General features: G+C 57.2%; 4 protein-coding genes across 10 annotated transcripts; 2 read left to right on the top strand and 2 right to left on the bottom strand.

Moving 5' to 3' along the window:
- Nucleotides 1–1,754: 1,754 nt before the first annotated feature.
- Nucleotides 1,755–39,603, bottom strand: RANBP3 (RAN binding protein 3). The gene is made up of 17 exons (XM_068156382.1): nt 39,485–39,603; nt 27,738–27,793; nt 20,558–20,594; nt 20,386–20,472; nt 19,608–19,679; nt 18,627–18,692; nt 16,378–16,470; nt 15,284–15,387; nt 14,250–14,369; nt 12,900–13,003; nt 10,547–10,625; nt 9,615–9,717; nt 8,691–8,815; nt 7,309–7,429; nt 6,598–6,740; nt 4,809–4,989; nt 1,755–3,300 (listed from the first exon to the last, which is right to left on the bottom strand). The coding sequence occupies exons 1-17, from the start codon at nt 39,504–39,506 to the stop codon at nt 3,257–3,259; spliced, it is 1,557 nt and encodes a 518-aa protein (XP_068012483.1). The 5' UTR covers nt 39,507–39,603; the 3' UTR covers nt 1,755–3,256.
- A 13,433-nt stretch (nt 39,604–53,036) lies between these two features.
- Nucleotides 53,037–92,226, top strand: LOC137450144 (excitatory amino acid transporter 4-like). 6 transcript variants are annotated; one of them, XM_068156377.1, is made up of 12 exons: nt 70,073–70,254; nt 76,504–76,764; nt 78,020–78,157; nt 78,915–79,119; nt 80,289–80,331; nt 80,977–81,317; nt 84,504–84,737; nt 85,712–85,906; nt 86,826–86,960; nt 88,733–88,836; nt 91,027–91,054; nt 91,908–92,226. In XM_068156377.1, exons 1-11 carry the CDS (start codon nt 70,134–70,136, stop codon nt 91,029–91,031), a joined length of 1,782 nt encoding a protein of 593 aa, XP_068012478.1. In that variant the 5' UTR covers nt 70,073–70,133; the 3' UTR covers nt 91,032–91,054; nt 91,908–92,226. The 6 variants fall into 6 exon arrangements, with proteins under 6 accessions (XP_068012481.1, XP_068012480.1, XP_068012476.1 ...); XM_068156380.1 differs by lacking the exons at nt 70,073–70,254; nt 91,027–91,054; nt 91,908–92,226 and adding exons at nt 53,037–53,139; nt 65,035–65,203 and having other exon boundaries at nt 76,509–76,764; nt 88,733–89,125; XM_068156379.1 differs by lacking the exons at nt 70,073–70,254; nt 91,027–91,054; nt 91,908–92,226 and adding exons at nt 53,037–53,139; nt 65,035–65,203 and having other exon boundaries at nt 88,733–89,125.
- Nucleotides 92,227–94,994: 2,768 nt separating this feature from the next.
- On the top strand, nt 94,995–114,486 carry LONP1 (lon peptidase 1, mitochondrial). Of its 2 annotated transcripts, XM_068156372.1 has the most exons (18): nt 95,007–95,380; nt 98,096–98,184; nt 98,661–98,780; nt 100,549–100,777; nt 101,294–101,355; nt 102,362–102,491; nt 103,294–103,377; nt 105,078–105,298; nt 106,038–106,176; nt 107,596–107,774; nt 108,541–108,628; nt 109,691–109,813; nt 110,859–110,975; nt 111,200–111,340; nt 111,421–111,586; nt 112,179–112,387; nt 113,594–113,758; nt 114,116–114,486. In XM_068156372.1, the coding sequence occupies exons 1-18, from the start codon at nt 95,276–95,278 to the stop codon at nt 114,278–114,280; spliced, it is 2,532 nt and encodes an 843-aa protein (XP_068012473.1). In that variant the 5' UTR covers nt 95,007–95,275; the 3' UTR covers nt 114,281–114,486. The 2 variants fall into 2 exon arrangements, with proteins under 2 accessions (XP_068012474.1, XP_068012473.1); XM_068156373.1 differs by lacking the exons at nt 113,594–113,758; nt 114,116–114,486 and having other exon boundaries at nt 94,995–95,380; nt 111,421–111,533; nt 112,179–112,297.
- Nucleotides 114,487–115,785: 1,299 nt separating this feature from the next.
- On the bottom strand, nt 115,786–118,901 carry RPL36 (ribosomal protein L36). Its single transcript, XM_068156374.1, has 4 exons — nt 118,796–118,901; nt 118,630–118,724; nt 116,954–117,088; nt 115,786–115,910 (listed from the first exon to the last, which is right to left on the bottom strand). Exons 2-4 carry the CDS (start codon nt 118,720–118,722, stop codon nt 115,821–115,823), a joined length of 318 nt encoding a protein of 105 aa, XP_068012475.1. The 5' UTR covers nt 118,723–118,724; nt 118,796–118,901; the 3' UTR covers nt 115,786–115,820.
- Nucleotides 118,902–120,755: the final 1,854 nt, after the last annotated feature.

Genomic DNA, 120,755 nt, shown 5'->3' with positions numbered 1-120,755 from the left:
GGGCTGCTGAGGGTCAGCTCATTCAGACCTTTCCCTGCCCTGTCTCCTCCCAGGTGCTCCATCCTGCACTGGAACTGGAGTGGTGCTGCTGCTGTGCTTACCTTAACTCTGCAGCTCCTCGGGCTGACCTCACCTCTCCTTTCACAGACAAGAGCTTTACTTCTGCTTTCAGTACCACCACCATTCCTGAAACACCCTCCCATCAGATGTACTCAGCTTTGTTCCACTCAGCAGCTTCTTAACCCTGGGCACTCTGCCTGGGCCAGCAGCCAGGCCAAGACCCACAGCACCTGCTAACATCCACCCAGGAGCAAAGGTGCAGCAGCAGGAGGAGGGTGCAAGGAGAGGGCTGGTGTGAAGGCAAAGCTGGATCTCCAACCTCCCTCCTAAGAGCCATGGCCCAGCCCAGGAAACACCACAAGGCTTGGGGCTTGGTTTCTGACAGCACTTCTCATGTTGTTCCCACACAAACCCCACTGAGCACAGAAGCATTCTCTGGGTTCACCTCACTGTTTTTTTGAGGCTTAAAGCAGAGTGAAACAAAGAGGTTTGCCTTTGGCCTAGCTCCATCTTGCTGGGCAGGGCCTGAGCTCCATCCATGGCCAGTGGGTGGTTCTTCCCTCCTTGCCCTGAGCATCACCAAGCTTCCATCTGGAACAGGATTTGCACCAGTAAAGAGCTGCCAGATGCCTTTCAGAATGCTGCAGGTGGTAGTTGGTACCACCAAGGCCCAAAGCAAGGAGGCTTACTCCACTTCCTGAAGCTTCATGCACCATCAAGTTCAGTTTAAAGCAGCTCAAGGGAGACCCTGCATGGAGCCTGGCATCAGGAAAGAACTCCTGTTCCCCACAGGCAGGCCCTGGTGGCCAAGACCTCTCCTTTACTTCATGCTGACATCCTGCAGGGTTGTTTGGGAAGACTGGCCTGGATCTGAGTACCCTCAGCATCAACAGATGCAAAACAGATCAGCTGTTTGGTAATACAGAAGCTCTCCAGACCTGGTGATGCAGAAACAATTGGGTGGGTGGGCAGCAAGAGACTTCCATTAGTGAGCTGCATGAGAAGGGAGCTTGTGGGGAGGGGGATCAGTGGGTTTGTGCATGGTTAATAAAGCCAGCCCAGGACTCTTATAATAAACCCAAAATGCAGAAAGGGAAGAGCAGCCAGTCCAGAGCTCAGCAGCAACTCTGTTCACTCCCTGGAAGTAATCCAAGAGGTTCCTTCACCAGGCTGTCAGGAGCAGCACAGCAGCCCCTGCCCCAGTGCTCCCCACAGGCAGCAGGCAAAGTCCCTTCTTGGCTCCCAGCAGAGCCTCAGGGAGCAGAGCAGTGAGGGCTGCTCTGCTGTGTGACGCCTTGGTGGTGCAGCCTGGGCTTTCATGCTCAATCCAGGCTCCATCAAATGCTTCCTCCCCTTCCCTTTGCTTTTAGCTGGTGCAATTTAGATCTCCTGAAGCCACCAGAGAAGGAGCAAGTGAGAACTGAGCTGTTGGCAACCTACTGGGAAAGGAAACAGAAAAGCTTGGGGAATTTCTAGGGAAGCATCACAGTATCACTAAGGTTGGAAATGACCTCGAGGATCGAGTCCAACCTATCAACACAGACCCCTGGCCACTGCTCAGTGACTGCCACACTCCAGCTCTGCTGGACAGGGACACAAGGAAATCAACCTCAGCTTCCACACAAAAGCCCTGAACAGTGAGAAAAGCTCCCCAGCCAAGAGTGAGCAACGGTTCCAGGAGGAGCACTTCAGAATTACACACAGGAAAACACATTCTTGCTTTTATTTTGGTGGAACAGAATACAGAATCCTTCAGCCCAAACTAGGCAAAGCTGGCAATTACCTTTTTGTTTTTCCTCATGCTGCAAGACTTCAGGAAACAGGAGGAAGAGGAGGAGGAGGGGAAGGGTTAGAAGTTACTTTTCTATTTAAGGCCGTTAATTCAGCGAGATATCGAAGAAGGAACTCAACTGAAGCATGAAGAAGTTGTGTTGACTTCAGGAAGGTTACTCACGTGTGGGTAAGTCAGGCAAGTGCTTCAATGGCTTGGTGAATCAAGCCAGCAAGTGAGAGCTGCTTTAGGGGGGACAGATTGGCTGGGATGGCTGAGGGAGCTCATGACATGAGCCTGGCTTTATTCTTCCGAGGGCTTAACCAGCTGTTTCCTCATCAGCTTTTTCTGCAGGTGGAACCTGGAAGCCTCCTACAGGGCTACTGCAGCCACAGCAACACAAGAGATTTCTTTTCCTAAGAAGAAACTGGAGGCAACATCTACTCTAAGGGGGGGCTTAGCTCTCCCTTAAATAGGACCAGGACAGCACAAACCGAGAGAGCTTCGCTTCTGCCACGCACAAAGAGCATCTTCTCAAGGAACTAAAATACCAACAGTAAAAAAAAAGAAGAAACCCCAAACAAAAAAAAAAAATCACCACAATAGAAATCCCCAAATAATAATAATAATGAAATGGGGAAGGGGGGGGGATTAAAAATCAAACCCCAACAAAACAACTTAGCCAAAACAAAACCAACCCCAAAACCCACCCTGGGGACTTCAAAGTTCTCTTCTCGGCATGAACCACGCCGGGGAACAATGGGCGAGGGGGTGGGGAGGGGAAAAGAGAGATTAAAAGGTTCAAAACCTGCCCCCCCCCCCGCCCCCCCCAAAAAAAAATATCTGCAGTCCCAAAGAGGGCAGTCAGTGAGTGGAGGAAGTGGTGAGCAGGTGGAGAAAAGTCTTAAAGGGGGAGGTTGGGGCGGGGGGTGAAGGGAAGCGGAATTCGAGGCGGAACCGCGTCGGGAAGGTCTATCTCGGAGGCCTGCAAGACAGCAACTACTGAAGAAACAGTCAGAAGGTCCCACTGGAAAGCTGTGACAAGCTGTGATGTGCCATCTCACTCACAAGGAAGAGGGGAAATGTTTGGTTTTTTTTGTTTGTTTTGTTTGTTTTCTCCTTGTTTTGCGTGTGTGTGTGTGTGTGTTTTTGGCTCATCAATATGATGAGCTTTCACGTCCCAAACCACATTCAGGTAGTTTCCCCAAGTCTGCTGTTGTTTTTTTTTTTCTCGTGTGGAATCTTATTGGATCCAGACCCAAAAAAAACAAAAGAAACCCCAAACAAACAGAACAGGGATGCACAGTTCTTAAAAAGTCCTGGAGCCTTCAAACACTGCCTGAAATCGTAGCTGGCCTGGGGTGTCCAGAGGTGCCTGCAAGATGGTGTTGATAGCAGCCTTGCAAGCAGGGCGGCTCACGTCTGCTATGTGCTGCCAACGGTCTGCCCCTCGCCCTCGTCAGCAGCTCCTGAAACAAACAGAGCAGGGCTTGGTCAGCAGAAGCACCTTTGGTATCTTGCCTTGCAATAAGGGCAAGCAGGAGCCAGCAGGAGCAGGGAAGTCATTGTGCCCCTGGACTCTGCATTGGTTAGGCTGCACCTTGAGTCCTGTGGCCAGTTCTGGGCCCCTCAGTTTAAGAAGGACATGGAAACACTTGAAGGTGTCCAGAGAAGGGCAACAAGGCTGGGGAGAGGCCTTGAGCACAGCCCTGTGAGGAGAGGCTGAGGGAGCTGGGGTTGGTTAGCCTGGAGAAGAGGAGGCTCAGGGGAGACCTCTGCTCTCTACAACTGCCTGAAAGGTGATTGTAGCCGGGAGGGGCTTGGTCTCTTCTCCCAGGCAACCAGCACCAGAACAAGAGGACACAGTCTCAAGCTGTGCCAGGGGAGGTTTAGACTCAAGGTGAGGAGGAAGTTCCTCACTGAGCGAGTCGTTCGTCACTGGAATGTGCTGCCCAGGCAGGTGGTGGAGTCACAGTCCCTGGAGGTGTTCAAGAGGGGATTGGATGTGGCACTTGGTGCCATGGTCTGGTCATGGGGTCTGTGGTGATAGGTTGGACTTGATGATCCTCGAGGTCTCTTCCAACCTTTGTTATACTGTGATACTGTGAAGAGACCCCCCCCAAAAGCCTGCAGACTTCAATGACAGATGAGGAGTGCAGAGCTCCCCTTCCCCCTGCCCTACATCTTCCCTCTCCAGATGAAGTTCTGCCCACAGAAGGATTTTCTGCCCTTGACCCATCCGGTTTGGGGAACCTCAGGAGCATCCCAGAGCCTAAAGCTCCATTTCCAGCCTCTGCTTTTCTTCATTCCTGCAATGAGCTGGGATGGAGGCCAGGTCTCTGGCGAAGGCTGGATGCTCCAAGCCACAGGAAAGCAAAGCAGTGATGGCTCCCAAGTAAGGAGCACTGAAGGAAGCCTTCATCAAGCTGCTGTCCCTAAATGACAGTGTACCATGGCATGAGACTTTCTTGCCGTGCTCTCTGGGAAACCTGCATTCTGAAGAGTTCTCTGCCCAGGGGTCAGTCTGGCCCCCCTGAAGGGCACTACATGAAAGCTGGGGAGGGACTTTTTTGGCTGCCAGGGAGTGACAGGACTGGGGGGGATGGAGCAAAACTAGAAGTGGGGAGATTCAGATTGGATGTTAGGAAGAAGTTCTTCCCCATGAGGGGGGTGAGAGACTGGCACAGGTTGCCCAGGGAGGTGGTGGAAGCCTCATCCCTGAAGGTTTTGAAGGCAAAGCTGGATGAGGCTCTGAGCAACCTGATCCAGTGTGAGGTGTCCCTGCCCATGGTAGGGGGTTGGAACTGGATGATCCCTTCCAACTCTACTTGGAGAAGCAGCAAACAGCTGCCCCCAGAGCCAGGTGATGGCCTGAGCCCTACCCCACACGCTGAGGAGAGGCCAAGAGTGCACCCAGGAGACAGCTACAGAGAGAGAGGTGTGAAAAGCAGGCAACTGCCTGGGCTGTCTTGCTTACCACTTCCAGCTGACCCTGAAGGTGCCATGACATCATCATCACTGTCTTCCTCATTTGATTGTGTGACCTCTGGCTCAGGTGCTGCACTCTTGACCTCCTGCTCCTGCTCCACTCTGCTCCGCAGGGCCAGGATGCGGTGGTGCAAGGCAGCGTACAGCTGCCCTGTGTCTTTAGAGCTTGCCTGCAGGTTTCAGAGACAGGCAAAAGGTGCAAGGAATTATAACAGATAGTGCACTGCCCACACAGCACTCACCAGGCAGGCCCAACCCACAGCTGCTCTGCAGTTCTCTCCTACAGGGTTTTCCAAACCAGGCCAGGATGGGCTGTAGGACACCCAGCAAGGCACCAGAGGCTGCACTCTGGCAGCAGGAGCCCTTCCCTCTGGCTCTGCAGCAGCTTTCTCTGGCTGATTTTATCACCCTCCTTCACCCAGCAGTCACACACCTTTCCTGACACCTCCCAAAAGCTTATGCTGAAGAGATCTTGAACTCAGCAGTTTGCCTTGCACAGGGTTTGCTGCAATCACCTCCTGGGTCCCTGAGGCTCTGCCATTGGACTGCAGCAGAAGGCAGCAGGGATCTGAAGGGACCTGTGCTCAGGCAGGGCATCACTCTGATATTTTGTTTGTTTGGGGTTGTTTTTACACTCTTATACTGCTCAGCTCTTTCAGAGGGAAGCCTTTGTGACAGCCTGTCCACAGCCAAATCTTTTTTTGCTCTCCATGCTACCCCAGGCCTTTGAAACAATCAGTTTCTAGGCCCTATCAAACTAAGGATTAAAGGACATTATTTCCAAATGAAACTGTCTTCACCATGCCAATTAACCTCCTCATTAACTGCCCAAGTTAACTGTAAGGCAACAACCCCAGATCTTTTCATTACATGTTATTTCCACCTCCATCTGTCACCTCTGGATCTGCAGGGTTCATAGATTCACAGAATGGGTTGGAAGGGACCCTAAAGACCATCCAGTTCCAACCCCCTGCTGTGGGCAGGGACACCTCCCTCCAGCCCAGCTTGCTCAAGGCCTCATCCAGCCTGGCCTTGAACACCTCCAGGGAGGGGGCATCTACAACCTCCCTGGGCAACCTGTGCCAGGCTCTCCCCACCCTCACTGTCAAGAATTTCTTCCTCATCTCCAGTGTCAACCTCCCCTCTCCCAGCTCAAAGCTGGCCTCCCAGGTACTTCAGTAATCCTAACTGGGATTGCTGGTCCCTCATTTAGAGAGCACAGAAATCACTTCCCCTGTCCTGCTACTGCTTGCAACACTCTGTATTAAGAGAAGATCCAAGTTAAGCTGTGCTGCCCAACTCTACCACAAGAGACACTGAGTTTCACCTCCAGTGAGCACCTCCACACCCACCCATGCTGCAGACAGGCAGTGACAGCTTCCCTGTGCTGCAAGGCCTTGAAGCTCTCATTCTGGCTAAGGCATTACACAGAGATCTCTGAATGTCCATTACCCTTGAGAGCAAAAATGATTTGCACCACATTAAGTCTCAGTAGGTGTGGAATGCTTGGGTACAACCTGGCTGCCCAGGGCAGCCTTTTATGTGGCACTTCTTGACAAGCAGTAAGGCTTTAGATGATCTTTAAGGTCCCTTCTAACCCAAACCCTTCCATGATTCTGTGGTTTTAGGACTCTTTCAGCCAATCCAAGCCTGCCAAGGAGGGGGTGGTGGCAAGGAGGCAGAATGCAAAGAATGGGGGAATGGAAGCTCAAGTGCAGTTTAAGCAAGCACTGGTTTTAGGGGGAAGGTTTAAGGTGTAAACAAACTCCAGTACTCACTGATATGAGGAACACTTTAACTCCTTGGTCCTCTGTGTCCATGGCAGTGATCCTGATGCTCTTCTCACTGGCTTTGTCAATCTGCATCTGAGCCCACAGCTTGGTATTTAAGATTAGCCTGAGGCTCCCCTGAGTCCTCATCACTAAAGGCAAACAAACAAGATCAGTTAAGGTGGAAAAAGACACAACAGGAAGCTCAAGGTGGCTTTGTAGGGTGTGAATGTTTAGGCCTCTGAACAAAGAACATTAAGGGAAAGTCCTTAAAGCAGGACTCTTGTCACAAGTGCTGCTCAGAAGGGGCATGGGCTGGTAAAGGTTTTTCAGCCCTGCCTAAGGGATGCTTATCCCAAAGCCTTATGTTAATACATTCAGGCTCAGAGGTTGGATCTGAGCTGATCACCTCAGGCTAATCTCCACTCCTGCACTATTCAGGGACTTCCCTCACCACAGGCACCCTTCTCCCACAGAGCAGAGAGCCCAGGTTCGAAGAATGCTACCCTCAAATATTCCAGCTGCCAAACACAGCTGGATTGATGGGGGGGACACAAAATGTCACTGGAACACTTGCTACAATAAACCCACAGGGGAAAAGGTCATAAATTGAAGCAAGAGAAAAGCTCCCAAGTGCTTCTGAGGTGCTGAGAGAGCAGCTGTGGTGTGATGAAAGGAGCAGGGGCTGCAGGCAGTCTCAGTGCCCCTGGCTCCTCTTACCCAGGCGGGACTGTAACGTTCCGTCGTCCGTCGAGGCCATGTCGTTGAGCCTCAGGAGTCCTCGGCCTCTTTCCACCCAAGACTGAGAGTTCTTATCAAACACAAACAGCTTGCACTGAATCTGTAACAGACAACAAATCTCTCTGTGGCAGAGGGGTTGGCTGGAGCTATAGATCTCTTTTGCATCCCCTCACAAACCAGTCAGACTTCACGCTGCAAACTTTAAACCTGTGGAAGCCAAATCTTCAGCCTCTCCTTTGCAAGGAATTCCTCAGCCTATGCTGTGTGCTTTCACAAGGCTTTGTGTAGGGAAGCTCTACAGCCCTAAAGGGTGCCTGTGCTCAAGATCAGGCAAGAGCAACTTCTAGACAAAGTACAAACTTCTCCAGAGGAAGCTCTTCGGGGCAAGGCTGAGTTACAGTCATCCATGGCCTGACATCAGGCAGCCCTTTGGGCTTGAAAGAACTGAAAGCATTTTGTAAGCCTCTGGGACACTCTGCACCATCAAGGCTGGTGTCTGCTGCTGAGAGGACCCAGCACAGAGAAAGGAAAGCAAACTTCTTCCTGTGTTAAGGAAGCTGTTAGCTCATCACCAACCTGAAGTCAGGAGCAAACCGGAGCTGTCCTTTCTGCCTTCGCGGTTCCTCGCTCTGCCAAAGCTCAGCTTCTCTGCTTTCTAGCCTAGGACTCTTCCACTTCCCATCAAAGCTCTGCTTTTTACCCCTGCCAAACACCTCTGCTGTATTTCCCCCTCTCTAACCCCTCTTTGTTGTCACCACTCAGGTTTCATACTTCTAAGCACCACCCCCAGGCTCCCCACAGGTGTGCAAATTGGTTCCATTTCTGTCCCCTCCCTTTCTCTCTTCACATCTTCAGGGACAGGAAGTTATTAAATATTTATGTGAATGGATGACTAAAGTGCTAAAGAAATCACAGTTGCCATCAGGAGTCTGAGTCTAAACCACCTCTGATTTAATTCAGTGTCTCAGTACAAATCCCTGAGTGCTGCTGTGTGGTTTCTGCTAGACAAGAAGCCAGGCTGCAGGCCTGAGAGCCATCCTGGGCCTGACAAACCATTAACCTCCAAGGACTACAACAAAGAACTTGCAAATCTTTAGCTCATTTAGATTTCCTCCAATTAATTGTTTTGTAGGACACAGAACCTGCCCTGGGATGGCTTCAGCACAGTGTCCTTCACCTTTGTTTGGGTGGCCCAGGGAATTTGTTTAAGAGGAAACTGAGGCCAAAGCTAAACATGCAGACTCTGGACAGTTAAAGACAAGAAAGTGGATTTAGAGGGAGAGAGGGTGGCTGAGCTGCAGGAAGTCAGGGGGACGTTCACTGGCCAGCCACTGAGCCCCCAGCACCTCCAAGCTCCTCACCTGTAGCACGTTGCTCTCAGCCTCCTCCCCGGTGATCACTTCCACCTTGGCCAGCAAGCACTTCCTGGCTGTTGCTTTAGTGTAGGCTGCAGCTGACTCTGCCAGGGACTCTGAAATGTTATTAGCTGAACAAGAGGGTCAAAGCTGGAGGATGACCAGGATATAATGGTGCAGGACTTACAAAGACCCCACACCAGGGCCACCAGCTTGGGGCCCCCCACCAGAGCCACCAGAATTTGGAAAAACAGAGGCAGAGAGTCTGACATCAGAGACAGGACTGCAATTCCAAGCAGAATTCCAGCTTGTCTTCAGGGCAGGAGGGGTCAGTTATTTGCACTACACCTGAGGGTGGCTCCAGCAGTCCTCCTCCTACCAGCACTCCACAGTGGTGCCCACACATGCACAGCACCAATTTCATTCTGGCTTGCAGAAGCAGTTGGCTGGAGAAATCCCACAGCTCCCAGAAAGCTTGCCCCATGTGGAGAGTGACCTGAGTCTAGAACCCAGCAAATGGTTCTTGAGGCAAACAACACATCTGGGGCAGCCTCTCTCTCCCAGGGACTCAGCCACTCAGTCCCTGTAGGTGCCATGGTGAAAGGCTGTTTGCCACATTCTGCACTCTGCAGGTCCAAGCAGCTGCTCTGTTAATCCCTTCTGCTTGCTCTCTGCTGAAGGGACTCCCAAGAGCCTGCCATGGTCACTCTGAGCTATCTGGACATGTGTAGTAGTGAAGACAACCATTCAAGAGACTCCACAGCACCCAGCACCTCACTTCCCACCCCCAGCCTGTGCCTTTGCTTACAGGAGCCAGGAAAAACAACACAAACCCACCCTGATTATGAAGCCACAGCAGGCTGAAAAATGCCATTGTTGAAGCAAGGATTAACTCCCAACCCCCCCCAAGAGATTCATTTTGGTTTTCACCTTTCTCTGGTGTGGCTTCCTGAGAAGATGATTCAGAGCCAGACTCTGTAGCAGCATTCTCCTTATTACTCTCTGTGCTACCTTCGTTTGATTTGGGTGGACTCTAAGGCAAAAAGAGGAGGAGGTAAAGAGGAGGAGCAAGCAGACACTGCTTGTGCACAGCAGGAGTGAGCAAGGGCTGAGGGAAGCTCTGGGTGCTTAGAAACCACAGGGCAAGAGCAGGATCCCCTGGCCAAGATGCTTTCCCAGGAGGAGCCATCCTGCTACCCCAGCCAAGCAACTCAGTGGAGCATGACCCAGTTCCAATCATTCTCCCCTGAACTGAACCCAAACTTCAAGCCTCATTCTGAAGTTATCATCAAAACAAACCAATTGCAGCCACAGTTCACCTCAGTGCCTACCTGACTGAGCTCCCTGCTCAGGCATGAAAAGCAGAGCATGAAATGCTTCTCTTTTAGTGCCAGCACAGCAAGAAAACAAGAGCTGGGGATGGTGAGGCACTGAGCTCACACCTCAGGCTGGTACACACCAAACAACGTCCTGGGGACCAAGGCAAGCTGCTTCACTGCTGGCCCTGAAACCCCATGGCTGGGGAGTTGTGTGAGTGAACTCCTAAGGTGGAGGACAGCAAGCCAACCACCCTCCAACACTTCTAACAAGGAGGCTATGGAAAGACAGGAGCTGTGCCACCAAGTGCTTGGACTCGAGCCACCTGCCCTATGCAGAAGGCATCTCCCCAGAGCAGCAGGGCAGGGAAACCCTGGAGAGCACTGGGGACCCCACACTGAGCTCCCAGGAGTTACCTACACAGGAAAGCACTGAAAGAAAGCCCTGCTGTATTGGCAGACCAAAGGCTCTCCAAGCTTGCTGGGTGAGAGCCTGCAGCTCAAGCTGCTCACAGCTGCAGGAGCCCTCACCCTGTGGATACTCACTAGGACTCGCTCGCTCATGTTCTGCCCAAACACAAACTTGTTGCTAGAAGCTTCTGCACTGTTTGTAGAGTTCTCTACACTGGAAAACAAAAGCAAACAAACAAACATCACACCAGAAGAGGCTTCAGCAAGCAGGACAACATCTGCTGTCTTTTCCTGGTGACATTCAGCACAAAGAGCGACTGCCACTGGCTTTGGAGATTCAGCCCTGGTGGCACAAACCAGGTAAGGAGAGAGCAGCTGCTGGGGTTGGAGGGAAGCTTCTCTGAGGGGGATGGCAAAGGAGTTTGTCACTGAACATCTTCTCTTCAGTCATCCAACCCCATCCTAAGCAATGCTGAATGCTGCTCAACCATGGAGTGCCTTGGCTTGGGAGGGACATTAAAGACCAGCCACAGAACTCACTTTTTAAAACACTCTTCTAACCCAGAATGGTTCAGGTTGGGAGGGACCTTACAGCTCATCCAGCTCCAACCCCCTGCCATGGGCAGGGACACCTCCCACCAGCACAGCTTGCTCAAGGCCTCATCCAGCCTGGCCTTGAACACCCCCAGGGAGGGGGAATTCACAGCCTCCCTGGGCAGCATGCAGGGACTCAAACACATTTCTAGGTCAACTTTCTCAGACACAAAGGACTGGAGCAAAGCCACTTGCAACATGAGAAGTGAAGCCCAAGCAGCAGGGACAAAGGAGGCCTTTTGTTAGCCTAGCTGCAATATTACAGCCTCCCCAGGAGGTTTCCCAACCAAACCTCAGCCCTCCTCTTCTTTGGACGATCAACATCCTCCTCCCCTGTGGCAGTTTCATGAACAGCTTTTCAAACCCACTTAGGGAGGACAAGAGCTCTACTATTAAATGGGTTCAAAAGTTCCCCCAAGGGACTGTGGAGCTGCCCTCCCTTCAGGCAGAGCTCCCTAAGACAGCAACACACAAAGTGAACATGCAGGATGGAGACCACTTGGAAGTGAGCCTGTGTGGAGTTCACTTTGGGGGGCACTACACAACTGAAGCAGAACCAAAACCACCTTTCAAGTGTGCATGCAGGGCTGCTGCTGCTGCAAAAGGAGATTCAAAGAGGAAATCTTCAAGGGAAGAAGGTTTTGCCTGCTAAGGGAATTAAATAGCACAGTTCTGAGCTCCAGCTGGGAACTCAGTATGATCCACCAAGGTAATTTACAGCTTCTAAAGCACTGCCAGTGTGCCACAGAGGGAGGAGCTCTCCTCCTCCCACCCTGTCTGGCCACCTCAGCTGAAAACCAGAGATCCTTGACTTTTGTCAAGGCAAACCCTAAACCAGGCAGCTTTTGGCCATTACCTACCAGGAATAAGTCCTCCTGGAATGAACTCCAGCAAATCATAGCAGTAGGGGCCACACAAGCATCCATCCCAGGATGTGAAGCCCACAAGCCAGAAGCTACTCTCTGCAGAATCCAGTGTAAAGGATCTGACAGCATCCCTGGGAAGACACCCCCAGAGTCCCTCCTCAGGGTGTTCTCCATCTCTCCAGGGCATCATCTCAAAGGCTCAGTACCAGAAGGAGGTAATGCTGCAGAACTGCCTGGTGCCTCCTTTGAGGTGAGCAACAGGGTGCAGAATGCAAGGGCCAGGCAGGCTCACACTGCTGCTCTGCCTGCAGCTGCCTCATGGCCTCAGATGCTCTGCAGCTCAGGTTCCTGCTGCTCTCCCAATGCTTCTCCAGCTCTGACTGGAATCTACAGCTCTGCAGGAAGAAATCCTCTTCTGTTTTCTCCTCTCTGCAATAACACTCCCTGATGTTTGTGGCCACTGCTGAGCTACTACTTTCACAGGGCCCCATCAAACCCTTCAGCCCCTGGTGAGGGCTGGCACTTCCGAATTCTGCAGACACAATTAGCAGTTTTCTCCTGGCTGCCTCACTTCACATCTGCACATACAGCAAATGTCTTCTGATGCTGCTGCCTCCTCAGAAGTGTCCCAAAGACCTCTCCCATCGAGGTCTCTGTTTACTCACACAGGCCCTTCAGCCATATGAAATCCACTCAACACCACCAACACAGCACAGAGCTCCACAGCACTCTACTGGCAGCTCCAACTGATTGTAACCATTCCTGAGAAGGCTTTAACAAAGGTGGGATGAGAGCTTTCTGAAGCAGCTCTGGTGAGGATGTGGTCAAGTAAATGCTGTCAAATCTCCCTTGACCAGATGACTGAGGACACCCCAAGAACCACCTCAAAAGGTTTGCCACCTCCTTCTTCAGAAGCCTGCCTTCCCACTGAGCCAGCACAAGCTCTGCACCCAGTAAAGAGCACACTCCCAAACCATTTGGAACCTGAAGTAAGGAAAAGTGTCCTGCAGGTCTCCCTGCAGCCTCACCTGGAGCTGATGTACTGTAGGAAATAGTTAGTAGCAGAGGGGAGCTCCGAAGAGGGCAGGCCAGCGCTCTGCACGTCGCTGCTGTCGTCGCTCTCATCTCCTAGCTGCAGGAACAAGCAGACACTGAGAGCTTCATCTGCTGACCACAGCATTTGCAGCTCAGTCCTCCCCAAAGCTCCATCCACAAACACTAAACCAATGCCCCAGTCTCATCATCTTCTGCCAGGGACCCTTCACAAGCTTGTTTTCAGCAGGAGGTACCACCAACCCAGCTTGCTTGCTCCAGGAACAGGTTTGAGCCCAGGCTGTCCTGTTTTGCTCCTCTCACCTTTTCTGTGAGCATCTCAGAACAAATTTTACCTGAATTCTGACCCACAGCACTGAGCTTGCAGTAGATCTGTTTGTTTCTGGAAGTTTCTCTGGCTTACTCAGCAGTTACTATTTGATTTACTCCATCAGGAAGATCAGTTTTACTTCGCTGGTGAAGCCAACCAAGCTGTGCTCACAGCCTTGAATTTTGCATGGCATGGAAACACTGAATGGGAGGGGATGGAAGAGACCTCTGGAGATCATCCAGTCCAACCCCCTGCCAGAGCAGGATCACCCAGGGCAGCTCACACAGGAACACATCCAGTTGGGTCTGGAAAGTCTCCAGAGAAGAAGACTCCACAACCTCCCTGGGCAGCCTGCTCCAGGCCTCCTGCACCCTCACATCAAAGAAGTTTCTCCTCATGTTGAGGTGGTGGAGCTTCCTGGGTTCCAGTTTGCATCCACTGCCTCTTGTCCTATGCCAGGGCACCCCTAGAAAGAGCCTGGCCCAGTCTGGCCCCTTCTTGCCCCCCACCCTGCAGATATTGATAGACATTGATCAGATCTCTTCTCAGCCTTCTCCTCTCCAGACTGACCAGCCCCAGGGCTCTCAGCCTTTCCCCATCACACAGATGTTCCAGGCCCTTCAGCATCCTGCTAGCCTCCACTGGGCTCTCTCCAGCAGATTCCTGTCCCTCTTGAACTGGGGAATCCAGAACCAGACACAATACTCCAGGTGTGGTCTCACCAGGGCAGAGTAGAGGGGGAGGAGAACCTCCCCAGCCCTGCTGGCCACACTCTTCTGAATGCACCCCAGGAGCCCACTGGCCTCCTTGGCCACAAGGGCACATTGCTACCCCATGGAGAAGTTGGTGTCCACCATGGATGATTTGTTGTCCATATATCCATGGAGATTTCACCTCTGCCTTGCAGAGGCTTCAAAGTACTTCACAAACAGCATGGGATGCTCAAGCCAAGGAATGGTTTTCTCCACTGCTTGCACCCATGGACTGCCAGCCAAGGTAACCAGCAGGAGTTTACCTTCACTCTGTCTCTCAAGTTCTGCCCAAACACAAAAGCTTGCTGTGTGTTCAGCTCTGCCTTCTCACAGCTGTCATCATCTGAAGCACTGCTGGACTCTCTCTTCTGACATTCTCCTGCCTGCAGAAAAGAAATGGGGGACTTCAGCCTGGGAAAGTGAGTTTCTGTAGACAAAGCCCCAGGTTTTGGCACCCTGAGTCACAGAGCCACTCCCAAGGAGCAGCCAAGGCAAAGACACAAGGCAAACCCCCCCTGGCACAAACAACCCTGCTGCTGCTCAGAGCATCTCAAATGGAGCCCAGGATATGGAGGTTAAACCACAGAATTGTTTAATTTGGTGAACACCTCTAAGGTCATTGAGTTCAAGGGGATCTCTAACAACCATTTGGTCCAAACCAAATGCTCAGAGCAGCATCAGCTTTTGCATCCAGTTCCAACCCCCTGCCATGGGCAGGGACACCTCCCACCAGCCCAGGCTGCTCAAGGCCTCATCTAGCCTGGCCTTGAACACCCCCAGACAGGAGGCAGCCACAGCCTCCCTGGGCAACCTGTGCCAGGTTCTTCCCCATCCTCACTCTCAACAATTTCTTCCTCATTTTCAGTCTCATTTTCCCCTCCTCAAGTTTCAATCCATTCCCTCTCTTCCTATCACTCCAAGCCCTTGTCAAAAGTCCCTCCCCAGCATCTTAAGGCACTGGAAGGCTGAAGGCTACCTTTGTCTCTTGATGAAGACACCAAATGGGTTGAAGCAGAAATAACTGGCATGAGTTTAGGACATACTGAACCAGACTTTGTGAGGGGAAAAATAGGTACAAAACCCCATCCTGAACTGGACTCAGTAAATGTTTGTTGCAGCTCTTGAGTTAGTAAAAGCAAACAGAGCAAACAGCAGGAAGCATAAAAGCTCCTGCTCTGTCTGCAGAGTGCTGGCAGCCTGGAGGGGCAGTGGGCCTGGGACTGCCTCACATCACTGAGCAGAGACCCTTCAGAGAATGCTGTCAGCTTGAGAGTCCTTCCAGCCCTCCTCCACTCACCTTGTCTTCAGAGTCAGAGCTTTTTGGTGCTGCATTGCTTGGTGATTCTGAGGTGGCTGCAGGGTCTGGTGGGATATTGACACCATTGGTGCCACTGCTGAGAACTGCAAGGAGGAATGGGAAAGGGCATCAGTTCTCCAGGTATTTAGGCTGCCCTCTAAGTTTCCTCCAGCAAACTCTAGAATATCATCCCCAGAGTTCCCAGAGTGTTTTGCCAAGGCATGGCAACCACAATTCAAACTCTTAGCAGAACTAAAACTCCCACTGCAGAAAGTCCATCAGCAAAAGACAGAGATAAACAGAACTGATTGCTTAACCTAGACCCATGCTGCAGGGGTAACTTCAAGCAACCAGCCCAGGCCACTCCAAGACTGCTCACAGCCCACAGAGCTCCTCTCTGGGCTGATCTAAAGACTGACACACTCAACTCCCACAGAACATTTGTGCCTCAGTATTAAGTCCTCTGTAGAGTTCAATCTGTGCTAACAGGAAGGCCAAGAAGCCAAGCTGAGAATGCCTGAGCTCAACTGAATACCCCAGGAACAAGAGGCAGGGGAAGCAGTTCAGGAGACACAGACATCTTGAGGAGTTTCTGTGCTTTAACTTCCAGTTTTCAGCCATGCCTCTTCCTCTGAGCTCTACCACAGTCCATAACCACACAGTGTGCAGAACATCCACGATGGGAACTTAGAATTGCAGCTCCAAAATGGTCCCCAAGCCCAGAGGCACCTCCCTGTCCTTCAGGCATTTGGCATTGCTGTGCTGCTGGCTGAAGCCTCCCACTACTGCCCAGTGACCAGCACTGGGGTGTTACACCGTGGTCAGTGCTGCCACAAGAGAGACTGCTAATCCACACTCCTGAAAGCCTCTGCATTGCAAAACCCAAGCATGGACTGCAGCAGAGCCAGGGGCCTGGCAGAGTCCTGCCCAGCCTGAAGTGCTGCCTGCGCAGTGCCCACGGCACACAGACACTGCACACTGAAAGGAGAAACTCAGCAAAGGGAAGAGCAGATGCTGGGCAAAAGCAAACTGCTGCACCAAGCAGCTGCTGGGCTCCTGCTCTCCCCTGCAGCACTCTGCAGAGCTTTATTTACCCATCTGGGAGAAGGCTTTGGGCTGTGGGGCCTGTAGCACCGCCGGGCGTAGCACACTCCGCTGCTGCTCCTTCGGCTTCTGGCTGGGGAGACCTGCAAGGACAAAGCTGTTTCAAGAGCTACAAAGCTTTGAAGTTCTATAAGTGCAGCTTCATGTAGGCTCAGCAGCTTCCAACAGAGCATGCAATGCAAAAAATCAGGCATTTAGAAAGCTCCTGCACCTTTCTTCCCCATCCCTCGCTCAGGCTCACACCAGAACCAGGCCCAGAGAGAGAAGAGAACTTCCCAGCCTTAGAGGAGTCCTTAAGTCAGATCCTCTGCCTCAGCCAGGAGAGCAAAGAAGGAAGGGGCTGGGACTGACTCAGAAGTAAGTCCAAATGGGAGATAAATGAACAATCCCCATGCAATCCTACTTACTCAACTACAGCCCAAGGCTTTTCTGCCCCTTCCAAGCAAGGCATCTCCTGACAGAGGGACACAATCTGTTTCCTTTCATTCTTCATACCCCCAAAGCTATTTGTGGTGTAATCATCCCAGGGGTTCTATCACTGAACTACCTTTTGGCCTCCTCTACTGAGATATTATAACTCCTCAATTCCACTCTTGATTCAGAGTCAACCAACTTAAGCTAATAACCTGCCCCCCAACCCCGCAATGAAATCATCCTAACATCAAGCTCAGAGGGTTCAGGCAATCCATTTTCTTCACTGAGCAAAGCAAAATGAGCTCTTGATCCAAGAAAATGCTGCAGGAGAAGTTACTGTGGGCACTGAGCTGATCATAGGGCTGAGGGAGCTGGGGGTGTTCAGCCTGGAGAAGAGGAGGCTGAGGGGAGACCTCCTTGCTCTCTGCAGCTCCCTGAGAGGAGGCTGGAGGGAGGTGGGGGTTGGGCTCTGCTCCCTAGGATCAGGTGATAGGAGAGGAAATGGCCTGGAATGGTGCCAGGGGAGGGTTAGGTTGGAGAGGAGGAAAAATTTCTTTGCTGCCAGAGTGGTCAGGACTTGGCAGAGGCTGCCCAGGGAGGTGGTGGAGTCCCCATGCCTGGAGGTGTTCCAGAACCCTGTGGCCATGGCACCTGGGGCCATGGTGGTGCTGGGCTGGATGCTCTTGGAGAGCTTTTCCAACCTAAAGAATTCTATGAACACTCTGCAGCTTTCAGGCCATCCAGACTCAAAAGGACATGACCACAACTGAGCTATAACAACTATCCTGAGTCCAAACATGCCTGGCAGTTCCAAACCACCTTCCTGTGGTTTTACATTTACTGCTCTTGCTGCAAATAAATTAAAGGCTTCTTGCTCTCTCTCTCTCTCTCTCTCTCAAACCAACCAATCATCAAAAGCCCAAACAGCCACATGGCCAAACAGCTGGGTCCTGCTTTTTATCCTCAGCCTTCTAAGGAGCTGTAATTAATGTCTCCCAATTAATGTCTCTCCCATTCTGGCTAGGTCTGCATCAGCCAAGAGGGAAGTGGCAGTAAGCAAGGTCAGACTTTGCTGTAGGCTGGGCCTGGGTTGAACTCCCATGGACTGCTGGCTCCTGCTCAGTGCACTCCTGCAGCCCTCCCCTTGCTCTGCTTTGCTAAAAAAGGAACTGAGTCCTTGTAGCCCAGAACTCAAAGCAGAGACAGCTGAGAGAGACTCTTCAGCAATCTCTGCCTGACCCAGGCTGAGATCTGAGGTGCCTGCACACATCACACAGAGGGTAGGGGCTCAGCACGCTGGGGAATAAAGGATTTCTTCTGCATCATCACAGGCATGGCCACTTCCATGGGAGGGAACTCCTCAGGAAGTGAGAGAATGGGTTGGGAGGGACCTGACAGATCATCCAGTTCCAACCCTCTCCATGGGCCACCAGCCCAGCTTACTCAAGGCCTCATCCAGCCTGGCCTTGAACACCTCCAGGGAGGGGACAGCCACAGCCTCCCTGGGCAGCCTGTGCCAGTGTCTCTGCAGTGTCTTCCTCATCTCCAGTCTCAGTCTCCCCTCTCCCAGCTTAAAGCCATTCCCCTCCATCCTGGCACTCCCAGCCCTTGTCCAAAGTCCCTCCCCAGCTCTCCTGGAGCCCTTCAGGTCCTGACAGGCTGTTCTGAGGTCTCCCTGGAGCCTTCTCTTCTCCAGGCTGATCAGCCCCAGCTCTCCCAGCCTGTCCCCAGAGGGGAGGTTGTGCAGCCCTCTGATCATCTCTGTGGCCCCCTGTGGCCCCTCTCCAGCAGCAACACACCCCCCAGCTGGTTGGGTTGTGCTCACCTGCACTGGGGGCCTGCCCATGGATCAGGATGGGTGGCTTCAGCCGGAACCCGCTGCTCTTCTCCTCTAGGAGCAAAACAGAATGAGGAGCACACAGCTGCAGCACCTCCCCCAGAGCCAGCAGCAACCCCTCACTTCCCACAGGGGAACCACACACAGCTTTTATAAATAGCCAAAGTCCTAAGATGTCCCAGAGCAGCCTGAGGTCCCTGTGTTCACTCATCCCAGCAGACTGCCAAAGACAAACACAGCTTGGGGCAGCTCTCCCCTCTCCCAGCTCAAAGCCATTGGCCTTTGTCCTGGCACTCCCAGCCCTTGTCAAAAGTCCTCCCCCAGCTCTCCTGGAGCTCCTTAAGGTTGCTCTAAGGTCCCCTTGGAGCCTTCCCCTCTCCAGGTTGAACAGCCCCAACTCTCCCAGCCTCTCTCCAGAGGTTCTCCAACCAAACTGTAGGATAATCAACACCACAAGTGGCACTGCCAGCACAGGGCTCACATTTACAGGCCATGGCTGAATCATAGGACCACAGAATTGTCAGGCTTGGAAGGAACCTCAATGATCATCTAGTTCCAACCCCACTGCCACGAGCAGAGATTTGGGTTGATTTGCTTTTCAGCATCAAAAAGCCAACATCCAGAGCAGATAACTGTGAGCTTTCCCTGAGGCTGAGAGCTGGGCACAGAGCTCTGGTGCTGTCTTCCACCACTCCCAAATTCAGGCATTTAGAGGTTTGTTATTTTAATCACCTCCAGCAAGCAGGAAATGAAGCAATGAAGTGAGCAAGAGAGCAGCTGTGAGGTCAGCACCAGCCCCACTTCCCCCAGCTGAGGTCAGCACCAGCCCCACATCCCCCAGCTGAGGTCAGCACCAGCCCCACTTCCACCCTCCCAGACAGGGCTTCACTTCTGGAGTATCAGAGTGCTTTGGACCACAGCAGCCTGAGAGCAGCTGCTGGGCAGCAGCAGAGAAGGGAGGAAGCTCACCTGGCTCTGAGTCAGAGTTGCCTGCAGAGGGTTCACAGAAGCTGGAGGGCATGAAGACGTTGTTCTTGGTTACTGCAGGCAAGGAACAAAGCTGGGTCATTGCTGATGATAAACTCTGCTCCCAGACAGCCTGAGGCTGCCAAGTGAAAGATTTGTTTTCTTTCTTCTGAGCTAGATCTGTCACAGCCACAGATGTGAACAGGCCACTGCTCAGAGAATCCCTCTGGTGCCTCCTGAAACAGGGGAATCCTAGAATGGCTCAGGTTGGAAGGGACCTCAGAGCTCACCTAGCCCAAGCCCCTGCCATGGGGGGTCAACTAGACTCAGCTGCTCAAGGCATCATCCAATCTGGCCTTGAACACCTCCAGGCAGAAGGCATCCACAGCCTCCCTGGGCAGCCTGTGCCAGAGTCTCACCATCCTCATACTGGAGAACTTCTTCCTCAGCTCACGTCTGACCCTGCTCAGCCCCAATTCTCCCAGCCTGTCCCCACAGGAGAGATTCTCCAGCCTTCTGCTCATCTTTGTGGCCTCCTCTGGGCCCCCTCCAGCAGCTCCCTGTCTCTCCTGGGGGTCCCAGAGCCGGACACAGCGCCGCAGGTGAGGTCTCGCCTCTGGGCATCGCTGTATCTGCTCCCAGCCCACAGAAGCAGCCCAGGCAGGTGGCTGGGTGGTCTCAACCCAAAAGTCAGCAGACAGCAGCATGCTGACATGACTGGAGAATCAAAAAGGGTAGGAAGGAGCCTGAGCTCTCATCTCTACCAGCACAGCAACTTTACCTGACTGGGAAGGAGGGAATTGGGTCAGGGATGAGGTTCTCTCCCGTTTCACAGGCGGGCAGTAGCTGCCATCCTCTCGATCAGATTCTGCAGGAAAGAGCAACCAGAGCCTCAGCAGCAAGTCCTGCAGACAGGGCCTGAGGGGGCTCAGCCTTACAGTCCACTCTCTTACCATCTCCATCTTCTGGACTCGAGCCATCTGCTGATCTCTGAAATCAGAGGACAGGGACAAAACAGCAATCAGTCTCTCAGGACACAGCCAAAGGCTCTGCTCAGCGCCCTGGGGCTGCTCTGTGCTGTCACTGATGCACACCCAAGGCCAAGCTCTGCTGGGGACGTCTGTCAGGCAGGTGAAGTCTCACCCACACACTGCTCAGGAACATCAATTCAAAGTATTCATGCACAGGTGAGGGACCTGAACATCCCCTCCCCAAGCCCCAGCAGCCTCAGAGGCTGGGACAGGTCCTGCAGCTACACTGACTGTGGTTTGAAGGTCTGGAAAGGACAACTTTAGTCCCTGAGGTCCCCTCCCCTGGGACCTCATCCCAGAGCACTTCTAGCTGAGCTGCTGTCAGCTCCCTCACCAGAAAGGCAGCCCTGCAGGAATGCCTTTCAGAGCATGCTCTAGAAAGCAGGACTAAGCCAGGTGGGCAGGGATCAGGGCAGAGACTCCTGGCATCTTCTGCAGTAGCAGGAACAAACCAGGAAGCAGCACAGCCTACCAACTCTCACAGTATTCAACAAGTCTTTACCAAAGGTTTCACATCCCCCCTGAGGATTTGTAGGTCTCTCCCCTCCCATCTGGCTCTGCCAGTTGCTCAGCTGATGGATTTCCCTTGTTCCTGCAAAACCAAGCCCTGGTGGATTCCCCTCACTGTGCCAGGTGACCAGGGCAGCATCAGCACCTTCACCTCATCACAAAGCCTCCTATCACACCGTAGTCCAACACCACCCTCTCATCCTACTCCTGCCCCAGGACACCCAGAGGGACTCATTCCCTTCACAGCCTCACTGCAGAGCTTGGCTGGCTTGGGGAGCTCATGGGGAGGGCCTCACTGCAGCCCCAGAGCTCATCCTGCCCCACAGCTACAGGCTAGGCAACCAGGACAACAGGCAGGACAGCAGGATCAGGCAACACACAACAGGACTGCACAGGGCTCTCACTTGACAGGCCTTGGGTAGAGGAACAGCAAAGGGCACAAAGGTTTCTACTGAGCACTGCAGAGATTCAGTGCAGCTGGGCCTGCCCTGTCAGCACAGCACCCAGGGCTGAGCACCCAGCATTTTCAGTCCAAGAGGCTGCTGGTTTGGTTGACATGAGGAAAAGCACAGTGACCTCCCTAGCACTCTGAGCAAGCACTTGAGAACCCTTTAGCACAGGCAGGGAAAAGCTACTGACCCCCCACACACACATCAGCCCCATCACAGCAGCTCTGCTCCTGATGATCTCTTCTTCCACAACTGTGCAAGTGGGCAGGGACTGGCTGGAAAGCAGCCCTGAGGAGAGAGACTTGGGGGTGCTGGTGGACAGAAAGCTCAACAGGAGCTCTCAGTGTGCACTTGCAGCCCACAAAGCCAATCAGATCCTGGGCTGCAGCAGGAGAAGTGTGGCCAGCAGGGCAAGGGAGGTGATTCTCCCCCTCTGCTCAGCTCTGGTGAGACCCCACCTGGAGTACTGCCTCCAGTTCTGGAGCCCCTATTACAAGAGGGATCTGGAGGTGCTGGAACATGTCCAGAGAAGGGCCAGGAGGATGATCAGAGGGCTGGAGCACCTCTCCTGTGAGCATAGACTGAAGGAGTTGGGGCTGTTCAGTCTGCAGAAGAGAAGGCTCCCAGGTGACCTCATTGTGGCCTTCCAGGATCTGAAGGGGGCTGCAGGAAGGCTGGGGAGGGACTGCTCAGGATCTCAGGGAGTGATAGGACTAGGGGGAATGGAATGAAGCTGGAGGTGGGGAGATTCAGGCTGGAGGTGAGGAGGAAGTTCTTCCCCATGAGAGTGGTGAAGCCCTGGAATGGGTTGTCCAGGGAGGTGGTTGAGGCCTCAGCCCTGGAGGTGTTTAAGGCCAGGCTGGATGAGGCTCTGGCCAGGCTGATCTAGTGTGGGGTGTCCCTGCCCATGGCAGGGGGGTTGGAACTGGATGATCCTTGTGGTCCCTTCCAACCCTGACTGATACTATGATACTACTATGAACTGCTCCCACAGTGCTGGGAGATGATCTTACCCAGCACCTCCCTTGCCAACACAGAGCAGTTACACAAAAAACAAGGCTCAAGGGGAAAACCATGATGCCATCTGCTTCAGCTAGCAGTGTCTGAAGTCACAGAGAAGTAAAAACCAGTACCTATTCTGCACAGAAAGTGCTGGCAGAGGCTGGTGGAATTCTTAGCAGAAGTCCTGGAAGCAGAAGGAAACCATTTGGATAAAGAACTGCATCAAAGGCACTGCAGATCTGGATGGGAAAATGCTTCCTAAAGCTAAACTGAAAAACTAAACAAGAAGTTTTCCCTGCACCTCAAAAAACTTCTCCCTAGGCTCAGGTGATAGAAGGAGAGGAAATGGCCTGAAATTGTGCCAGGGGAGGGTGAGGTTGGAGAGAAGGAAACAATTTCTTTGCTGCAAGAGTGCTGAGGGCTTGGCAGAGGCTGCCCAGGGAGGTGGTGGAGTCCCCATGCCTGGAGGTGTTCCAGAACCCTGTGGCCATGGCCCTTGGGGCCATGGTGGGGTTGGGTTGCTGGTTAGACTCAATCCTGGAGTTCTTTTCCCAGCTCTGTGATTCTGTTTCAATCTGTGCTGGATCCTCAACACTCACATGACAGACAAAAAGTCAAACCTGCAGAGAAGGAGCTTCATACAGCCCCAGCCCTGGCCCTTCACTCCCTGCTGCAAGCACAGCTCAACACAGTCCCTCTTTGGTGGGCAATAGCCAAACCCCAGCCTGTAAGCTGCTGAGGACAAAGCAGAGCCAGGTGTCTGTTCTCAGTTATTTCCATGTCTCCTCATCCAAGAGCTTCAGGAGAGCCCTGAGCAGTGCACAGCTGGTGCTGCCATGCCCAGGCCAGGCCAAGCAGATAGCAGCCCCCCCAGCTGCCTCTCAAGTGTCTGCTTTCCTACACAGGCATCAAAATCTCTGATCCCTGCTGTGCCCCCTCCCAGCCTCACCTTCACACCCTGCTCACACTGCCAGCTCCTGAGCCAGCCCTTGTCAAGAACTCCAAGGAGAAAGAACTGGAGCAGATGGAAATCTTTCCCAGGCCAGGGAAAAGGAAGAGCCATAAGCTCAGAGGCTGATGCTCACCAGAGGCAGGCCCAAGAGCCCTGTGGAAAAAGACTTGGGGGTGCTGATGGACAAGAAGCTGGCCAGGAGCAGGCAGTGTGAGCCTGCAGCACAGAAGGCCAAGGGCAGCCTGGGCTGCATCCAAAGCAGAGTTGCCAGAGATGGAGAGGATCCTACCCCTCTGCTCTGCTCTGGTTGAGACCTCACCTGCAGGGCTGTGTGCAGGGCTGGAGTCCTCAATACAGGAAGGACCTGGACCTGATGGAGAGGGTCCAGAGGAGACCATGAAAAGGATCAGAGGGGTGGAGCAGCTCTGCTGTGGGGACAGGCTGAGGGAGCTAGGGCTCCAGGGAGATCTTGTAGCCCCTTCAGGTCCTGGCAGGCTGCTCTAAGAAGGCTGCAGAGGGACTGTTTGCAAAGGGCTGCAGGGACAGCACCAGGGGCAAGGGTTTGGAATTAAGAGCAGATTGAGATTGGATGTGAGGAACAAGTTCTGCAACAGGAGGCTCCTGGAACACTGCAACAGGTTGCCCAGGGAGGTGTCTGAGGCCTCATTCCTGGAGGTATTCAAGGTCAGGATCAACAAGGCTCTAAGCAACCTGCTCCAGTTGCAGAGATCCCTGCTGAGTGCAGGGGGTTGGACTGGATGAGCTCTGGAGGTCCCTTCCAACCCAAACCATCCTGTGATTCTAACTCAGTACCAAGCGCTTGCCCCCAGCGCCTGCCCCGAGCACCTGCCCCCAGAGCACCCAGCACCTGCCCCGGAGCGCCCAGCACCTGCCCCCGGAGCGCCCAGCACCTGCCCCCGGTGCCTGCCCCGGAGCCCCCAGCGCCTGCCCCTGGAGCACCCTGCGCCTGCCCCCGGCACCTGCCCGGAGCCCCCAGCGCCTGCCCCCGGAGCGCCTGCCTGGAGCGTCCAGCGCCTGCCCCCGGCACTGAAGCTGCCAGGTTCAATTTTCTGGTTACAGATGAATGGGGCCAGCCCCAGCAGGGCAGGGCCAGCCCTAGCACTGGGAGCTGGAGCTGGCCTTTGCTGCTGTTGCCCCAGCAGCCTGGCCTTGCTTGTATTTCCACATTTGCTGTCAGTGTTCACTCACCTTCAGGGGCCACCTACTGGGGCTCCTCACCCCTGGATCCATCTCCTGCTTTACACTGCACTGACTCTCACCAATGACCTCTGCCAGACCCTGAAAAACATTCCTAAAGCCTTCACTGTCTGAAGAAAGGCTTCCAGGGAGACAAAACTGCGACCACAGGAGCTAACAAAGCTGACTTCCCCCAGACCCTGCTGGGATCACCAACAATGTGCAAGAGGCAGCAGGGACAATCCAATGCCCAAGGCTGTGAGAAGTTTTCTGCCTCTCATCAGAAGAATCCAGAGCCAAGGTCTCCACATTTCTCAGCATCCCTGCACAGCCCTGGCAGAGCTGAAGGGGAGCTGGAGACAGTGGTGGCACAGATCCAAGCTTCATCTTCTTCTGAAGCCACCCTCTACAGGAAGGCACCTGTGACCTGAGTGGTGGCCAGGGACTGGCACAGGCTGCCCAGGGAGGTGGTGGAGTCCCCATCCCTGGAGGTATTCCAGAACCCTGTGCCCATGGCACCTGGGCCATGGTTTGATGGCCATGGTGGGGTTGGGTTGCTGGCTGGACTGGGTGATCTTGGAGGGTGTTTCTCAATCCAAACAATTCTCTGACTGGTTCTGCACATAGCAGCACTACTGAGCTGCCAGGGCTGCTGCTTAGCAGCTGGCCCAGGAGCTCCTGAACAGGAGTCCTGCTGGCAAATCAGCTGGCTTGGGCCAGACAGCTCAAAGACCAGACCTGCCCTCTGGCCCCTCCATGGTCAGGTCTTCTCAGCTGGATTTTATAATGCTAACCCTTGAAAACTTTAATCTTTAAGCCCCCAACAACCCAGCAGGACCCCAAGAGGTGCTTCACCTGCAGCTGTTTGTACCTCCTCAGCACAATCCCTCCCATGATGGCTTTACTTGAAATGGTTCATCCTTGGACAGAGCCCAGCCTGGAGCAGCCACAACAGGCAAAGAGCTGCCACAGTAACTGCCCTGAATGAGCTCACAATGAGTGACCCTCAGCAGCACCAAGGACCAGAAGGAGGAGGGACAGCTCTGCAGCTCCCCAGCACAGCTGCACTGCAGCAGGCAGCACTCACCTCGTCCTCCACAAAGTGTTTTGCTGCACCATCAGAATCCTGGAATGGCTCAGGTTGGAAGAGACCTCAGAAATCATCTCCTACAACCCCCCTGCCATGGGGGCAGGGACACCTCCCAGCTAGATCAGGTTGCCCAAGGCCTCAGCCAACCTGGCCTTGAACACCCCCAGGGAGGAGGCATCCACAGCTCCCTGGGCAGCCTGTGCCAGAGTCTCACCACACTGAAGAACTTCCTCAGCTACAGTCCAACCCTGCCCTGCCTCAGCTTCCAACCATTCCCTTTTCTCCTGTCTCTAGACACAGGTTAGGAGGGGATCTGCTGGAGAGCAGCCCTGGGAGTCCTGGTGGCCAACCAAGCTCTCCATGGGACAGCAATGTGCCCTGGTGGCCAAGACCAGGGGGATCCTGGGGTGTGTTCAGGAGAGTGGCCAGAGATCCAGGGAGATTCTCCCCTTCTACTCTGCCCTGGTGAGGCCACACCTGGAATACTGCATCCAGTTCTGGGCTCCCCAGTACAAGAGGGACAGAGATCTGCTGGAGAGAGTCCAAGGGAGGGCTACAAGGATGAGGAAGGGACTGCAGCACTGCCTGGGGAGGAGAGGCTGAGAGCCCTGGGGCTGTTCAGTCTGGAGAGGAGAAGACACAGAGGGGATCTGATCAATGGCTATCAATAGCTGAGGGCTGGGGGTCAGGAAGGAAGGGACAGCCTCAGCTCACTGTGCCCTGGGATAGGCCAAGGGGCAATGGATGGAAACTGCAGCACAGGAGGTTCCACCTCAACACGAGGAAGAACTTCTGCACTGTGAGGCTCCCAGAGCCCTGGAGCAGGAACACATCCAGATGGGGCTTGAAAGTCTCCAGAGAAGGAGACTCCACAGGCTCTCAATGTGCCAGGGGAGGGTTAGGTGGGAGAGGAGGAACATTTCTTTGCTGCCAGAGTGGTCAGGGATTGGCACAGGCTGCCCAGGGCCCCCCTTGGCCTGTCTCTAGACACCCTCAGGAACAGTCCTTCTGCAGCCTCCCTGCAGGATCCCTTCAGGTCTTCAGCACTTTGCTGTTAATGGCTTTGCCTTGCTTCTGGAAGGATAACCTTTGGTGGCACTTAGCCAGGCACCTCCCATGGAAACAGGAACAGGGTTAGCCCTTAGCTGTGGTCCTGAGCTGGTGCTCTGTCCAGAGACACAGTGAAAGGTCTGGAGCCATGTGTGACCAGAGTCCCCTCTGCTCAAGCTGCCTGCAGGGACACTCAGCTGGGTTCTCACACACAGAGCACCTCTCAAGGGGCTGCTCCTTCAGCTGACACCACCATGCTCTGCCTGTTACAGTGCAGCAGCACTACAGAACCCAGCTGCTGGCACAAGCAAGGAGGCTCCAGCCCTCAGCTTACTCAAGCAGCCAGAAGCAGGACACTGATGCTCCCCTCCCCCTCCAGCCTCACATGCACACAGCAGAAGTTACTACAACCACGGTGGAGCACTGCCACTGTCCATGGTGATCAGGCACTGGGCAGCTCACTCAGCAGGCAGCAGCCACACTGACACACACTGCAGTGAGAAGTGATCATCCAGACTGGGGATCTGTCAGGAGAAAAGCCTTGATGGCTTTCTCCTGCACCTGCCAGGGCTCCCTTGGCACTTGTTGCTGTCAAGACAGATCAGAACCAGCTCCAAGAGACTTTTTTTCTCCCAGATTTGAAGCACCTTCTGTCAAGCAGCTACCCATTTTATGCCAGCATCACACACCTCACTTCCAGCCCTCCAGCACCTCATCACCTTCTGCCCCTCAGCTCATTCATGCTCTGTTATCCACCTCCAACCCCAAACAAGAGCCACAGGGCTGCTCAGCAGGGAATGAGGCAGAGCTAGGAACAAACCAAACAACAAGAAGGTAGCAGCATCTCCTTACCTTCTGTGCTTTATCCTTCTGAAACACAAAGACAGGTGGAGCAAGGGCAGGTTTTTCTGTGGAGAGAGAAAGCAGTGGGGTTTTTTCCAACACATTCCTGAGTGACCCAGGTGAAAATGTTCAGTTCTAGGATGTCTGACTGGCAAGGAATCCCTGCAGCAGTTCCACTGCAGTTACCCAAGCTGCTCCCACTAGCTCCTGGCACCATGGATTGTAAGGACCTGATCTCCAAAAGGAAGAGGAGGGTGGCAAGAACAATGCAGCTGACATCTGGAAGCCACTTGGCCTTGCCCTCCAGATCCACTTCAAACCAGCACTTCCACCATGCCTTGGTACAGCAGGAGGAAACCTTTGCAGCAGGACTTTACTTTTTGAACACATCACTTCAGGAGGCAGAAGCTTCTCCTTGCACAGGGAGCTCTTAATGCCAGGGGAGTTCTGCTGCACAGAGCCCCAGAGCCCTGCTGCTTGACTGCTGGGCTCAGATCTGGGTGCCACAGGACAGGAAAGACACTGAGGGGCTGGAGGGGTCCAGAGAGGGGCAACAAATCTGGTGAGGGGTTGGGAGGGCATTGTACAAGGAGAGACTGATGGAGCTGGGGAAGTCAGTCTGGAGAAGAGGAGGTGAGGGGAGACCCTACTGGTCTCTACAGCTCCCTGAAGGGAGGCTGCATTCAGGTGGGGGTTGGGCTCTGCTCCCTAGGATCAGGTGATAGAAGGAGAGGAACCAGCCTGAAACTGTGCCAGAGGAGGGTGAGGTTGGAGAGAAGGAAACAATTCTTTGCTGCCAGAGTGGTCAGGGATTGGCACAGGCTGCCCAGGGAGGTGGTGGAGTGCCCATCCCTGGAGGTGCTCTGGTGCCTGTGAGAGCTGGGAAGTGTCAACTGCTGAGGCTGCAGCAAGCCTGGAGACCTTCCAGGCACTGCCTGCTGTGCACAGGCAAGGAGCCCTGGGGAAATAGAGCCAAGGCAAGAGTAGAGCTCCTGCTACAAACACACAACAAGGCAAGAGACAAAGAGAGCCAGGGCACCAGAGGTGTCAGAGCAGCAAGAACAACCACAAGGGCCTGCAGAAGCCCTGACAAGAGGCTGTGCTCAATGCTACAGAGGAAAAGAAACATTCCCAGGGAACCCAAGAAGCTTCCCCATCCTGGGAGTCTCTTCATGCTGAGGTGGAACCCCCTGGGTTCCAGCTTGGACCTGTTGATCCTTGTCCTGTCACTGGGCACCACTGAAAAGAGCCTGGCCCCTTCTTCCTGCCACCCACCCCTCAGATACTTGCAGACACTGAGCAGATCTCCCTTCAGCCTTCCCTCCTCCAGACTACACAGCCCAAGCCTTTCTTCATAGCAGAGACATTCAAGTCCCCCAGGTGTCCTCTTAGCCTCCACTGGACTCTCTCCAGCAGATGCCTGTCTCCTGTGACTTAGGGAGCCCCAAACTGCACACAGTATGGCAGGTGTGGGCTCACCAGAGCAGGGCAGAGGCAGGGGGGAGGAAAAGCTCCTCTGGAGCCAGGGTTGGAACACAGAGCTGGGGAAGCAACAGGAAGGAAGCTGTTCAAACATCTGGGGAGTGACTGAAGAGCCAGACCTTGCTGTGCTGCAGGTGGGCAGAGGGTATCCCACTATTAACCAAAGGAGCTCTGGACTGAATTGATCTGCTCTGTGCTGGCTGTGAATTAACAGGAACTGTGCCTCTGGAGAGCCCTCACCATCACAGCAGAGGGGTAGGGCTGAGAGCACACAGCTGAACTGCACCACAGCCCTCAGCTGCTGAGTGCCCAGATCCTGCACTGGGAAGCAGCCTGGTTCCAACCCCCTGCAATCAGGGTGAGGAGAAACAGTGCCTGCTTCAAGCCCAGGCAGTGCACCCCGAGAGCCCTGCTGGGTTGAGGGCTTTAGTGAAACCAGAGGCAGCAGCCTGGGCTAGTGGCAAGTGTCCCTGCTCACAGCATGGGGTTGGCACTGGATGATCTTCAAGGTCCCTTCAAACCCACATCATTGAATCAGTCTCCAACAGTGCCCCTGCAGGGAGGACCTCCTCATCAGGAGCCTTCTCCTGCACAGGAAAAGCTTTCCCACAGTACTTGTGCTGAGAAATGGACAAGTGGTCCTCAATGAGACAAAAGGCATTCAGATGAGAAATCATTTCTAATGGCCTGAAGATGATCAGGAGGCATCAGAGCACTGCACCACCTTGCTCTTGGCAAGCCTTACTTCCTCTGAGCACACTGAGAAGGGGCTCTGCTGCTGGCAAGCAAAGAGGCTGACTGCAAGGCAACCTCTGACTGACACCCAGGACCTTCACTCAGCCTCACCTCTGAAGTCTGCAAAACCTTACTGCAGCAGCAGCTGCTGGCAAACCTCAGGCAGGCCCTGCACTGCTGCCTGATGAACCCCAAGAGAGACATTTCCCTTTGCATTGCAGCTGATCCTTGCTAATCTTTGACTGGAATCATTGTCTCAGAGCCCTGGGTGTTCTGTGCAGCTCCTCAGAGCCCAGCAGCATTTCCAAACAGAACAGTGAGAAAAGCATTCACTTGCTGGAAGACTGCAGCTGAGAGGGGTAGGAAGCCAAGAGGAGGCTCTCCTCTCCCCCCACCCTGCCCTGGTGAGAACACAGCTGTGTCCATTCCTGGGCTCCCCAGGTCCAAAGAGGCAGGAAACTACTGGAGAGTGTCCAGTGGAGGCTACAAGGATGCTGAAGGGACTGGATCATTGTGTGATGGGGAAAGGCTGAGCCCTGGGGCTGCTCAGTCTGGAGGAAGCTGAGAGGGATCTGATCAATGTCTATCAATATCTGCAGGGTGGGGGGCAAGAAGGGGCCAGGCTGGGCCAGGCTCTGCTCAGTGGCATCCTGTGCCAGGACAAGAGGCAGTGGATGCAAACTGGAACCCAGGAGGTTCCACCTCAACATCAGCAGAAACTTCTTTGGGGTGAGAGTGCAGGAGGCCTGCAGCAGGCTGCCCAGAGAGGTTGTGGAGTCTCCTGCTCTGGGGAGCTTCCAGACCCACCTGGATGTGTTCCTGTGTGAGCTGCCCTGGCTGATGCTGCTCTGGCAGGGGGTTGGAACTCACTTACCTCTGGAGCACCATTCCAGCCCCTACCATTCTATGATTACAAGCTAATCCCCCTGTGGAAGATGTGAGAGCTCTTCCCACTGGTGAATCAACCCCTCAAGATCCAGGACTCACTGCTGCTGGCTGTGAAACCTACTGACACCTGCTCCATATGGCAGTGGGACAGCAGGCACCCCCAGCTCCCACTGACACCAGGAGCCAGGCAGGCAGGCCTGGCCTGGTTTCACCTCTCCACCCAGTCACACCAGAGGAGCTGGTGCCACCTCTAGCAGCCACAACTGTTTTTGCAATGCAAAGTTTCACACCTCCTCTGCAGCACACAAGGACCCATTACAGAGAAGCCCAACAGGTACTTTGAGAGGGTAGATGCTGGAACAGGTCCCTTGTGGAAGCCACCTAAGGGAAGAGGGGAAACAGCCATCCCAAAGTGGTTTCCTGCAGAGGTCGTTTCTCTGTATAGTTACAGGGCTCACAGAGTGAATCCTCTGGGGAAGCAGTGACAAAGGCCACCATGACTTTAGTGCCTCTACCACAAGAGCACAGGAGAACAGAGGCCACAGGAAGTCTCTAGTCCAAGCTCCTGCTCAAGCAAGGTCAGCCAGGAAGTCAGACCAGGTTAATCAGGTTACCCACCCCGGGTTTAACTTCCAAGGGTGGAGGCTGAGCAGCTTCCCAGGGTAATCTCTTCTACTGCTTGACTGTCCTTAGGGTGAGAAAATCCAAACCAGCCTTCCCCCCAGCCTGACCATCCTGTTCCACCTCTTGACTTCTGTACCTCCAACAGACACCATGGAGGAGCCTTGCTCCACCTTGGCAGTGACCTCACAAACCCTGGCAAGCCCCAGATGTGCCTCTCTGAAGCCTCCTCTCCTCAGGGCTGAACGAGCCCAGCTCCTTCAGCCTCCCCTCACAAGTCATGCAACCCAATCCCCAGCCATCCTGGTGACTCCATCCTTAGCTTTCAGGAGGAACCCAGGCCCCCTGTCATGAAAACAACTCTCAAGTCCTCCCCAAGCCACTGCAGCCAGGTTACTATGCAGGGAATGCCTTTGTCAGGCTAACAATGACACTGCTCCAGACCACTGTGGAGATCCCTGGCTACATGGAAACCTGAAGGAGACCAGAGGGACCTCCACTGACTAAACTGGAGTCCAACAGGATGGCATTCAACAAGTCCAAGTGCCAGGGGCGGCACTTGGCCACAGCAACGCCAGGCAGAGTTACAGGCTGGGGGCAGAGTGGATGGAGAGCAGCCAGGCAGAGAGGGACCTGGGGGTGCTGACTGACAGCTGCCTGAACATGAGCCAGCAGTGTGCCCAGGGGGCCAACAAGGCCAATGGCATCCTGGCCTGCATCAGCAGCAGTGTGGCCAGCAGGAGCAGGGAGGTCATTGTGCCCTGTGCTCAGCACTGGTTAGGCCTCACCTGGAGTCCTGTGTCCAGTTCTGGGCCCCTCAGGTTAAGGACATTGAGAGACTTGAAGGTGTCCAGAGAAGGGCAACAAGGCTGGGGAGGGGTCTGGAGCACAGCCCTGTGAGGAGAGGCTGAGGGAGCTGGGGTTGCTTAGCCTGGAGAAGAGAAGGCTCAGGGGAGACCTTCTTGCTCTCTCCAACTCCCTGAAGGGAGGTTGCAGCCAGGTGGGGGTTGGTCTCTTCTCCCAGGCAACCAGCACCAGAACAAGAGGACACAGTCTCAAGCTGTGCCAGGGGAAGTTTAGGCTGGAGGTGAGGAGGAAGTTCTTCCCTGAGAGAGTTGTTGGCCATTGGAATGTGCTGCCCAGGGAGGTGGTGGAGTCCCCATCCCTGGAGGTGCTCAAGAGGGGATTGGATGTGGCACTTGGTGCCATGGTTTAGTCCTGAGGTCTGTGGTGCCAGCTTGGACTTGATCTTTGAGGTCTCTTCCAACCTTGGTGATACTGTGAGAGGCAGCTGCAGCTAAGGGAGCCCTTGCTGGACTCTGAAGAAGTCATCTCCAACACTACAAGTACCCAAGCAGAGCATTGCTCTGACTTCCACCCATTAGAATGCATCACCTGAGAGAGAAAGCAGCTGTGAAGGCTGAAAGGGTTAAAAAGCAGCACAGCCATGAGGTTGTTAACTCCCCAGAAGTGTTCAGAGTGGTAATTTATTACTTGTGAAAAGCTTATCTGGGGAAGGGGGGGGGGAAGAAACAAATTCATTTCAAAGGTAATTTGAATTGTTTATTTGATCAGCTCAGGCCACAGAAATGCTTTTGTAATCAAAGTGATATGGGGGCAGAAAGGTCCTGCTACAAAAGCAAACATATTAAAAGAGGTCTGGGGCAAGATGTGGCACTGTAACATTCTGAAGGTGCTGATAACAAAGCTACAAACAGCCTGAAAGCAATGAGCAAAGCAGCACAGCAAGAGGGGAGCTCCAAGGAGCCCACAGGCAAGGGCCACTCATACTCCATGGCAGAAAGGGCATGAAGCAGGACTGGAGGATCACAGGATGTTAGGGGTTGGAAGGGACCCCTGGAGATCATCCAGTCCAACCCCCCTGGCAGAGCAGTACCATAGAATCCAGCACAGGACACACAGGAACACATCCACATGGGGCTGGAAAGGCTTTAGAGGAGACTCCACAACCTCTCTGGGCAGCCTGCTCCAGGGCTCTGGGACCCTCATAGTGAAGAAGCTCCTCCTGATGTTGAGCTGGAATCTCTGTGCTGCAGTTTCCATCCACTGCCCCTTGGCCTATCCCAGGGCACAAGTGAGCAGAGGCTGTCCCTGTCCCTTCCTTCCTGACCCCCAGCCCTCAGCTATTGATAGCCATCACAGTATCACCAAGCTTGGAGGAGACCTCAAAGCTCATTGAGTCCAACCTGTCACCACAGACCTCAGGACTAGACCATGGCACCAAGTGCCACATCCAATCCCCTCTTGAACACATTGATCAGATCCCCTCTCAGTCTTCTCCTCTCCAGCCCCAGGGCTCTCAGCCTCTCCTCCCCAGGCAGTGCTCCAGGCCTTTCAGCATCCTCTGTTAGACTCCAGCAGATCCCTGTCCCCAGACTTCAGAGTGATGTCATGAGGAATACAACAGCAGGGGGGGGGAAGAAGAGCTTCTGCCTCCTTGTCAAAGCTTCACTAAGTTGCTTTTTATGTTTTCCTTCCCCTTCAGACCCTCTGTCTTTTGGTCTCCTACAGCATGAGTAAGCAGGCTGCTTCCAGGCAGCACTTCACAGCTGGCAGGGGAAGGCAGAAGGACTTCTCTACACATGTAAGATGAAACAACAAATCCCAGAGCCCACATTTGAAGCACAAATCTGTTTGCAGAGCAGGCATTAGTTTATTTCCCAAGCCCTTGGGGCACTACCAGAAATCATCTACTCTTCATTACATCAGTTCACTGCTTCAGCTCAGGGACTTCACAAAGCCAAGGCTGCAGGTCAGAAGATGAAGCACAGGAGCCTCAGTTTCACATGTCAGGAAGAAGAAAGCCATGAGGCAGCCCAGCTGCTCTGCAGGGGACATAAAACACTTCAGGAGAACTCCAAAGAGTGCTAACAAAAGTTAATGCAGGGTTTAGAGAGCTCTGTCCTGCAAATGAGGCAGCACTTCAGGGGGGTTGGCTGTGATTAGGACACCTTAGAAATAGCCACCCAACACACCCAGCTCACTGGGTCACCTTTGCATCCACTAGCTTGTCTGAAGCCATCGTGGGAAAGAGATCTTGTTTGTGTGGTCTACAGCCCTCAGCTACAATCCTGGGACAGCTTAGCTTGGAAAGGACCTCATTGCTCACCTACTCCAACCCCCCTGCCATGGGCAGGGACCCCTCTCAACTAGACTCAGCTGCTCCAAGCCACATGCAGCCTGGCCTTGAACACCCCCAGGGAGGAGGCATCCACAGCCTCCCTGGGCAGCCTGCTCCAGAGTCAATACAGAGTGCAAAGGTGCACAGCAGCTTTGTTCCCCCCAAAGCTCATCAGCATCATCCCAGTGTGCAGAAGGATCGATGCTTTTGCTCTGAAACGGCTTCAGTTCTTTCACCCACTGCAAGTTTAAGGCAGGGACACACAGAGAGCTCCTTTGGATGATGAGCTGTATGCTAGGCCACTCCATAAAGCAGAACAAATCATGTTTGGGGTCTAAGGAGAGAGTTGGCCACCAGAGGTGGTGCTGGAAACTCCTGAAAGGGAAATGTGCAAGAAGCCATCATCAGGTTGTAGCTCTCAGAAGAGCATCTCAGGGGCTGGAGGGCGATTAATGCATTCTCAGCACAGCAGACCCTGTCCTCCACAGAGCAGCAGCAGACAGTGCACAAACAAACTACTGCTTGTGTAAGGAACTGTAAGCAGTGAGTTACTTACCCAGCTGCTTGTTACCAGAAGTTCCTGAGCAAAGCACACAGGGTGCTGTGAATACACAGAGCCCTAGAGTGGTTCAGCTTGGAAGGGACCTCAGAGACCATCTACTGCAAGCTCCCTGCCACATGCAGGGATGCCTCTCAAGTAGGCTCAGCCTCATCCAACCTGGCCTTGAACACCTCCAGGCAGGAGACATCCACAACCTCCCTGGGCAGCCTGTGCCAGAGTCTCACTACCCTCACACTGAAGAACTTTTTCAGCTTCAAACCATTCCCCCTTGGCCTGTCTCTGGACACCCTCAGGAAGTGTTCCCCCTGCAGCCTTCCTGCAAGATCTCTTCAGGTACTGGCAGGCAGCTATAAGGTCCCTCTGGAGCCTTCTCCAGGCTGAACACCCCCAGCTCCCTCAAGCCCTTGGATCATCTTTGTGGCCTCCTCTGGTTTCTCTCCCACAGCTGTGTGCTCCTCCTGCTGGGGACACCACAACTAGAGGCTCTCCTCTGGATGCAGCCTAGGACATGACTGACAGAAGCTCTCTAGGTCTCCAAAACACTTCACTGCCATGGGTGAAGACCCAGTTTAGAACACCACAGAACATCTCACCAAGGAGCTCAGACCATTTCAGGTGGCAGTCAGTAACTATCTCACACAGCAGTAATGACTGTGCTGACCACTCCAACCTCCTGGTGTTCAACCATTGAGCTTCTGCCAGGGCCTGTCCCCAAAGCCTTCATCCCAGGGTCACTACATCTTTGTGACAAACTCACCTGAACTTCACACAGCCAGGAAGTTACTCTCCCCTCCTCCTTGCTAGCTCCTCACTTGGCAGCTCATCTCTCATGATGAAAGGCAATGCCATGACCAAGACCTGTTCCTAGGGCATCTCACAGTAAAATCCTCTCTGGGAAATGGCACATGGACCACCTCATCCTGCACCCCCTCCTCTGCAGAAGAGGACCCCCTTAAACCAGCAACCTTCCTGCCATCAGGCCACTACAAAAGGTAGGTGCCCAAGGTTACCACCTCACTGCAGAGAAAGAAAGAAGAGTGAATGGGGGGAAAAAACCATCCAGGAACAATCAGAATGAGGCAAATGAAGCAGGCAGGAGAACACTAGAGGGAAGCTTGTGGCCTTGAAGAAAAGCAGCACAGAAAGATCACCCATTCAAGTGGTCTGAATGCTTGAAGGACATTGGTTGAATGGTTACTTGGAGGCAGCATTGATATCTCAGTGCTGATTTAAGACAGACAATAGACTAAGAGAGACATCAGCAGCTAGAAGGTAAAGATAAGTCCTATACTGTTTGAAAGGGGGAAGGCAATGAATGAACTGAAACAAAGAGGTGCAGTGGTAAAAGCAAAGGGTTAAAAGAGCTTTTGCATTAGCAGGATGAAAGGACACAGGCAGAACAAAACAGCTTTTCAAGGTCCAAAGGAGGTTTGCTGCAGCAATCAAATGGAGAAAAGTCTCAGCAAGCTTCCCTTGAGTGAAGGGAGAGGAGAAAAGCTGTTGTTGAAACAGCAAAAGCAATCTGGAAGCATGACTGAAACCTGGGTACTTGTGTCTGTGTGTGTCAGAAACTCATTAGCTGCACACCTGAGGTGTGACAGAGCACTGCTGCACAGCTCAGGCAAGAGCAGGCCAGATGGAGAGCTCTGCTTTAACCACCACTGCCCTGGGAATGGCAACACTCAGCTACCCAACACTTCAAACAAGAAGGATGATGAAGCAGGACATTAATGATCAGCACTAAAGTAATCACTTCTGGTATTTCATTGAAAATACCTGGGCACAAGGAGGCACCTACAGCCCTGGATAAACAGAAGAGATGGAGGTGCCTAGGATGGAGAACACCACACTCAAAAGTCACCTGAGAGCATCACTGCCAGGCCAGAGCAGGAACTAAGGCAAGTAAAGACTTTGGAATGCACTGACTTATTCATACAGAATGGGTTGGGTTGGAAGGGATCTTAAAGACCATCCAGCTCCAACCCCCTGCCATGGGCAGGGACACCTCCCACCAGCACAGCTTGCTCAAGCCTCATCCAGCCTGGCCCTGAACACCTCCAGGCAGGAAGCATCCACAGCCTCCCTGGGCAGCCTGTGCCAGGCTCTCCCCACCCTCACTCTCCAACAATTTCTTCCTCATCTCCAGTCTCAGTTTCCCCTCTCCCAGCTCAAAGCCATTCCCCTCCATCCTGGCACTCTCAGACCTTGTCAGAAGTCCCTCCCCACCTCTCCTGGAGCCCCTTCAGGTACTGGAAGGGTGCTCTGAAGTCTCCCTGGAGCCTTCTCCTGTCCAGGCTGAACCAGCTGAACCCTAACCTTCTCCCAGCCTGTCCCCACAGGGGAGGTTTTCCAGCCCTCTGATTGGCCTCCTCTGGACCCTCTCCAGCAGCTTCAGTTCCTTCTTGTCCTGGGGGCACCAGAACTGGAGGCAGTGCTGCAGGCAGGGGTCTCCCTGCCCTGCTGCTCTCGCTGCTTTGGACGCAGCCAAGCACACAGCTGCCTTCTGGGCTGCAAGCAACCACTGCCAGCTCATGTGGAGGTTTTTCTGACTTGCAGCAGAAAGATGTCAATCCCAGAAAGCATCTCCCTGTGCACTGGTACACAAAGAACAGACTCCTCAACCATGGAACCAGATGAAAGACAACACCAGACAACACTGAGGATATTAGAATCAGCAGAGGAGGCAGTTCAGAAGCAAGCTGGTCTGGCTTCATTTGATGGAAGTTTGGGTCACAGTCTCATGGCAAGAAGAAACAGAACAGCAACGAATGAAGATGACAACTCTGGGAGGAGATGCAAGCAGAAACTAAAGAGAGGAGCAGGTGAGGGAAGTCACTGAAGTTGGGAAGGGGTCTGAAGAGACAAAAAAAAAGAGAGAAAAAGGAAGACCACATGAAAAAGGATGGCACCACACTGCCAGGCTGTACCACTGCAGCCTGCCAGGCCACAGCACTGCACAGGGATCTAGAGGGAGAACTGTGTGGCAAGTGAGCATCAAAAGAGGCAATGCACATTGCTCACCTGGAGTTCAACTGAGCTCAGTGCAGAATGGGAGGGCAAAGTCAGGGGCTTGCACGACTTAGCCACTGCCAAACTTCTGCTTCCAAAAGCACAATGAACCATCAGAATTCATTGCAAGGTCGTCCTAAAGCCCAGCTGGAAACACTGCCACTGCATTTCCCACAGGCAGCCACCACACACCTGACCACCCCCTGCCATTCTGAGCCCACTTATGCTCCTCTGGAGCTGGAGAGCCAAGAGCCCGAGCCCGAGTGCAGCACAGGAGCTGTCAAAGCAGCACAATGGTGTGGTCAGCTGCTGGGGACTTCACTGTCAGAAGCTACACCTACGACAGATGTTTGCTTCCTGTTTGTCAGCCTTGATATCAGGCCTGTAAACACCACTGGTGGAGTTCAGAGGGGGCCTCACAGAGTCTCATGGTCTCCCTCAGGGCATCTCAACTCCTCTTTCCCCAGCTGAGAAGAGCCATGAGAAGCAACACAGAGAGCTGAGGCAAACTTGCTTTTGCAGAGGCCTGGAGGGAAGTGAGTCATCCTGAAAGGCAAACTGTGGATGGCCACCATCACCTGAACACCATCCCACACACCTTGGAGCACAAGACCCAAATCCCACAGCAGTGCAGCCCACGTTTCCCCAGCCCTCTTCAGACAGAAATCAAACCACTGTTTCTCTAAGTCACAGGTTTGCTGCTTTTAAAAATAAAATCACCTTTACCCGTACCCCTCACCGTGCTTTACATAACCTCCTCTATCACTCCTTTCGCTAGAGGAAAGGGTAACACCAGGGGAAGTTAAGATCTACAATAGCTCTCAAGTTGTGGACAAGGACCCCAAAAGGCCCCCGGGCAAGGAGGAGCACAAGGCGGCTCAGCGCTCCGCCGGGGCAGAAGTGCCGTGCTCACGGCCCCGCCGGGGCTCGCTGCTCAGCACCCGGGGCCAGCAGGGCAGGGACCCAGCGGGCCCGGGGCCCCGGGGGCCGCCGCGCCAATGCCGCCCGGCGGGAGGCACTCGCAGGCGCGGCCCCAAACCGCCACCCCCGACCCCCGCGGACAGCCGCCCCGGAGCCGGCCCCAGGGAGGGCCAGCGGGCAGCGCGGCGGCCCGGCCGGGCACTCCCTTTGTCCGGCTGCTCGCCCCGGAGGGGCCAGGGCACAGAGAGGCCGCCGTAAGGAGGCGCTCCCGAGGGCCGGCCCGCGCCCACCCCCGGAGGCGGATGGCAGGGCCGGGCTCGGGCCGGGGGCGCGGCGGCACAGGGCCGGCGAGGGGCCCGGCGCCGGCCCCACCACAGCCCGCCGGCGCCCGCCTACCTTCGTTCGCCAGATCCGCCATTTTACTTCCTCAATCGCGCCCACAATGCATCGCGCACCGGACGGCTTCCACCGACACCAGGCCCGGCCGCGCCGCGCTTGCGCCGCTTTACGGCGGCCCCGTGGCGGCCCCGCGCATGCGCCGTGGGCTCTGCCGCGCAGCGGGCGGGGCCTGCCCCGGGCGGGGCGGGGCGCGGGGGGCGGCGCATGCGCGGGGCTCTGGCTGGGTCGGGCAGCCTGGCCCCGGCAGCCTGGCCCCTGGCGGCGGCGGCGCTGTCCCCGGCGGCTCCCGGGGAGCTTCCCCGATACCGGAGTCATGAACTGGAGCCTTCGGGCCTGGCTGCTTGCCGGCTCCTCTCCAGAGGTCCCTTCCAGCCCCTAACATCCTGAGATCCTCTGAACTGAACTCGTTACCAATCGAGGTGCCGCGCAGTCCTGGGCATTAGCGAGTGCCCGAGGGCAGGTCTCTGTCCATGGTATCCAGAGCTGCTGGCGGACACACCGCAGCCAGACTTGGGGAACGTTTGGGCTAGGCCTGAGCAGGATCCTGTCCTTTGTGCAGCTAAAAATGGGAAAGAGGTTTGGCAAAGGATTGCTTGTCCAGCAAAGGCTGCAGGTCCTCACGGCTGCTGGAGACAGGGACTCCTGGTAGGCATTAGCCTGGAGAGGATCCAAGACTCGAAATAAAAGGAACATGGCAGAGAAAAGTCATTCAAGGCAATCAGTCACAATTAATGTTAATGAATTAATGTTTGTTTGGGACAGAGTCTGAGCACAAAGGATTTGGATGCCTGTGTAATGCCAGATGTGTCATGGCCTGGCTGACACTGGAGGGAAGGGATCGATACAGAGGGATCTGGACAGGCTGCAGAGGTGGGACCAAGCCAACCCCATGGAGTTCAACAAGGCCAAGGTCCCTGCAGCTGGCTCAGGGCAATCCCCAGCACACATCCAGGCTGGGTGGAGAATGGACACAGAGCAGCCTTGAGAAGAAGGCCTTGGGGATGTCATTCAGAGACAAACTCCCCAGGAGCCAGCACTGGTCCCTGGCAGCCCAGCAGGCAGCTGAGTGCTGAGCTGCAGCCAGAGCAGGGAGAGCAGCAGCACAGGGAGGGGATTCTGCCCCTCTGCTCTGCTCTGCTCAGACCCCACCTGCAGCACTGCCTCCAGCTCTGGGGCCCCCAGCACAAAGAGGACCTGGAGCTGCTGGAGAGGGGCCAGAGGAAGCCACAGAGAGGATCAGAGGGCTGCAGAACCTCCCCTGTGGGGACAGGCTGGGAGAGCTGGGGCTGTTCAGCCTGGAGAAAGCTTCAGGGAGACCTCAGAGCAGCCTTCCAGTACCTGAAAGGGCTCCAGGAGAGCTGGGGAGGGACTTGTGACAAGTGTCCCTGCCATGGGACTGGAACTGGATGATCTTTAAGGTTCCTTCCAACCCAAACCACTCTATGATAATCGTAGTCAGGAGGCCTAAAAGTGAGGCTGGGCAGTGAACTCCTCCATGAACACCATTGCAGATGCTCCTGAAGAGAAGCACACATTGGCCACAACAACCCCAGGCAGTGCTACAGGCTGGGGACAGAGTGGCTGAGAGCAGCCAGGCAGAGAGGGACCTGGGGGTAGTGGTTGATAGTAGGCTGAACATGAGCCAGCAGTGTGCCCAGGTGGCCAAGAAGGCCAATGGCATCCTGGCCTGCATCAGGAACAGTGTGGCCAGCAGCAGCAGGGAGCTCATCCTGCCCTGTGCTCAGCACTGCTGAGGCCACTCCTTGAGTTCTGTGTCCAGTTCTGGGCTCCTCAGCTCCTCAGATCTTTAGGAAAGATGTTGAGCTGCTGGAAGGTGTCCAGAGAAGGGCAACAAAGCTGGGGAGGGGTCTGGTGCACAGCCCTGTGAGGAGAGGCTGAGGGAGCTGGGGTTGCTTAGCCTGGAGAAGAGGAGGCTCAGGGGAGACCTTCTTGCTCTCTACCACCACCTGAAGGGAGGTTGGAGCCAGGTGGGGGTTGGTCTCTTCTCCCAGGCAGCCAGGGGCAGAAGGAGAGGACACAGTCTCAAGCTGTGCAGGGGGAAGTTAGAACTAAGTTCTTCCCAGAAAGAGTGATTGGCCACTGGCTCAGAGATGATTTTATCACCTCCTCTGATCATGGCCTGAGACTCCTGCAGCTTTGTAAGGAGTTTTCATGTCCTGTACAGAGTGGGCACTGGAGCTGGCCACAGTGTGATGTCCACAGGGCAGCCTGAGCTTGTGTGTGGGTCTGGACCTTGTCTGTGGCACTTCCCTGGAGGGCTGGCTGACACCTGGTGCTGCCAGTGTGCAGAGAACTTCGCCAAAGCCATCAGCACAGCCCTAACCACAGGAGAACCATCACCTGCAGGCATGTGCAAGGTGCCTGGCAGCTCCACTTGCTCTGGAATGAAGCTCCTGTCCCAAAGCAGCCATGACCTACAAACACCACCAAGGTGTGAGAGTAATTACCCAGCCTGGGAGGAGCTAAAACCCAATAATTACATTTTTAATTTAGCCTTTTTTTCTGACACAGACATCCCTGATAGAAAAGCTCACTTCAGAGCACCAAAGACCTCTTCAAGCTCTCAGAAACTCTGTCCAGGCTTTGCTCCTGGAAACCTTGGGCAACTTCCACTGCAAGAATCACTGCTGTGCTTCACCAGGGAGTCCCTGGGACCAGCAGAGTGGACGGGGTGACCTGGTTAGGGAAAGTGATTTAGCAGGGAGGTACCTCAGAAAGTTGCACTCAGCAGACCTTAAGAGCCAGCAGGTCACAGAGTGTTCCCTGTTCAGGTTCTCATTGGACCCTGCACGTCTCCAGCATCCTTATCAAACTGCTGGAGCAGGTCCAGAGGAGGCCACAAAGATGATCAGAGGGCTGTGGGGACAGGCTGGGAGAGCTGGGGCTGCTCAGCCTGCAGAAGAGAAAGCTCCAGGGAGACCTTGGAGCAGCCTTCCAGAATCTGAAGGGGCTCCAGGAGCTGGGGAGGGAGTTTGGACAAAGGCTGGGAGTGCCAGGATGAGGGACAATGGCTTTGAGCTGGGAGAGGGGAGAGTGAGAGTGGAGATGAGGAAGAAATTGTTGAGAGTGAGGGTGGGAAGAGCCTGGCACAGGTTGCCCAGGGAGGCTGTGGCTGCCTCCTGCCTGAAGGTGTTCAAGGCCAAGCTGGATGAGGCCTTGAGCAAGCTGTGCTGGTGGGAGGTGTCCCTGCCTGTGGCAGGGGGTTGGAGCTTGATGATCTTTAAGGTCCCTTCCAACCCAAGCCATTCCATGGATCTCTGATCAAGTTGAGAGAGGAAAATGAACAGTTTTATCCTAACAGAGTGTGGAGGGTGGATTCTGCTTTAATTTGCCTAGAACAATACCAGGGGAAATGGAATTCTGGCCCTTTGTTATGGCAGTGAAAAGTGAACTCCACCCCCAGCAACTTCACAGTTCCTGTGACTTTTAGAAGTTAATTACCAGAGTTATCAGTACCCTGTGAGCTTGGCAACTTGCTGCTTTAACTAGAGTCTATTTTGGGTGCATGCCATTAAGATACTATAAATGCCAGGCTTTCTGATTAGTACTATTGTTAGGTCAGCATTTCTAAAGGGACATAGCCTAAAAGTCACTGTGACTTTGACAAATTCAATACTTTTCCATGGCTGAGCTCTCAAAAAAATAAACATTAAATAAAAGCCCCAACCCACCCTGGCTGAAGGCTTTCTGCTGCTGAGAGACTCTGGCATGTGGATGAGATGAGACTCTGAAGGGCTCTCCTGGGCTGCATCAGGAGAAGTGTGGCCAGCAGGGCAAGGGAGGTGATCCTCCCCCTCTGCTCAGCTCTGGGGAGACCCCACCTGGAGTACTGCCTCCAGTTCTGGAGCCCCTATGTAATAGGGATGTGGAGGTGCTGGAAGGTGTCCAGAGAAGGACCAGGAGGATGAGCAGAGGGCTGGAGCACCTCTCCTATGAGGACAGACTGAAGGAGTTGGGGCTGTTCAGTCTGCAGAAGAGAAGGCTCCCAGGTGACCTCATTGTGGCCTTCCAGTATCTGAAGGGGGCTCCAGGAAGGCTGGGGAGGGACTGCTCAGGATCTCAGGTAGTGATAGGACTAGGGGGAATGGAATGAAGCTGGAGGTGGGGAGATTCAGGCTGGAGGTGAGGAGGAAGTTCTTCCCCATGAGAGTGGTGAAGCCCTGGAATGGGTTGTCCAGGGAGGTGGTTGAGGCCCCATCCCTGGAGGTATTTAAGGCCAGGCTGGATGAGGCTCTGGCCAGGCTGATCTAGTGTGGGGTGTCCCTGCCCATGGCAGGGGGGTTGGAGCTAGATGATCCTTGTGGTCCCTTCCAACCCTGACTGATACTAAGATACTATGAGGCTTACCCCTGGCGTGGTGGTGATAGGATCACAGAATCACAGAACCATTAGGGTTGGAAAAGCCCTCTGGGATCATCCAGTCCAGCACCAACCCAACCCCACCGTGGCCACCACAGGTTGAAATAGAATCACAGAGCTGGGAAAAGAACTCCAGGATTGAGTCCAACCACCAACCCAACCCCACCAGGGCCACCAAACCATGGCCCCAAGTGCCATGGACACAGGGCTCTGGAACACTCCAGGCATGGGGACTCCACCACCTCCCTGGGCAGCCTGTGCCAAGCCCTGACCACTCTTGTAGCAAAGAAATTTTTCCTCATCTCTAACCTAACCCTCCCCTGGCATAATTTCAGGCCATTTCCTCTTCTTCTATCACTTGCTAGCTGGGGGAAGAGCCCAACCTCCACCTCAGGCCCAGATGCAGCAGGTACAAACTAGAACACAGGAGGTTTCACTTGAGCTTAAGGAGAAACTTCTTTGCTGGAGCCCTGGAGCAGGCTGCCCAGACAGGCTGTGGAGTCTCCACCTCTGGAGACATTCAAACCCCACCTGGATGTGTTCCAGGTGTTGTGAGGTGCTGTTGGTTACCACCATTGGTGCCTTCAGGGGTTTTCCACCTCAGCAGGTGACTTGTGATGAATCATTTCTTTCCCCCTTAGGCAGGACTGAGTCCTGGGTTTGTTTTCTTCCCTGAGGAAGGAAAGTCATCAGTCTCAGGCTGTGAGGAAAGAGGTCACCTCCTGACACTTCTGTGGCTGAACATCCCCAGCTCCCTCAGCTGCTCCTCTCCAGACCCTTCCCCAGCTTTCTTGCCCTTCTCTGGACCTGCTCCAGCCTCTCAATGTCTTTCTTGGAGTGAGGGCACAAAACTGAGCCCAGGATCCAAGATGTGTCTTTGCCAGTGCCAGTACAGGGCACCACCCCTGCTCCTGCTGCCCACACCACTGCTGCTCCAGGCCAGGCTGCTGCTGCCCTTCTTGCCCAGCTGGGCACTGCTGGCTCATCTCCAGCTGCTGGCACCCAGCACCCCCAGGGCCTTTTCTGCTGGGCAGTTTCCAGCCACTCTGCCCCCAGCCTGGAGCCTTGCTGGGGTTGTTGTGACCCAAGTGCAGTACTCAGGCCTTGGTCTTGCTGAGCCTCATCCCACTGACCACAGCCATGGATCCAGCCTGGCCAGATCCCTCTGCAGAGCCTCCTGCCCTGCAGCAGATCAACATCCCACCCAATTCAGTGTCACCTGCACTGAAGGTGCAGTCAGTTCCCACATCCACATCACTGATAATGAGATTAAAGAGGCTGTCCCCAGCACTGAGCCTGGGGAGCTCCACTGGTGGTCAGCCACCAACTGGAGTTAACTCCATTCCCCAGCACTCTCTGGACCCAGCCATGCAGCCAGGTTTTAAGCCAGCAAAGTGTCCATCCACCCACCCAGGCCATGAGCAGCCACAAATCTACAAGGTGAAAGCCTCCCCAGGCCCTACCAGTGCATTGATTCCTGAGTGAAGCTTCTCACACACTCAGCACACTGGGGAGCTGAGCCTGGCTTACAGAAGTGAGAGAGCATTGAGAGCCTTATCCAGCCCTTCCAGGAGCTGTACCCCAGCTCAGCTGCAGCCCCTGGCACACATGGGGCAGGGCACCACGGAGGTGAAGGGGGAGGCTCTTTTGTTGATTGCCTTGCATGGAGCAAGCATCCCAGCTGAGTGAAACTGGAGCTTGAACTCCTTGCTGCTGGCACCCAGCCCTGCTCCCCCAGCATCACTTAGGGCTCAGCTCAGAGGAGCAGCCTGGCCTCCTGTGGCTGTGAGCACCAGCACCCACTAGATGGTGGTCTGGAATAACAAGAAGGCTTCCAGGCCCTGAGAGCAGAGGTCCAAATGTTCCTGACTGTGAGGGGTCAGAACAGAGGACCTGTGGGCTCAGTCCTACAAATGCCTACTGAAGCTGCCCTCCTGGGCCAAGCTGCCCTCCTGGGCCAAGCTGCTGTTGTCCCTGGCAGGGAGCAAGCTGGGTGGCTCCAATCTGGGTGGCTTCATGCTGTGGCTCACTCCCAGCATGTCTGCAGCTGAGCTCACTCAGACAGAGAGAAACACCCCAGGCGGCTTCACAGTGCAGCTCACATCTCTTGCAAGCTGAATGCTGCCAGCTTTGGCCCTGCAGGCACCAAGGTGCAGGACTGCAGTCAGTGCTCTGCTGGTCCTCACAGCTCGGTGTGGGGCCTGCATGAAGGTGTGAGCAAGGCTTGCAGGGGGTAGGGGTTTTCAGGGGCTGAACTGGAAAGCTTGGGACTCTCACTCACCTCCCTGCATGGCTGGGAGAGCCTGGCAGTTTGAGGCTGTTCTTGGCACAACCCTAGAGCCTCAGAATCACAGAACTGTCTGGGTTGGGAAAGCCCTCCAAGGTCATCCAGACCAATCAGAAACCCAACCCCACCATGGCCCCAGGTGCCATGGCCACAGGGTTCTTGAACACCTCCAGGGATGGGGACTCCACCACCTCTCTGGGCAGCCTGTGCCAATGTCAATCATAGAATTGTTTTGGTTGGAAGAGGCCTTTAAGACCTTTGAGCCCAATCTTTCACCTAAGAAAGCCTTGCTGTGCAAGGTGTCCTGCCCTACCTCTACCTTTCAGTGATTCTGGGAGGTATTTGGACTCTTTCCTTCTTGAAAGACTGAAAGAAGCTGTGCAAGGAGCAGAGGATGGGGACAGGTACAGCTGCAGCTGTCTGTCACAGAATCATAGAATGGTTTGGGTTGGAAGGGACCTCCAATGGTTCAAGCCTCCATGCAGGGAATCCTCCACCAGATCAGGTTGCCCAGAGCCCTGTCCAGCCTCACCTTGAATATCTCCAGCCTCAACCACCTCCCTGGGCAACCTGTTGCAGTGTGCCAGCAGCCTCCTGCTGCAGAACTTGTTCCTCACATCCAATCTCATTCTGCTCTGCTCTAGTCTGAAGCCATTGCCCCTGGTGCTGTCCCTGCAGGCCTTTGGGAACAGTCCCTCTGCAGCCTTCTTGTAGCCCCTTCAGGTGCTGGCAGGCTGCTCTAAGGTCTCCCTGGAGCCTTCTCTTCTCCAGGCTGAACACCCCCAGCTTCCTCAGTCTGTCCCCATAGCAGGGCTGCTCCAAGCCCCTGATCATCTTTGTGGCCTCCTCTAGACCCACTCCATCAGGTCCATGTATTGAGGGCTCCACAGCTGGACACAGTACTCCAGGTGAGGCCTCACCAGAGCAAAGTGGCAGAATCACCTCTGCTGGCAATGCTGCTTTGGATGCAGCCCAGGATGTGATTGACCTTCTGGGCTGCAGGCTCACACTGTCCATCTGAACAGGATCCATGTGAGACCACATCTGAGGTGCCTGAACCTAGAGGTCTCTCCCAAAGGTGCATACACCCCAACCTCTGGAGCCCAGAAGCTGCTTTGCACTGGAGTTCTTCCTTCTGAGCAGAGCCACTAGATGGGGAAGCAAGCCCTGGAGTTTCCACCTTTCCTTCTGAACAGATTTCACTCCCTTGGTTCTCACAGAATCAGAGACCTCCCCAGGTTCTTGCTGTGCTGTTCAGCATCTCTCAGGGCCCCCAGCTCCTGCACCCTGTGCTGTAGCCAGGCCAGAGGATTCCAGCCCAGCTAAGTCTGAGGTGCTGCACAGGACCACAGAAGAAAGGCTTTAAATGTGGTGTAGTTTAGTGCCTGGGCTCAGGTCTGCACAGGGTATGCAGCAGGAGGGAGGCTCTTCCAGGTGGTGATTTCAGAGACAAGCTTGCAGGTACTCCTGCAAACACTCACTGCCTTTGGGCTCTTCTCTCCACCCCCAAGAGACACCCCCTGCAACAATTTTTTGCCTGTTACAAAAGCAGTTGAGGCCTGGCCTGGCTTGGCTTCAAACTCCAGCACTGAAAAATGATCAGAGAATCACAGAATTGGGTTGGGTTGAGCTCTTCAGAATAAACAAGGTGCAACTGCCTTGTGCAGCCTGGGGGCAGTGGTTGAGAGCAGCTGAACATGAGCCAGCAGTGTGCCCAGGTGGCCAAGAAGGCCAATGGCATCCTGGCCTGGATAGGAGCAGTGTGGCCAGCAGGAGCAGGGAGCTCATCCTGCCCTGTGCTCAGCACTGCTGAGGCCACACCTGGAGTCCTGTGTCCAGTTCTGGGCTCCTCAGCTCCTCAGATCTTTAGGAAAGATGTTGAGTTGCTGGAAGGTGTCCAGAGAAGGGCAACAAAGCTGTGGAGGGGTCTGGAGCACAGTCCTGTGAGGAGAGGCTGAGGGAGCTGGGGTTGCTTAGCCTGGAGAAGAGGAGGCTCAGGTGAGACCTCATTGCTCTCTCCAACTCCCTGAAGGGAGATTGTAGCCAAGTGGGGGTTGGTCTCTTCTCCCAGGCACCCAGTAACAGAACAAGAGGACACAGTCTCAAGCTGTGCCAGAAGATGCCTCAAGTGGAAAATCAGCTGAGGGCAGTGGTGGACCTTGCCCAGGTATTGTTCTTTGCACAACAGTGTTGCTGCCTTGTACCTCCTGGGCCTAAAGGACTGAGAACAAAGCTGGAGGTCACTGCCCCAGCCCTTGCTTGCTAACAGTGTGGTGGAGGCAGGAGGGCTGTGAGGAAGGCAGGCTGTGAGCAGTGCAGGGCAACCAGGACAGCTTCCCTCGGCAGCTTCCACCCAGTGGAGCTCAGGGCTGTGCAAATGAGCTGGGAAGCAATTAAGGTTGGGGATCTCCCACCTCCTCCCCACAGTGACAACCAATTCACCCCACCTGCCCTACACATCCTTCTCTTTGTTGGTGCCTCCGCGACACAAAGCCCGGGGACAGTCAGACAGATCAGCACTTAATGGACACAGAGCCCTCCAGGGTTTCTTCACCTGCCCAGCTGAGAGGCCCGCGGGAGGTTTTGGGAATGAGCACATTCCTGAGCCTTGTGGTTTGCTGCAGGACCATCAGTGCGGTATGGAGCAGGCATCAGTGCAAGGCATCCCGAGGAGAGCTGAAATGCTGCCAGTGAGCAAACCCAGGCAAGCTTCCAGCGCCAGTCGCCACCTGAAGAGGCTTTGCTGTGACTTCTGCATCCCAGTTTGGATGCTAGGCTTCAGAAAAGATGTGGAACTGGAGAGGCAAGAGAAGGCAAGAGCTGGAGGTCAATCCTCAGGTGTTCAGACTGGGATGGGCTTCCCCAGCAGGGTGCAAACCTCTGCTGGTGTTTCTTCATCTGTGCTTGCTCAGTGCTGCTGAATCAGTGCTGCATCTGCCAGCCCCACCTCAGCTCTCTCTCCTGGCTCTTCCTCACCATGTAGTGCCCACACAGACCGGATTAGGCCCAACAGGGACCCAGAGCACTCAGTCTTGTCTGGTAGGCTGGTTACAGCCCTAAGGCATGGGCTGCAACCCTGCAAGGTGGAGCAGAGACCTGAGTTCAGATCTTCTGTAGCTCTGGTGTATTCATTCACTGCTGGTGAAGAGTGAGCACTTCCAAAGCTCCCTGGGAGTGAAGCAGTGAGAGATTGGCTGTTTGGGCAGGAGGGGAAGGGGAAAGAACTGCTGTGGGAAGCTGTTTCTCAAAGGCAGGTTGCAATGGAAATGGTTTCTCTGATGAACCAGGGCTGGCCTCTTGAATTATCCTTGCATTTTTCTGAGGGGGTCGTGCACTGTGGGCATGGAAGAGGTCACTCACTGTGGACATGGAAGAGGTCACTCACTGTGGACATGGAAGAGGTCACTCCCTGTGGACATGGAAGTGGTCACTCACTGTGGACATGGAAATGGTCACTTCCTGTGGACATGGAAGTGGTTACTCACTGTGGACATGGAAATGGTCACTCACTGTGGACATGGAAGTGGTTACTCACTGTGGACATGGAAATGGTCACTCCCTGTGGACATGGAAGAGGTCACTCCCTGTGGACATGGAAGTGGTTACTCACTGTGGACATGGAAATGGTCACTCCCTGTGGACATGGAAGTGGTTACTCACTGTGGACATGGAAGTGGTCACTCCCTGTGGACATGAAAGTGGTTACTCTTCTCAAGGAGAAAAGGAGTATTACATAGAATCACAGAATGGTAGGGTAGGAAGGGACCTCCAGGCATCATCAGGTCCAACCTCCCTGTCAAAGCAGCGACCTGCTCAAAGCATGACACTGCCCATGGCAGCTTGTGCTGGGGCTGCTGCCTGCAAAGCCCTTTGTTTGCCCTCTTGTAGAGGACACCTGGCTGTAGGTCCCTCCACTGATGGCCTAAACACAGAATCACAAAATGTTAGGGGTTGGAAGGGACCTCCAGAGATCCTTCAGTCCACCTCCCCCTGCCAGAGCAGGGTCACCCAGGGCAGCTCACACAGGAACACATCCAGGTGGGGCTGGAAAGTCTCCGCAAAAAGAGAGTCCACAACCTCCCTGGGCAGCCTGCTCCAGGCCTCCAGCACCAAAGAAGTTTCTCCCCATGTTGAGGTGGAACCTCCTGTGCTCCAGCTTGTGCCTTGTCCTATCTCTGGGCACCACCAGAGAGCCTGGAACCTTCATCTTACCCCCCACCCCTCAGATATTTATAGACATTGATCAGATCCCTCTCAGCCTTCTCCTCTCCAGACTAACCAGCCCCAGGGATCTCAGCCTCTCCTCATCACACAGATGTTCCTTAGCCTCACAGCCTCTGTTAGACTCTCTCCAGCAGGTCTCTGTCTCTCTTGAGTTGGGAGCACAGAACTGCACACAGTATTCCAGGTGTGGTCTCAGCAGGGTGGGACAGGGGGGGAGAAGAACCTCCCTAGACCTAATGCACAGCAGGACCTTTGTCAAAGGATCCCAGCAGAGCCCTCAGTGAGGCCCCTAGGTGCAAGGCAGCCTGAGCCAAGGGACTCAGCAAAGGAAGCAAACCCCTGCAGACCCTGGGGTGTGGGGTGTGCAAGCACCACAGCAAGCAGCATCAGCCAAGCAGTCCAGGAGGGCATTTCCAGGCAGCAGTGCAGCTGCAGCATGCCACACAGCACCATGCAGGATGCCACACAGCACCATGCAGGGCAAACACACCACGGGCAGCCGTGCAGCTGTCTCACCCTGGGCCAGCAGACATGGCAGCCAGCATGGCCTCAGTGCCACCCCTGTGCCATAGCTCTGTGACTGGTGCAGGGCCTGGGATGGAGCTGGTCTGGCCCTGCCCAGGGCCCCCAGTGCCTGGCTGCATGCTCTGAGCAGCTCCTCCTGTGTGCTGTCTCTGAAAATGGTCCATTACAGGCAGCAGACACTGCTGGCATCGCTCATGGTCAGCCTATCCCCAGGACAAACTCAGCCTCCCTCAGCTCTCAGCACTTCAGGCCTCCTGGCTCCTTTCTGCTCCTCCACCCCCCCAGCAGCTCCTGCTGCCCTCAGCCACCACTGCCCAGCACCTCCCAGCAGCGAGTGGGCTCTGAGCCTTGCCAGCTGCCTGTCCTTGCTGCGCTATCTGTGCCCAGCACTCAGCCAGCAGATATCTACCACAGCTTGTCCTGGCCCTGCCTCCCAGCCCTGCTTGGGGTGCTGGAGGGGTGGCAGTGGGACCTTGCCCAGCAGGGCCAGCAGAAGTCACAGGAACAAGGAGCAAGCCCTGGGTGTGATGCTTGTGGCCAGCTGCTGCTCTCCAAGGGATTCCTTTCCAGCCTCAGAAGCTCTGTGCCTGGCTTTGCTCTGCAGCTGGGGGCCTGCAGATGCTGTCATCAACCTGAGCAGGAGGAAGCTGGTTCCTGAGCCAGCCTGGACTCCCCCCACCTCCTGAGCCCTCCACGGGTTTGCCTCCAGCTCTGCAGAGTGAAGGTGTGGAGAGAACCCTGCGAAGGTAACACTCAGACTGCTGCTAGGTGTTGCATGGAGAGTTTGTTCTTCACACTGGAGAGCCTGAACGTGGGCAGGCCTCTGCTCCAGGGGAGCATTAGAGGTGCTGAGGGACTTAGCAGGAAATGTTCTTTCTTACTTCTGCCTGTCAGAGGTTTTGGTGCTGTTCCCCATGGCCACAGGAGCTGGTGTGGGATCTCCTGCTTCCAAAGACCTCGAGGGTGGGTGTCAGGGGGATGGCACCAGGCTTTGCTTGGTGGTGCCCAGTGGCAGGGACAATGGGCACAAGCTTGAACATAGGAAGTTCCATCTGAACATGAGGAGGAACTGCTGTAATTTCAGGCTGGCAGAGCCCTGGAGCAGGCTGCCCAGAGAGGTGGTGGAGTCTCCTTCTCTGGGGACATTCAAACCCTACCTGCATGTGTTCCTGTGTGACCTTCTCTAGGTGACTCTGCTTTGGCAGGGGGTTGGGCTCAAGTATCCCCAGAGGTCCCTTCCAACCCCACTGTTCTGTGGCTCTTTGATCTCTCTCCTGCAGTCTTTGCTCTTACAAAGTTTGCAGCAGTCCAGGGTTTGTGAGCAGCAGCTGCCACACTCTGGAGCTTTAGGAAGCAGCTCTGCTTTGGGGCTCTGTGTAACTAAAGGCAGGGCACTGACTGTGTCACTTCACTCAGTCCAGGCTTCAACATCTTCTACCACAGCTGTGGCATTTTAACCAGGACTCCAGGATCCATTCCTGGCATGGCAGGAATCCCTGCTGCCTGGCAGTGCTGGTTAGACCCAGCGAGCCTCACTTGCTTCCACTTCAGCCTCTCTGATCCTGCATCTTCAATTAGCTGACCTGGGAAGTGCCAGCAGACCTCCCCCACCAGCTCTTTTGTCTGAGGCAATGTTTTAAACACGTGGGGGAAATACTCCAGGCATCCACAAAGCTGTCTGGGGGGAAGCACAGCCTGGAACCCAAGCCTTAGCAAATCATCTGGTGAGTGAGCACCTCAAGTCCTTCTGAGACCGCTCCTTGCCCGCACCTCGCTCCCCTCCCACCCGCACCGGGAGCACCTCACTGCTGCAAGGTGGCTGCTCCATCCCCCGGACAGCCAGAGAGCTGCTTGCTCTGCCTTCCCTCCTGCCTCCCAGGGCCAGGGAGCCACTAGCAAGGGAGGCATTCCCTGGTTTAGGAGTGCTGGGGGGCGGGGGGGGGAGGAGGCTGGAGAAGGTTCATTTCTGCTGAAATCCGAAGGTTTCTGCAGCGTTTCACCGCGTGGGGTTGCAAGGAAAGCAGCAATCCTGCAGCTGAAGTGTGAAGCATAGTTTCCAGGATTTGCAGCCGTGTAATTCCCATGGGATTTGCTCCCATTGGTTAGCACCGGGGGTATGTTGGTGACCCGAGTGACATTGCAGCAGGAGGCTCCCTGCCCGGGCACTCGCAGGCTTCTCTCACCGCCCGGGAGGGGCTGAGGAGCACCACCGCCTGCACAGCTGCCCACAGGGAAGGTAAGAGGTCAGCGTGGAGGGGGAGTGCCGCGGGGAGAGGGAAAGTACACCGAGAGGGGGGAGGGAGAGCTGGGGGCTGGAAGCACATGGAAGCCTTCGGCCCCTCAGCCAGCCTGGATTCCTTCGGTGCTGAAGGGCAAGTGTTTGGCAGCACTCATGGGCTCATAGAAGAGAGCCTTAACAGAAGAGACTTCTTCAGAGCAAGGAGAGAAGTTGTTTGGCCGATTTGAGGCAAGTTAGGAGGTTTTGAGTTCATCTGGGGCGAGGAGAGGTTGTTTAGATCTGGTCACTTAGCAAGGGTGCAGGGAGCGGCGGCGTGGCTGCGACTGCTTCTTGTTCCCTGTTGCTCCGGAGCTGGAAGAGAGGCCAGTCCTGCTGCTGTCCCCTCTCTGGAGCCTCCCCTTCTGTCTCACTGCACTGACCATCAGAGTGCTAAAAAAAACCTGTGACAAAGCAGAGCAAAGTGGGCAGGACGCTGTGCCAGGGCTCCCTCTTAGCAGGGTGCTAAAAGAGGCTGAGCGGGCGGCGCAGGTATCCTGGCAAGCCTGACACAGCTGCTGGGGAGCAAAGCTGAGCAGCAGCCTGCTGGGCAGACCAACAGCCCACTGCCAAGGTTGGCATCCCAAACACTTCAGGGTGGTCTGCTGTGGCCAGGAGGAGTGGAATTTTCCAGCTGGTTAGTCAGGCTGCCTGTGCCACGCTCCAGGCTCCCGCCCTGGCTGCTGGCAGGTGACTGTTTAGCTGCAGGCTATGAACTGTGAGATTTCTCAGGGGCTTCTCCTAGGTCAGGAACAATCACTGGAAAAGTAGATCAGAGAGCTCACAGAGGAGGTGGCCTGATAAGCTGGGAACTGGGAACGTGCCTTCCCTTTGGCTCAGTTTCTGTAACGAGCTGTGTGACAGTTCTGAGCTGCCTGTGCTGACAGCACACAGCCAGCACTGCTCCCAGCTTCTCCCTGCAAGGACTGGGGCCCTGCCTGTCCGAGCCCAGCCAGCCCGAGCCCAGCCTGCCCGAGCCCAGCCAGCCCGAGCCCAGCCTGCCCGAGCCCAACCAGCCCGAGCCCAGCCAGCCCGAGCCCAGCCTGCCCGAGCCCAGCCAGCCCGAGCCCAGCCTGCCCGAGCCCAGCCTGCCCGAGCCCAGCCAGCCCGAGCCCAGCCTGCCTAAGCCCTGCCTGCCCGAGCCCTGCCTGCCTAAGCCCAGCCTGCCCGAGCCCAGCCAGCCCGAGCCCAGCCAGCCCGAGCCCAACCAGCCCGAGCCCAGCCTGCCCGAGCCCAGCCTGCCCGAGCCCAGCCTGCCTAAGCCCTGCCCGCCCGAGCCCAGCCTGCCCGAGCCCAGCCTGCCTAAGCCCTGCCTGCCCGAGCCCAGCCTGCCCGAGCCCAGCATGCCTAAGCCCTGCCTGCCCAAGCCCTGCCTGCCCGAGCCCTGCCTGCCCGAGCCCAGCCTGCCCAAGCCCTGCCTGCCCAAGCCCTGCCTGCCCGAGCCCTGCCTGCCCGAGCCCAGCCTGCCCAAGCCCTGCCTGCCCGAGCCCTGCCTGCCCAAGCCCTGCCTGCCTGAGCCCTGCCAGCCCGAGCCCTGCCTGCCCGAGCCCAGCCTGCCCGAGCCCAGCATGCCTAAGCCCTGCCTGCCCAAGCCCAGCCAGCCTGAGCCCTGCCTGCCCGAGCCCAGCCTGCCCAAGCCCTGCCTGCCCGAGCCCTGCCAGCCCGAGCCCAGCCTGCCCGAGCCCAGCCAGCCCGAGCCCTGCCTGCCCGAGCCCTGCCTGCCCGAGCCCAGCCAGCCCGAGCCCTGCCTGCCCGAGCCCAGCCTGCCTAAGCCCTGCCTGCCCGAGCCCTGCCTGCCCGAGCCCAGCCAGCCCGAGCCCTGCCTGCCCGAGCCCTGCCTGCCCGAGCCCAGCCAGCCCGAGCCCTGCCAGCCCGAGCCCAGCCTGCCCGAGCCCAGCCTGACACCTGCAGGCATGTGGGGCCACCACTGCACCCATGATCCATGGGAGGGATGGGGAGAAAACTCCCTGCCTGGAGAGCCAGCAAGGCTGCTGGGTGAGAGGCAGAGGACACCTGTTTGGTGTCATTGTCCTTACACAGCTGGCAGGGGACAGCCAGCTCAGAGCACCCCACACCTAGGGGCCCTCTGGATCACAGCCCAGCACTCAGTGTGCTGCCTGCCCCTGCCAGAGAGACCCAGACATCAAACCCACCCTGTCCCAGGGGCTGAAGGGTGCCCAGCAGACACTTCTGAAGCACCAAAGGGGACAAAGCTATCCCTGAGACACCACCTCTGGAAGCCTCTTGGTCATCATTTCCCCTGAAGCACTTCAGAGTGATCAAAGATGTGAGAGGAGCAGGAAAGGTTGTGAAGTGCCCATGTGGGAGCTGGATTGCTGCCTGAAGTGGGTGACTGTGTTTACACCTGTAAAAGCGATCTGGCAGAGGTCCTGCTGCCTGCATGAGATCCAGAGATAGGCAGACAGCTGAAGAGGGCTTTGAAATGCAGCCCCAGGCTCAGTCAGCTGCAAAGGCAGATAGCAGAGGTGATGCATTTAACATCCCCTGCAGTCCTTAGGAGGAGATGCTGGAGCTCTGATAAAGCTTCCAGGAGAGGCTCCACAGACAAAGACATTCCTGCTGGATCTGGGAACCTCCGAGTTGTCCACCTCCGAGTTGTCCACCTGGGGATCTTACAGCAAGGCTGTGCCCCAAGGTGTGCTGCTGATGCTCAGTCACAAGTAGGAGCCTCGGAAGCATGGCAGAAGGGGGTCAGAAAAAGAGTGAAATAAAGTCTGGCAGGGAGAGAGGCAGAGTGTGCCTAGAGAGAACCTGAGGGGATGAAAGACAAAGTCCATCAGGAGGGGCTGAAAGCAGCTGGCTTTAGGGAATTCTGCAGTTCAGGGAGGGACAGCCAAGGCTGCAGATTCCCTCCAGAGCTCTGCTTTCTCTCAGCTCCCAGAGTTTGGAATTCTCCTCACTCCAGAAAGCCACCGAGGACCTGGGGAGCCTCCCAGTGGAAAGCAAATTGCACGAGTCCCCAGAAGTCAACACAAGACTTGGGTTTCACTCAAGGAAGTGAGTCTGGGATCTCACTTGGGAGGAGAAGAGAAGGAGCCACATGGAACTCAGGAAAGCACTGGGTTGAGGGGAGGCATCTGGAAGAGACTTGGAGCTGCTGCTGTCCCAGGGACCGATGCAGGATCCTCCACTTCTCTAAAGCTTTCCAGGTGCCAGCTCCCAGTTGCATTTGAGCCTCTGAGGGTGCCTGCAGGTGCTGCTGGCATATCCACACCGAGTAAGCTGCAGCCTGCCGGTGTGGCCCTGCCAGCAGCACCACCTGCAGCAGGAAGTTCAGCTCAGCTCCTCCACAGCAGCAGCTGACTGCTGCTTCCTCAACCTCACGCAGAATTTCCAGGGTCAGGCAGACCCCAGGCTTATATAATTTGCCTGGAATTGTGATGAATTCATCACCACCAGCAGAGAGGAAGGCAGGTTCTGGTTTTACTCTTCCCCCCCCCCCCCAAGTATATTCTACTTTCAAGAGAATTAATTAACACAGAGCTATTCCTGTGCTGCGAAAGGAGGGCAGACGAGATGGTCACCACTGCTCCCTTTTGTCCTTGTCATACATACACACAGATCACAGCATCACTGAATTGTCAGGCTTGGAAGGGACCTCAAGGATCAGCCAGCTACAACCTCCCTGCCATGGGCAGGGACACCTCACACCACAGCAGGTTGCCCAGAGCCACATCCAGCCTGGCCTTAAAATCCCCCAGGGCTGAGGCTTCCACCACCTCCCTGGGCAACCTGTGCCAGGCTCTCACCACCCTCCTGGGGAACAACTTCTTCCTAACATCAATCTCAATCTACCCATTTCTATTTTTGCTCCATCCCCCCCCAGTCCTATCCCTCCCTGACACCCTCAAAAGTCCCTCCCCAGCTTTCTTGTAGCCCCCTTCAGATATTGGAAGGCCACAATTAGATCTTCTTGGAGCCTTCTCCTCTCCAGACTGAGCAACCCCAATTCTCTCAGAGTCTGTCTCCATAGCAGAGCAGCTCCAGCCCTCTGCTCATCCTCATGGCCCTTCTCTGGACACCTTCCAGCACCTCCAGATCTTTCCTGTAACGGAGGCTCCAGAACTGGACACACAGCTCCAGCTGTGGTCTCAGCAGAGTGGAGCAGAGGGGGAGAATCACTTCCCTCGACCTGCTGGCTATGATTCTACCCCCAGAAAAGACCCTGGACCACAGAAGAAACCACCTGAGATTTGAGCCTCCCTGTCTCAGATGTATCCCTGAGAGGGAGTGGAAGGAAATCAGCCCAGGCAGGAGCTGGAGGGCTAAGAGCTGATCACATTCATTTCACTCTAAGAAGGGCATTGAGCAGCCTGCCAGTCTGAACTGGTGCTTGCTGGGCAGACTCTGGTTTTCAGCATGGAGAAAGGGAGAAGGCAAGGCCCAGGTGTTTGCATCTCTCCTGGTTTCTCCCTCCTCCCAGAGCAGCTGTGGCAAAGCCCAGCCATCTTGTGCTGCACTGAGCACTGCTCCTCTCCACATCCCCACTGAGTGAGTCTGCTTAAATAAGGATTAATATCTGCGAGGGCAATCCCTGGGAGTGCTGCTGGCCCTCCTGCAGGCAGGATGCATTTCACAGTGCTTCAAATTATCTGTCAAGATGAGTCCTGAGAAATGCTTCTGCCTGCTGTGAACATTCCAGCATGGTGGGGTTGGAAGTGACCTCTGGAGATACCCAGTCCAAGCCCCCTGCCAGAGCAGGACACCCACAGCAGCTTGCCCAGGAGCACAGTGGCTGGAGGGGGGTGAAAGCTCTCCACAGAAGGAGACTCCACAACCTCTCTGGGCAGCCTGCTCCAGGCCTCCAGCACCCTCACACCAAAGAAGTTTCTCCTCCTGTTCTGGTGGAACCTGCTGAGCAGAGTTCTGGCCCCAGCCTCTTGCCCCACAGCCTTTGTCTCTTGCTGAGTCCCTCTGGAGCTGCTCCAGGCTCTCAACCCCAGGGCTCTCAGCCTTTGCTCTTCACAGAGCTGCTCCAGGCCCTTCAGCACCTTTGTAGCCTCCTCTGGACTCTCTCCAGTAGTTCCCTGGCTCTCTTGAACTGAGGAGCTCAGCACTGGACCCAGCACTCCAGATGTGAGGTTGCAGTGCACATCTGTCCCTTGAGCAGCCAGAGCAAAGGGGCACCTCTGGAATTCAGCTGTCAAAACCTAGGAGCAAGTGACTGGGAGTGAAATGCTTGATGCACAGCATAGCCTCATCTGCTGTGTGTACAGAGCTGGCTACCAGCTGAGCTTCCAGCAGGGCACAGAAGAGACACCTCTGATGCTGTACTTGCATGGCTGATCTGCTGCAGAGGCAGGAAGTTGTTTCCAGCCACCTCAGCAGCGAGCACAGACTCTGTGCAACCAGGCAGCTGATGGCCATCAGCATCCCTACTGAAACCTGCTGCACACAAGCTGCAACAGCCAGCAGAGGAGGGAGCAGGAGGGCTGGGGACACTGACTGTGCCATGCTGGGCACAGGGCACAGGGGTGGTTGGAGGGCAGGATGGATGTGGACAGAGTAAGCAGAGCCACACTGGTGTTAGAGCTGTCTGTGCTGCACCATCCAGGGAAGAGCTGCATCCCCAAGCCATGGGGCAGGTACAAAGCAGTGTGGATTTGAATGTACAAATCCCCCCAAAATCATAGACTCATAGAATTGTCAGGGTTGGAAGGGACCCCAAGGCTCAGCCAGTTCCAACCCCCCTGCCACGGGCAGGGACACCTCACACCACAGCAGGTTGCTCACAGCCACATCCAGCCTGGCTGCAAACACCTCCAGGGCTGAGGCTTCCACCACCTCCCTGGGCAGCCTGTGCCAGGCTCTCACCACCCTCCTGGGGAAGAACTTCTTCCTAACACCCAGTCTGAGGTCTTTAGAAAAAGAGGTCTTTGGGAAGCACTTGGTTGTAGCAGGAAGCCTAAATCCAGCCTCTTTCACAGGCATCAGGCTGAAGAGCTCTGGGCAGTTTGTAGTGCAGCAGAAAGCAAGGGGCTGGAGGGGAGGGTGAGAGCTGGGTAAGGCCAGGGGAGAAAAGCTTAGTGGTTCATACTGGGGGAACCCAGGTGAGTGCCCACCAGGGAAGCTGGCAGGGAGGGAGCTGGGGACTCCTTCTGCAGTGTCAGTGTCAGCAACAGTCTGACAGAAAGGTGCTTTGGGCATCACCAGAGCAACCACCCTGGGCAGCTGCAGCTGGCACTGGCTGGGCCTGCAGAGTGATAGAGGAGATCTTAGCAGAAGGATCAAAGCAAACCACCCCAAATCCCAGGACAGAGCTCCCCCAGAAGTGTGCAGCGAGTTCCCTGTGCACCTGGGAGAAGCAGGGAGCATGAGCTGGGATTCAAAATAGCTGAAACGTCTCAATCACACCCTCTGAGCAGAGCCAAGGAGAAAAGGAGGGCACTTGTGAGGGACACAAACTTCAGCAGCTCGCAGAACTTTGTCCTGCTGAGCACTTGGAGCCACTCAGCCCAAAACCTGGGGGAAAATTTTCTGTCAGCAGATGTTGGAGCAGGTCCAGAGGAGGCCACAGAGATGCTCAGAGGCTGCAGCACCTCTGCTGTGGGGACAGGCTGGGAGAGCTGGGGCTGCTCAGCCTGGAGAAGAGAAGGCTCCAGGGAGACCTTGGAGCAGCCTTCCAGTACCTGAGGAGAGCTGGGGAGGGACTTGGGACAAGGGCTCGGAGGAACAGCATGAAGGACAATGGCTTTGAGCTGGGAGAGGGGAGATTGAGAGTGGAGATGAGGAAGAAATTGTTGAGAGTGAGGGTGGGGAGAGCCTGGCACAGGCTGCCCAGGGAGGCTGTGGCTGTCCCCTGCCTGGAGGTGTTCAAGCCCAGGCTGGATGAGGCCTTGAGCCACCTGTGCTGGTGGGAGGTGTCCCTGCCCATGGCAGGGGCTTGAAACTGGATGATCTTTAAGGTCCCTTCCAATCCAACCCATTCTGTGACACTGTGACACCATTGTTCAACTCATTCTCCTTGCTTCCTTGTCCCATCTGCACCTCCAGCCAGGGTGTCCTGCTTGGTGCTGCCAGTGAGAGCTGCACCCTGAGGCTTTCCTCTTCCAGCCCTCCTGGCCCTGCTCTCCTTGGCTGCACCAAGGCTGATGCACCCAAGCAGCTCAGCTGCAGGGGGGCACAGCAGAGGGTCCTGAGGGTTTCAGGCTGTCCAGCAAGGTGAAAAACCATCATGAAGCACTCCCATGAAGGAATAAGGCAGCCCAGGGAGGAGCAGATCTCCAGCGGTCTGATCCAGACCGAAGCATTTCTTTGCACTGCTGAATTTGTCTGAACTTTGTGTGTGGCAAGTGTTGAAATTTGGACTCCTTGTTCCAAAATAGGGCAAAAACTCAATGTGGAAACATTGGCATTTCCCATAGGAAGGAAATTCCATTATTTGAGCAGCTCTGTGAAACACGAAGGGAGCTTCATTTGCAGCAGGCTCTGCTAACTCGGAATGAAGGTCACAGCTGCATAATTGGACTCTGCTCCCAGGGCCGAGTGAGCAGTGCAGGACACCAAATTAATCCCCACCCCCAAATTAAGGTTACTGTAACGAGGAGGAGAAGACTACAGAATTGCAAAAGGCAGGGAAGGAAGGGCTGAGAGATTGCTTCACATCAGAGGAAATCACATCTGTGCCCAGCGCTGGCAGCAGCAGGGAATGGCCCAGAGCCACAGAACGGTCTGGGTTGGAAGGGATCTCCAAAGCTCAGCCAGTCCAACCCCTCTGCACTCAGCAGGGACATCCTCCACCAGATCAGCTTGCCCAGAGCCCTGTCCAGCCTCACCTTGAGTATCTCCAGGGATGGGACCTCAGACACCTCCCTGGGCAACCTGTTGCAGTGTTCCAGCAGCCTCCTGGTGCAGAACTTGTTCCTCACATCCAATCTCAATCTGCTCTGCTCTGGTTTGAAGCCATTGTCCCTGGTGCTGTCCCTGCAGGCCTTTGGGAACATCCCCCTGAAGCTTTCTTGTAGCCCCTTCAGGTCCTGGCAGGCTGCTCTAAGGTCTCCCTGGAGCCTTCTCTTCTCCAGGCTGAACACCCCCAGCTTCCTCAGCCTGTCCTCATAGCAGACCTGCTCCATCCCTCTGATCATCTTTGTGGCCTCCTCTGAACCCTCTCCATCAGCTCCAGGTCCTTCCTGTGTTGTGGATCCCACAGCTGGACACAGCCCTGCAGGTGAGGTCTCCCCAGAGCAGAGGGGCAGGATCCCTTCTCTCCCTCTCTGGCCACACTGCTTTGGATGCAGCCCAGGCTGCCCTTGGCCTTCTGTGCTGCCAGTGCCCATTGCTGGCTCCTGCCCAGCTTCTCCTCCCCCCCAGGACCCCCAAGTCCTTCTCTGCAGGGCTGCTCTTGATCTCCTCCCCCAGACTGTATTAACAGTGAGGATTATTCTGGCCCAGGTGCAGGACCCTGCACTTGCTCTTGTTGGACCTCATGAGGTTCATCTGGGTTCACCTCTCCAGCTTGCCCAGCTCCCTCTGGGTGCCATCCTGTCCCTCTGGCACATCAACAGCACCACTCAGCTTGGGGTCAGCTGCAAACTCCACACTGCAGCAGCAAACACCCCTGGTTCCCTGGCAGGTCGAGGTGAGGATGGTTCACTTGCACCCTCCCAGTCACCAGGGGCTCACAGTGACACCTGGGGTTCGTCCCAGCATGGCCTCCAGAGGCTGGGTGTTCAGCAGCTGAGGCAAAGGCTGAGGGATCAGTGCTTATTGACACCAGGGGACAGGACACAGGCATCTGCCCCAGCCCTGCAGCCTCACACAGGCTGTGGACAGCAGAGGGAATGGGCCAGAAGTGCCTGCTGGCAGGGGCTGGCCTGTGGGCAGAATGAATCCAACACTTCACCATCTTTGGGTGCTTTGCTTTGTAAAGGCCAACAGACAATCAACATGGTTCTGAGAGCACAGAGATGTTGTGCCAAGAGAAGGGGCCAGGCTCTGCTCAGTGGTGTCCTGTGCCAGGACAAGAGGCAGTGGACACAAACTGGAGCCCAGGAGGCTCCACCTCAACATGAGGAGAAACTTCTCTGGTGTGAGGGTGCAGGAGGCCTGCAGCAGGCTGCCCAGAGAGGTTGTGGAGTCTCCTTCTGTGGAGACTTCCAAGCCCCACCTGGATGTGTTCCTGTGTGAGCTGCCCCAGGTGACCCTGCTCTGGCAGGGGGTTGGGACTGGATGATCTCCAGAGGTCATAGAATGACAGAATCAACCTGATTGGAAAAGACCTCAGAGATCATCCAGTCCAACCTATTACCTAATACCTAACACCTCCTGACAGCAAAGCTATGGCTCCAAGTGCCACATCCAAGCCTTTTCTGAACACCTCCAGGGATGGGGACTCCACCACCTCCCTGGGCAGCACATCCCAATGGCCAATCTCTCCTTCTGGGAAGAACTTTCTCCTCACCTCCAGCCTAAACCTCCCCTGGTGCAGCTTGAGACTGTGTCCTCTTGTTCTGGTGCTGGTTGCCTGGGAGAAGAGACCAACCAACACCCTTCCACCACCACCTAACACTCTGTGACTCCATGACAGAGGAGCAGGTGTGCTGCTCGACCTGCAAAGCCTCTCTTTGAGGCACGCAAACCCTCTGTACAAATCTGTCCTCTTTGCCCACAGCTTCCCCTCTCTGGGACCAAGGCCCCTCCAAGCTGGACAGAGGTGCAGCCTGAGGCCATGTTTATAGGGGGAGGGGCTGCAAACCACAGGGCCCTGTCCCTCTGCGACATTTTCATTCTCCTTGTGAGATGAGCACAGATTACTTTGAAAGGTGCTTTGTGGAGAGCATCAGGAGGGAGCCGATTTGGGGAAGCTATTCCAGGCTGTTTCCCAACCAGCCCTTCCTTTATCTTCAAAGGGCTGGGCAGGGCTCACATCAGCAGACCCTTCAGAAGGTGACTAAGTGACAAGAGGCTCATTGCCAGGGCTCTCCTCAGTGCCTCCCCCAAGGGTGACATTGTGAGTTTCCTTCCTACCCGCTGCTGATTACCTTGCAGCATCGTGTGGGCCCTGTGTGGTGTGATGGCCAAGTGTGCCTGGTGCTTGGAGAACGAGGAGAGCCTTGGGGGACTCAGCTCCCCAGGGATTGCACCTCCCTGGAAAGACTCTGCCTGGGCACCAGGCACTTCCATCCCCAGGGAGCAGAGCTCCTCACCTCTGAGACTTGGGGGCCTCAGCTGCCATGGGATTGCACCAGCCTGGAAAGACTCTGCCTGGGCACCAGGCACCTCCATCCCAAGGGAAAAGAGCTCCTCACCTCCTCCATAGCTTCTGCCTCCTGCTCTGGGTCCTGTTCAATACCTCAGAGGTGTCTGGAATTTGCCACAGATGCAACTCAAAATGAAAGATGGAAAAGGTTGCTGAAGGAGAAGGTTTGAGGTGTTCATTACTGTGAGGTTATGGCTAAGCAAGGCCCAGGAGTATTAAGCTGGGGAGAACTCAGTGCAGATTTTAGGAGGCAGGCTGGACTCCAGGCATAGGAAGTGGCAAAGGACAGTCTCAGACTGTTAGCCATTGATCCCTGGGGTGGATCTGGGCAGAGCTGAGCTGTGGGTGAGGGACAGCCTCGCCCTAGGGCTAGATGTGGCAGCTCTGCCTCTCGCTGGGTAGTGTCAGAAATGCTCCTGCCCAGCATCCTGCTCCCTGCTGCAGGTCACCACAGCCCCCAGCAGCCAGCTGGCAGGGGAGCCCAGAGCCCTTCTGGGAGGAAAGCTGCTGCCAAGCCACAGAGCAAAGCAGGGCAGGAGGAAGCAGAGATGTCCATCCTCTGGGACTGCCTCACCAACAGCCAGGGCAAAGGAGCTCAGCATGTCCCAGGCTGTGCTGCCACCTCCCACCTCCTCCTCCCTCCTCTGTCAACAGAGCCTGACACTGCCTTTGACCTGCCCCTTGCTGGGTGCGTTCAAACCCTGCAGCAGGCTCTGGCTGCAGCTCATGGCTGCTGCTGTGCTGAGGCAGGAGCATGCAGCACAGCCCTGCACTGCTGCCACCGGAGTTAAGAAGAAGGAAACCACTGAGGTGTCCCCTGTGGGTCATGCCTCTGGTAGTGCAGTGTAGCAGAGGAGCTGTTGTAACCCTGGTGCTGGGGCTTGCTTGTTGGAGCCACCGTGGGCTGTGTGCTGCTCACACCTGCACCCCACCTCTGCTCTGGCAGAGGCCATTCATGGAGATCTTGGGATGTGGGGCTGCTGTCCAAGGAGCTGCAGCAGGAGTCAGGATGCCAGAGATCAGTGAGCAGAGACAGCAGAAGCTTTGCCCTGCTCCCTTGCAAGCAGAGCCTGGCTCCCAGACACTGTGCTGCTGGCACCTTCCCTTTGGACCCGGTGAGCTGATCCCTCCTGTGACCTGCCCAGCACCCCTCCAGGAGGTCAGCAGGCTGAGGCACAGACACACTCACACCCCCCTTGGGCTGGGCTGGACAAGCCAAGGGCCGTGGGGCTCTGAGGTCCTGCTTGCACAGGCGGGGGTGGTGTGGGACCCCTCCAGGCTGTGCAGCTGCGGCTGCTGGAGGGAGTTCTGCAGCAGCCACCAGCGTGGAAGGGACAGAGAGAGAGGGCAGGGGTGGGCTGGGGATGAGATCTGCTTCTCCTTTCACACCTGGCTCCGCCGGCTGCCGCTGCTAGCTCCGGCTGAGAGGAGAGCAGAGCAAGTGCAGGCCCCCTGGCACCCCCCTGGCAGTGCCACTCCGGGCGTGGGCTCCGTGCATTCCGGTGGGGACAGGAGCTCCCCGGGCCCTGCTCTCCTGCAATCACCGAAGATGTTTGCAGTCTCCTCCTCCATGCCACTCCCCCACCCCCTGCTGCCATGCATCCTGAGCATATCACAGCCTTCCTTTCCTCTCTCAGGAGGTGCTGCTCCGAGCTCCCTGCTAACGCCGTACCTTGCTAAGGAGAAATCCCTGCACCCTGCCTTCCAGCCTAAAGAGCCACGGAACAAAAGTGCTCCGAATAAACCTCCCCCCAAGAGGCAAACGAGCTGCTGCCCCTCCTGCCTGACCACCAGCACTGGTTCCAGGTGAGTGCTTTTGTCAGCAAGGCTGAATGCATGGATGAGGGCAGTGCCAGCTGCAGGGGCTGGGGCAGGGCAGGAGCAGGGCAGGAGCAGGGCAGGAGATTTCCTTGGGTGTGTGCAGGAGGGAGCAGCAGGGAAGGCTCTCAGCCTGCTGTAGGACAGGGACTGCCCAGAGGGGAGTGCTGTGAAGTGGGGCTGGGTGCTGTGGGCTGGGTGCTCTGGGCTGGGTGCTTTGGACTGGATGCTCTGGACTGGGTGCTCTGGGCTGGGTGCTCTGGACTGGATGCTCTGGACTGGATGCTCTGGGCTGGAGAGACATAACCTTGCCACAGGACCTTGGCATGTGTAGGCAGCAGTGGGGAGAGCAGCAGTTGTCCTCCCAGTGAAGGGCTTAGGCCCCAGGCCAGCTCCCAGCTGGGGATCCCTTGGTCACTGTGGAATTTGGCTGGGCTGAAATTCCTGCCCACAGCAGAATCCTCTCTCCTTAGCTGCTGCTCCCTCCCAGAGAGGTCAGAGGCTGACCCTGGGCAGATCCCTTCTCCTCCTGGGGCTGTGGTAGGAGGTGGCTGGGCAGGAGCTGGCTGCCAAGCAGGGAGTGGAAGATGGAGGTGCCCAAGCACTTTGCTGAGCAGAGCCCTGACTGGGCTGCTATAGCAACACAAGAAGGCTGAGTTCCCTCTGCTTGGGCTTGGGAATGGAAGTGTTCAGCACAGGCACTTTGGTTGCTCTGCTCTCAGCTCATCCTGCTCCTCCCAAGAGCAAGCAATGGGCCAGGATCCACCAGCACCAGGGGTGAGGATGCCTCCAGCCAGGAGGTCTGTGGCCTCTCTCTGTCCTGGTGCTCAGGACTGGAAACAGCAGCTGATGCCAGGGGGCTGGATGCCATCCTCCTGAGCACAGGCACCGAGCTGCTGATGGGGGCAGGTGAGGTGGCAGGGGAGATGCCCACTCCTCCTTTGCCATCCTTGCCAAGATGCTCTCTGCCAAGCACCTCTCTGTTAGCTGCTGCTGGAGGGACTTGCAGCTTCCTGCTCTGGAGTGTCAGTGAAGCAAGTGGGACTTGAGAGCAGCTAACTGCAACTGTCAGAGCCCTGAGGGCAAAGCATGGAGCTGCCTGGCTCCCCTCGGCAGCCTGGCACACCCCTGCCTGCCTCCCCTCGGCAGCCTGGCACACCCCTGCCTGGCTCCCCTCAGCAGCCTGGCACACCCCTGCCTGCCTCCCCTCGGCAGCCTGGCACACCCCTGCCTGGCTCCCCTCAGCAGCCTGGCACACCCCTGCCTGCCTCCCCTCGGCAGCCTGGCACACCCTTGCCTGGCTCCCCTCGGCAGCCTGGCACACCCCTGCCTGGCTCCCCTCGGCAGCCTGGCACACCCCTGCCTCACAGGCACTCAGCCTTCCCTCCCCCCAGGCAAGGGAGGGCAATTTGGCTGCTGCCCTCTCACCAGGTGACCCAGCACCAGGCACTGTTCAGCCTGGAGAGAGCAGCACAGCTTTCTGGGTGCCCCTTGCCTTGGCCCTTGGCATCTGCCCGGCCTCTGCAAAGCTTTCCCCAATCCCTCTCCCCCTGCAGGGATTCCTCCCTCTTCCCCTCAGGCTGCTTCCCTGCTGCTACCTGTGGAGCCCTCGCTGCCTGGCAGTCCTGCTGGTGCTGGGCACAGCGGCAGAACTTCCCTGGAGACAGCAGAAGTGGGCTCCAAAGTGTGGATTGGCACCGGCTGTGCCTGGCATTCAGCGAGGAGCAAACCTGGAGCTGCCCTAGCAGAGGGCAGAGGGAGCCTGCAGCAGCCTTTGGTGGGGGCACACCTGGCTCTGGCCCTTTGCTAAAGTCACCCAGCAGCAAGGTTTGCCTGATGCCAGGCTGTGTGCCACTGGCAGCGATGGGACAGTGTCAGGCTGTGCCTGTGACAGTGCCAGGCTGTGTGCCAGTGGTGGGACAGTGCCAGGCTGTGCCCATGACCATGGTGGGGTAGTGCCAGGCTGTGTGCCAGTGGCGGTGGTGGGATGGTGCCAGGCTGTGTGCCTGTGGCAGTGCCAGGCAGTGGCAGGCTGTGTGCTTGTGGCAGTGGTGGGACAGTGCCAGGCTGTGCCTGTGGCAGTGGTGGGATGGTGCCAGGCTGCGTGCCCGTGGCAGTGGCATGGCAGTACCAGGCTGTGCCTGTGGCAGTGGTGGGATGGTGCCAGGCTGCGTGCCCGTGGCAGTGCCAGGCTGTGTGCCAATGGCAGTGGTATGGCAGTACCAGGCTGTGCCTGTGGCAGTGGTGGGATGGTGCCAGGCTGCGTGCCCGTGGCAGTGCCAGGCTGTGTGCCAGTGGCAGTGGTATGGCAGTACCAGGCTGTGCCTGTGGCAGTGGTGGGATGGTGCCAGGCTGTGTGCCCGTGGCAGTACCAGGCTGTGCCTGTGGCAGTGGTGGGACGGTGCCAGGCTGCGTGCACGTGGCAGTGCCAGGCAGTGCCAGGCTGCGTGCCCGCGGTGGGCTGGTACAGGCTGTACAAACCGCCGCCGCTCCGGGTCTGTGCTGATGCTCCTCCCCCAGTCCCTGGCGGCTGCGATCCCTCCCCGGGGCCATGTCTAATTTGGCTGCCTGCTGCCAGCCCCAGGGGCGCTCGGACTAATTGCATTAACCCCTGGTGTGCCCCGGGCAGGAGGGACGGCAGTGGAACTCCTCCTGGGTACTGCCAGCTGGGTCTGTCCCAGCGGAGACCCTGAACCCTCTGGAGAGCAGAGCAGGGCTGGGCAGGGCTGGGCAGGCAGGGCAGGGGTTTTGCCTCCTTGGGGCTGGTTCAGAGAGCACTGGCTGACACCTCCTGGGTGGCAGCACTCTGGAAGCCTTGGCAGGGGGCAGAGGGAGCAGGGCCTGGGCTGGCTGCTGCTGAGGGAGCAAAGTGTGGGGCAAGGAGGCAGAGCAGGTCTGCTCCTGACCCTTCTGCTCACTGTCTCCAACCCCACACTCCACGGCAGGAGTGCTCTGCAATGCCAGATCCTGCTAGTGCCTACCACCCTCCTTGTCCCAGAGGAGCACCTGGCAGTGGATCCACCTCTGCCCTGCCCCTGTCCTGCTGAGGCACCCTGGGGGCTCCTGGTCTGCCCAGCAGCCACCAGCAGCTCCTGACCACTTCCAGCAGGCAGCATTTGCTTCCTTGTCTTCTAGTGCAGGGCAGGAGGGCTGGGAGGTGAGTGGGGACCCAACCATGGTTACAGAGGGAGATCAGCTCCAGGGCACTGCCAGGGACAGGCTGTGCCAGTGTCAGCCCTGGAAAGCCAGGGACAGGGTGTGCCAGTGTCAGATTTGGTCTCACAGCACAGCAGCAGGAGGTGGAAGGATCACAGCATGGCTGAGGGCAGCTGGGACCTCTGGAGAGCATCCAATGCAACCCCACAGCTGCTTGCTCAGGGCTGTGTCCAGGCAGCTTTAGAATGTCTCCAAGGCTGGAGACCTCCTGTCCTCTCTGCTCCAGGGTCAGTCTGGCAGTTCTAATTCCTCTTCTTATGCTCAACAACTTCCTGTGCTTCAGTTTGTGTTCTCCACCTCTCATCTGGTCACTGGTAACAGGAGGCAGGGTCTGGCACTGCCTTCTCTGCAGCCTCCCTCCAGGTGCTCGCTGACAGCAGCCCTGAGCCTCGAGGCTGCGCAGTCCCAGCTCTCAGCCTCTCCTCACAGGCTCCACTCAGCACTTTGCAGTCCCTCCCTGGACTCTCTCTCTGTCAATGCCTCTCTTGCTCTGAGAAACCCACACCTGGACCTAGCAGTCCAGGCCTCAGCAGGGGGAGGATCATCTCCTGCAGCTTGCCGGCACAAAGGCAGCAGAGCTTTGGAGCCTGGCTCCGGGCCCTGAGCTCGGTGCTGTCTCCACCACCCTTCAGAGTCAGTGCAGTGTACAATGAAGAGTTCTCCTTCTGTGGCTGCTGCTTTCCACTGACTCCCAGAGCAGTTCAGCTCCCAGCTCAGCTGTGAGCAGAGAGCTCAGCACCCTGCACAGCCTCTGCTCGGCCCTCGCAGCAGAAATCTCTCCTCTGGCACACAACAGCCATCAGGTTCTGCTCATTCTGGCTTGGTCACCACAAGTGAGCAGAAGGAGCTCTTCCCTCCCCTCCCAGCACAGATCCATTGCTCCAGAAGCCTTCCACACAGGATCCACACCAAAAGAGGTCTGAAAACTCTGCTTGATCTGACACTCTCCAACAGGCACTTGGAAGAGCCCCAGCTCAGCTGGCTCACATTTCCTGTTTCCTGGCTCTTCAGAGCTCCTCCAGCACTCCTGCCCTCCTCCCCCCACGCTGGAAATCTTCTCCCTGGGTGGATGAGGAGGTAACCACACCAAGGTCTGCAAAGAGCAGGGTGAAAAAACCAGCACAGTGCCAGAGCCTTCCTTCCCCATTTCTCACTTTCACCATCTTCTGGCTGATGTCCCTAAACCAGCCAAAATTCCTCTGCTCCTGGGAAGCCTCTCTGCCAGGAACCAGGCTTCGGTTTTGCAACGCTGAGCTTGCTTGCAAAATATCCTCTGCTTCCTGATCCAGCCTTGGAGCCTCCAAAAGTGCTGCCTCAGGGCTTCTGGCAGAGGGGAGCCTGGAGAAGCTTCAGCAGCACAGCAAAGCCCCCTGCAGCCTCACAAGAGGAAACCTTCATCCTCACAAGAGGAAACCTTCATCCTCACCAGAGGGGAGCCCCAACCCATCCATCTGCAAGGGTCTGATGCCTTACTCAGCGGCCTGAGAGCCTCCAGCTGATGCAACAGGGAACATTTACACAATGTGAGGCCAGCAGTGCAGAGGGAATGTGGTGTGGAGGGGGCTGCTGGATTGCAAAACATGCAGATGGAGAAAGGGAGCAAGTCAGCAGGAGGGTGGGGACAGCAGAGCAGCAAGTTCCTTCTGGGCAGTAAGTTCTGCTCTGAGAGGGCTGCTGAGCATGTGGTGGAGCATGGGATCCAATGACTAACCCTGAGCCTTCCCCCAGCAAGAGAGAAAGCTGGGGTTGTTTGCACCCAAAAAAAGCCCCAAGCCAACCTTTTCCAGAGCATGTGGATGGGAGATCCCTGGAGAAAAGAGCAGGTGAGTGCCTTTGGCAGGGGAGAAGGGTTCTGCTCCCACCTCCCCTGTTGGTGCTGTGGCTCTGGCAGGGTCTGGAGGAGAGGTGACTCTGGGTGTCCACACTCCTGCTCCAGCACAGATCTCAGCTCAACACAGCCAGAGGGAGCTGCTGGTCTGTGTGTGCCAGCCTGGGGGGGGAGGTTTGAGCCATCAGTCACTGATGGAGTTGGGAGCTCTGGTGGCACAGCCAGGCAGCACCTAGCTTGGCCAGGTGTGCTGGAGGGGGGCAGGCTCTCTTCAGCAGAGGGTTTGGGAGTAAGAGAGAGAGAGGTTTGAAGCTCTCTGTGGTGGTTCTGCTTTTAGAAGTGAGGGCCTGGGTTGGTGTCTCTTTTGCTGTAGGAGCTGCCCCAAGTCCCTGCTGACTGGCAGCTGGCCAGCATTGTTCCAACCCAAAAGGGCTGTGAGGAGCTACAGAGCTGGGAGCCTAAGCTCCTCTCCTGTAAGAACTGGGGAGAAGACTTTGCTGGGTGCTGCTGTGAGGCATTTAGAGAGCAATGCAGCCACCAGGCACAGCCTGTGGGGGGTCCTGTCTAGGCAGTTCAGTTCAGGTCCCAGCCCAGGGGATGAAGGCAAGGTGGTGGATGGAGCTCTTCTGCCCCTCACAGCATCCTCCTGCAGCAGCTGTCCAGCAGTGAGAGGAGTGAGTTCCTGGTGTGCTGGGTGAAGCCCCAGCTGCAGGGCAGAGCTCCAAGGGCTGCAGTGGATGTGGCTACACCTGGCTGGGGAGCAGTCACTGCTGCTGCTCCTCAGGGCTCAGCCTGGGGCCAGGGCTGCTCAACAGCTCAGTCCCTGCTCCGGATGCAGCTGACTGCCACATTAGCAGCCTTGCTGGGAGGTGCTGTGGGCTCTCTTGAGAAAGAAGAGGCCTTGCAGAGAGGTTAGAGAGACTGGAGCATGACTGATGGCATCTAATGGAACCACTCCAAGTGCTGGGTTCTGCACCTGGGAAGAGTAGTACCAGGCACAAGTCTGAACTGGGAGAGGAGTGGCTAGAGAGCAGCTCTGCAGAATGGGATCTGGGGGTGCTGGGTGGCAGCAAGCTCAGAAGGAGCCAGCACTGTGCCCTGGCACCAATCACATCATGGTGGGGCATCAAACCCAGCACAAGCAGCTGGTCAGGAGAGGAGATTGTGCCTCTGGACTCAGTGTTGGTGTGGCCCCACTGTGCAGTGCTGGGCCCCAGCGTTCCACAAGGATCTGAAGGCTCTCAAATGCATCCAGAGGAGGGCAATGAAGCTGGGGACAGGGCTGGGAGGGTCCTGTGAGGAGCCACTGAGCACTCCTCCTTTGTCTCCTTTGGGGTAAAGGAAGCTAAGGGGTGACCTCACTACCCTCTCCTTCCTGAGGAGGGCAAGTGGAGAGGGTGGTCCTGATTTCTTCTCCTTGGGATCCTGTGATAGAACCCTTGGGAATGGCTCAAAGCAGTGCCAGGGGAGGGTTGGGCTGGACACAAGGAGGAATTCCTTTACTGAGAGGGTGGTCAGACCCTGGGACAGGCTTCCTGAAGAGGTGATCCCTGCCCCAAGCCTGGCAGGGCTTGAGAAGCATTTGGACCATGCCCTTGTGAGAAGCTTAGCTCAGTCAGCCCTGGACTGGTCATGCAGTTGGGCTCCATGGTCTGTGTAGGTCCCTTCCAACCCAAAGGGTCAGGTCTGTTCCCTCTGCTGGTGCAGAGAGTGACTGCTCACCCTCAGGGCAGCAAGCTGTGGGACTCAGGAGATCCTGCAGACAAAGGGAGAAAAGGTGGATCACAAAAGGGATCATTCAGTGAGTCTGTGACAGCAAAGGGTGAGATCTGAGAGGTGTCCTCTTCCCTGTAGGGCCAAGCAACTGGTGAGGAAGGAGGATGTGAGCTGTGTGAAAGTCCTGGCAGCTGAGCTTTTGGGTTTTTCCCCCATCCCTCTCTCTTGGAAGCCACAAAATAAACACCACAAATCCCTTCTGGGACACAGGGTGGGGGACTGGATCCAGACTTCCTTAACCTCCTGTGGAGCTCAGCAGACACAAACTCGAGGAGCAGAAGGAACTGGCATGTGGCAGCTTCTGTCCTGTGTGGCTGTGAAAAGCAGGAGAGGCAGTGCAGAGGAGGAGGGCAGGCAAGCTCTGCACCTCAGGGGTCTGTGTTGGCTCCATCAACAGATCAGAGCAGGGAGGCTGTGATCAGGCTGGAGCCAGCAGAGCAAACTCCCCAGCGTGCTGCTTGCTGCTGCAGAGCTCAGGGGAGCACTGCAAGGGTCCTGCAGCACAAGCCCAGAATCTTTATCACACCTGCACAGCAGGTCAGCCCCCACAGTGCTGTTGGGCAAGAGATGCTACTTGGAATCCCAGCTTACTTGCAATTCACACAGCTTAGCCTTGGGAGGGCTTAGAGTGGCTTGGCTGAGCCTCCTCAGGGCTCTCTGTACTGCTCTGGACCTCCTGAGGGCTTCTGAGCAAATGCATCTCCTAGCAGAATGGAGCCTTGCCCCCATCTGGCTGTTGGAAATGGCCTTGCAGTGCTGCATCATGACCCAGCTCCTCTCTGAGGTGATGGCTCCAGTTCATGACATCATCTGTAGATGTCATGAGGCTGCAGCCCCAGCTGTGGTGGTGGCTGTGGCCCATTTAGGAGCTACTTCAACTTCTAGAGCTACTTGGATGCAGCAGCTCTCGCTTGCAACACCCAGGGAAGGTCCATCAGCACCTGCTGAGCAGCTCAGGTGTCCTTGGGTCCCATCTGCTCCTGTATGATCTTTGGAAGCTCCTGGGAACAGGAATCATCCCCAGGCCTTGCCTTGCCAAGGCACAGTGGCAGCAGAGGTGGCAGCTGCACAGCCAGGCAGAGATCCCCCTGATGAGAGCTGTGGGATTGCTGCTGGCTTGTGGCATCCAGAGGGGATTTGTGTCTTTGGTTAGTGGGCAGTGGGGGAAGACAACTCTGAAACTGCTTTCAGAGTAATTCAAGCCAGACCCCACCCAGGGTTTGGGATAGAAATGCAGAAGCTTATTGGAAGATTCAGTGGAAGCTGCTGTCAGTAACTACAGGCTCCAGGGCACAGCAGAGCAAACACAGAGGGAACACACAACAGTCCATAGCCTGGGCTTGACACAGAGCCTCAGCAGGCCACAGCCTTCCCCAAAACCTCCTCCAAAACAGACCAGAGCCCCCAGCACTCCTTTCCTCCCCCCACCTGGAGTTTACCACAAACCACCTCCAAGAAGCCCCCAAGAGGTCCCTCAGCAAGAGACACCTCCAAGAAGCCCCCAAGAGGTCCCTCAGCAAGAGACACCTCCAAGAAGCCCCCAAGAGGTCCCTCAGCAAGAGACCCCTCCAAGAAGCCCCCAAGAGGTCCCTCAGCAAGAGACACCTCCAAGAAGCCCCCAAGAGGTCCCTCAGCAAGAGACACCTCCAAGAAGCCCCCAAGAGGTCCCTCAGCAAGAGACCCCTCCAAGAAGCCCCCAAGAGGTCCCTCAGCAAGACACCTCCAAGAAGCCCCCAAGAGGTCCCTCCATCCAGGAGCTGTGTCAGAAATGTTGTCTGCTGCCAGCTCCTGTCTGGGATGGATTGTGAACAGGAACTGCTTTTACTGCCAGCTGGCAAAAACTCATTCCTGCCCAAACTGAAACAGCTCCCAAGCAGCAGCCTGGGTGGCTGTGGAGACCTTCTGGATGCCCAGAACACCACAAGACACAGACTGCTCAGTGCAGGTTGGATGCTACAGAGTCTAAGTCTTCTCCAGAGACACCAGAGCAGTGCTGACAAGACCCTGGCAGCCCTTTGGAAGCCTTTCCCCGGGGTCTGCTCCTTCCAGAAGGGCAGAGGAGATTAGCTCTCAATAATATCTGGAGAAGAGGAGGCTGAGGGAGACCTCCTTGCTCTCTACAGCTCCCTGAGAGGAGGCTGCAGTGAGCTGGGGGTTGGGCTCTGCTCCCCAGTATCAGGTGATAGAAGGAGAGGAAATGGCCTGAAATTGTGCCAGGGGAGGGTTAGGTTGGAGAAGAGGAACAATTTCTTTGCTGCCAGAGTGGCCAGGGATTGGCACAGGCTGCCCAGGGAGGTGGTGGAGTCCCCATGCCTGGAGGTGTTCCAGAACCCTGTGGCCATGGCACTTGGGGACATGGTTTGATGGCCATGCAGGGGAGACCTCACTGCTCTCCACAGCTCCCTGAAGGGAGGTTGGAGCAAGGAGGAGGCAGCCTCTGCTCCTTGGTGGCAAGAGACAGGAGCAGAGGAAATGGTTCCAAACTGCACCAGGGGAGGCTCAGGCTGGATCTCAGGAAAGATTTCTGCCCTGGAAGGGCTCTCAGACATTGGCTCAGGCTGCCCAGGGCAGTGCTGGAGTTATCATCCCTGGGGGTGTTCAAGCACTGTGTGGCCCTGGTGCTTGGGGACATGGTTTGGTGCTGCCCCTGCAGGGCTGGGTGCGAGGTTGGGCTGGGTGAGACTGGAGGTCACAGAACCACAAAATGTTAGGGGTCTCTTCCAGCCAGAGATAGTCTGTGATTGATTGTGATCCTGTGTGATCGATTGTGATCTTGTGATCCTGTGTGATCAATTGTGTGTGATCCTGTGTGATTGATTGTGATCTTGTGATCCTGTGTGATCAATTGTGTGTGACCCTGTGTGATTGATTGTGATCCTGCGTGATTAGGTGTGATCCTGTGTGATTGATTGTGATCCTGTGTGATCAATTGTGTGTGATCCTGTGTGATTGTGTGTGATCCTGTGTGATTGGGTGTGATCCTGTGTGATTGGGTGTGATCTTGTGCGATTGATTGTGATCCTGGGTGATCAATTGTGTGTGATCCTGTGTGAGTGATCGTGTGAGACCCTGAGTGATCTGCTGGGCTGATGCTTGGACTCAATGCTCTTAGAAGGCTTTTCCTACCCAAACATCTCTGAAAGTCTCTTGAGGACTCAGGAAACCTCCTTAAAAGTGACAGTTGGGTGCTGGGCACTTAGTGCTGGCTGCTGGGTGCTAGGTGCTAGCTGCTGGCTGCCAGGCACTGGGTGCTGAGCACTGGGCACTGAGTGCAAGGTGCTAGGCAGCGAGTGCTGGCCACTGGCTGCTGGCTGCTAGCTGCTGGGCACTGGGTGCTGGGCACCGGGCACTGAGTGCAGGGTGCTAGGCAGTGAGTGCTGGCTACTGGCTGCTAGCTGCTGGCTGCTGGGCACTGGGCACTGGGTGCTGCATGCTGGGTGCTGGGCACTCGGTGCTGGGTACTAGCTGCTGGGTGCTGGGCACTGGGTGCATGGTGCTGGGTGCTAGCTGCTGGGCACTGGTTGCTGGGCACTGGGTGCAGGGTACTGGGTTCTGGGTGCTACCTGCTGGGTACTGGGTGCTGGGCACTGGGCACCAAGTGCAGGGTGCTGTGTGCTAGCTATTGGGTGCTGGGCACTGGACACTGGGTGCTGGGCACCAAGTGCTGGCTGCTGGGTGCTAGCTGCTGGGTGCTGGGCACTGGGTGCAGGGTTCTGGGTGCTAGCTGCTGGGCACTGGGTGCTGGGCACTGGGTGCAGGGTACTGGGTGCTAGCTGCTGGGCACTGGGCACTGGGTGCTGGGCTCTGGGTGCTGGGCACTGGGTGCAGGGTGCTGGGTGCTAGCTGCTGGGCACTGGGTGCTGGGCACTGGGTTCTGGGTGCTAGTTGCTGGGCACTGGGTGCAGGGTGCTGGGTGCTAGCTGCTGGGCTCTGGGTGCTGGGTGTTGGGTGCTAGCTGCTGGGCACTGGGTGCTGGGCACTGGGTTCTGGGTGCTAGCTGCTGGGCTCTGGGTGCTGGGCTCTGGGTGCAGGGTGCTGGGTGCTAGCCGCTGGGCACTGGGTTCTGGGTGCTAGCTGCTGGGCTCTGGGTGCTGGGCTCTAGGTGCAGGGTGCTGGGTGCTAGCTGCTGGGCACTGGGTGCTGGGCTCTAGGTGCAGGGTGCTGGGTGCTAGCTGCTGGGCACTGGGTGCTGGGCACTGGGTTCTGGGTGCTAGCTGCTGGGCTCTGGGTGCAGGGTGCTGGGTGCTAGCCGCTGGGCACTGGGTGCTGGGCACTGGGTTCTGGGTGCTAGCTGCTGGGCTCTGGGTGCTGGGCTCTAGGTGCAGGGTGCTGGGTGCTAGCTGCTGGGCACTGGGTGCTGGGCACTGGGTTCTGGGTGCTAGCTACTGGGCACTGGGCTCTGGGTGCTGGGCTCTGGGTGCTGGGTGCCACTGCTGAGCCTGTCCCCGCTGTGCCTCCCCCTGCCCAGCGCAGGCCGAGCGGAGCGGCGGGCAGCGAGCGGTGGCGCGGGCGACCATGGGGGAGCAGAGCCACGCCAACAGCCTCTTCCTCAACGAGGAGGCAGCCAAGCGGCTGGGCGCCGAGGGCAGGCTGCGGCGGCTGCGCCAGGCCCTGCAGAAGCGCGCGGCCCGCGCCAAGAAGAGGATGCACAGCATCACCGCCGCCAGCGCCAGGACCTTCCTGCGCCGCAACGCCTTCGTCCTGCTCACCATCCTGGCCGTCCTGCTGGGTACGCAGCTGGGGACAGGGCTGGGGGCAACCAGGGGCACGTCACCCACCCGGGGACAGCAGCAGAGAGCAGCTGGAGTTGTGCCAGGGGAGGCTTGGGTTGGAGACTGAGTCCCTGGGTGAGGCACTTGGTGCCGTGGTCTGGTTGATTAGTTAGGGCTGGGTGGTCAGTTGGACTTGGTGATCTTGGAGGGCTCTTCCAGCCTGGCCGATTCTGTGATTTAGGGGAGACCTCCTTGCTCTCCAGAGCTGCCTGAAAGGAGGTTGGAGTGAGACTGGGGTTGGTCACTTCTCCCAAGTAATTAAGGACAGGACAAGAGGAAATGGCCTCAGGCTGCACCAGGGGAGGGTTAGGTTGGAGAGGAGGAATAAATTCTTTGCTGCCAGAGGGGTCAGGGATTGGCACAGGCTGCCCAGGGAGGTGGTGGAGTCCCCATGCCTGGAGGTGTTCCAGAACCCTGTGGCCATGGCAGCTGGGGCCATGGTTTGGTGGCCACGGTGGGGTTGGGTTGGACTGGCTGATCTCAGAGGCCTTTTCCAACCCAAACCATTCTGTGATTCTCTGATCACTGGGCACCATTTCAGATGGGGGGGAAGGGGAATTTGGGGGCAGCACAGACCTTGCAGAGGGGTCTGTGACAGGCCTTGGTGATTCTTTCTGGGTGCAGCTTAGGAAGAGGCTAGAACAGGAGGGGTTTGGTGATCCAGCTCCACCAATCCTCAGAAGAAGTCATCCAGGTTAGTTCAAAGGCTGCTTCTGAGTGCAGGCACAAGGGCTCTGCAGACCCATTCACAGCTTTAGCCTGGCAGGCCCAGGATGAGGAACTGATGCAGAGGGCTCTGATGCAATGCAAACTAACCCCAGCTTGTCCCTGGCTTTTGATCCAGTCTGTAGGGCTCTGACTCCCTGGCTGAGCTCAGCTCCACCAGGTGAGAGCACAAAGGCTCTGAACCCTGCAGCCACCCCAAGGCTAGGTTGGGAGATCAAACTCTGGTCACAGCATTTTTGTGCTTGCTGGGAAGAGGCCACAGAGGAAGAGCAGGGAGAGCACCAAGGACACTGTGCATGGAAGTATGTCAGAGGAGAGAGAGCCTGCAGGGGAAACTGCATCATAGCCTTGGGAAAAGAGAAAGAGCATTTGCTGCTTTGGGGAGAGAAGGGGATGAAGGGAGCTGAGGAAGAGACAAACCACACTGAGGGACAGGCCCTGGGTCAGCCTGCCCCATTTCCATCTTCCTCCCTTGCTGCTCTGCAGGGATCATCCTGGCATTCTCCCTCCGGCCCTACCAGCTGACCTACCGCCAGATCAAATACTTCTCCTTCCCAGGGGAGCTGCTGATGAGGATGCTCCAGATGTTGGTTCTTCCTCTCATTGTCTCCAGCTTGATCACAGGTGAGATCTGCTTCCTGCTGCTCTTGGCCAAGCCAACCACTGGCAAGGCCAGATGGCAGCTCTTTCAGGAGACCCCCTTGTGCCCCATGCTTGGATTAGCTCAGCTAAGAGTCAGTGTGATTGGCACCCACAGTCCTGCTGCCTCAGCAGTGGGGCAGGGGGCAGCAGGCCTGGTGCCTTCCCAGGATACTGGGGAGGACTCTGTGTGGTGTTTCCAGTGCCCAGCTCTTGAGCACTGACAAAAGTTTTATCCTGCACAACCTTAAATGCCTGCAAGTGTGCTTCAGGTGTGCTCCAGCCTAGAGAAGGTTAATTCATGTCAGCCCAAAAGAGCTGGAGTTGATCACCAGCTGCAGAGCTTGCTTCATCCAGCTGCTCAGGGAAGACACCAACCAGGACAGGTTTCAGACAGAGGAAGGGACTGCAAGGCACTCCTCCTGCTGACACATCCTACCAGCGGGGACTTAATGGCCCCGTGTCCTGGGAGGGGATTACTTCCCTTATGAGAGCTTTGGGAGGAAATAGATTTGTTCCTCAGTGCATCCTAAGCCCCCCCAGTGCTATGCTTCCTTGGCACCACAAGCCACATTCCCCCCTAGCAACATCACCCAGGAGCTCCAAAGTCTGCCCTTTGCATGCTGGGCTTGCTAGAGACCCCAGCTCCTCAGCCAGCTCCTGCATGTGCCCTGCACAGCTTCAGCTTCCCCTTTCCCTCCCAACTGACCTTCTCCCCCTGTCTCTCTGTGTGACTGCCCAGGAATGGCCTCACTGGATGGCAGAGCCTCAGGGAAGATGGGGGTGAGGGCTGTCATCTACTACACAGTGACCACAATCATAGCAGTCTTCATTGGCATCCTCATGGTGATCATCATCCACCCAGGGAAAGGGTCGAAGGATAACCTTCACCGAGAGGGCAGGATTGAGCAGGTGCAGACCACAGATGCCTTCATGGACTTGGTGAGGTAGGTGAACAAGTTTGGCTCAGGTTGAGACCCCTGAGATCAAGTTCCTCCATGGAATGTCCTTTTGGAGTGCCACAGCCCCAGGCAGACACTCAGGGGATGAGGTTTATGGGGGAGCCTTGTAGCCAGGTGGGGGTTGGTCTCTTCTCCCAGGGACCCAGCACCAGAACAAGAGGACACAGTCTCATCATCACTGGAGGTAGAATAGAGTAGAGTAGAGTAGAGTAGAGTAGAGTAGAGTAGAGTAGAGTAGAGTAGAGTAGAATAGAATAGAATAGAATAGAATAGAATAGAATAGAATAGAATAGAATAGAATAGAATAGAATAGACCAGGTTGGAAGAGACCTTTGAGATCATCGTGTCCAACCTATCACCCAACACCATCTGATCAACTAAACTATAGTTTCATAGTTTCATAGTTTCATTCAGGGTTGGAAGGGACCACAAGGATCATCCAGTTCCAACCCCCCTGCCATGGCCAGGGACACCCCACACTAGATCAGGCTGGACAGAGCCTCATCCAGCCTGCTCTTAAACACCCCCAGGGACGGGGCCTCGACCACCTCCCTGGACAACGCATTCCAGGGTCTCACCACTCTCATGGTGAAGAACTTCCTCCTCACATCTAGCCTGAATCTCCCCACCTCCAGCTTCATTCCATTCCCCCTAGTCCTAGCACTACCTGAGATCCTGAGAAGTCCTTCCATGCACCAAGTGCCCCATCCAGTCTCCTCCTAAACACCTCCAGTGATGGTGACTCCACCACCTCCCTGGGCAGCACATCCCAATGGGCAATCACTCTCTCTGTGAAGAATTTCTTCCTAACATCCAGCCTAAACCTCCCCTGGTGCAGCTTGAGGCTGTGTCCTCTTGTTCTGGTGCTGGGTGCCTGGGAGAAGAGACCAACCCCCACCTGGCTCCAACCTGCCTTCAGGGAGTTGTAGAGAGCAAGAAGGTCTCCCCTGAGCCTCTTCTTCTCCAGGCTAAGCAACCCCAGCTCCCTCAGCCTCACTTCACAGGGCTGTGCTCCAAACCCCTCACCAACTTTGTTTGGTGTTTGGGAAGAGATGGGGATGAGGCACTTGTGGCATGGGTTAGTTGATTAGATGGTGTTGGGCTCTTGCCTGCCAAACAGGACAATAACTCTTTCCTTGTTTTATCCACTGCAGGAATATGTTCCCACCCAACCTGGTAGAAGCCTGCTTCAAACAGGTATGGAATCCCCCCTGGCCTGCCACCTCCCTTTGCTCCCTGTGCCCTAGGTGTGGTCCAGCTGCCCTGAGGGGTGCAGCAGCAATTGCCTTCCATGGCCTTCACCCCCTCAGGTCTGACTGCTGCAGGAGGCACTGCAGTCATTAGCCTTTAGTGCAGCATCCCTGGGGCAAGCTTTTCAAGCTGGCTGAGGATGAGGCCTGCAACCTCCATCCCAGAGGCAGGAAGAGTTTGTATGAGCCCAGGTGGCAGGCTTGGGCTGGCAGAGGCAGGGCAGCAGATCCTCCATGGGTTTGTCCCTTTGGTAGTGCCAGTGCCCTTGGAAGCAGCACTAAGGGCCATCAGAAGAGCCAGCAAATCCCAGTCCTAGGTCTGTGAGATGCTCCAATGGCCTCATGGCCTGCAGGCCTGGAGACTTTGGGATGAAAGCACTGCGCTGGGGCAGCTTGAGAAGAAGCAGGGCGAGTCCCCCACGCAGGGGGATTCATCCCTCCTGCGGTGCCAGGGCCCTTGGAAGCAGCACAAAGGGCTGCCAGGAGGGCAGGACCTTGCAGTGCTCTCTTCAGGAGGGGATGCCAGAGCCTAGCCTGTGCTGAGCCCCTGAGGAGCCCCCGGGGTGCAGCTGGCCAACCTCTGTCGTTTCAGTACAAGACGCAGTACAGCACCAGGGTGTTCAGCAGGACCGTCCTGCGCAGCGGCAATGTCACAGCAGCTGCGACAAGCACCCAGGTCCCGGCGCCAGAGAACTTCACCGGCGTCCTGGAGAACGTCACTCAGGCCCTGGAGACCCTCTCCGAGGTGCTGACCTTTGAAGAAGTGATTCCCATCCCGGGCTCAGCCAGTGGGGTGAACGCGCTGGGGCTGGTAGTGTTCTCCATGTGCTTCGGCTTGATGATCGGCAGCATGAAGCAGAAGGGACGGCCCCTGCGGGAGTTCTTTAACTGCCTCAACGAAGCCATCATGAGGCTGGTGGCCATTATCATCTGGTGAGGAGCACGGCCGGTTGGAGCAGCAGGGCTGCAGCTGCAGTTCCCGCTGGCCTGAGGAGCAGTGGGGGCGGCTCTGAGGGCGCCGTGCCCAGGGAAAGCAGCCGGGCGCAGCGCTCCTGCGTCTCCAGCAGGCTGGAGGGAAAAGCCTGGAGGGGATGTCTCTTCACATTTCATTTCCTGTGTTTTGTTTCTGCCTCAGAAATGTCAGGGACACCAGGACTTGCTCTCCTTGAGGCTGCTGGGAACATCCTTGGAAGACCAGAGAGCTGGAGTGGAAGATCTCTTAGCCTTACCAGCAGGGGTAGGGTGTGAGGCTTTCCCACCCAAAGCTTTCCTTCCAGCTGTGTTCCAGGAGTCTGACTTAGCCAGGAGTCACAATGACCTGGTGCCACCTTCCTGCCACGCAGGGTGGTGGCACCTGAACACCTCAGCTCTGAGAGCTGAGCTGGCTTCACAAGGTCAGCTCCAAGGAGATGCTAACTCCTCAGCAGCTTGTGGCTTTCTGTGCAAGGCCACCTCTGCTCCATGGTCCAGATAAGCCTTCTCTAGAAGGCAGCATTTTGCTATCTTAAGCTCTTCACCCATCCAAGGCTCAAGGTCCAAGTAGCAGTCTGTGGTAGGTACCACAAGACAGGAGAGCAGCAGGGCTGGCAGAAGATGCAGAGGTGTCTGCCAGGGAGGGGATCTGTGACCCTCTCCCACTTTAGATCACTCCAGCTTGCCCTCCCTGAACCAGGCAGCCTTGGACCTCAGAGCAGCACCTTGAGCCCAGGAACAGCCTTACACAGAAACACACAAAGGGGAAGAATAGCCCTGAGCTCATGGCAGAGCACTGGGGAGCCCCAGCCCCTCTGGCATCTTTTCCTCCATGGATGGGTCAGACCCTGGGGCCTTGCTTTCCTAAGGAGAGAGCAGACTTGCCTGAGGGCTCAAAAGGGAGAGCATGAGTGCAGTGCAGCAAGCAGAGACAATTCCAAGGTGCCTTCAGCACCCCCTCCTTCACCCCTCTGACAGTGACTGAAGGCAGGGTGCTGGTGTGCAGCACAGGGCTTACAGCCAGGGAGCTGCTGTGCAGTGTCTGGAGGGACCTCCTGAGTTACCAAACCCTGCTGCTGCCAAAGGCAGGACTGTCAGCTGCAGCCCAGTGCTCCTTCCTGAGCCCACAGTCTGCAGAGCATCTCCCAGGAGCTTGTCCTGCCTGGGGGGATGTGGTCACTGCTGCAGCCATGGTCACTGCTGCTGCCATGGTCACTGCTGCAGCCAAGGTCACTGCTGCAGCCAAGGTCCCTAGGTGCAGCCATGGTCACTGCTGCAGCCAAGGTCCCTAGGTGCAGCCATGGTCACTGCTGCAGCCAAGGTCACTGCTGCAGCCATGGTCACTGCTGCAGCCATGGTCACTGCTGTAGCTAAGGTCCCTAGGTGCAGCCAAGGTCCCTAGGTACAGCCATGGTCACTGCTGCAGCTAAGGTCCCTAGGTGCAGCCAAGGTCCCTAGGTGCAGCCATGGGCACTGCTGCAGCCAAGGTCCCTAGGTGCAGCCATGGGCACTGCTGCAGCCAAGGTCCCTAGGTGCAGCCAAGGGCAGTGCTGCAGCCAAGGTCCCTAGGTGCAGCCAAGGTCCCTAGGTGCAGCCAAGGTCCCTAGGTGCAGCCATGGTCCCTAGGTGCAGCCAAGGGCAGTGCTGCAGCCAAGGGTGTCTTCTAAGAGGAGGGTCAGAGGAAATGAAATATTTGTGAACTCCTCTCCTGAAACTTTTCCAAGCCTCCCAGGCTAAGTTGGAGTTTGGCATGTGGAGGTCTGAGCCTTGTGCATGAACTGCATGTGAGCAAGAGTCACAGAATCAGAGAGTTGTTTGGGTTGGAAAAGCTCTCTGAGATCATCCAGCCCAACCCCAACCCAACCCCACCAGGGCCACCAAACTATGGCCCCAGGTGCCATGGCCACAGGCTTCTGGGACACCTCCAGGCATGGGGACTCCACCACCTCCCTGGGCAGCCTGTGCCAAGCCCTGACCACTCTGGCAGCAAAGACATTTTTTCCTCATCTCCAACTTAGTTTTTCCTCCTCTCCAACCTCACCCTCCCCTGGCACAACTTCAGGCCATTTCCTCTCCTTCCATCTCCTGATCCTAGGTGATAGAAGAAGAGGAAATGGCCTGAAGTGTGCTGCTGAGACCCAGCCCTGAGCAGTGTGGCCATGGAGCTGGGATTTCCTTTGCTCCAGTCATTTTCCATGCTTAGTTTAATGCCCACAATGTTCCCCAGGTCTGTGTCCTGGCTTCCTGTGGAGCCCCACTGCTGCTCATCAGATCTGTGGTTGTGGAGGGGGCACAAAGCCCTCAGGAGGGGGAAGGGCAGCAGAGTAGCTCACAATGGGCTCCCATGCAAGCCATGGCTTCTTTCTGAGGTGTTGGTGAGCCCAGCCCTTGCTACCCCAGCTGTGGATCCTCTGGATGTTCCCATTCCCTACATGGGAATGTCCCAGGGCATCAAGGCTGAAATCCCACAGGACACTACTGCCCTCACTCCTCAGCTCCCTGTCCCTCCTCGACTTCCCTGTGCCTCTCAGCAAAAAGAACAAACCACTTTCAGCCCCTCTGTTAGGAAAGGAAGAGACCCTGAGGACTCCTCTGCATAACCTGCCCATCAGCTCTGCAGGGAGTGTTGTGGAGCTGTGCAGGCAAGCTGGAGGAGGAAGCCTCCAGCAGTGTCCATGCTGTGCACACAGCAATGTGATCACAGAGTCACAGAAACATTCAGGTTGGAGAAGACCCCCAGGATCACCAAGTCCAACCACTGGCCTGACCCTGCTCTACAAGGGTCACCCCTAAACCATAGCCCCAAGCACCACATCCAAGGGTTGGTGACTCCACCACCCCCCTCTTGGGCAGCTCATTCCAATCCCTGAGCACTCTTGCTGGGAAAAAAGGTTCCCTAATGTCCAGTCCAACCCTTGGGGTCCCTTGCAGTGCCACAGGAGATGGTGTTTGACCATGTGCTGAACAAGTCCCAGCTCTCCCCAGGTTTCCAGAGGGAAAACCACAGCAGTCTCCTCCCAGGCTTCGGCTCAGTGAGCACTTGTGGCGTGCTGGCTTCCTGGGCACTGGCCTGGGCAGGCTGCAGCAGCGCTGGAGGGAAGCTGTGGGTGGCCACTCCTGAGCACTGCCCTTGTGTTGGTGCCACAGGTATGCTCCAGTGGGGATCATGTTCCTAATTGCTGGCAAGATCCTGGAGATGGATGACCTGGCAGTGATGGGAGGCCAGCTGGGGATGTACACCCTGACCGTCATCGTGGGGCTGCTCATCCACGCCCTCTGCGTCCTGCCCCTGCTCTACTTCATCGTCACCCACAGGAACCCCTGGGTCTTCATTGCTGGCCTGCTGCAGGCCCTCATCACTGCCCTGGGCACCTCCTCAAGGTATGAGGGCTACACAGGGGCAGGGTTGGGGATGGTGTTCTGGGGCTGGTGTGGGTGTTCTGGGGCTGCTGTGGATGCTCTGGGGCTGCTGTGGATGCTCTGGGGCTGCTGTGGGTGCTCTGGAGCTGCTGCTCAGCACCCCCCTGCCCTCAGGGCAGCACTGGGGGCTCTCCACTCCTAGCATCAGCAGGGTTCTTGCAGTGGCCTAGCCAGGCTCATTTGAGAGTGGGAAGGTTCCCACTGCCCTGCTCAGGAGTCCTAACAAGAGCCACCTCTAACCATCCTGGCACATATCCCTCCTCATGGAGGGAACTCTGCTTGCAGCACTGAATGCTGAGCTCAGGGCAGATCCTCAGTGCATTACTGCAGAGGCACTCACCTCTCACAGCCCTACCCACATGGCTGCACCTTTCTCCTCCCCAGGCAGCTGCACTAAGCTCCCCAGGGGCCTGGGCACAGACATGCAGACCCCCATGGCTCACACAGCCACAGCAAGGGACAGCTTCACCACCTGCTGTGTCTCTCTCTGCATTCAGTTCCTCTCCCACATGCTCTCACACTGAAGCACACAACACTGCTCCTGCTCACCTCCTTCAGAACAGCTCTCTGCTGTTACTCCAACCCTCCTCACACATGGCTCACTCTTGCCTCATGCACTGGGGGTGGTGAGAAAGTGCTCAAGTGTTTTAAACAGCTGGGAAAGGAGTTTGGTCTTGAGGCTCTGTCCTGTGCCCCCCGAATCCTCCAGCATCACCCCCCCCCAGGGTTACCCTGCCCCAGCCCCCTGAGCAAAGCCTGCTGCACCTCACCTGAGGAAGCCTTGCTTAGACTGTTCTTTCTCCTAGCAGCTTCTGGCCCCTGGCTCACATGGCAGGGTGAAAAAGCAGGTGGGTAAGGTCATCAACCGGGCAGAGGCTTAGTCCCTCTCCCCAGGCTGGCATATCCCCAGGCCTTGCTGTTTCAATCCCTTGCAGCTCTGCCACGCTGCCCATCACCTTCAAGTGCCTGGAGGAGAACAATGGTGTGGACAGGAGGATCACCAGGTTCGTGCTGCCCGTGGGAGCCACCATCAACATGGATGGCACTGCCCTGTACGAGGCCCTGGCAGCCATCTTCATCGCACAGGTCAACAACTACGAGCTGGACTTCGGGCAGATCATCACCATCAGGTGACCTCCCAAAGGGCCTGGGGGCTAGGGCAAGGGCCTCAGAGTTGTTGATTTGCCTGAGCTGGGGTCAGGCTCCTCCTCTGCTCAGGAGAGCAAAAGGCATGGGAAAGAAGGGTGTGCTGCCCCTGCAGGCGTGGGAGCAGGTGGGGCTTGGGCACCAGGGCTTTGAGGCTCCACTTGTGCCCTTCTGGCATTTCCTGGTCCTGCCCATCCTTAGCTGGAGCTGCAGTGTGCCCCAGCACTGCGCTCCTCCAGTGTCCTGGGTGGGAGTCTGCCTGCTGTGCTGGTGTCCCATGTGTCACTGTCCTGCACGGTGGCCAGGGCACAAAGGGTGCCAAGAGGTTCTGGAGGTGAAGAAGGATCTGGAGGTGCTGGAAGGTGTCCAGAGAAGGGTCATGAGGATGAGCAGAGGGCTGGAGCTGCTCTGCTGTGGAGACAGACTGAGAGACTTGGGGTTGTTCAGTCTGGAGAAGAGAAGGCTCTAAGGAGACCTCATTGTGGCCTTCCAGGATCTGCAGGGGGCTCCAAGAAAGCTGGGGAGGGAGTTTTGAGGGTGTCAGGGAGTGATAGGACTGGGGGGGGATGGAGCACAACTAGAAGTGGGGAGATTCAGATTGGATGTTAGGAAGTTCTTCCCCAGGAGGGTGGTGAGAGCCTGGCACAGGCTGCCCAGGGAGGTGGTGGAAGCCTCAGCCCCGGAGGTGTTTGCAGCCAGGCTGGATGTGGCTGTGAGCAACCTGCCGTGGTGTGAGGTGTCCCTGCCCATGGCAGGGGGGTTGGAACTGGCTGAGCCTTGAGGTCCCTTCCAACCCTGACAATTCTATGATTTTATGAGTCTGAGCTGCTTCCTGACCTTTGAGCTAACTCCATCCCTTCCCTCCTTGCCTTGCTGGTGGCTCTGCCTTGCTGTCCCCTGCAGCATCACCGCCACGGCCGCCAGCATCGGAGCCGCAGGCATCCCCCAGGCAGGACTGGTGACCATGATGATAGTGCTGACATCTGTGGGGCTGCCCACTGAGGACATCACACTCATCATTGCTGTGGACTGGTTCCTGTAAGTTCTGGTGTGCTCTCCCTGCCAGCCCTTGGAGACTTTATGCTCCCAATGTCTCTGCTAAGAACACTCTCAGTAACCCGGATCAAGAGGCTGTGTGCATGAGGCCTTAGCACCGTAGCCCTCTCTGCCCATGCTGGAGGCTTCACCGTGTGCCTCAGTGACCAAGGCATCAGAGGTCACTTGCAGTTCAGCCAGCTCACCCAGCAGAATGTCCTGAGGTTGCTTTGTCTTAAAAGGGGCCCAGAAACCATCCCCAGAGTGTGGGGAGGGGCTGTGCCAGTAGCACAGCAGTGATGGTTCTGCACTGCTGGAACGTGGGACAGGCAGGAGTGTGGAGATGAGGGCAGCTGGGCAGCTGGGCAGGTCCATTTCAGCTTGCTGCCCCTTTTAACCCTTGGCACAAGTGATGTCCCAGGAGAGCTCTCAGGAACTAGGCTGCAGAACACATTTGTGCACAGCCTTCAGCCCCTCAGGATTCTCAGCCACACAAAATCCCACCTCAGGGATCCACTCTCAGTGTTCCTCTCTATCTCGTGCTGCTGGTTTGTAGCCAAAGCAGCCAAAGCCCTCTCCCAGCCATGGCTGAGCAGTTGGAAACAAGAGTTGTCCAACACCTCCACTTCTACTTTGACCTCTGCATAAGACTTGGCTGGGAACAGCCTTGACTCCCCAAACCCAGGTTTCCTTACCCAGAAAGGTTGAGTTCAGTCAGGTCCCAGAAGCCTTCCCTGCTGTTGCCACTGAAGCTATGCTGGGGGCTGGGCTGGGGACAGCCTCAGCTCTTCCATACAGGTGTGGCTGTGGAGAACATCTCTGGGAATGCAGCAGAGCAGGCATGGATGTGAGGGCTGTGCTCAGGGCTGGCTGTGCAGGAAGCTCTCTGGGAGTCCTGTTCCTGGCCATGCTGAGTGACAACTGTCAGAGTGACTTGAAAAGGGGAAAAGTTTCACTGAAGATATTTCTTGGAAGAGTGCCCATGCCCCGAGCTGTGACTGAGCAACTGACTTCATATACACAAGGGAGGGGATTCTGCCCCTCTGCTGTGCTCTGCTCAGAGCCCCCTGCACTGCTGGGGCAGCTCTGGAGGCTTCAGCACAGACAGGGACCTGTTGGAGCAGGGCCAGAAGAGGCCACAGCAGTGCTGGCAGGGCTGGAAGCCCTCTGCTGGGAGGCCAGGCTGAGAGAGTTGGGCTTGGGCAGCCTGGAGAGGAGAAGGCTCCAGGGAGACCTTCTGGTGGCCTTGCAGAGCTTCAAGGGCTGAGCAGAAAGCTGGGGACAGACTTTGGAGCAGGGCCTGTTGGGACAGGACAAGGGGGGATGGTTTGGAGCTGAAAGAAGGAGCTTGAGAGTGGAGAGAAGGGAGAAATGTTTGACCCTGAGGGTGGTGAGAGCCTGTCCCAGGCTGCCCAGAGAGGTTGGAGCTGCCCCATCCCTGGCACCATTGCAGGTCAGGTTGTTTGGGGCTCTGAGCAAACTGCTCTAGCTGCAGATGTCCCTGCTGGCTGCAGGGGGCTGGATTGGATGAGCTTTAGAGATCCCATCCCACCCAAACCACTCCATGACTGGCACAGGCTGCCCAGGCAGGTGGTGGAAGCCTCACACCTGGAGGTTTTCACGGCCAGGCTGGATGTGGCTGTGAGCAACCTGCTGTGGTGTGAGGTGTCCCTGCCCGTGGCAGGGGGGTTGGAAGGGGCTGATCCTGGAGGTCCCTTGCAGCCCTGGCAGTTCTGTGGCTCCTTGAGTCCGTGACTCCTCTCTCTGGCTCTCAGGGACCGCCTGCGGACCACCACCAACGTGCTGGGGGACTCGCTGGGGGCTGGCATCGTGGAGCACCTCTCCCGGCGGGAGCTGGACGCGCAGGACTGCGAGCTCGGTAATTCGGGGATAGAGGAGACAGAGCAGCTGTGCCACCAGCCTGGCCTGCAGAACCACAACCACAGGCACCCCAGGAGCGAGACAGCTCTGTGACCTGGGCAGCAGGCAGCAGATTCCTGCTGTAAAAAACCAGAGACTTGAAGCAGAGGACAGAGTCCCCTGTGGAGGGCAGGCAAAGATCCCCTCCCCGGGTGCACACTTTTTGCTCCCCTCTGCCACATGTGGTCTTCCCTCAACCTGTTCCTCCCCACAGCTCTTTCTGACTGCCATTAAAAAGGAGAACATTAAACTGCAAAGCAAGTTTGGTTCCACAAAAGCCTGAGCTAATCCTTCTTGTGGGGTCTAAGAATTAGACCTGAGAGAAAGAGACTCAGAGAATGAGCTGGACCAGGAGCTCCTTCACTTCTGAGCTAAAGTGTGAGCACAGCTGAGTGGCAAAGTGGGTCAGGGACAGCACTGCCTGTGGACTGGCACCAAAATGCTGCCACACAAGGACTCTGTCCTGAAGGATAAAGCTGTGAAGCCTTCACTTGGTCAGTAAAGCTTTCAGTGCTGCCGTTGAGAGCCCTCTGGAGAGCACAGCACTCCAGCTCAGCTCTTCGCTGGCAGCAGTGTGTGGTGGCACACACATTGTCCTCCTTGCTCACAGTCCTGGTGCCTGCACACATACATGGATGATGCTTCCTGGGAGCTTCTCACTGCTCCCACAAGCCTGCTGGCTGCTGATCCTGGGGTCACCCAGCTCCTGAAGGAGTGTGGGACCATGCAGCAGGGACAGGGCTCCCTGTGGGGCCAGGTAGCACAACCAGGGCTCAATCAGCTTCTCAGTAGTGAAAGCTGCTGAAGGCTTGTGAAGTCAGCAAACAATTAAAGCATTTATGATGTCCTTTATCCAGCCTCTGAGGCAGCTCTCCCCTCTACCAAGCAGTTAACTTCATTTCTCTTTAGCAAGCTGATCTCCTCTTGGTGAAACCAGAAGGGGAAATGCAAAGTGTGAGAGCAGTTTCCCTCCCTGGGTGGTACCTCCATGGCAGCAGGGACCCCCTGCCACCCTGGGCTTGCTGTTTTGCTGCTCATCAGGAGACTCCTATGGAAACTGCTCCTTGGCTCATCTCTGGCTGTTGGCAGGCAGGAGTGCCTCCCCTCTGGTCACACTACTCCAGGATGTGCTTTCACATTACTCTGTCTTTCCACAGTTCCTTGGCTTTTACAGGCAGTACCAAATCACTTCTCAGCACTTGCACAGCTTTGCCAGACCCCAGACTTACAAACCCAGGGTGAATTCCTCAGTTCCTATCAAATGGAGCTCAGCTTCTGTTCGACTCACTTGGACATAAGGCCATGTGGCATCAGCATCTCAGAGGCTCAACCATGAAGCAGGGATCTGCTCCCTCCATGCTCTTTCCCTCTTCCTTGGCACAGCCAGGAACAGAACTCACATCTTTCACACCACTGAATAGGACCAGCAGGGCTCTCTCCATCATATCCAGGGCCCAGAACAGATGAATGCCTGGACACCACCAGGGAGGTGTAAAGGATCCACAGTGGGTGGTCTGCTAGAGAGCAGCTGCCCTGCTTTAGCCACAGCTAAGCTCAGAAGGCAGCAAGCAGCCTCCTGGTGCACAGCCAAACTATCTCAACTGGGCAGCTTCTACTTGAGCTCTGCTCATTATTCCAAATCCAGGACAGCCCCTCAAACCCCTCTGCCCTGGCTTTCCACACTCATCCTTTTCATCCAGATACCCAGAGGAAAAGAGAGCTCAATGGCATTACCTGGAATCAGCTTTGCTGCCCAGGCTCAGCTCCCTAGCACCAACAAAGCTTCTTGAGGCATCCAAAGCCAGAGCCTGAGACTCTTTCCAGCCCTTCAGCAACTGCAGGATTATAGATTGGTGCTGCCATGCTTCACATCCTGTGGGCAGAGAGTTCTGTGGGCTGGATGATTGCTCAGAATCCAAGGCAAATGGCCAGAGGCATCTCCCTCACATCAGAGTGGGCAGTGGAGAGGGTAACCAGAAGTGCAGTGCAGCTCCACTCAGCCCTAGCTGCAGGAGGCAGGTTGCTTACCCTGGCAAGAGATCTGTGCTGGGAGGGGACAAGGGAGCAGGACAGCAAATTATTGTCCTCCTCTCTGCATTTTTGAACCTTGCCTGACCAGCATTGTAATGTCTGCTCTTCTCCTTTCTAGATTAAACAGACCCTGTTTGCCCTCACAGGTAATAACCATTCACCTTCCTCTCCTGTGGGCTTTTTGCCTCTCTCTTCCACATCTTTCTTAAAGCAGAATAAACAACAACAACAAAAATTGCCCCCAGGACCCAGCTAAAGATCCATTAGTGCTGAGCACTGAGGAAAGAACATTCCACATGCATTAATGGAATGTGCTGCCCAGGGAGGTGGTGGAGTCCCCATCCCTGGAGGTGTTCAGGAGGGGATTGGATGTGGCACTTGGTGCCATGGTTTAGTCATAAGGTCTGTGGTGCCAGGTTGGACTTGGTGATCTTTGAGGTCTCTTCCAACCTTGGTGATACTGTGAGACTGTGATACTATTAAGATGCAGCTCCTGGACTCCAGTTCCTGTTGTTCCAGAGCCTGCCTCACATCAGCTGCTCAGGCTGCCTGCCCATGGTGCATCCAAGCAGCAGCCCAGATCTGTTCAGCTGCTCTTCAGTCTTGGTGGGGTTAGACTCCTGCTCTGATGAGGAGGCTGCATCCATAGCCTGGATCTTAAGCAAAGAGCTGTAAGGTACACTGCATCAGCTTGTATCCAGGGGGGGCTGAGGCAGCCCCAGCTGACCCGAGTCCAAACCTTCCTGAAGAACAGACCTGCTCCTGGCCCCCAGCAGAGTGCTTTGCACTCCCACAGCAGCATGATGGCCTTGGCTCACTGCTGTGGGTACCTCCTCCATGGGGTAGGTCACATGTAAGACATGGGAACTCTACCCCTAGCTGGTAGCCATCCCCAGCCTGGCTGTGTGCAGTTGGTTGCTGCTCCCTCAGCACACACAGCCACTGATTTTTGTCCATATTGACCTGCATCTTCTTTGTCTTTTTCCCTTTTCTTTTCAGACTATTTGTCCAACTTCTCCAGAAAGCATTGAGTTGTGACCCTGGAGAGGCTTCCTGTGCGTGAGGGGCAAAGCCAAGGACGGAGTGGCAGGAGGGATTCTTGGACTGGACTCCAGCTCAGCTGGGAACGACTCTGGAAGTCCTACGGCTTGGGTTCTACAGAGTGGGACTTGATGACCATGAGGTCCCTCTGGCTTCCTAATATATGCACGTGCTTCCTGGTGTAGAGATACTGCAAAGGCTCCTTCCAGCCCCAGCCCCTGTAAAACCACCTGGAAGGATCCCGATGATACTTCAATAAAACTCAGCAGGAGTCTAACCTGTTTGCAGTGGCTGTTAGCAGACCCAGCACAGAAGGGGCTCTCCGTCCCGCACCTCCCCAACGGGAGCACAGGCATCCCCAGCCAGCACACACTGCGAGCCTTGCCGCTTGCGATGTCCTGCGTTCGACACAGATGAAAGGCGAGCTCGGGGCTCCTTTTCAAGCTCCTTTTCAAGCGCTGCAATGCAGCCCCCCCGCGGGGAAGCTCAGGATGCAGCTGGCAGCGTTCAGCTCGGGGGCTTTGCCCCTGGTGTTAACCAGCTCATGACTGGCATTCTCTGCCTGGCTGCAGCACCCAAACAGCAAGGGGTGGTCAGGAGCTTCCATGTATCCACACACACCTCTCTGTGTGCCTGGAAGGCTGCAGGAGCACAGCCATGCTTCTGCACAGAGTCAGCTTTCCTGTTGCTAACCCAAGCAGGAAAAGCAATGCTGAGCTCTCACTCTGCTGAGCTGCTTACTTCAGTTCGAGCTTCAACAAGGCCAAGGGCCAGGTCCTGCTCTTGGAGCACCACCACCCCAGGCAATGCTCCATGCTTGGGGCAGTGTGGCTGGAAAGCTGCTGGTAGAAAGGGACCTGGGGGCTCCAATGGACAAGCAGCTGAATAGGAGCCAGCAGTGTGCCCAGGTGGCCAAGAAAGCCAGAGGCATGCTGGCTGGATTAGAAATGTGTCCAGCAGGAGCAGGGAGGGGATTGTCCCCCTGTGCTTGGCACTGGTGAGGCCACACCTCAAGTGTTGTGTCCAGTTTGGGGCCCCTCAACACAAGAGAGATGTGGAGGTGCAGAGGAGAGCAAGGAAGCTGTGAAGGGCGTAGAGAATAAATCTTGTGAGGAGTGACTGAAGGAGCTGGGAATGGTTAGTGTGAAACAGAGGAGGCTGAGGGGAGACCTCCTGGCTGTCTACAACTCCCTGAAAGGAGGTTGTAGAGAGGTTGGTGCTGGTCTCTTCTCACAGGTAGTTATGACAGAACAAGAGGGAATGGCCTCAAGCTGCACCAGTGATGCATTCATGGTGTGGTGTCTTGAGCACAGTGAAAGCTGTCAGTTCTTCTCCCCTGGAGATCCCTTTTTCTTGTCTTCTGCTCCCAAAGGGGCAACAACACAAACGATGTGTCCAGCTCTGGGCTCCCCAGTTCAAGAGGGACAGGGATCTGCTGGAGAGCCCAAGGGGGAGCCACAAGGATGCTTAGGGGACTTGAGCATCTCCTGTGAAGACAGACCAAGAGCCCTGGGGCTGTTTTGTCTGGAGAAGAGAAGGCTGAGAGGGATCTGATCAATGTCTGTCAATATCTGAGGGGTGGGGGGCAAGTGGAGGGGGCCAAGCTCTTTTGAGTGATGCACAGTAACAGGACAAGGAAGTGTGGATACAAACTGGAACATAGAAGGTTTCACCTTAACATGAGGAGAAACTTCATTGGTGTGAGGGTGCTGGAGGCCTGCAGCAGGCTGCCCAGAGAGGTTGTGGAGTCTCCTTCTCTGGAGACTTTCAAACCCCACCTGGATGCATTCCTGTGTGACCTGCCCTGGGTGATCCTGCTTCTGGCAGGGGGTTGGACTCAATGACCTCTGGAGGTCCCTTCCAACCTCTAATTTTCTGTGATTCTGTGATGGGGCAAGGGCATCACCAGCCAGGGCCCAGTCCCACAGGACAAGGAGTGCAAGCAGCACAGCCCCAGAAATACAGCACAGCCCCAGAAATACTGCCCAGCCCATGAGATGATGAAGCAAGGCTGAGGCAGGGGCACCAGGGGAGGCTGCCCAGGGGTCCGTATGCAGTCAAAGCCACCACCCTTGTCTCTCCCCATCCTTCTCTGCAGCCTTCTTGTAGCTCCTTCAGGTACTGGCAGGCTGCTCTAAGGTCTCCCTGGAGCCTTCTCTCCTCCAAGCTGAGCACCCCCAGCTCCCTCAGCCTGTCCTTCCATCCCCCTGATCAGTTCCCTGAAGGACTGCAAGGATGAGCACCTCCCAGGCTGAGAGTTGGGGCTGTTCAGCCTGGAGAAGGGAAGGAAGGTTCAGGGGAACCTTATCGACGCAGGGAGACAGCCGAAGGGAGGGTGTCAAGGAGGTGGAGCCAGGCTCCTCTCAGCAGCGCTCAAGGCCGGTACAAGAGGCAAAGGGCACAGCCTGGAGCACAGGAGGCTCCCTCTGAACAGAAGGAAACAACTTTTTCTACCGGGAGGGTGCCTGCGAGCTGGCACAGGGCGCGCAGGGAGGCTGTGAGGTCTCCACGCACGGAGACACTCAAAGCTCTCCGGGCGCGGTCCTAGGCGAATGGCTCTGGGTGACCCCGGAGGAGGAGGTTGTGGCCAGAGCTGCATTCACACCGTGCCCTGCACAGGGCTCTTTCTCCACCAGGGCCTTTCGGCCGCCCAACCTTTCCCTGCCGCCCAACCTTTCCCTGCCGCCCAACCTTTCCTCCGGCTGCAGCGCGCCCGCGGCGGCCGCTCCAAGGCTTCCCCGGAGCCTCCTCCCCGGGCTGAACAGCCCCAGCCCTCGCGGCCCGCCCCACGTCCGCGGACACGGGGCGGGGGAAAGTAATTATGAGACCTCATTGCGGAGGGAAAGCAGAACTTAGCCAAGGTCAAAGCAAAGGTCCGCACTGTGCGGGGACCCTACCCGCACGGCGCCGCTCCGCCGGGCACGGGACGCGAACCCGCGGCCCCGCGGTGCGCCGGGACGTGCCCGCCGCCACGCGCCCCTGCGCGAGGTGTGCCGCGGCGCCTGCGCGCCGCCGCGGGCCGGAAGTGTGGCAGGGCGCGCGCCGGCAGCATGGCGGCCGCCCGCTGCTTGCGGCTGTGCGGGCGCTGGCGGCCGGCGCTGCTGGGCCCCGCGCGGCGCCGCCTCTTGGCGGCCACTTCCTCCGCCGCCCTCGCGCCCCCGGTCCCGCCGCGCTCCGCGCCGCCGGCACGCGCCGCCTTCAGCACCGGCCTGCCATGGCACCAGCGGAACCCCGGCGGTCTGGCGGGGGGCGACGCGCTGGAGGGAGGCGGCGGCGAGGAGGGTAGCGGCGGCGGAGGGGCGGACGGCGGCGGGGCCGCGCCGGTCATGACGGCGCTGACGCCGCTGCTCGTCCCGGAGCATTTCCCCAACGTGCCTCTCATCGCCGTGACGCGCAACCCCGTGTTCCCGCGCTTCATCAAGATCATCGAGGTGAGCGGCCGCCGGGCCCGGCCCGCCCGCGGCCAGGGCAGCGCTCCCGGGGCCGGGCGCTCGCCTCGGCTGGGGGGAAGGAGGCAGCTGGCCGCCCAGAGGGGCCGGCGCCAGCGGGGCAGGCGATGTCTGCGGCGCGGCTGTGCAGCTTCGCTTCGCCTGGCCTCGGCTGAGAGCCCTTGGGGGGCCCCGGCGGTCCCGGCCGGGGTGCGCTGGTGGGCGGCGTGGCCGCCCCGGGCCGAGCGCGCAGCTCGTGTGCGGGGCGGAGCGGTGGTGCCCGTCTGAAAGCCACGCTCCCTGTCTTTGCGGGCTGCCGTTAAGGGCAGAGTGTGGGGCAGGGCAGCAGGTGGGTAGCGCTGCACAGCCCTCTGCCCCGCAGCGTTTAGTAAACTTGCTCGGTGTGAGGGTGGCAGAGCCCTGGAGCAGGCTGCCCAGAGAGGTGGTGGAGTCTCCTCTGGAGACTTTCAAGCCCCACCTGGATGTGTCTCTGTGTGACCTGCCCTGGGTGACCCTGCTCTGGCGGGGGGGTTGGACTGGATGGTCTCTGGAGGTCCCTTCCAGCCCCCCTCCCTCCCCCCCCTCCCCATTCTCTGGCTCCCATCTCTGTGGTTTCTCATTGTCTCTGGGTTTCATCAGTGTTGCATCAGTCAGCAGAGCTGCTCCTAACGGGGAAGGTCACCGATTCACACACAGCCTCTTGCCTGCTGTCTTCTCTGTGTTCTTTTGCTGAAGGTTAAGCAAATGTGGCCTTGGCTTAGCTTCGTGGGCTGCCGTCACCCCCTGCCCTCCAGCCACAATATTTGTGAAGGCAGCAAACTGAGCTGCAGGAGGAAAGTAGGAGCTTGGTACAAGGCAGCACCACTGTGGTGGGAGAGGGCTGCCAGGTGGGAATGGCCATCACAGCATCTCAGAGGGAGAACTTTGCTCTCTGCACCCTCACCTGCCTTTTTAGGAGCCATAAGTTTGCTCTTTGGTATGTGACTTGAGCCCACAGGCCAGGAACACTTTTTGCTCCTGAAATGCAAGCTTTTGGGAGCAAGAAATTGCTCTCCCTGCTGTTTTACTGATCACAGAACAGAGCTGTTTCAGTTGGAAGAAACCTCTGAGGTCGCTGAGTCCAACTCCAAGCTGAGAGCACGGCCTTGGGGGAGATGCAGCAAGCTCTGGATCAATGTTTTGCTGTCCCTGTGGTGTCATTCAGCACAGTGTGTGCTCTGCTCTGTGTGCCCATACCTACCATGTGCAGCTCTTAGTGTCCCTGCAGGTGTGTTGAGGGCAGGGGTTGTTCATTCTTCTGCTCTTCAGACACACCACACCACACTGTTGGGGCTAAGCCATTCATTCCAGGGTGTAGAGCAGCAGCCTTACACGAAGCTGAAGGTAAAAGCTCTCTCTCTTACCCTGCACATCACTCTGCTGCCATTGCATACTGTGTGAGCTCTCTGCAGAGAGCAACCTTGACCATGAGAAGTTCCATCTGAACATGAGAAGGAGCTCTGCAATTTAAGAGTGGCAGAGGCCTGGAGCAGGCTGCCCAGAGAGGTGGTGGAGGCTCCATCTCTGGAGACATTCAAACCCCACCTGGCTGTGCTCCTGTGTGACCTGCCCTAGGTGACCCTGCCTTGGGAGGGGGGTTGGTCTGGATGATCTCCAGAGGTCCCTTCTAACCCCTACCACCCTGTGCCTGTGATACAGTGCAGTGTGGAACTATCAATCCTCCTCTCTCTCTCTCTGTGGCAGTGACAAGCCCAACTTTGGCAGATGTTGTGCAAGGCCAAACCAGGGGTGCCAAGGTTAGAACAGGCCAACAGTGGTGGTGCTCCTGCTGCTCTGTCATGGAATCACAGGATGGTTGGGAGGGACCTCTGGAGATTATCCAGTCCAAACTCCCTGCCAGAGCAGGGTCACCCCAGGGCAACTCCCACAGGAACACATCCAGATGGGTCTTGAAAGTCTCTGGGCAGCCTGCCTCAGGGCTCCAGCACCCTCTCACCACAGAACTGCCAAGGCCACTCTGGTTGTTGTCAGAAGCATGGAGTGCTGCAGCTCCTGTCCCATCCCTTGGGAAGAGCACTTGGTGGTCAGCAGTGTGACTTTGCAGCAGCAGAATTCATCAGGAGGCATTTTCTGGGGACTGAGGGGGCAGCTGCAGTGCTGACAGTTACAGTGGGGGTGGGAGCTCTGCTGGGGCCAGCTGTGTGGCACCTGCAGAGCAGAGGGGAGTGAGAAAGTACAGCAGGGAGAGGCAGTGCCAGAGCCCCAGTGCAGGGAGTCAGGCTGGGGGCTGCAGGAGAGCAGCTGAACTGTGGGGGCTGTGCAGGAGAAGCTAAAGTGGGTGAGCAGCATTCAGGCCACTGGTGGGGAAGATTGGAGCAGCTCTTCGAGTGGGAGTGGAGAGCTGAGACACAGAGGTGTGGAAGGGGAACAGAGACAGCAACAGAAACCCTCAGGAAGTGTTCAAGTGAGAGAGATTTCTTGCTTGCAAGGCTGGTTCAGATGAGGTTTGGTTTTTCTCCCTGCCTTCTGTGCTGTGACCTGCTCGAAGCACTCAGAGCTCATTCCTCTCATGTTCTTCCACTTCCACCTCACTGCTCCCTGACAGCACTGGAGGAATCCAGGGTGAAACTCCACAAACTTCACCAATCAAATACTGGGGGTGCAAAGCTTACAGCACATCACCTCTGACCTCTCACCTCTGACCTCTCCTTGTCCTAGGTGAAGAACAAGAAGCTGGTTGAGCTCCTGAGGAGGAAAGTTCGCCTTGCCCAACCTTATGCTGGTGTCTTCCTTAAGAAGGATGATAAGTGAGTTGTTGCTCCTCCTCCTCAGGGGAGGGCTGATGGACACAGGAGCTGTGCTCTGGGGGAGTTCCCTCTCTGGTGGTGGGTACAGAGTTGTGTGTGGGCTTGCACCATCCCCTTGCTCTGACAGTTTCACTGCGGGCAGCCTGGGCCTTGCTTTGGAGCAGGCTGTGTGTAACTGGAGGGGGGAGAGAGGGAGCATCCAGGGGGGTGTGGGAAGGGGGTGGGGGGTGTGGGAAGGGGCTGGGGGGTGTGGGAAGGGGCTGGGGGGTGGGGGAAGGGGCTGGGGGGTGGGGGAAGGGGCTGGGGGTGGGGGAAGGGGCTGGGTGGTGGCAGCAGTGAGGAGAAAGGGAAGGGTCTGTGCTCCTCAGCCCGGCTCAGAGCTCTGCAGCCAGGGCTTGCTTCTTCCCTTTCTCACCCTGCCTGCTTCCTCAAGAGTCTGAATGCCTGCTCCTGTTGTGGTTTTCCCTCCTTGGCAGCAATGAGTCTGATGTGGTGGAGGATCTGAATGAGATCTACCAGATGGGGACTTTTGTGCAGATCCACGAGATGCAGGACCTCGGGGACAAGCTGCGCATGATCGTGATGGGACACCGCCGGTACCCCCCTCAGGCACTGCCCCTCCTCGGGGCCCCTCTGTGCTCACACTGGCACACCCCCAGTGTGTGCAAGAAGCTCCTGCTTTGCTGCCACAGCACCTCCTGACAGGGCCCTGCTGCTGCAGCCCCCCTGTTCTGTGGCAGCCCTTGGCTGTCGGGCTCCTGAGCATTGTGATGTGATGCAAGCTGAGCTGCAGCACTTCCCTGGGCAACAACAGCAGCACAGAATGCATCAGGTTGTAGGGACCCTCAAAGGTCATCTTGTCCAACCACCCTGCAGGCAGCAGGGACATAGAATCATAGAAATGTTTGGGGTGGAAAAGCTCTCTGAGGTCATCCAGCCCAAGACCAACCCAACACCACCATGGGCACCAAACCATGGCCCCAGGTGCCACGGCCACAGGGTTCTGGAACACCTCCAGGGATGGGGACTCCACCACCTCCCTGGGCAGCCTGTGCCAAGCCCTGAGCACTCTTGTAGCAAAGAAATTTTTCCTCTTCTCCAAGCTAGCCCTCCCCTGGTGCAGCTTGAGGCAGTTTCCTTTCATCCCATCTCTTGTTATCTGGGAGCAGAACCCAGCCCCCACCTCACTGCAGCCTCCTCTCAGGGAGCTGTAGAGAGCAAGGAGGTCTTCCCTCAGCCTTCTCCACACTAAACCACCCCAGGTCCCTCAGCTGCTGCTCCCCAGCCCTGTTCTCCAGACCCTTCCCCAGCTTTGTTGCCCTTCTCTGGACCTGCTCCAGCCTCTCAGTGTCCTTCTTCGAGTGAGGACACAAAACTGAGCCCAGGATTCAAGCTGCCCTCAGCAGTGCCCAGGCCAGGAGCACAATCCCTGCCCTGCCGGTCACAGCATTGCTGCTCCAGGCCTGGCTGCTGGTGGCCTCTTGGCACACTGCTTGATTTGCTTGTGGAAGTAGGCAGCTGTTTGGTTTGCCTGGGACAGGAAAGTTTCCCTCTACCATGGAAGATGTGGGGAATTGGCCTTTGGGTGACAGAGCACTGGGCAGTGGTGTCCATAGGAGCCACACTGAGTGTCTCTGAGCCATTCCAGTCTGGCCTTGTAGTTCTGCAGCTGGTTTAAGCTGGCTCAGTTCCTGGTAGAGGTGGTCTCAGTTGCCCTTGGCCACTCACTCACAGATTGATGGAATGGGTTGGGTTGGAAAGGACCTCAAAGATCCAGTTCCAACTCCCTGCCATGGGCAGGGACACCTCCCACCAGCACAGGTGGCTCAAGGCCTCATCCAGCCTGGCCTTCAACACCTCCAGGGAGGGGACACCACAGCCTCCCTGGGCAGCCTGTGCCAGGCTCTCCCCACCCTCACTCTCAACAATTTCTTCCTCATCTCCACTCTCACTCTCCCCTCTCCCAGCTCAAAGCCATTGTTCCTCATCCTGGCACTCCCAGCCCTTGTCCAAAGTCCCTCCCCAGCTCTCCTGGAGCCCTTCAGATACTGGAAGGCTGCTCCAAGGTCTCCCTGGAGCCTTCTCTTCTCCAGGCTGAACAGCCCCAGCTCTGGCAGCCAGCAGGCTCAGGCACCCAGAGGTTCAGCCAGCAGGCAGTGAACAGCTTCCTGTAGCTCCTTGCTCAGCCCCCTCAGTGCCTGCCCTGTGCTCATGCTGGGTCCTGAGTCCATCCAGTGCCCTTTGTCGGAGCCTGGAGTTCTGCTGTACTCCAAACACAACTCAGACTCTTCCTTCTCATGCTGAAGGGTTGAAGCCAGCTGCAGCAGAGGGGAGCTGACTACTGCTGGTCTCTGTGGCTTTCAGGATTCGTATAAACAAGCAGCTGGAGGTGGAGCCTGAGGAGCCTGAGGGCAAGCAGAAAATCAGGAGGAAGCAGAAGCGCTCCAAGAAGGAGGCTGAAGAGGAGCCTGGGGCCAAGGACCAAGCTGTGGAAGTGGTGCTGGATCCTGTGGCTCCTTCCTCACAGGAGGTTCTCATGGTAGAAGTGGAGAATGTGGTTCATGAAGATTTTCAGATCACAGAAGAGGTTAAAGTGAGTGGCTCAGGGCTGGGCTTGGCCTGCAGAACTGCACTGACCCTCTGTGGCCTCAAAGGGAGAGTTCTGAACCTGGGCTCTGACTTGAGGCTTCAGAAAGCAGCTGCTTCCTGGCAGGGGGGAGTACATCCAAACCATTGCAGCAGCTCAGCTCCCTCAAACTGGTGGCTTCAGAAAGCTGCTGAGTGAAGAGTTTGGGCTCTGCTGAGGTCTGTGTGATAGCCTCTGGCAAGCTGAGGCCTTGCCCCAGGGGGGCCTGGATGCTCAGCCTAGTTTGTGTGCTGACCAGAGCCAGTCCAGCTTTGTCCATGCAGGAAGCAGCCTGCAGCCCTTCTGGGCTTTGCTTGGGGAGATGACTGCCCCAACACTGAGCCCCAGGACCCACAGCACCCCGTGGCAGATGGGTGGCCAGAGGCTGCACTGCTGTCTGCAGAGGCTGGGGAGTGTCCTGGCTGGGCTGAGGCCCTGGCTGGCCTTTTCCAGCCTGCTGATCACATTCTTGGTGGTTTGCAGGCACTGACTGCAGAAATTGTCAAGACCATCAGGGACATCATTGCCTTGAACCCCTTGTACAGGTAGGTGTGCTCCCCACACTGCCCTGCTTGGGAGCAGGCCTCAGGCTGGAGGTTTCCTCTTCCACTTGGCCTTGTGCTCCAGTGAAGGGCAGAGAGATGCTGCAGTGTCACCTAGAGCTTTGTTTTGCTGTGTAAGCTTCACCAGCCATGCTTGACAGCAGAGGGAGGGTTTGGAAACCTGGTGTGAAGTGGAGGCATGGCTGCAAGTCTGTGGCAGCTGACATGGGTCTGAGTGAAGCTCCCTGCAGTGCCATGGCCTGATCCATGTCAGAGGAGCACAGCGCTGGGCAGCCTGCTGGCACACACAGCCCCAGAGTGCTTGCCCCAGAAGGCACCTTAAAGCTCATCCAGTTCCAAGCCCCTGCCATGGGCAGGGACACCTCCCACCAGCCCAGCTTGCTCAAGGCCTTGAACTCCTCTGGGGAGAGGACATCCACAGCCTCCCTGTGCCAGAGCCTCACAACCCTCATGGGGAAGAATTTCTTCTTAAAGTCTATTCTAAATCCAGCTTCTCCCAGCTCAAAGCCATTGTCCCTCAGCCTGGCACTCCCTGCCCTTGTCCAAAGTCCTTCCCCAACTCTCCTGGAGCCCTTCAGGTACTGGAAGGCTGCTCTGAGGTCTCCCTGGAGCCTTCTCTTCAGGCTGAGCAGCCCCAACTCTCCCAGTCTCTCCCCACAGAGGAGGTGTTGGATTATCTCTGTGGCTTCCTCTGGACTCACTCTAACAGTTCCACCTCCTTCTTCCCAGAACTGTCAGGAGAGCATTTCACAGCTCTGCTTTAGCAGTGCTCAGTCCTGCTCTCAGGTGATTTAGTCCTGCTCTCAGGTGATTCCTCTGCTGGTCACTGGGTGTTGGCTGAGTCCCACTGGAAATGTCTGTGCCCTGCTGAGGCTGAGCCCTGTGTGATTTCTTTCCCTCTGTCACAAGAAGGGAAGAGCTCTGGGGACACTTCCTTTATGCATGCCAGTGTTTACAGAGCATTCTGGGGGCTCTTCCCTCCTTGCAGGGAGTCTGTGCTGCAGATGATGCAGGCAGGGCAGCGGGTGGTGGACAACCCAATCTACCTGAGCGACATGGGGGCGGCGCTGACCGGGGCCGAGTCCCACGAGCTGCAGGACATCCTGGAGGAAACCAGTGTAAGGAAACCCTGCAGCCAGAGCTCTGCTCCCTGAGCCTGCAGTGTGGCTGTGGGGAGGATGGCTTGGCTTGGAAGGGGCCTGAAAGCTCATCCAGCTCCAACCCCCTGCCACAGGCAGGGACACCTCCCACCAGCACAGCTTGCTCAAGGCCTCATCCAGCCTGGCCTTGAACACCTCCAGGCAGGGGACAGCCACAGCCTCCCTGAGCAGCCTGTGCCAGGCTCTCCCCACCCTCACTCTCAACGATTTCTTCCTCATCTCCAGTCTCACTCTCCCCTCTCCCAGCTCAAAGCCATTGTCCCTTGTCCTGCCACTCCCAGCCCTTGCTCAAAGTCCCTCCCCAGCTCTCCTGGAGCCCTTCAGATACTGGAAGGCTGCTCTGAGGTCTCCCTGGAGCCTTCTCCAGGCTCAGCTTCCCAAACTCTCCCAGCCTGTCCCCATAGCAGAGGTTCTGCAGCCCTCTGATCATCTTTATGGCCTCCTCTGGACCCTCTCCAGCAGCTGCAGGTCCTTCCTGTGCTGGGGGCCCCAGAGCTGGAGGCAGTGCTGCAGGTGGGGTCTGGGGAGAGCAGAGGGGCAGAATCCCCTCCCTGTGCTGCTGCTCTCACACTTTTCACCTTTGATGCAAAGGTTTTTCTTTGCCCCACTGATTGCATGCTCTGGAGCTGCTCTTCTCTTCATCTTGCCCCACCTGCAAGTGCTGGAGAGTTCTCCCAGGCAGCCCACTGGAGACTTCCATTCTTTCTTCACTGGGAGCTGGCAGCAGTGTCTGGAAGCTCCTGCTGTGTGTGTGTTGCAGATTCCCAAGAGGCTCTACAAGGCTCTTTCCCTGCTGAAGAAGGAATATGAGCTGAGCAAGCTGCAGCAGCGCCTGGGCAGGGAGGTGAGTCCCTGGGGAGCACAAACCACCTGCTGGTTGCTTTGGGGCCACTCCTGTGCTGCTGAGCATGGCCAGGGAAGGGTTCTGAAGGAAGACATTGGGGCACACTCTGGAGGGGAGTTCTGGTAGGGCTAAGGTTTGATCTCCTCCTGTTAGAAATGCTTGTGTTCAGGCACTGCTGAAAGGAGCAGGAGGGGAGGCTGCAGCAGCTGCTGGGCAGTCCTGTCTGTATTCCTGGGGCTGTTTAGTTTGGAAGAGAGGAGGCTGAGGGGAGACCTCATGGCTGTCTGCAACTACCTGAAAGGACACTGCAGAGAGGCTGGTGCTGGTCTCTTCTCACAGGATTAGTGATAGGACAAGAGGGAATGGCCTCAAGCTATGTCTGGGAAGGTTTAGACTGAGCATTAGGAACAGTTTTTCCCCAGCAAGAGTGCTCAGGGATTGGAATGTGCTGCCCAGGGAGGTGGTGGAGTCCCCAGCCCTGGATGTGGTGCTTGGGGCTATGGTTTAGGGGTGACCCTTGTAGAGGAGGGCTCTGGGTTGGACTTGGTGATCCTGAGGCTCTTCTCCAACCTGAATGTTTCTGTGACCTTGTGCAAGCAGCTGGCTCCTAGGAGGCTGCAGTTACCTGAGCATCTGTGTGCAGACAGAGTCATGGAATCATTAAGGTTGGGAAAGACCTTCCAAGATCATCCAGTCCAACTGCCACGACCACTGAAGTCCCTGAACCACACACCACTGAAGTCCCATGGCCTCACAGTTCTTGAGCACCTCCAGGGATGGGGACTCCACCACCTCCCTGGGCAGCCTGTGCCAAGCCCTGACCACTCTGGCAGTATTTCTTTTCCCCCTTCATCTCCAGCCTGACCCTCCCCTGGCACAATTTCAGGCCTTTTCCTTTCCTTCTATCTCCTGATCCTAGGGAGCAGAACCCAGCCCCCACCTCACTGCAGCCTCCTCTCAGGGAGCTGTAGAGAGCAAGGAGGTCTCCCCTCAGCCTCCTCCACACTAAACCACCCCAGGTCCCTCAGCTGCTGCTCCCCAGCAGACCTGTTCTCCAGACCCTTCCCCAGCTTTGTTGCTCTTCTCTTGGACCTGTTCCAACCCCTCAATGTCCTTCTTGGAGTGAGGACACAAAACTGAGCCCAAGATTCGAGCTGTGCCCTCAGCAGTGCCCAGGCCAGGGGCACAATCCCTGCCCTGCTGGCCACACCATTGGTGATCCAGGCCTGGCTGCTGGTGGCCTCTTGGCACACTGCTTGACTTGATTCTGGAAGTAGGCAGCTGTTTGGTTTGCCTGGGACAGGAAAGTTTCCCTCTACCATGGAAGATGTGGGGAATTGGCCTTTGGGTGACAGAGCACTGGGCAGTGGTGTCCATAGGAGCCACACTGAGTGTCTCTGAGCCATTCCACTCTGGCTTTGTAGTTCTGCAGCTGGTTTAAGCTGGCTCAGTTCCTGGTAGAGGTGGTCTCAGTTGCCCTTGGCCACTCACTCACAGATTGATGGAATGGGTTGGGTTGGGTTGGAAGGGACCTCAAAGATCAGTTGCCCTTGGCCCCCCCAGGGCCCAGCACAGGGCAGCTGCTGCAGATGATTTCTGGGTGGCCTTTCCAGAGGCTCTGAGGGTCCCAGGGGAGAAGCCTTTGGTGCTGGCTGGCTTGCCCCAGGAGCAGGGCAGTCAGGGTGCTGTGGTTTGCCCAGGTTGAGGAGAAGATCAAACAAACACATCGCAAGTACCTGCTGCAAGAGCAGCTGAAGATCATCAAGAAGGAGCTGGGCCTGGAGAAGGAGGACAAGGATGCCATAGAGGAGAAGTTCCGGGAGCGGCTGAAGGAGCTGCTGGTGCCCAAGCACGTGATGGATGTGATTGATGAAGAGCTCAACAAGCTGGGCTTGCTGGATAACCACTCCTCAGAGTTCAAGTGAGGCCCTGCCTGAGTCCTCTGCTGCCAGGGGCACACAGTCACAGTCTTAGGGGCTGGCAGGGGCTGGTGGCCTCCTCCAGAGCGCTCCCAGCTGGGAGCTTCCACACCTACAGCCTGATCTCCCACCCTGCCCTGTGGAGCATCCAGCTTCCATTCCGTGCTCCTCAGCCAGGAACCTTTCTGCTTTATGCTGGCTTGGCCCCCTGGGAACTGGACACAACTGAGTTGCCTGAGTTTCAGGCCCAATGCAAACAGCTGACAGCAGTGCAGAGCTTGCAAACTGTGCTGCTGCCTGCTGGCAGCTGCCAGCCCCAGGGCAGCACAGCAGGCAGGGAGTTTGTCTGCTCTTTGCGTGGCCTCCTGAGCTTCCTTTCCTCAGGAAAGCAAAGGCTGTGGGGAAAGGCTTTGAGGGTTATTGTTTGAGGGGGTGCCAAGGGAGTGAAGCCCATCAGGAAAGGGCAGCAGTGTCTGCCCAGAGCAGAGAGTCACAGGATTGGAAGGGACCTCTGGAGAGCATCCAGTCCAACCCCCCTGCCAGAGCAGGGCACACAGCAGTGCATCCAGATGGGTCTGGAAAGTCTCCAGAGGAGACTCCACCACCTCCCTGATGTTCCTGTCTTAGTCTCCTGCTCTCAGTAGTTTATGTCCCACTGGTTCTGGGGGAGGCTCCCGGGGAGGGCAGGGGGGGAGGGCAGGGGCTGGTTGTTGTCAGCTGACTCTCGGTGGTGTCTGTCAGTGTCACGAGGAACTACCTGGACTGGCTGACATCCATCCCCTGGGGCAAGTGCAGCGAGGAGAACCTGGAGCTGTCCCGAGCCCGAGAGGTGCTGGAGGAGGATCACTATGGGATGGACGACGTCAAGAAGCGAATCCTGGTAAGGCCGGGGGGGGGGGGCAGGGTGCCCCCCTGCACCCTGCTGAGCAGCAGGCTGGGGGGGGGCTGCAGCTCTCCCCTGAGGGTGTGTTAATGCATGGATGAGAGAGCAGCCTGAGAGCAGCGAGCAGTGCCTGAGCTACTCACAGCAGTGGCTGCAGACCACAGAACGCTCTGTGGCTGCTCAGTGCTGAGCAGGTGGCCAAGGGGAGCAGCAGTTGGAGCAGAGACTCCTGACAGGCTTCCGCTTGCCCTGCCCAGACCCTGCCCAGACTGTGCCGGTGCTGCCCTGCTGCCAGTGCTGCCGGTGCTGCCCCGCGCCTGCTGCCGGTGCTGCCCCGTGCCTGCTGCCGGTGCTGCCCCGCTGCCGGTGCTGCCCCGTGCCTGCTGCCGGTGCTGCCCTGCTGCCGGTGCTGCCCCGTGCCTGCTGCCGGTGCTGCCCCGTGCCTGCTGCCGGTGCTGCCCCGTGCCTGCTGCCGGTGCTGCCCTGCTGCCGGTGCTGCCCCGTGCCTGCTGCCAGTGCTGCCCTGCTGCCGGTGCTGCCCCGTGCCTGCTGCCGGTGCTGCCCTGCTGCCGGTGCTGCCCCGTGCCTGCTGCCAGTGCTGCCCTGCTGCCGGTGCTGCCCCGTGCCTGCTGCCGGTGCTGCCCTGCTGCCGGTGCTGCCCCGTGCCTGCTGCCGGTGCTGCCCCGTGCCTGCTGCCGGTGCTGCCCCGTGCCTGCTGCCGGTGCTGCCCCGTGCCTGCTGCCAGTGCTGCCCTGCTGCCGGTGCTGCCCCGTGCCTGCTGCCGGTGCTGCCCTGCTGCCGGTGCTGCCCCGTGCCTGCTGCCGGTGCTGCCCCGTGCCTGCTGCCGGTGCTGCCCCGTGCCTGCTGCCGGTGCTGCCCTGCTGCCGGTGCTGCCCCGTGCCTGCTGCCAGTGCTGCCCTGCTGCCGGTGCTGCCCCGTGCCTGCTGCCGGTGCTGCCCTGCTGCCAGTGCTGCCCCATGCCCGGTGCTGCCCCGCTGCCAGCGCTCCCCCGTGCCCGCTGCCAGCGCTCCCCCGTGCCCGCTGCCAGCGCTCCCCCGTGCCCGCTGCCAGTGCTGCCCTGCTGCCGCTGCTCTCCCCCCATGCCTGCTGCTCCCCCTGTGCCCGCTGCCAGTGCTGCCTGCTGCCACTGCTCCCACCCCATGCCCGCTGCCAGTGCTGCCTGCTGCCACTGCTCCCACCCCATGCCCGCTGCCAGTGCTGCCTGCTGCCACTGCTCCCACCCCATGCCCGCTGCCACTGCTCGCCTGTGCCCGCTGCCACTGTTCCCCTGTGCCTGCTGCCAGTGCTGCCCTGCTGCTCCCCCGTGCCCGCTGCCGGTGCTGCCTCTGCTCCCCGCCGCTGCTCCCTCTGCTCCCCGCTGCAGCCTCTGCTCACCGCCGCTGCTCTGCTCTGCAGGAGTTCATAGCAGTCAGCCAGCTGCGGGGCTCCACCCAGGGCAAGATCCTCTGCTTCTACGGCCCGCCCGGGGTGGGCAAGACGAGCATCGCGCGCTCCATCGCCAGGGCCCTCAACAGGGAGTACTTCCGCTTCAGCGTGGGGGGCATGACCGACGTGGCCGAGATCAAGGGGCACAGGTCAGTGAGCCTCAGCACTGCCTCTCCACAGCGCTTCTCGCTCGATGTGGCCACAGCTGAGGCCCAGCTGGAGCATGTCTGTGATCACAGCTGCCTGCTGCCAGCCCCTGCTGCCACCTTCCAGCAGCTCAGCAGCTCCACAGCTTTCCTAACCTGAGGAGCCCAGGGCTGGACACAGGGCTCAAGGTGTGGCCTAACCAGTGCTGAGCACAGGGCAGGATGAGCTCCCTGCTCCTGCTGGCCACACTCTTCCTGATGCAGGCCAGGATGCCATTGGCCTTCTTGGCCCCCTGGGCACACTGCTGGCTCATGTTCAGCTGCTGTCAGCCACTACCCCCAGGGCCCTCTCTGCCTGGTTTCTGCAGAAGAAAGGCTGTGGGGAGCAGTTTGCTCCTCAGTTTGTCTTTAGCTTTACAGCAATCCCTGGGGTCTTGTCTCTGTCCAGCCAAGGGAGGAAATGTTCCTTTCCCAACACTCCTTTATCCCCCCCAAAAAAAAAACCCCAACCCCAGAAGTCCCTCTTCAACCATCTCTGTTCTCAGCCTCACCTCTTAGTTTGAGCTTTTAAATGAGAGGGAAGCTGAAGACAGAAGCTGCAGCCCAGGAGTGTCCTGCAGAGGTCCATGCCTGGTCTTGGTGTGTAGTGTGGAGGTGGTGAACGCTCCTGAGAGCTGCAGAAGCTTGGTTCCCAGAAGGACAGAGCTGTTCCACCAGCTGTGAGCTGACCTTTAGAGGGCTCCCCTGACTCCAGTCTCTGCTAAAACAGGAGGACATATGTTGGAGCAATGCCAGGGAAGATCATCCAGTGCCTGAAGAAGACCAAGACAGAGAATCCTCTGATCCTGATTGATGAGGTGATGTACTTGGGCTTGCTTCTAGTGTTTGCTCCTCAAAACAGCTCTCAGCTCCTCACCCCAGTGGGAAAGGTGAAGCACTCTCCTAAAGATGCCAGGGGGGTGCTTAAATGAGCCTGAGCTGACCAGGCCCTGGGGTGACAGGGAACACATCAAAAGATGTGTGGCCAGCAGAGGCAGAGAGGGATTCTGCCACTCTTCTCTGCTGAGACCTCACCTGCAGGGCTGGAGCCCTCAGTATAGGAAGGACCTGGACCTGATGGAGAAGGGTCCAAGGGAGGCCATGAAAATGCTCAGGGGGTTGGAGCAGCTCTGCTACAAGGACAGGCTGAGGGAGCTGGGGGTGCTCAGCCTGGAGAAGAGAAGGCTCCAGGGAGACCTAATAGTGACCTGCCAGGACCTGAAGGGGTTACAAGAAGGCTGCAGAGGGACTGTTCCCAAAGGCCTGCAGGGACAGCACCAGGGGCAATGGCTTCAAACTAGAGCAGATTTGGATTGGATGTGAGGAACAAGTTCTGCAGCAGGAGGCTGCTGGAACACTGCAGCAGGTTGCCCAGGGAGGCTGTGAAGGTTCCAAGCCTGGAAGTGCTCAGGGCCAGGCTGGGTGAGGCCTTGAGCAAAGTGGTGTAGGGAGCTGTTCCTGCCCATGGCTGGGGGTTGGTGATCTCTGAGTCCCTTCCAGCCCAAGCCATCCATGCCCCTGTGCAGTGCTGTGGTCCTCCCACCATGGAGTCCTTTGCTCTGACTCCAGCTTAGCTTTGATGAACGACTCCCAGCCTCTCCTCCCTGGGAGCTCAGCTGCTGCTAGCTCTGGGCACACTCCTTGAGACTTTGTGGTGCTGCTCTGGAACCCTTGGAGTCCTGGGGCTGGTCAGGTGTGCCAAGGGCTGCTGGGGTAGGACAGTGGGGACTGGGCTGGATGCCCAGGGAGGAGAGAGCCTGGCAGGGGCTGCTCCTGAGCACACAGCTGGAGCTGCTCAGAGGGCTCCTTGAAGAGCTCTCTGTGTGGGAACTGGCTGTGGTGAGAAACTTCTTAGAGCATTTCAAGTTTTCCTCCCACAGGTGGATAAAATAGGAAGAGGCTATCAAGGGGATCCATCCTCAGCCCTTCTGGAGCTGCTGGACCCAGAGCAGAACTCCAACTTCTTGGATCATTACCTTGATGTGCCTGTGGATCTGTCCAAGGTATTCCTCTCTGCTGCAGAGGCTGTGGAGCTGGGGAAGGTCAGACTGTCAGTGCAGGGATGTCCTGGCCACCAGGAGATGCTGGCATGGTGCTCAGCTGGAAAGTTGGGCAGATGGCATTGAGGCACCAGCAGCAGAGGGCTTTAGCCAGAGTGTCTGCACAGCAGCCAGCAGCAGCCCTACAGCCCCAGCTCCCTGCAGAGCCAGGGACACAGAGATGGCAGGAGGGGCCCTGTGGCAGGAGTGGCAGAGCTGCTGCCAGCAGAAGTGACCTCCTGCTGCTGGGCATTGTCTGCACACACTTCTGTTGCAGCTTGCATTGCCTGCAGAGGCCATGGCCTGCAAATGCAGACACTCAGCTGGGGCCCTTCTGTGCTGACTCTGCAGAAGGCAGAAATAACCAAGAAGGGAGGTCTGGCTCTGCCCAGGCCAAGGCTGCCAGCTCTGTGCTGTGGTGTTCCTGCTCCTTGGGTTTGGGGGTAGGGAGGATCCCACTGCAGGGTTCTGGCATCCAGAGCTTTGCCTGTGATCAAAACCAGGTTCTGGGGAACTGTTGCTTGGAGGATGCTGGAGGGGCCTGGAACATCTGTGTGATGAGGAAAGGCTGAGAGCCCTGGGGCTGGTCAGTCTGGAGAGGAGAAGGCTGAGAGGGATCTGATCAATGGCTATCAATATCTGCAGGGTGGGGGGCAGGAAGGGGCCAGGCTGGGCCAGGCTCTGCTCAGTGGTGCCCTGTGACAGGACAAGGGGCAGTGGATGCAAACTGGAACCCAGGAGGCTCCACCTCAACATGAGGAGAAACTTCTCTGGTGTGAGGGTGCTGGAGGCCTGGAGCAGGCTGCCCAGAGAGGTTGTGGAGTCTCCTGCTCTGCAGAGCTTCCAACCCCCCCTGGCTGTGTTCCTGTGTGAGCTGCCCTGGGTGGCCCTGCTCTGGCAGGGGGTTGGGCTGGATGATCTCCAGAGGTCCCCTCCAACCCCAACCATTCTGTGATTCCAAAGCAAGTGGCTAATGAAGAGGTTTAATAGGATCCTGTAATGCTTCCAGGTGCTTTTTATTTGCACTGCCAACGTGACAGAAACCATCCCGGAGCCGCTGCGGGACAGGATGGAGGTGATCAACGTGTCAGGATATGTGGCAGAGGAGAAGCTTGCCATTGCAGAGGTAAGGGAGCTGCTCCCCTGGCTTAAAGAGGTTCCACCCAAAGCCATCAGGCACGTGGCTCTGCACAGAGGTGCTGTGCTCTGAGCCCCCTTTCAGTGCCTCCAGCGTTCTGTGCGCTCCAGAACCTGGCCCCGAGCTCAGGGCAGAGGGCTGTGGGGCAAGGCGGAAGCAGCAGGCTCCTGTCACAGCCACTGGGAGAAGCTGTGGCTGCTTCTCTCTTTCAGAGGTACTTGGTCCCTCAAGCAAGAGTGCTGTGTGGCCTGGATGAGAGCAAGGCCCAGATCAGCCCCGAGGTGCTGACCCTGCTCATCAAGCAGTACTGCAGGGAGAGCGGCGTCAGGAACCTGCAGAAGCAGGTGGAGAAGGTGAGGGCAGCGCCGCGGGGCTGGCTCCGCTCTGGCCTCCTCAGCTCTTGCTGCACAGCACAGCTGCTCTCTCCCCCCAGGTCCTGAGGAAATCTGCCTACAAAATCGTGAGTGGGGAGGCAGAGGCAGTGCAGGTGACCCCTGAGAACCTGCAGGACTTCGTGGGCAAGCCGATCTTCACGGTGGAGCGCATGTACGACACCACTCCGCCGGGGGTGGTCATGGGGCTGGCCTGGACTGCCATGGGTGAGGCACCAGGGCTCCATTCCCGTGGGGTTTGCACAGCCTGGCTCTGGCAGTCAGGCTGAGAGGCGCTGCTGGCTCTGCTGGTGGGCTGCTGCCACCTGCAGCAGTAACTTCTGTGGCCTTCAGAGGTCCAAAGAATGCCAGCAGGCTGGGAGGGACCTCTGGAGGTCATCCGCTCTCAGCCCCCTGCTAAAGCAGGGCACCCACAGCAGCCTGCCCAGGGGCACAAGGGCCAGGGGGGGTTGGAAGCTCTGCAGAGCAGGAGACTCCACAACCCCCCTGGGCAGCCTGCTCCAGGGCTCTGTCACCCTCACTGTAAAGGAGTTTCTCCTCATCTTCTGTCTTCAAGGTTGAGCCTGTTGTTCCTTGGCTCATTAGTGTGCACCACCACAAAGAGCTTGGCCCCCTCCACTTGCCCCCCACCCTTCAGAGATTGATGGACATTGATCAGATCCCTCTCAGCCTTCTCTTCTCCAAACAGCCCCAGCTGAGACCCCAGCTCACATCCACACTGCTGATGCCTCTGCACCACCAAACCCTTCTGCCTTCCCTTTGTCTCAGGATGTTGCTTTGTTTTCCTTTCCTTCCTCAGGAGGCTCCACTCTGTTTGTTGAGACATCTCTGAAGCGACCCAAAGACAAGGAGAACAAGGATGGCTCCCTGGACCTCACAGGGCAGCTGGGAGATGTGATGAAGGAGAGTGCCAAAATAGCTTACACCTTTGCCAGAGCCTTCCTGATGCAGAAGGAGCCCAGCAACGACTTCCTCATCTCTTCCCACATCCACTTGCATGTGCCAGAGGTGAGCTGCTGCAGCATTCTCAGAGCAGGCAGCACTGCTGGGCTGCTCTGAGGCTGGGAGGTGCCCTGTGTGTGCTGTGCAGCAGGCCCAGGGCCAGGAAAACCTGGCAGAGGAAGGCTTTGTCCTGGGGATGCTGTGGGAGTCCTCCTGCAGCAGGCCTGTGGTGGGGATGCAGAGGCTTGGATACTGCTGCAGGCAATGCAGCTGCTGGCCCTGGGGTGCAGGTGGGGAGACCACAGCAGAGAGAGAAGGGATTGGGATGAAATCCACAGGGAAAGCAAAGCTGAGGCCTGTGTGGTCCCAAGGCTGCAGGAGGGCTGCAGGTCCTGTAGGGGGAGTTACAAAGAGCACTCCTGGTCCCTGTGCTCTGCTTCCTTGTCCCTCTCCTAGCAGTGGGATGAAGATGAAAGCCCTCAGTGCTCAGGGGGCTCCACACTGCAGCAGGCTTGGGGCTTTAGGATGACCAATTCTGTGCTGACCTGATGCTGACCTCTGTTGTTTCTGTGGCTGGCTCAGCTTCCAAGCATTCCTGCTGGGTTTTGCTTCAGCCTGAGCCTGATGAGCACTGTGGTGGCACCAGGCCAGAGCCCAAACTGAAGCCTCAGGGACTTCATGGCTCAGGTGAGGCCTGGCAGAGCTGTTGACAGGGGAGCCAGCTCAGGTCACCTCCAGCAGTGACCCTTCTGCAGAGCCCCCCCAGAGCTGGGGCTACTGTTCTTTTCCTCCCCTGGATTCAGGGGTGACAAATGAAGGCAGGAACCCCTTAGCCCTGTAGCAACCACATTCCAGACATGCAGGGAGCAGAGAATCTCCCAGGTCTTCCCAGTGAGAGGTGCCAGCATGCCAAGGTGTCTCCTGCAACACATTCCCACCCCAGGGTGCCAGGGTGAGGCTGTTGCCCCTGGCACCCCTGGAATCTCTGGCCAGCCTGATCTAGTGTGGGGTGTCCCTGCCCATGGCAGGGGGGTTGGAACTAGATGATCCTTGTGCTCCCTTCCTTGTGCTTCCCAACCCTGACTGATGCTATGGTACTGTGATACTGATTGTGTTGCTCTAGGTAGCTAAGGAATTGGGCAGCTCAGGAACTCTGCCCTCAGAGCAGTGCCTGCCACAGGCCACCTTGAAACAGCAGAGCCAGAGGCTGTGCCTGGGGTTGCTGCTCTTGCAGGGAGCTAAAGGGGGGCTGTGTTTGGTTGCTTTTCACAGGGAGCCACACCAAAGGATGGACCAAGTGCAGGCTGCACCATAGTCACAGCCCTGCTGTCGCTGGCCATGGACCGCCCAGTGAGGCAGAACCTGGCCATGACTGGGGAAGTGTCCCTGACTGGGAAGATCCTGCCCGTGGGTGGAATCAAGGAGAAGACAATTGCAGTAAGAGCTCCTCCCTTGCCTCTCTGCATGCTCTGGGGGACAGCCCTGGGCTGGGCTCAGTGCTGCCTGTGACAGCCACTGATGGCTCCTGGAGTGGGGGCACAAAGGGGTCCTGCTTGTGCCTCTGGCTGTCAGGAAGGAGGTGGGACCCCAGCTTTGTGCCAGGGCATCTGTGTTAATCCACTTTAGTACTAGAAGTGAGGGTGGGAGGTGCCCTCAGTGTTAATGCTGCCTGACTGGCCCCAGGCTCAGCAGTCTGGGCTGAGAGGATCGTTGAAGGAGGGCATCCAGTATAGAGCTGACAGTATCCCAGCACTCAGCCTCTCCCCCCCCAGCACTCACAGCCTCTCTCCCCAGGCCAAGCGTGCCGGCGTCACCTGCATCGTGCTGCCCTCGGAGAACAAGAAGGATTACTACGACCTGGCAGCCTTCATCACGGAGGGGCTGGAGGTTCACTTCGTGGAGCACTACCAGGAGGTGTTTGCCATAGCCTTCCCCAAGCTGGACTCTGCTGGAGGATGACATCCCCCCGGGGTGCTGGGAGGTGATCAGGTGGCCAGCCCCAGGAGCAGGGTGAGCTGGGGGCGAGCCGGGGCCGTGCCGCAGCGGGACCGGAGCGGAGCTCTTGCTGCTGCGCAGCTGCTGCTGGCTTGGCCGGGAGAGAGCTCTGGCTCTGTAGTGACCTGCCCCACGGCCAGGGGCCCAATAAAGTTGTGAGTTTTACCTCAGCCCTGTGCCTCTTGCCAGCCACCCCCTCTGCAGCTGCTCTGGGCTCTGCTTGCTGCAGAGCTCTCAGTGGTTTCACCAGTTCCAGATGCTGCTTCCAGAGGAACTCTGGGGCTGTGCCTCACACAGAGCTCCTGCTGGACCTGCAGGTGAGCTCAGAACCCTCAGCTCTGGGGCTGTGCCTCACAAGGAGCTCCTGATGGCCCTGTAGGTGAGCTCAGAACCCTCAGCTCTGGGGCTGTGCCTCACACAGAGCTCCTGCTGGACCTGTAGGTGAGCTCAGAACCCTCAGCTCTGGGGCTGTGCCTCACACAGAGCTCCTGCTGGACCTGCAGGTGAGCTCAGAACCCTCAGCTCTGGGGCTGTGCCTCACACAGAGCTCCTGCTGGACCTGTAGGTGAGCTGAGAAACTTGTCTCAGCTTAGAAGCCTGGGCTGGAGAGGAAGCAAATCAGGCCAGTTCAGCAGTGCTGCTGCATTCAGCTCCCAAGGGACAGGGTGCTCCAGGGGACAGCACAGATTGGTACCAGCAGAAACAAGCCCAGGCTTAAAGGGCAGAGCCCTGCACCCAGAAGCAAGGTGCTAGGCACCAGGAATTGGTGCTGCACTCCACCAGAAGCTCTTGGCCACTGCAGCAGCTGCTTTGTTCCAAGTGAAAAAGGGAACTGAACATCCTGGCCCAGCTGGGCCAGGAACTGGAGGGCTTCATCCCTCAGCAACTGCTAGAGAAGCTGAATTTGAGAGGGGAGGAGGAGCTGTTACATCAGGTGTGATTGAAATGTGTTTGTGGGGGAGAGCAGCTCCTGTCCTGCCTCCCAGCCAGGCTGGCACAGTCCTTAGTGGGGAGTAAACTCATCCTGCTGGCATCTGGGGAGCTCTGGCTGCCTGCACTTTTCATTTGGCAATGTGCTGCAGAAATAGGGCAGCAGAGGGTACAAGGGGAGCAGGAGCCAGAGAAGCTTCAGGAGGAGCAGGCTGGGGCAGGAGCAAAGCTGCTACTGGTTTCAACATCAGTTTTTGTCCACTGACCTCTCCTACCACACTACCCAGGTTCAGAGACAGACTGGGAGGTGGAGGCAGCTTGGCCACAGAGAGGCTTCCACACCCTGGGACAGGCCAGCTCCACATGCTCTGCAGGGTCACCCTTCTAGGAGAGGCCACAAGCCAGCACAGGAGCTCCAGGAGCAGCATCTCCAGCTGCAAGGAAAGAGTCACACAAGTTCTGCACTACTGCAGGGCAGGGCCCTCAGCACCCCCAGGGGCAGCCCAGCCCAAGGTGCCATCAACAGCCACTCACTGGGGTTGTGAGAAAGGATTTATTGGAGCCAGGCCACAGCTCAGTCCTTCTTTGCAGCTGCTTTCCTCATGGCTGCCAGGACATTGCTCAGCTCTTCTCTCTTCCTCTTGGCACGGATGTGAGTGCCAACCTGCAGAGAGAGCAGCACAAGGTGAGTGCCAGCCTGCAGGGGCACTCACACTCAGTGTCCACCCCAGCACACAACACAACTTGGCTGCAGGATGGTGAAGTCCTGGTAGCCAGAGACCAGACCTGCCCATCCACCTCCAGTGGCCAGCCAGGCACCACCTGCCCTCACCTCTGCAGCACCTGACTCAGCCCTGTGCACTCAGCCCAGCCCCAGCCCTCTCCTGGGCTGATCCCCAGCAGTGTGGGCAGCAGGGGCAGGGAGGGGATTCTGCCCTCTGCTGTGCTCTGCTCAGTCCCTCCTGCAGTGCTGGGGCAGCTCTGGAGGCCTCAGCACAGACAGGGACCTGGTGGAGCAGGGCCAGAGGAGGCCACAGCAATGCTGGCAGGGCTGGAAGCCCTCTGCTGGGAGGCCAGGCTGAGAGCCTGGGGCAGCCTGAAGAGGAGAAGGCTCCAGGAGAGCTGGGCAGGGACTTCTGACAAAGACATGGAGTGACAGGATGAGAGATGATGGCTTCAAACTGGAAGAAGCTGGATTCAGGATAGTCACTGGCAAGAAATTGTTCCCCATGGAGCTGGTGAGGCACTGGAGCAGGTTACTGGGAGATGATGTAGAGGCTCCAAGCGTGGAGGTGTTCAAGGCCAGGCTGGATGAGGCCTTGAGCAGCCTGTGCTGGTGGGGGCAGGGGCTTGGAACTGGATGATCTTGAAGGCCCCTTCCAACCCAAACCATTCTGTGACTTTTTACTCAGGTACTTGGTGCAAGGTGGAAGCTGCTTCCAGCTCTCATGGCTGCCACCAATGAACTCATGGTTCCCAGTCTCCCCCAGCACTGCTCTGCTCTTCCCATACCCAAGGTGCAGATAGTGCAGAACCAGCACAGCAGGTCTGGAGCCCCAGCTCTCCCACCCAGCCCACAGCACATTGCCCTCCCCAGGCAACTGCGAACCAAAGAGGAGGAGTTAAACAGCAAAGACTCCCCAGGGAAAGGCAGGAAGGGCCCCCAGCAGCCTGGGCCATGCCCATGAGGATGCCAGCCTGACCTACCCGCTTCTTGATGAACTTGAGAGCTCGTTTGTCCTTGGACACCTTCAGCAGCTCCATGGCTCTCCGCTCGTAGGGCGCGAAGCCGCAGACCTCCCGGATCATGTCCCGCACGAACTTGGTGTGCTTGGTGAGGCGCTGGGGGCAGAGGGCAGGGGGCATGGGCAACCTGACCACAGCCAGGCTGGGCCGGACTGAGCTCCAAACCCAGCCCCTGGCATGCCCCAGGGCGCGCCAGCCCCTGCCAGATGCCCTGCAGCAGTGACCCCGAGCAGGTCGGCCGCGCTCTGTGCTCTGCTCCTCCCCTTCAGCAGCAGTGTGCACACAGCAGGGTCGCAGAGGGTCTGCTCTGCTGCACCCCTCAGCCACCACATCCAACCACACTGCTTCAGCAAGCGGGGAGACAAGCTGCCAGCTGCCCTAACCTCTCCTGGCACACATCCACGGCACCTGGGTAACTGCCACTGTGTCGCTGCTGGGCAGGGGACAGCCCTGGGGTTGCCAAGGGGCACAGAGGGAGCCTTCAGAACGCCCCCAGCCTCTTTCTGTGCCACTGCTGGTTCTGGCTGGGGAAGGGTTAATGCTCCCCACAGCAGCTGGCACGGGCTGGGGCTGTGCTGGCAGCACTGCTGGTCACACAGGGCTGGGTCCTCACTGCTGACCCAAGGGCTGCTCTGCTCCCCACACCACAGCAGGCTGCACAAGGAGCTGGGAGGGGGCAGGGCTGGGACAGCTGACCCCAGGTGACCAAAGGGACATCCCAGCCCATACCACAGCCTGCCCAGCACAGAGAGCTGGGGGAAGAACACCGTGGGGGACACCTGAGTGCTGGGGTTCCTGCTCCCAAGTCACCCTTATGGGTGCTGCAGCCTGGCTCTCCTGGGGCTGGCTGAGCCTGCAGTGGGGATGAGCTCCTTGGTTTGCTTCTCTTGTGCAGAGCTTTTGGGGCACCTGGTCAGGAGTCCTCATCTCAACCCAGGACTTTCCTCACTTGTTCTGATTCTCTTCCCCCTCTCAGCAGAGGGGAGTGAGTGAGTGGCTGCGGTGGGGCTGAGCTGCCAGCTGAAGTTACACCAACACCCCGCTGCCTGCTGAGCCTCAGCAGTGCCTGGAACTCATCTGCCTTGGGGCTGCTCTGCTGCCAGCTCTGCCGTACCCAACGCCTTCACTCCACACCCGCTCCCACACACGCATTCGGTGCTTCTCACCATTCAAGCCCCCCTCCATGGGCACCTCCCCAGCCCAGCCTGCAGCAATGCAGCAGCCACACATTCAGCTCCCACCCACCGCTGCTGGTGTGGCCGCCCGCACCGGGGCACCTACACCTCCGTTAGACCTCCAAGTCAGACGGCACAGCAAGCACCTGCAGGCACCCAACAGCCTCCTGCAGTCCAGCACAGCCACCCCACCACCGGCGGCTGCTCGGAAGGAGCCGAGCTGCAGCCTTCCCTCAGGGCGGCCCTGAGCTGCGAGGAGCTCTAGCCGGGAGATGGAGGCGGAACTGGATCGGCACTGCCCTGTTCCTGGTACGCCCGTACAGCGAACCGCGCACCCCAGGAGCCGTCCGGAGCTCCCCGTCAGGCTGCGGCGGGCAGCAGCCCCTGCGCCCGACCCAGCCCCGCAGCTGCCGGCAGAACCTCCCCGGGGGCCCGGCGCGGCCGCACTCGCCTGACACTCACCCCGCGGCGCCGGCACTGCCTGGGCTTGGACACGTTCTTCGTCACCTTGTAGCCCTTGTTGAGGCCCACGGCCATGGGGTAGCGGATCGCCATGTCTGCGGGAGAGAGCGGTCAGACCGGCCGCCGATGGAGGCGGATGGACGCCAAGCCCCGGCCCGGCCCTTACCTGCTGCTCGCTGATGGCGCCGCGCCGGAAGGAGGGAGCGCGCGCGGGACGCCGGGACAGTGCCTCTTCCGGCCGCGCGCCGCCACCAGGGCGCGGGCAGGGGCCGGGAGGGGAGGGCGCCCCCTGCGGGCAGGCGGTGTCCTCGCCGCCGGCCGCAGAGAGCTTAGGCCGCCAGCCCGGGTTGGAACCGGAGGGGGTCGGTTAGGCCACGGCCAGCGGCGGCGCGGCGGAAGGGCTCGAGGCTCCTCCCTCCGCGCTGCTGCCGGCCGTTGCTCGGCGGCGGCCCGAGAAGTTGGTTGCTTCAGCTTGGATGTGAGGAAGAAGTTGTTCCCCAGGAGGGTGGTGAGAGCCTGGCACAGGCTGCCCAGGGAGGTGGTGGCAGCCTCAGCCCTGGAGGTGTTTGCAGCCAAGCTGGAGGTGGCTGTGAGCAACCTGCTGTGGTGTGAGGTGTCCCTGCCCGTGGCAGGGGGTTGGAACTGGCTGAGCCTGGAGGTCCCTTCCAGCCCTGCCAGCTCTGCGGTTCTAACCCCTGCCAGAGCAGGGTCACCCAGGGCAGCTCACACAGAGCACAGCCAGCTGGGGCTGGAAAGCCTCCGCAGAAGGAGACTCCACAACCCCTCTGGGCAGCCTGCTGCAGGGCTCTGCCACCCTCACAGTGCAGCAGCTCCTCCTCATGTTCAGGTTGGACTTCCTCTGTTCAGCTCTGTGCTCACTGCCTCTTGTCCTGTCCCTGGGGACCACTGAGGAGAGTCTGGCTCCATCCTCCTGCCACCCACCCTTGGTTCTCTGTAAGCACTGATCCCCTTCAGCCTCCTCTGCCAGCTAAGCAGCCCCAGCATCCTCAGCCTCTCCATTCCTTAGAACTGAAACCACTGAGCTGGGAAGAAAAATACTAACTGACAAGACCACAGTAAATCTTGGCTTTTTAAACACACAACTGAGCTTCACACCTTGCTGCCAGGCACAGACACTCTTTGGTGCCACAGGACTCTGCAGGGCAGCTGTCCCTGACAAATGCCACCTGTGGGGAACTGTGATCCACCTGTGGAGCCCTTGGTGGGCCAAGAAGAGACTGACCTTGAACAGATTGTTGTGCACCCTTGAATACCTGGAAAGGCCCTGAGCTGAAGGTGTAGGCAGCTTGCAGCTGCTTGTGACAGACCCTTGGGTAACCTGCTTGAGGCAGAGAAACTGCAGGGTTGAGACTGAGGAGCTGCAGGAGAAGAGACTCAGCCTAATGCAGCAATAACTATGGCAGGATGGCAATAACCACAAGAATCTAAGAGCAACTTGCTAACCAGCTGGAAGCAGCCAGGTCAGCGTGATAAACACATCAATATGTGCTGGGTGAAGGAAGAAGAACTCTGCTTACAACCACAAGCGTATGTGTCGCTTCTGGCTGCCGCCGTGACAGTGCCAGCCGCCGGTGGGCGCCGCCGGGCTGGCCCCAGCGCTGCTCTCCGCAAGAGGGCAGGGTCCGGACAGACAGCTGCGGGCTGGGGCCGGGGCTGGAGCCGGGGCTGGAGCCGGAGCCGGGGCTGGAGCCGGGGCTGGAGCCGGGGCTGGAGCCGGGGCTGACGCTGGGGCTGGAGCCGGGGCTGGAGCCGGGGCTGACGCTGGGGCTGGAGCCGGGGCGGGAGCCGGGGCTGGAGCCAGGGATGGAGCCGGAGCTGGGGCGGGGCTGGAGCCGGAGCTGGGGCCGGGGCTGGAGCCGGGGCTGGAGCCGGGGCTGGGGCCAGGGCTGGAGCCGGAGCTGGCGCCGGGGCTGGGGCCAGGGCTGGAGCCGGGGCTGGCCCCGCGCCTGCCGCCGCCCTTGTGCCTGGGGATGGCTGCTCGGGGGGTGCAGACCGCAGGATGCCAGGGGTCGGAAGGGACCTCCGGAGCTCATCCAGTCCAACCCCCTGCCAGAGCAGGACCACAGAACCCAGCACAGGGCACACAGGAGCACACCCAGATGGCT

This window comes from Melanerpes formicivorus, unplaced genomic scaffold (assembly GCF_026170545.1).
Source record: "Melanerpes formicivorus ecotype bairdi unplaced genomic scaffold, bMelFor1.0.p_v2 SCAF_34, whole genome shotgun sequence".
In the NCBI taxonomy this organism is placed as follows: Eukaryota; Metazoa; Chordata; class Aves; order Piciformes; family Picidae; genus Melanerpes; species Melanerpes formicivorus.
The sequence above is the reverse complement of the archived record's forward strand: the minus strand, read 5'-3'. Positions and strand labels throughout refer to the sequence as shown.

Bases quoted from the DNA above. Each gene is read 5' to 3' on its own strand.
- RANBP3 (XM_068156382.1), bottom strand. From the start codon at position 39,506: ATGGCGGATCTGGCGAACGAAG. The intron at 20,473-20,557 runs GTAAGAGAGTGG...TCTTTCCTGCAG, and splicing joins GAGTCCAGAAGATGGAGATG to AATCTGATCGAGAGGATGGC. The intron at 15,388-16,377 runs GTAAATAAAGCT...TCCTCCTTGCAG, and splicing joins CAAAGCCTTCTCCCAGATGG to TTCTCAGCAGTGGCACCAAT.
- LOC137450144 (XM_068156375.1), top strand. From the start codon at position 70,134: ATGACTAACCCTGAGCCTTCCCCCAGCAAGAGAGAAAGCTGGGGTTGT. The intron at 70,255-76,503 runs GTGAGTGCCTTT...CCCCCTGCCCAG, and splicing joins ATCCCTGGAGAAAAGAGCAG to CGCAGGCCGAGCGGAGCGGC. The intron at 78,158-78,914 runs GTGAGATCTGCT...GTGACTGCCCAG, and splicing joins TGTCTCCAGCTTGATCACAG to GAATGGCCTCACTGGATGGC.
- LONP1 (XM_068156372.1), top strand. From the start codon at position 95,276: ATGACGGCGCTGACGCCGCTGCTCGTCCCGGAGCATTTCCCCAACGTG. The intron at 95,381-98,095 runs GTGAGCGGCCGC...TCCTTGTCCTAG, and splicing joins GCTTCATCAAGATCATCGAG to GTGAAGAACAAGAAGCTGGT. The intron at 100,778-101,293 runs GTGAGTGGCTCA...GGTGGTTTGCAG, and splicing joins AGATCACAGAAGAGGTTAAA to GCACTGACTGCAGAAATTGT.
- RPL36 (XM_068156374.1), bottom strand. From the start codon at position 118,722: ATGGCGATCCGCTACCCCATGGCCGTGGGCCTCAACAAGGGCTACAAG. The intron at 117,089-118,629 runs GTGAGTGTCAGG...CTCTGCCCCCAG, and splicing joins GGCAGTGCCGGCGCCGCGGG to CGCCTCACCAAGCACACCAA. The intron at 115,911-116,953 runs GTAGGTCAGGCT...CTCTCTCTGCAG, and splicing joins TCAAGTTCATCAAGAAGCGG to GTTGGCACTCACATCCGTGC.